Raw genomic sequence first — 144179 nt, forward strand, 5'->3', positions numbered from 1 at the left:
TTTTTTTCTTTTTGGGGGAGGGGGGGGGGGGGGGTTGGGAATGATGTCCACCAAATCTTGAAGCAGCAGGACCCCCTAGCCCATCATCAAGAAGGTGCAGACATGATCATGCAAAAGAATACGCGCGAGTTGTAGCGGTAGGATTCGACCTACTGCCTTTGCACTCCCGTCAGGTGCATCAGCTGGCTCAAACACTCGAACAAGCGCTTTTTGGGCCTGTATGAAGCCCGTGTGCGACATGGACTAGAGAAAATTAGATGATCCAAAAAGGGAAAAAATGGCTAAATATGAACCCTAGGATGAAGGTGTTTTTGTTATGAGCTGCGCTAGATTGCATATTCTTTGCTGCAAAATTGGGGTGGATGTAAACCTTCAAAGGCGTCGCCCTTTCTTTTGGTTCTTGGGGAACGTTATGTTGGCGTATGTATTATGTCTTTTGGAGGAAAGATAGAAAAATCTATACTATCTATAAAGGGGGAAGGGATTCCGGCCCCTTGCCAAGTGACACTCTCACATGCATCCGGCTGTTCCTCAGCGAGTGTGCTCTACGGCCCAGTGACACAGGAGAGAGAGAGAGAGAGAGAGAGATAGTCTATTATCGTCCTCGGAGGTCAAATATGACCTATGGGACCAAATGAACGTGTCACGTGGTGTGAGTGGAGGTCATAAGTGACTCTCGATACTCCAAAATGGATGATGAGCGTCGCAATAGAGAGTCCACATCGTGGTTGGGAGAGGAAGGTATGTAAGGAGAGCTCATGGCTGAATATATGGGGAAAAGAGGACCTAAATGTGGTCAAAAGCTGAGCTCTCAAGTAGTGTGTGGTACTCACTCTCTCGCACTTGACGAGGGCATAAGGTGCAAAGTCGATGAGACTGCTCGCTAGTGCCCCAACGTCCTGTCTCGCAGCGTAAAGAATGGGAGCTAAGATGAATGGAGGCAATGGTGCGGATCGCACTCAACGGGATGGGCTCAAGGATGTAGGGATGGGTTCGGTTACCTCGTCTGGAGAAGAAGAGAGATTTGACGTTTGGGGCTATGTGTGTGGTGTAATGGTTGAAGCGAGAACCTTCGGATTTCTCCCAAGCCGTGATACATTGGCGTTTCAAGAAGGCCTCCTTAACTTGGGAGTCGATCGATGCATCCTTGACCAAGTGACATGCATCCCATCTTCCAAACCATTTCTTGATGTCAAGCATCCACCCCGAACTTTGTATTTTGCTCTTGCATGTCTTTTGGACCTTTTGACTTGTTTCATATGCGATTCTAAGAAGTCGATACAAAGGGCTACGTTGTGTCTTAAGCATGTACTCCACAACCCTTTGCATGCCCAAGTCCTCAATGGGAAGCGATCCGGACTCAACAAGTAAGAGCATGTAGGGTGTTTGTGTCTTGACTTGGAGAAAGTGGGTGAGAAAACGCTTTTGGACATTCTCAAACTCTTTCTAAGTAGACTTCCCGATGCTACCACCCCACACCTCCACTCCATAAAGAAGCACCGGTGTCACCAATGTGTCAAAGAGGTACTTTTTGAGAGCTCAACACTTGATCTCTCCAGCATTGCACATGTTCTCAAATGCATAATAGCCCTCTTACGGGTTCCAAGCAACGCATTGCGCAATCCTTCCATTTATGATTGGATGGAACCTCAAGGCCAAGGTACTTGAAGCTATCTACCACTTCAAGTTGCGTTGTATACAATGCATGGTTTTCATCATTGAGGGTCTTTACAAGCATAACCTTGGTTTTGGATCCATTCACGATCAGCCCGCAATGTAGGGAAAAGCGTTCCAAGACAGTCATAAGCTTTTGTGCATCTTCCGAGAGAGAGAGAGAGAGAGAGAGAGAGAGAGAGAGAGAGAGGTGCCACCATCTGCCAACTAGTACGAGTAATGTAATGTCTCCTACTATTATCTTCTAAGTAAGTACTTGGAAAATTTTACTAATAAAGAGCTTAGGCACCTCCCCTTGCCTACATTAGGTCTTCACACCTACTCGAACACATTGGCACACACTTGTGAGCATCCATGACTCTATTTTCCACCATTTCTAGCACCAACACACTTTGGTTGTACCATCATTGCCCAACCAACTTGTTGGACATTTATGTTCAACCAAAAGCATGCTTATTGAATTTAGAAAGTGCAAAACTAAGCAAACCTTTGAATGAAATAAAAAATCAATCGCTACCATATGGACAATGTTTTATTCTTGAATCTAGTAAACCACCATTCAACGGGTTTACCAACCCCTTCAATCACAACTTGATGCACATCTGACACCAACTCCTTGTCAAAATATATTGGAGTGCATATAACTTGAGCTGCACTCCTTTGACTCTATGTCTGAGATACTTACTTAGAGAGAGAGAGAGAGAGAGAGAGAGAGAGAGAGAGAGAGGTGCCACCATTAGAGGTGGCACCTACCAACTAGTACGAGTAATGTAATGTCTCCTACCGTTATCTTTTAAAGTAAGTACTTGGAAAATTTTACTAATAAAGAGCTTAGGCACCTCCCCTTGCCTACACTCTGGCACACACACTTGTGAGCATCCATGTCACGGGAACCGAATAACAGAGATAGACAGCAAAACAGAGGAAGAAATCTTTGTATTGATAGTGTTTGATACAACAGAGAAGCAAAATATATATGGGCGCACTCCGTTGTACGGAGCTCGAACCTCCCGACCACCCCTGAGCTTCAATTCGCTTGCATGCAGTGTCTCACTCGCACTCGCACTCGCACTCTCACTCTCACTCTCACTCGCACTCGCACTCGCACTCGCAGAAGAAGAGATCGGTGAATGATCCCCAAACGCACCACCCGTCGTGCTTTTATCCTTCTTTTTCTCGAAAAGCCTGCACGATTTTCATACCAAGTATACCTGCGAGAATAATATAAGAACGTGATCGCTAAGCGATCCGTAAAGGTTAGATTTCTATCATGACACTTTGCACAGATCCTGTTTCACACATTGATTTCTGCATCGCCTACAAAATAGCCAAAAGAACATACTCGTGCAACCAATTCAACATGATAATCAAAGTAAAAAAACATAATTATATACCTTCATAATCTCAATTGTCATACTCTACCATGAAGAAACAATCCACTTCTTGGTTGATAGCAGGGAGAACTGTATGATGTTGTATGTCTGTCTGTCCCTGTGTACACTACACTGCTGCTGCCTTCTGTTTGTTTTCATCATAACTTTTACAAACAAACTCAGAACAGAGCGATCCAGGTACTCAAAACGACGGGAATAGGTCTGGTCTACAAGGCGGCGTAGACAGAATTGCGAAAAACATCTCTGTTTGGCTAAAAACGCAACTTTTAGGTCGCGACTCATAAAAGCTCTATTTTTGGATCTCCACTACTTTTTCCACTTATTTTAAGTCTACCCATGCATTTTAAGCTAAAACACATAAATATAAAATATTGATATTAATAAAAATCTCAATTTTACTGTTCATAGACAGACTATCTGTTATTCATTAATCTATCAAATCCGTCTTTAGTGTATTATTTAAAAAAATATATATATATGTTCTCTCTTAATATCTCAACTCATTCGTATAAGCTCTATTTAATAGACTATTCAACAATCTTTCAAATCGTACTAACGAAAGATATACCCTGCTACATTCTTTTCGACTTTAAGAACTTCAAAAACTAGTCCTATTACATTCTCCCCTTATCAAAATTAACTATGTCCTCAGAGTTGGTCTAAAGAGAGGAAAATTCTGTTTGCAAAACACTAAGATCAATCCATGATGCATCCTCTACTGGATAGTTCTGTCACTTAACCAAATTTTCCACAATGTCTCTATTTCTCAGATGTTTAAAACGCCTATCTAGTACTAAGTCTGGTTCTACAGTCAATGGTCCGTTATCTTTCAACTTAGAGTTGTCCTCTAAAACATGATGCACATTAGGAACATACTTTTTCAATAAACTCACATAGAATACATTATGCACTTTAACATGAGAAGGCAATTCCAATTTGTAACCTAATGAACCAATGCGCTTCAAAATTTTAAATGGACCAACAAATCGTGGAGACAATCTTCTATCATTTCCAAGAATCAAACGAGACTTCTCAGGAATAACCTTTAAAAAATCATATCACCAGTTTCATACTCCACAACACGATGTTTCTTGTCATAATACAGTTTATGTCTCTTTTGAGATTCTCTAATATTCCCCCTGATTTTGGCCAACTCGCTATCCATTTTCTCAAGCATCTCACGTGACAGTTCTACCTTATTCCTCGAATTAAGAAAATGAATAGGTGTAGGATAGTTATAGCCATACATTGCCTCAAACGGAGTCATCCTAATAGATGAATGATATGAACTGTTATATGCAAATTCAACCACCAAAGGCAGATATTCATTCCAATTAGATTGGTTTTCATTGACATACATTTGTAACATATCTTCTAGAATACGATTCACTCTCTCCGTTTCCCCATCTGTTTGAGGATGAAAAGCAGTAGACATGCGTAACTGGGTACCTATAGAGTCAAAAGTCGCTCTCCAGAAATGAGAAGTGAACTTAGAATCTCTGTCAGACACTATGCTCTTGGGCATGCCATGCAAAGGAAATATCTCTTTCATAAACAAGTATGCAATGGTCAATGCAGTATAAGTTATTTTTACAGGAAAGAAGTGAGCTTGTGTTGTGAGTCTATCTACCACCAGAAAGATCGAATCATACCCTCCACGAGTAGTAGGAAGTCTAATGATAAAGTCCATGGATATACACTCCCACTTCTGTAAAGGAATGTCTAAGAGTTGAAGGTCACCAAGTATCCTCTTATGTTCAATCTTAACTTGTTGACATTGAAAGCATTCACGCACATAATTCTTAACATCCAATTTCATACGCGGAAAAAGAATGAACTTTTAATCTTTTCATGTGTCTTATTCAATCCAGGATGACCAGAAAAAGTTGAATTATGACACTCATGCAAAATTTGACTCTTGAAAGCAGAATTTGTAGGAATACACAAGCGGTCATAATAATACAGATTTTCCTTATACAAGTGATATCTGTTCTCATACCTCTCACCAATATTCTCACGCAAGAATTTCAAAATAGGCATATAAAAAGAATCATTTTCAACCTTAGCATGCATATCATCAATCAAATTGGATCGCACAACAGTCAACAAATTACCCATGGACGTACGACTCAATGCATCTGCAACTTTATTTTCTTTTTCACACAAATACTTCAAATCAAAGTCATACTCAGCCAGCAATTCAATCCATCTTCTTTGTCTGTTATTTAACAATGGCTGAGTGAAAATATACTTCAAGTTTTGATGATCAGTACGCAATTCAAATTTTACACCAAGCAAGAGATGACGCCAATGCTTCAATGCATGAACAACAGCAAGTAATTCTAGATCATGTGTTGCATAGTTCAATTCATGTCGTCTTAATTTCCTAAACTCATATGCAACCACTCTTCCTTCTTGTGTCAAAACACAACCTAATTGTTAACCACTAGAGTCACAGGACACAACAAATGGTTTGCCCATCTCAGGAACTTTTAAAACATAATTTTCCGCTATTTTAGCCTTCAAGGTCTCAAAAGCAGTCTCACAGCTAGAAGTCCACACAAAACCCTTGTCTTTCTTGGTCAATTCGGTCAAAAGACTTGCTATCTTAGAGAAATCTTTAATGTGTGCTCTCTCATATTGTGCTAGACCCATAAAGCTTTTTACATCTCTTACTAACATAGTCTTAACTTTATCAAGATCAATGTGAATCCCCTCTTTAGAAATCACTCTTCCCAATTACACAATCTGATCCTTTGCAAAAGAATACTTACTTGCTTTGGCATACAATTTATGTTCACGCAAAACCTCAAATATTTTTTTTAAGTGCAATGCATGATCTTCTTCATTCTTAGAATACACAAAAATATTATCCAAGAATACCAGAATGAAGTCATCAAGATACGGGTGAAAAATATTATTCATTAAGCACATGAAAGTTGTTGGTGCATTAGTCAAACCAAACGCAAGAACTCTAAATTCATAATGTCCATAACGTGTACGAAAAGAAATCTTTGGAATGTCCTCGACCTTAATGCAGATTTGATGGTAGCCAAAACGAAGATCAACCTTTGAAAATATTGTGGCACCACTCAAATGACTAAGCAGTTCATCTATGTGAGGAAGAGGATATTTGTTCTTAATGGTCTGTTTGTTTAATCCCCTATAGTCGATGTATAACCTATATGTACCATCCTTTTTCTTTTTGAATAACACAAGACAATCAATCAAAACATGATTTTCAATGATGTAATTGATACCAATGATAACATCATGCATATCAATGTTTATGTTATAGAAATCATCTTTATGATTTCGACTCTTCAAAGAAAAAAAAACAAATTTTCTACTAACTCTTTCGTGGAACTTTTATTACCACTAGTTAAGTCCACAAGTCTTTTAACTTCTCGATTTAATTTCAAGTTTAATTTCTCAATCAATTTAGACGATAAGAAGCAATGAATACTATCCAAATCAATTAAGAAATTCAAATTTTAATCTCAACTTCTACGCATAAATCCGATTTCACAGAAGCTTTCAAAGGACGTATCAAAGACATAAAACATCACAAAGAAGGGGTAGATGACTTACCTTTATCGTACGCATCGCCAAAAGTTTCCAATTGAGCCATCTTGGTATGTATTGTTTTATCGGTCACCTTGCTCGAGCATTCGAAAGTCTCGTGGTCGTGTTCTCGATATTGAAAGTATAATCCAAATCTTTGAGTTCTTCAATCCACGCTTCTAAATCTTCGAATATCTTTCTTATGCCATCAAACTCTTTAAACTTAGCCTTCGTTAAGAATGATTTGGTTGTCGCTTCTCCCATATCGTCATCGTTTCTTTTGGCGGTACCCCAGTGCCACCACGATGATTATTGTTTCCAGGTGGATTAGCATGGTTTTCACCTTCATGTTGGCCATCAAGGTGTACATAGATATCAAGCTCTCGTGCTGCTTTGCCCCGCAGAGCCTCAACACACTCCCGATTTGCAATTTTCAGATCTTCTCATAGTCGCCGAATCAGGTCTTCTTGCTCCTTCATCCTCCTCTCGTATCCTTCCATGTCCAGAATCAACCGCTTGCTCTGATACCAATTGTCACGGGAACCGAATAACAGAGATAGACAGCAAAACAGAGGAAGAAATCTTTGTATTGATAGTGTTTGATACAACAGAGAAGCAAAATATATATGGGCGCACTCCGTTGTACGGAGCTCGAACCTCCCGACCACCCCCGAGCTTCAATTCGCTTGCATGCAGCGTCTCACTCGCACTCGCACTCGTACTCTCACTCTCACTCTCACTCGCACTCGCACTCGCTGTAATAGGATTAGTCTTTGAAGTTCTTAAAGTCGAAAAGAATGTAGCAGGGCATATCTTTCGTTAGCACGATTTGAAAGATTGTTGAATAGTTTATTAAATAGAGCTTATACGAATGAGTTGAGATATTAAGAGAGAACATATATTCTTTTTTTTTAAATAATACACTAAAGACGGATTTGATAAAGATTAATGAATAACAGATAGTCTGTCTATGAACCGTAAAATTGAGATTTTTATTAATATCAATGTTTTATATTTATGTGTTTTAGCTTAAAATGCATGGGTAGGCTTAAAATAAGTTGTAAAAGTAGTGGAGACCCAAAAAAATAGAGGTTTTATGAGTCGCGACCTAAAAGTTGCGTTTTTAGCCAAACAGAGATGTTTTTCGCAATTCTGTCCGCGCTACGTTGTAGACCAGACCTATTTCCGTCGTTTTGAGTACCTGGATTGCTCTGTTCTGAGTTTGTTTGTAAAAGTTATGATGAAAACAAACAGAAGGCAGCAGCAGTGTAATGTACACAGGGACAGACAGACCTACAACATCATACAGTTCTCCCTGCTATCAACCAAGAAGTGGATTGTTTCTTCATGGTAGAGTATGGCAATTGAGATTATGAAGGTATATAATTATGTTTTTACTTTGATTATCATGTTGAATTGGTTGCACGAGTATGTTCTTTTGGCTATTTTGTAGGCGATGCAGAAATCAATGTGTGAAACACGATCTGTGCAAAGTGTCATGATAGAAATCTAACCTTTACGGATCGCTTAGCGATCACGTTCTTATATTATTATCGCAGGTATACTTGGTACGAAAATCGTGCAGGCTTTTCGAGGAAAAGAAGGATAAAAGCACGACGGGTGGTGCGTTTGGGGATCATTCACCGATCTCTTCTTCTGCAAGTGCGAGTGCGAGTGCGAGTGAGAGTGAGAGTGAGAGTGCGAGTGCGAGTGAGACGCTGCATGCAAGCGAACTGAAGCTCAGGGGTGGTCGGGAGGTTCGAGCTCCATACAACGGAGTGCGCCCATATATTTTGCTCCTCTGTTGTATCAAAACTCTACAAAGATTCATCAATACAAAGATCTCTTTCTCTATCTTTTGCTATCGATCTCTATTATTCGGTTCCCGTGACACTCGTACTCGTAGAAGAAGAGATCGGTGAATGATCCCCAAACGCACCACCCGTCGTGCTTTTATCCTTCTTTTCCTCGAAAAGCCTGCACGATTTTCGTACCAAGTATACCTGCGAGAATAATATAAGAACGTGATCGCTAAGCGATCCGTAAAGGTTAGATTTCTATCATGACACTTTGCACAGATCCTGTTTCACACATTGATTTCTGCATCGCCTACAAAATAGCCAAAAGAACATACTCGTGCAACCAATTCAACATGATAATCAAAGTAAAAAAACATAATTATATACCTTCATAATCTCAATTGTCATACTTTACCATGAAGAAACAATCCACTTCTTGGTTGATAGCAGGGAGAACTGTATGATGTTGTATGTCTGTCTGTCCCTGTGTACACTACACTGCTGCTGCCTTCTGTTTGTTTTCATCATAACTTTTACAAACAAACTCAGAACAGAGCGATCCAAATACTCAAAACGACGGGAATAGGTCTGGTCTACAAGGCAGCGCAGATAGAATTGCGAAAAACATATCTGTTTGGTTAAAAACGCAACTTTTAGATCGCGACTCATAAAAGCTCTATTTTTGGATCTCCACTACTTTTTCCACTTATTTTAAGTCTACCCATGCATTTTAAGCTAAAACACATAAATATAAAATATTGATATTAATAAAAATCTCAATTTTACTGTTCATAGACAGACTATCTGTTATTCATTAATCTTTATCAAATCCGTCTTTAGTGTATTATTTAAAAAAATATATATATATGTTCTCTCTTAATATCTCAACTCATTCGTATAAGCTCTATTTAATAGACTATTCAACAATCTTTCAAATCGTACTAACGAAAGATATACCCTGCTACATTCTTTTCGACTTTAAGAACTTCAAAAACTAGTCCTATTACAATCCATGACTCTGTTTTCCCACCATTTCCAGCACCAACACACTTTGGTTGTACCATTATTGCCCAACCAACTCATTGGACATTTATGTTCAACCAAAAGCATGCTTGTTGAATTTAGAAAGTGCAAAACTAAGCAAACCTTTGAATGAAATCAAAAATCAATTGCTACTATATGGATAATGTTTTATTCATGAATCTAGTAAACCTCCGTTCAATGGGTTTACCAACCCCTTCAATCACAACTTGATGCACATCTAACACCAACTCCTTGTCAAAATATAATTGGAGTGCATATAACTTGAGCTACACTCCTCTGACTCTATGTCTGAGATACTTACTTATCATTCATTCGCACAAATTGATAGGTACCATTGGGAAAACCTTTTTGTACTTATACATCCCAATCCACTTCTTCTTGAACTTATTTTGGAAGGTGAAGTCCAAGTAACTCTCGTACTTCATCACCTAGTCGCCCTTATGTATACTCTTTCTAGTAAACTTGTAATGGAATTGGCCTATTTAATTTGAGAGTAGCGGAAATTAATGAGAGTAATTTTGAGAAATGACTTTGTGAGCATAGCGGGTGAACATAATTGAAGATAGCAACATAATCATAGAAATTAGTTAACTTGGCATGAATAATACTTTTGCAAGAGAGAGAATTTAGGAGAACATGACAACAATTGAGGACCGGATTTATGTGGAGCCGGTCCCCCCTCCAATAGGCATTTGTATTATGATTTCTCCCATTAAGAGAGACTTGTTACAATACAATCTTTGTGTTCCTTGTGATCTAGGTGATGGAATGAAGATGGAAAGCTTCATGCATCACAAACATAACATAAACTTGAAGAAAGCTTTAACTATCCCAAGCCTCAGTCCCAAGACCTCAAACACCTTCAAAGGTGGAGAGAGCTAGCAGGGAATGAGGGTAGGGAAGAGGAAGAAGAAACATTTCGTAGAAGAAAGAATTAGTTCCTCACTTATCATAACTCTTGTTGCTAGCATACATAATAGCATAGTAATGAAGAAGAAGGAGATGGCAAGCTTAAGCATTAAAGCATGGCTCTTGGTTGGATTTGCACTCCATATCCAAGAGTGTTGGTGTAGGCTCTCAACCTCTACTTGCTTGGAGAAGGAGAGGGAGCTCTTGCACTTTGCATAGCACACAATGAGAGTGTTTGTGAGTGTGTGTGGGCGAGTATACCCCCTAAGCAACCCCCTAGCTTGCTTGGGTTGACCCCCCCTTGTAGCTCATGCTTGAAGCTCATTGGACCCCTCGAGGCCTAGCCAATCACAAGCAGGAGGCATTACAAGCAGCAAGGGTAGCCTTGAGACAAGTGTCCCCCTTTCCCCTTTGAGAGAGAGGGCTAGATAAATGCTAAATCAATTAATTAAATCTCCTAAATTATTATTGGACCCCTTGGGTGGCCAACCAATAGGCTTCAGGCACACCATGAGGGCAACATGAGGAGGAACTTGACAAGTGTCCCTTTTGCTTCTGTACCATGTATGCCTTGTGTGAGTGTGTGGGTGTTCTCTCTCATCCCCCCTCATGTAGGGCTCGCCCCCTCCATGTAGGGCACACCATGAGGGCAACATGAGGAGGAACTTGACAAGTGTCCCTTTTGCTTTCTTTGTACCATGTATGCCTTGTGTGAGTGTGTGGGTGTTCTCTCTCATCCCCCCTCATGTAGGGCTCGCCCCCTCCTTGTAGGGATTGAATCTTTGACTTTTTGACACCTCAAGCCCCTCATGCATAGGCCCAGTTCCCACCACAAGCTTGGCTCATAAGCACTTTAAGCTTGGGCTGGGTTCTCACCTCAAGTGAAACCCTAGAATCTCAATCATGTCAAGCACCTCAAGCATCTCAATAATTAAGCACCTCAAGCACCTTAGTCATCAAGCATGACAAGCACGACAAGCACCTCGAGCTGGGTCGGGTTCCCGCGCCTCAAGCTCAGCCCTAGCTTACCTAAGGTCAAAGGCCTTTTACACACATTATTGGAGGTCTTCAATGAAGCTAACCCTAAGGTCTTATGCTCCATTTGTTAGCCTTGCTCTTTGATAGACCATCTCTCATTTGGGCCCCTTTACCATTGGCTCCGTGTTGAGATAGATCTATAAGCACATGTCTATATCTTAACACTTGTTCAAGTTTATTCTCCCACATTAAGTGATCAATTTAATATGAGAAAATCATTTGGGTTGGTTAGATATTAGATATTAGATTTTATGACAAAACTTGGTTGGAATCTTCTCCCTTTGCTTCACGTAAACGTCCACTACAGCTTCTCTATTCATCTACAGTGTAAGGACATGGGTCCTATGTGGGCAAGGCCACCGGCACGGGCCCAATCCACTTCTTCTTGAACTTATTCTGGAAGGTAAAGTCCAAGTAACTCTCGTACTTCATCACCTAGTCGCCCTTCTGTATACTCTTCTCTAGTAAACTTGGTTGGACTCTTCTCCCTTTGCTTCACGTAAACGTCCACTACAACTTCTCTATTCATCTACAATGTAACGGCATGGGTCCTATGGGCAAGGCCACCGTCACGACCGGACAATGTGTACGCTAGGGGGAGGCTATAAGATAACACGGTTGGGTGGAGACTAGCACTACAACTTGTCTATTCATCTACAGTGTAAGGACATGCGTCCTATGGGCAAGGACACCGGCACGAGCCCAATCCACTTCTTCTTGAACTTATTTTGGAAGGTAAAGTCCAAGTAACTCTCGTGCTTCATCACCTAGTCGCCCTTCTGTATACTCTTCTCTAGTAAACTTGGTTGGACTCTTCTCCCTTTGCTTCACGTAAACGTGCACTACAGCTTCTCTATTCATCTACAGTGTAAGGACATGGGTTCTATGGGCAAGGCCACTGCGGCCGAACAGTGTGTACGCTAGGGAAAGGCTATAAGATAGCACGGTTGGGTGGAGACTAGCACACGCATTACCACCGCTCTTTCACTGGTATCAGAGCTATTCTTGGAAGACAGGCACGTTTTCTTGTGCGCGGCTCGGAGACAGACAGCGACAACGACCGCCCCACCTACGCCACCCACAACGGGGGACGAAGGCGGGCAACCAAGGCAAACTCGATCGGCAACTTGACGGCACTGAGGCTCCGAAGGCTTTCATTGGTGTTGTTGGTTGCGCGCGTAGGAAGGCCCGCTTAACCCTTGCATGAAGGAGGGTTGAATCCACCCCATGAGGGTAAGAGGCCAACACTTTACCATCAATCTATTGACCCTTGTTGTGTATAACAAGGAACTAGTGTGTTATCTGCGCGTTGCTGCGGCCAAGAAAAGCATGGTCATCGGGTCACACACATACATCTATATTTGTAGGTGTGTGTGAGTGTGCGTATGTACACAAGTGAAGAGGGTGCGTATGTACACAAGTGAAGAGGGTGGAACGTAGTACTTGTAATCACTCCAAGAATATGACAATTCTCTCTCTCTCTCTCTCTCTCTCTCTCTCTCTCTCTCTCTCTCTCTCTCCATAACTTGAGATCAAGATTTGTCAAGTAGATCTTTGATATCTATTTGGATCAATGAAAATTATCTTCTTCTCCCCCCCCCCTTCCCACCTTCTCTCTCTCTCTCTCTCTCTCTCTCTCTCTCTCTCTCTCTCTCTCACACACACACACACACACACACACACACACACACACACACACACACACACACATACACGTGTTGGTGCACAACCTCTTGACACCCTCTCTATCTCCCTCCGTCAATATTTCTCTTCTTATGGGAAAATGGAGGCTTGTAAGGAGTTGCAACTCTCTCTCTCTCTCTCTCTCTCTCTCTCTCTCTCTCTCTCTCTCTCTCTCTCTCTCTCAGGGAAATGTAATTGGAAGCATGTTGTACAAATCTTCTCTACAAAATGTACATGTAATACAATTGTGGTAGTTGATCCTTCTTGGACAATAATAGAATATCTTCTTCAGTAAAGATATGGTCAGTTGCATGGCCTTCATCTCTTTATGTGGAAGAAGTTTTCCAAATAGACAATCCTTCAGGCAATTGATGCCTCTATATGGAAGAAATTTTCAAGAGTTCTTTGTCAAAAAGTAATGTCTTATGTAGCACAAATACAAGAGTCTCTGCCAGAGAAAGTTGAAATCATTATCTGGATATCCAAATTCTCATGGTGATATAATTCTCCACACACCACCTAAGCTCATGAGTCCAAAGATACATTCTGAAATAACACTTCTCATTTCCCTCTAATTCCCCACCCTTTGCTTTATTTTGAACCTCAAAAGTATGACCTCAATAGCCAATAGTGTAACCATCTCAATCCACCACAAGAGTTTCAACCTCTTTTGGTGTTCACAACCTCAGGTCCTTGAGCTGTAATCAAGACTTCATCAATGTATGTTAGGATACTTCATCTTTGGCTTTCCATAATCTTTTTCTCGCAAGGCTGTCATGTCTACAAACGCTAACACAGACAATCTATTATTTTATGCACTAATTGAAAGCCAATATTGCGAGTGCTAGTTAGATAAAGCATTTCTCATTGAAGAATCCCTAACTCTCATTTTCCTTGAAATGGTATGTAGTTGCTTTTGGAAGGCTACCAAGTTGCCATCGGAATAAATCTCTCTCTCTCTCTCTCTCTCTCTCTCTATCTCTCTCTCTCTCGTGGTGTCCCACGTGAGGGTGCAATTTTTTTTTGATAGGTGCACCTCTCCTCTTTGTGCATAGCTTGTGCTTGAGGTGGCCAGAGAGTGATTGTGGATATACTAAGCATCAAACTTTTTAGCGCCTCTCGTGTCCTTCCATTTTGGGTCTATTGAAGACGTGTGTTCGCAAAAAAAAGGAGTTTAGTGTATTTTTAACAGCTAAAATTGTAAAAAATGTGGGCTACATTCCAAGCTTTCCTTGAAGAAAATCGATAAATGTCGCAAGTCTTGACAATTCTTCATATTTTGCAAGTTTTAGTGTAAATATCGACGATTATTTATAATTTAATGTAAATTGAAAGAATTTTATTTGTGCCCTTATTTCCTAAATCACTTCAGTTAGAAAAAATAGTATAAATAGATAAAGCATTTCTTATCGTAGAATTGACTCTTTTTTTTTGAAACAATATGTAATTGCTTTTGGAGGGATGCCAAGTTGTTGGGGGAACTCTCTCTCTCTCTCTCTCTCATGCCAGTGTCCCATGCGAGGATGTAATAGATTTTTGACAGATGCACCTCCTCTTTGTGCATAGATTGTGAAAGAGAGTGACCGTGGATATACTAAACATCTAGCTTTTTAGGGCCTCTCATGCCCTTCCATTTTTGGTCTATTGGAGACCTGTGTTTACAAAAGAAAATAGGGTTTATTGTATATTTATCCGTCTAGAATTGTAAAACCCGGGTTACATTCAAAGCTTGACTTAAAGAAGATTGATAAAACTTAACAATGCGAGCCGTATTTAAGTTGTTGCTAAGCATTTTCTTTGGGATCCATATTTGTTTTATTCCCTTGGTTATTGGTTCATACGATGACCCTTGACTTCCAAGTTATTAACATGGACCGTGCTGATGTAGTTTTAGGACGGTAGTGGCTGCATGGTTTAGGAAACACATTGCACACTAGTTATGGACACAACTCCTTATCCTTTATGGCCAATGGTAAACATGTGCTTTTGCTTGGTGATAAAAATATACCATCTGCACCTCTTGTATGTACAGCCGAGCTTTCTATTTTACAGAAAGCAGATTTAATAGATGAAGTCTTTTTGTGTTACTGCTTGTCTCCAAGTCTTGTGAATTCTTAAGAGCAAAGTGCTGTGAATTCTAGTAATGGTATGCAAAGTGCAATGAATTCTAATGATAAACAAAGTGTTAACAAATCTATCAAGCAAAGTGCTCTCAATTTTAATGCTATAAAGCAACGTAAAAATGTTGTAAAACAAACATTATAGGAATTACAAGATTCTCCATCCTAGCATAACTCTAGTTTACTTTCTCCTTTTGCATGGCAAAAGCTGACTCACTTACTCACGGAGTATAGTGATGTTTTCTCAAGTGATTTACCACCGGGTTTACCCCCTACACGTGATGTGCAGCATGGCATAGATGGCTTGCCAGGCACTAAACCGGTGAGTAAACCACCTTATCATATGAGTGCTAAAGAAGCCAAGGAGGTTGAGAGTCAGTTGGTTGACTACCTCGCCCGTGGTTTCATTAGACCTAGCACTTCACCTTGGGCATCACCAATTCTATTGGTAAAAAAGAAAGATGGTACTATGCGCATGTCCGTAGATTATCACGGAAATTCCATAACCATCAAGAACAAGTATCCTTTGCCAAGAGTAGATGAGTTGTTTGATGAACTCCATGGAGCAAGATACTATACAAAGATAGATCTTCATTCAGGATACCACCAGGTGCGTATCCTTTTACAAGATATCTCCAAAACTGCCTTCAGAACACGGTTCGGGCATTTTAAATTTTTGGTTATGCCTTTTGGTCTAACCAATGCTCCAACTACATTTATGACACTCATGGATAGTGTCTTACGTCCCTATCTTGGAAAAATTGTTGTGGTTTTCCTTGATGACATTCTCAGTTACAGTAAGATTGAAGATGAACACATAGAACACTTACGATTAGTGTTCGAACAGCTACGAGCTCAAGTGTTGTATGCTAAGAAAAGCAAGTGCAATTTCTTTGAAACAGAGATACATTACCTCGGTCATGTGATCTCTTATTCTGGCATCAAGATGGACACTGACAAGGTCATTGCCATTTTTCAATGGCCACATCCCAACATGGTTGAGGAGCTTCAAATATTTTTAGGCATGGCTGGATTTTATCGACAATATATACGTGACTATGCCAAAATCGTTGTTCCTATGATGGATCAACTTGAAACAAAAGGTAAGACCTTTTCTTGGGAAGAATCTTAAAAATGAAGTTTCGAATAGGTCAAGGTAGCTATAGCCACTGCTCCCATCCTAGCAATCGTTGACCCACTTAAGCTGTTTGTGGTAGAGACTGATGCTAGTGATAAAGCAATTGGTGTGGTACTTCTCCAGGAGGGAAGACCTATAGCCTTTGAAAGTAAAAAGTTAGATAGAGCTCAACAGAACTATCATGTCCATGAGAGAGAGCTCTATGCCATAATTCACGCTTTACGAAAGTGGCGACACTATTTATATGGTGCCGAGTTTGAAGTAGTTTTGACCATGAGAGTATCAAATGGTTTACTACTCAAACGGACTTGAAGGGCCGTAAAGCTAGATGGGCAGAAATCCTTCAAGATGATGATTGTAAGCTACGATATTGCAAGGGGCAATATAATGTAGTAGCGGATGCACTAAGTCGGATACCTTAGATTAATTCACTTGCTTTCACGGAACTAAAGAGTGGATTTTTGGAGTCATTACGTGGCAAGTGTGCACAAGATCAACCATATGCTAAAGTGTGGAGTGCAATTTTAAAAAGGGATCCCTCACACTCACATGTCTCTGAACAGTCAGATCAACATGTCTCTGCACGCGCAGATAAAAACTCCAGCATACAGAGTTCCACCCCTACTCAGGAAGAGCTTAAGCGATGGAAGAATTTTTCCATTGATGATGGCTACTTACTCCACAAGGGTAGAGTATGTGTGCCAAAGGACTCAGACATTAGGCGCCAAATCTTATTTGAATGTCACGATAGTCCAAGTGCTGGTCATCCAGGTGTTCGTAAGACGTATGCCTTAGCTCGACGATAATTTTATTGGTCGGGCTTACATCATGATGTTCAAGAGTACGTACTAAACTGCCAATAGTGCCAAGTTAATAAGGTAGAGTGCCTCAAGGTAGGTGGCCTTTTACATCCTTTAGAGATTCCACACGGTAAGTGGGAGAGTATCTCTATGGATTTTGTGGTAGGACTACCTACTACAAATCATGGCCATGAGCTGGTAGATAGCTTCAAGTACCTTGGCCTTGAGGTTCCTATGAGCATTATCATGCCAAACTCTATACACTACATCAACCCCAAGTGGAGAGCCAAGTGCTTCGCCTCGTTATTTGTATGAACATTCTCAAGATCATAAGATTTAAAAACATCAATTAACCTTGTGGATCTTGAATTACCACTCGTTCGCCAGCTTTTTGCACTACTCTTCTATGAGCACCATCAAACCACATTACAAGGGATCTTTATGTCTCTGGCTCTTCACCTGCTTCTTTCGGGATGGCCCTTGGATACATTAGTAGCATCTTTGTTAACCAAAATATCTGCCGAGTTAGACCAGCTGGTATGATCAATCTTGAACTCAAACTCAAACTCGTGCAATTCCAACACCCACATCATAATGTGCTTCCAATGTAGAACCACCTTGGGCAATAGATTCTTGGAACTTGCAAACAATAAGGTACACTTTAATTTTTTGGCATGCAAACACCAAATTCATCACCCGTTGCGCCGCCTCAATATAGGTCATCTCCCTAGGACTTATTACCTTGTTGTCAAAGTACACTGACCAGTAGCACTTACCCACTGTCTACAACAAAACAACTCCAATAGCCTCCTCCTTCCTAGGGATATGGGAAGACTTTTTAGTCGTTCCATGACCATCCAATTTCCCCTTGCTTTGGCCATTGGATATAAGAGTTAATTTTTGGAGCCTTAGCCTATGGAAGTCTTAATGGAGATGAACCTTAGGTCTTTAAAGCCCCATTGAAGCACATTGCTCTTTTGCAGGCTGTCCCCATTTGGATCCCTATTTTCCCTCCTTTGGATCCCTGACAGAGACCAGTCTGGCAGCCTTACCAATATTCTATCGTTTACTCCCTTGGTACTTCCCCATTTTAGATGATCAGTTTAACATGAGAAAATCATTTGGGAGTATTAGATATTAGTTTTTATGACATTACCTCTCTCTTGAAATTATAGTCTTCCTCGACTATGAGGTAGAGAAGATAAAGCCTAGTCATTAGTCCATTTGCTAGTGGGTAGAGAATCCTTATTTTACCCTACAACATTGTCCCAGAATGGATGACTAGTCCATTTGGTGCTTGAGAGTGTTAGCTGTCGCAAGCATGTCTGCACATTAGTCCGTATCAATCTTCCATAGTAGAGTGACAAGCTCTACTTGGTGTTCGGGAGACATCGTCTCCACAAACATGATCCTAAGCATGCATACTCATTAACATGTGCACACAATAAAGAAAAAGAGAGTCTTATAAGACAAAAACTTTGTTCATTCATATATATTTACATTTGCTTACTCTAGGGAATCATTGTAAGCATTGACAAGATTTAGGTTATCCTTTAGTTGTATGCCTTGCATCCATCTAGCATCTTCAAAGGGATAGTTTTTGAACTTGATAAGATATCGTCGGATAGTCTTACCACCTTGTAATACCTTGTCTTCGTGTCGAAGGATGGACTCGGGCTGCAGCACCTCTTCTTGGTCCTCGATCTTTGGTGACTCTTCAATGATTTCTTCTTGAGGTGGCTCTCCTTTGTAAGGATTTAATAGGCTCACGTGGAAAGCATTGTGCATGAGCCAATGGTTGGGCAACTTGAGTTGATACATCATCTCATTGATTGGCCTAATAATTTGAAAGGGGCCATAGTATCTTTTTGCTAATTTAGCATAGTACTTTTGGTGTCCCGTAGGATTCTTGCCCGTTGTGTGCCTTAATCGAGCCTTGGGAAACTTGAGCAAGATGCAATCATTTTGTTTAAAGGCTAGGGCTCTTGTGTGCTTATCAGCATCAACCTTTTGCCTTTGCTGAGAGATGGATATAGCATCCTTAATCTATTGGAAATATTCTTGTAGGTCTCGGCTATATTCATCTACAACAAACATTTTCCCATGTACCTTGAATAGCAAGGGACTTTTTGATCTTCCCTCTATCACCTCAAAAGGTGCTTTTCCCGTGGAAGTATATACAGTGTTATTGTAAGCATAGTCCACTAAGGGTAAGTACTTCTCCCATCGGGACTTCTGATCTACTTGTGTGACATGAGCTTTTAGTAGATCAAGAATTGTTAGGTTAGCTATTTCACTTTGGCCATCCATTTGTGGATGATAGGCCGAAGAGAAATTTAGCCTTGTACCTAAATTCTCAAAGAGACCCTTCCAGAAATTACTGGTCATTCTAGGATCTCTCTCCAAAGAGAAATTTAGTCCTGTACCTAAATTCTCAAAGAGACCCTTCCAGAAATTATTGGTCATTCTATGATCTCTATCCGACACTATGGACATTGGCAAGCCGTGGTACTTGAAGATTTGTGATATAAAGAGGGTTGCCATTTGATGGTCTTTGATAGTCTTTTTGACATGTATGAAATGTGCTTGTTTGCTAAACCTGTCTACTGTCGTCCATATTCCTGTATTCCCATGGATAGACTTGGACAATCCAAAGATAAAATCCATGGATATGCTCTCCCACAGTGAATTAGTGATTGGCAAAGGTTGAAGCAATCCAGTTTGCTTCTCTCTATCAAACTTTGTCTTTTGGCATACCACACATTTTGAAACATACTCTTGTATGTTTGCTTTCATGGCAGGTCAATAGAAATATGTTTCTATCCCTTTTAGGGTAGACTGAATCCCTCTATGCCCCGCATAAGGAGGAGCATGAGATTCATTCATTACTTTTTCACGTAGTGAGTTAGTAACACATAGTCTATTGCCATAGAGAAGATAACCATCTTGTAGGGTAAATGGTTCTTCTCTCTTCCCTAGTACAAGGACTGAAATCACATCTCTAAAATTGGGTTCGATAGCGTACTCATCTATCATAAAAGATAGATCATTGTGAGTTGCTATGGATACCGCATTCACTCTCGGTCGTCTTGAGAGTGCATCAGCTACTTGATTATGCTTGCCAACAATGTGAGCAATATAAAAATGAAACTGCAAAAGGAAATTTGCCCAGTATCTAAGGCTTTGGTGATCCATTTGCAAAATGAAAGGAGTCCCCAGTTAATAGTGCTTCCACGAATCTAGATCAGGTAGAACTGCTAAGAGTTCCTTCTCATATATGCCTAGAGCTTGCTCAACAAGGTCTAGCCTTCGACTTTCATAGGCTATGGTGTGCCCTTCTTGAAGCAAAACAGCTCCACGGTAATCATCACAGGCATCACATTGGACCTTAAATGGCTTTGAGAGATCCGGTAGTGTAAGCACAGATTGAGAGATAAGCTTTTCGAAAGCATTGTTCTCCTTGGTGGACCATATATACCTAACATTTTTCTTTGTTAGGTCATGTAATGGTCCTGCAATTTGTGATAACTTTTCTATGAAGCGTATATAGTATGCACACACATATATAAAGCTTCTTAGTTTATGCAGATTCCTTGGATTAGGCCATCCTTTGATTACCTCTAGCTTTGATGGATCCATTTGGATGCCATCTTGAGAGATAATGTGACCTAAATATTGATTCTCTTGTAAGAAAAATTCATTTTTCTTTCGATTAATATAAAGTTTATTCTCTCTAAAACTTGAAATATTAACTGGAGGTGTTGCTTGTGTTCGTCTAATGAATTAGAGTAGATGATTATATAATCAAAGAACACTCCAGTAAAGGTTTAGTGAGGCCTGAATAGCTTCTCCATCAGCCGGTTAAATGTGGCTGGTGCATTGGTCAAGCCAAAAGGCATGACAATGTACTCGTAAAGACCAAACGTAGTGCAAAATGCGGTCTTTACAATGTCTTGATTAATTATCCTTATTTGATGGTAGCCACTTTTTAGGTCAGTCCTACTGAAGTAGGTCGACCCTTGTAGCTTATCAAATAGGTCTTCTACCCTTGGAACGGGAAACCTATTCTTGATAGTGATCCTATTTAGTGCTCTATAGTCGACACACATACGATATGTGCTGTCTTTCTTTTGCACTAATAAATGGAGGTGAGCTAGGCCTGACCATGCCTTTCTCAACTAACTCATGCACTTGCCGCATAATCTCCTCTTGTTGAGCTTGGGAAACTCTATAAGGAGGTTTATTAGGTGGTGAACTTCGTGGAAGAAGTTCAATCGCATGGTTGTCATTGCCTCGTTTGGGAGGTAGTTCACAAGGAATATCGTCAATAAAAACATCTTGGAACCCCTTGAGGAAATCGGATAACTCTAATTCCTTTTGATTGTTTATATTTTCTTTTGCTAAAGCATTAGGTTCATTTTGAGAATCTTTAATAAAAATAATGTACACGGAAATAGAGCTCTTTATTGACTTACTGAAAGCTTGCTTATGTACAAGAGGTATGGTACTTACCAACTCCTTAGCATCTATGTACATATCTTTTTCCATAAACCTAAAGTAGATTGCCTTTCAGGGAATTTAACATTGGCAGCCATGCGATCAAACCACGGTGCCCCTAGGATTACATCCTCGTGCTTGAGAGGAGAGATAAAGAAATCATGCTTGTCCACATAGCTTTGGACATGGAGCCTCAATTTCCCAATTAAAGGAGTGACTAAGGCTTCTTGCCCCTTGAAAGCACCATCGGCAGGTAGGACATCTCCCATCTCATAGGCTTGGATGCCTAGCTTGGTGGCCAACTCTGTGGATATGAAATTGTGAGTAGAACCAGGGTCAAAGAGAATAAAAGCATCATGTTCTCTTACCTTTCCCCAAGCATGGCATAGAGGAGATCTTTGTGATGAGCATCCTCTTCTTGAATTTCGACCAAGGTAGCTCTAGGAGGCTCATTACGTGTATTCTTGTGAGGGCAAGCACGATAGGCATGCCCTTGCTCCCCGCACTTGAAACAACTGTTGGCGTTGCCCTTGGGAGACTTTTGGACGTTGTCCTTCCCCTTAGGCTCATTACGGTCCTTGTTTTCTGTGGGCTTAAGATTTCTCTTGGCCCCTTGTTGGAGGTTGATTCGTGATGCCACCATGGTATGGTGTATGACCGTAGATATGGTGTGTGGCCTTTGGGAGTTAACATACTCCGCCAAATCCTCTGTTGTCTAGTATTCCCTTTGTGTAAAGGGGAAGCCTTGGAGTGTGTGTGTGTTTCTCTCTCATCTTCTACAATAAGGGCTCACCCCCTCCTTCCTAGGGATGTGGGAAGACTTTTTAGTCTTCCATTGACCATCTAATTTCCCCTTGCTTTGGCCATTGGATAAAAGAGTTAATTTTTGGAACATTAGCCTATGGAAGTCTTAATGGAGCTGAACCTTAGGTCTTTTAAGCCCCATCAAAGCACATTGCTCTTTTGCAAGTTGTCCCTCTTTGGATCCCTATTTCCTTCCTTTGGATCCCTGACAGAGACCGATATGGCAGCCTTACCAGTATTCTAGCTTTTACTCCCCTGGTACTTCCCCATTTTAGATGATCAATTAAACATGAGAAATCATTTTGGAGTATTAGATATTAGTTTTTATGACACCACGTGTCATAGCAGATGAACTCAAGGTTGTGCCAACTTACATTTCTTTGGGTTGAATTGGCCACCTTCTTCATCCAACTTTGGAAAACACCACTTAACTTCGACAAATGCTCCAACCTAGAACTATTACATCGAATGTCATTTATAAACGCTCAGACAACCAGTCTTGGAAAACAATATACACATTAACCAAAACAAAGGGCATTCTGTGATAGGCAAAACACCCCCAATGAGTAATAAAACTAGTCTTTAGTTAATCCTCTAGAGCTATACAAATATAAAACTACCTTGAAAAGCCATCCATAGTCGAATACCTCTCATGATCTGCAAATTGGTTCAAAAGTTCATCTTGAATTAGCAAAGGGTTATGATTCTGTTATGTAGCAATTATAGACGATGGGAATAGGCCTTAGTCGAGTGCCAATATAGTAGCAGTTTTCGAATAGATTTACCACCATAATTGTATAGTGTACAATCATTTACAGCCGAGTCCGGGTATCTATAAATGGGACCCATTACTTCATTTTGTGGGTTAGTTATTCGAAGTCTAGAATTACCCTTTTGTACTTGTTGAGCATTTGCTATGAGCATCAATTACCTCTTTCGTAGCTTTGTCTGGTGCTAATTGTATACTTTTTAGTATCTGAATACATATCAATTCCAATATGTTGTCTTCATATTTCCATTTCAGTCTTTGTCTGGTTTATCTGCGATCTGAAGTTTAAACCTGAAATTTGAACATCTGATCTAATCTAACTAACTCCAAGTCTCTAACCTATATAGAATTGCTGTCAAAAGTGACCATCTCATTCCGTTTTAGTGATCATGGTGGTGAGCTCATGCTCTTGATAGAGAACCTATCTCCTGGTTGGAGTGTGGAGTTAGCTGTAGTTCAACAAAACCACCTAGAAGAGTTGGGCGTAGACGAAGACTAATCGCAAAGTTCATGGAGGAGTAGAATCATGTCAACATAGTGGCTGAGGAGTCAAAGCAAGGCTTTGGTGCTAAACCTGACCTCAAAAATGACATGGATGTGAACCTCCACTTTGTAGGTTTGCTCAAGTGCTTTTGCTCTAAGAAAACTTTTGTTATTACACGCTTCACTTTCTTCGTACCAATCATGAATAAAATCATCCATGCCATCATCGTCATCCAAAACATCATTTTTTTTGTCAAAATGTGAACCATATAGTTTCTTTAATCTATCATAGCTGTTTGGATCACTCTTACAAAGGAGTCTCATGCACTCAATTGACATACGTGAGATGCCATGAGAAGGTACACACCCATCATTTTCAACATCATACTCTAGAACCTATCACATAGACACAATTATAAGCATTCTATATACAAAAATTAAACTTAATATTTTGTAATACATAGCATTTAAGAAGGGAACAACTTGATTAAGCAAAAAACTAAATAGCATCAAATATAGACGTGCAAAGTTTAGAAATTTGATACATAATTCACAAGTGCACCTTTTCTATATACACTTGTACATATTCAATTTAGAGATGAAGGTACTCTTTCTAGCCTACGAAATCCGTAGTTCACTTATAGTTCATCACCGGCACGTAATGATCTAATGGCATTTATAAAAATGTATCTTGGAACATCTCTACTCATGTATTTTGATTCATACCCATTTTTACATTCCACAATCTTCAATTGGTTCTTGCATTTCTTCCCCGACTACTATTAATTCAATCAGCTATGTTTCCATGTGTATATGGTTTGCCATCTACATAGAGTCTTTGGCTTTTTGCATGGGTAGTGCCTCTATCTAAAAGGGACGTTGCATTGAGACACAAACCATAAGTGGTCATGCTATGGATGTAGTGTGCCAACTGATGCCAAGGGTCCCATCCATATATGGGTCCATAAAAACACAAAATGGTCACCTCTAAATGTGGTGGGACTTGTAGATTTTGTGCATTGAATAGGCCACGTCCTCCATTCAGAAGGCTAGAAGGAGCTAGCATGTAACGAGAACCCCAGAAGCTAAAAACCTCTCCATCTCTAGGAAGAGATCTTCCATGCCATCCCCCATAGTGTTTGCGATTATACATCTGCACTAAAGACAATAGGTGATTGGGCAATTCATAATTGCAACGAGTCTCGCTCTCAAGGCTAGGAGATAGATGGCATCTTTATCATCAACTAGAGATGCAAGTCCCTACACGTGAAATATTATTTATATTATTGACACAATTAACTATCAAAATTTAAATAAATGTAAAATAGAATAAAGAATACTAAATGTAGTTTGAACACCGTTGTGCGAGCGTTCGTGCATGAGCATAAACAGCCCAATCTGACGCATGTGAATGACATTGGCGTCATGGCCTTTGATGTAAGCCTTGACATCTATTACACCAACATGGAATCCGCTCCTCTTCATAATAAACTGAAGGTGCTCTCTTTGAAGGCTCTTCTTCATGTCCCATCGTATGAGAATGGTCTCCATGACTATAATATGGAGGTGATGGAGTACAAGAGAAATGTGAATTTGTATATGAAAAAAGAAGTTATACTTAATTTGACTAAAGTATTAGTGAGTGTGTATGTATGTACACACACACACACACACACACACACACACACACACACACACACACACACACACACACACACACACACACACACACACACACACACACTCACAAAATAACACGAGGTCTTTCATTTGACTCTTCTATTAAATGGGACAAAAAGAAGCAGGGCTGATAAGTATTTTGGGAGCCCCTCATCTACATCTCTATTAAACCGCCCATTACATGATCACACAAACAGCTATCACAATAAAAGCAGGTGTTTGGACGCTCTGCTAAAGGCAAGATACGAGTCGCCAAGACTAACCCATACTCCCGGGTGCGTGGAGTAATGTTAAAATATCCTCTTAATAGATGACCATAACTACGATACAAAAAGATCTTATGAGGTGGAAGGAATTGGGCTAGCAGGTATAACCGCTCAGAAAAACCTGGCTTCAATGAATGTTCTATGTAATAATATTGTGGCCCTAGGCCCAGAGCCTCAGTTACCATTGCCAATCTGACATTGTTCCTAAAATGCTCACGACCCCAAAGGGTTACACGAGTCACTCGATTCTGATATGACCACCATTTAGTCTGGGAAACAGAGGTTCCTAATTGCGGGAATAGATGAGGTTCATAACGTAGTAAAGTAGCTCTCCGAGTAGAGTCACCTGATTGATAAAGGTGTGCTGGTGCTATGGAAAAAACCAGTTCTCGATTGTGGGCCATTTTTGGATTAACACACATGAGGAGCAAATATATGGATATGTAAATTACTTGAGTACAGTTACTCCTTACTGTTACCTTGGACGTGTTTATGTATAAGTGTCATCTGGCTTTTATAGACCCACATTTTGACTTTGAGTCGGAATTGGAAGTAATAAGTAATCACAAAAAAGTGTTGTTGCTATGTAGTGTATCGCACACCGTTAAGATCATGGCTGTATACTGTACCCTAGTGGATGACTGCATGACTTAAGCTGATTGTAAGGTTCTGTTGAATTGGTAACGGGGTGTGTGGGATCAACCTGAGCCAGGTACAAAAAGCTCGTAAGGTGATTCGAACCGGGTATTGACCGCATTGGTTTTTTTTGGTTGGTAGGCATAATGTGACTTGGTATTATTGGACTTGAACTTGCTTTAAATTAAATAAAATCTCTCTCTCTCTCTCTCTCTATACACTCAGTAGCGTTTTTTAAAGCTTCTCTGTTGTGTCGGGCTGCCTGCAACATGCTACTGCTTGTGCTAGGGTTGAGTTGGCTGGTGAGGGTTGAGTTGCCTGCAACACGCCACTGCCTGTGCTAGGGTTGAGTTGGCTGGTGAGTGTAGCAGCAAATGTTGGGGTGACTTGATCTAGATCAAACCGGATCTTCAGCTGGGATAATCCTTGAGTATCTGGCCCGTATGGGCGCCCTCTAGTGTGGTAGCTGTTCCGAGTCAGTGGCGGATCTGCTCCCGATTTGCTTCAGCAAGTATAAATGCCTCTTAAGAAAGCGAGTACTCTTACTCACTTAGCATCGTGCTGTATTCACCTGTGTGCATTCTATACTGTGTGGGTTAGAAGATATTTTCTACTGTGTGCTCAATCATGCCGAAAAAGAATGGGAAGGAGATTGTGGAAGCTTCGTCGTCTCCTAATCTACAGGTTAAACAAAATTTCTATCTTGTTCTAGAGAATTTCTATAAATACTGTGAAGCTTTGCTGAGACTGTTTTGAGAAAGCTTTAAAAAAACCAATAAATTCTTTTCCGGATACTGACCTTTCTTGTGTATGGGGTGTAAGATGAGCTGTAAAGATTGGCTTGCTTAGGGATTGATGCAAGTTATGGTTCTCTTTGACTTACGTTGTATGGGTCCGTGAAATCAGTGGAATGGGAAATAAAAAACTGGTTCTGTAGGCTATATTCTTTTTTGGAGGGGATTAGTCTGACCCTATCGGCTAAGGAATAATATGACTTGAGCATGTCTAATGGCATGATTGAGGATCGGACTGCATTATGTTTGTTTGGAAATGGAAAAGTTAGCTGGGATTATTCAATTGTTTGATGTATGTATAGATGGTCTTTGCATAGAGCCAGAAATTCACAAATATTTAAAAATAAGCTAAAAACAATGAGCATGTAATGTCGGAGACCTATGTCTGCTGTAATACTAAGGAGGTCGGAGTACACTATGTACATGTGCTGACCTCAAACTGATTCAACTCATAGTACTGGTACCGAATTTTTGGAATTGTCTAAAGAGACTTTGAATAAACGGGATACTGTTTTTAGATTTGCTGACCATATCGGATACTGACCTTTCTTGTGTATGGGGTGTAAGATGAGCTGTAAGATTGGTTTGCTTAGGGATTGATGCAAGTTATGGTTCTCTTTGACTTATGTTGTAAAGATCCGTGAAATATGTGGAATGGGAATAAAAAAACTGGTTTAGTAAGCTATATTTTTTTTGGAGGGGATTAGTCTGACCCTATCGGCTAAGGAAGAATATGACTTGAGCATGTCTAATGGCATGATTGAGGATCGAACTGCATTATACATAAATAGCCCAATCTGACGCATGTGAATGACATTGGCATCACGGCCTTTGATGTAAGCCTCGACATCTATTACACCAACATGGAATCCGCTCCTCTTCATAATAAACTGAAGGTGCTCTCTTTGAAGGCTCTTCTTCATGTCCCATCATATGAGAATGGTCTCCATCACTATAATATGGAGGTGATGGAGTACAAGAGAAATGTGAATTTGTATATGAAAAAAGAAGTTATACTTAATTTGACTAAAGTATTAGTGTGTGTGTGTGTGTGTATGTATGTACATACATACACACACATACATATATAGATACATACATACATATATATAACTTACATACACACACACACATACATACATATATAGATACACACATACATATATACGTATGTACGTACATATATACTTAGATGCATATATACATGTATACATACATATTTAAACATATACATTTATACACATAAACATACATTGTTTCCTCTTGTTGTGAACACAAACAAGCAATATGCTATGGTCACTAAAAATAAGAGACTCCGAGATTCCATGAGGAGTCATGGACCCATTTTTGACGGGAGATGTGATTATGGATAGTATTCTCGCAGCAAAAAGTATGTTAATTTACAATTTGAATTTCTAATTAAATTACTTATATGTATTCACCTATAATGTAACTTTAATATCATTGTACTTTCAATGAATGCAATGTAGGAGGCAACACATGCTAGAGTCGCGAGAGGCCACACGTCCCACTTGGGTCTCATGGGCAAGTCTGAATTTATAGCCACTTTCGTAAGTATATATTTATAGATTTTCATAGCATAGCTTTTAGAATGATGTGAATAAGAACAACCCTAAACTTTGGATCTGTTTTGTACAGACCAAAGATTACAGTCAACCTTCGACTCCAGCAAAGATCAAGATGGTGACATATAAGGGATACAGAGCCTTGCAGTGCATCCTTCCACCAACACATCCTTTTGTGAGTAATATTTGACTTATCTTTTTAAGTTAAAATGATTTTTAAATTTAATTGTCAATTGATTTAATTTAACTTTTATGAATGCAGGAGGTTCACAACGAGAGAGATCTCGAGCGTGTTGTGAAAGAGGAGAAGGAGGGTAGGAGGATAGATAAGCAGCAAGCACGCACTGCATCGTCTTCACATGCTGGGGGACAAAAGAGTCATGCAGACAAGTTCGATACTGATACATAGTTGTAGTGGCATTAGATAGATGATCATGTTTGGGTAATGACATTGTATATACATACATTGATGTTCTATATATTCATCTGCTTCAGTCACTTCTACTCTACTTGTATAGTAGTGTTAAGTTTCTTCATTCATATTCAATTTCTTTCAATCATTTTTATTTATAATGTCAAGTTTTTTGTTCATATTCAGTTTATTTCAATCGTTTTTGTTTAATTGCATAGTGTCAAGGAAGAAAGGACCATACCGTGATCATTCATACTTTCAATTTTGTGTTTGTATATATTCACCAATTGTCGTTTTGTTGTAGTGTATGTAGAACGCTCCCGAGTGTGTACTTTTTGCTTCAAATCTTGTCATTGAGCTTGAGAGAGAGAGAGAGAGAGAGAGAGAGAGAGAGAGAGAGAGAGAGAGAGAGAGAGAGAGAGAGAGAGAGAGCCTTGGTATGCAAGTAATGGTCGGGCTCCCAAGAGCCCGATCAATATGTGTTAAAAAGAAAACAAAATAGTGTTGCTTAAGCAACATATTCAACTTACATCACTTAAATGACGCAAGACAACGATTACTTTTGACGTTGCTTAGGCGTCGCATAAGCAACAGCATTTTGCATCGCTTAGCAACATTTTAGCGTCATTACGGGCATTGCTTAAGTGACGTTCCTGTGACAACACAGTTTTCATCGCTTATGCAACACTAAAAAGCATCCCTAGTGACAAAGCGGTCTAGTAGTGTTTGAGCATACACTGTAGCTTGTCATCACTATTTTATAGGGAGGGAAGCCTGTCAATAAGCCTCCCTATAGGTTTAGTGCTAAAGAAGCTGAGGAGGTGAAACATTAGCCACCTAGCTATTTGCAACATAGTTTATGAATTCTAGCAGTTCTCTATGGGATTTACCAATTTTGTTGGTGAAAAATAAGGATAGTTCTATGTTCGCATGGTTTGAATGGCATTACAATCAAGTATAACTATCTACTACCTGAGTTGATGAGATGTTTGATCAACTACGTGGTGTGCCATACTTTTCCAAGGTTAATTTATGCTGAGGGTACCATCAAGTGTGCATCAGAGCTTTGGTCGTATTGTTTATGACCATGTTTAGAGCATGTTTTTCATCATGAGCCTTTGGTGATGCCATCAAGGCTAACTAATTCTCTAGCAACATTCATGATGCTTATGACAACATCATGTATCCACACCTCAGTGAATTTATCACCATTCCTTTGGCCTGTCTTTGGATGACATTCCTACTTTCACATTTCCAAAGTTGGACACAGGTAGTATTTAAATTGTAAGATTTTGAGTTGTTCTACAAGAAAAACCAATAAGCTAAGGGGGAAAATGTGAGTTTTGGCATGAGAAACAATATATTATCTTGGACATAATTTTTGAACACTGAAGGTCTATACTAGATGTATCAAGCCAATGTTGAGACCATCCATATATGAAGGGTAGAAATGTTAGAGACCCTCCAAGAGAATTTTCTTAAGCTATGATATTATAAATAATGATAGAACGTAGAGGAGAATCTCTAAGATAATGTTATTAATTTTAGAGAATTAACAAGTGAGCTATGAGAATCTAATAAGGGCAACTTGGTGAGCATGGTATACTACATTCTAAGGTGTGCAAAGGGGATATATCCCTCATCGTAAAGGAAGGGTAAATGATGGCTCCACAAAAGGTTCTCCTCTCATGAGGGATGGACCATTATGTGAAACATTTCCCATGGATGATGGGTTCTTACTATGTAAGGGGAGATTATGTGTACCTAAGGACTTAAACACTAGGTGCCAAATACTTTACGAGTGTTACTTCAGTCCAAGTGTAGGCCATTGGAATATGAAGGACATGCACACTAATAAGACAAAAATTTTACTCACCAAAAATGCATCAAGAGATCCAAGTGTACATCTTACATCATCAAAAGAACCAAGTAAGTAAATTGATTGCCTAAAAGTAGGCAAGTTGCTGCATCCATTCAAGATCCCAAATGGGAAGTGGGAAAGTTTCTATGGTACTTATTTTATCTTGGTTTTCTGGTTGACAAACGTATGTAGAATTACTCAAACTAAGTTCTAAAATTGTAGAGTTAGCATGGCTATTAGTGGAGAATGTCTAGAAGCTTTCTATGATACCCAATAGCATTATCGATGATAATGATCCCAAGTCTAGTATAGGCATTTTGAGTGAGTTGTAATCAAAAGGCTAGGCTTGCTCCTCAGTTTAAGTAATGTTGATCATCCACATGATGGTAGTCAAATAGAACAAGTAAAAGACAAACTTGCAATTGTGAACATGAACTAGACTAATTGGGATGCTATTTATCCAATTATTATCACTGTCTTACTAGAGTGCTAGGAATGTGAATGAAGGATTTAGTCTCTTCATGTAGATGTAAGGATTTTAACCTAGTTCACCTATCACTATGTGATTAGCTGCATATGAGAGGAAAAGGGTCTAGACAGGCTAGAATTACTCCCATCTTGTTTACTTATAAATAGGGACTTTTGTGCCATTTGTTGTAGGACTATTCTTGTCCTCACATTGCCCCCCCCTTGGAGAGAAGATTCGTCCTTGAGAAAAAAAGTGGAAAATTTCTTCATAAGTACATCAATGTTTTTCTGAATGGCACATTATTCAAGTCTAGCTTTCACTTGACTAGTACTTGAAGACAAACATGATGTTGAGCCCTTATCTTTCATTGGATATATTCATACGGCATACTAGGATGTTCAATGACAACAAGCAATAAATCTTGATTAACAACATCATTATCTTGATGTAAGCATTTTCATAAATGACTCACATGAAATATGAGATGAATTCAAGAATTTGATAGAAGTGGTAATTTGTAGACCATTCCTTCTACTTGCTTGAGTATTTCAATGGGCCAAAAATATCTTGGAGATATCTTAAGAGTAGGTTTAGTTTTCACACTTTATGAGTATTCTAGTCTCTAGAGCCTTCAAAAAGGCTTGGTTGTCTTCCTTGAAAGTAACCTACCTTTGCTTTTATTTGCCTACATTCCGTTACAATATTATTGTAGCGGTGTGTGTAAACACAATTAGGACTATCAAGGCACCTTTTTCCCTCTTTAGGAGTTTTTTCTCCCCTTGGTTTGTATATATACCCCGCACTTTAGGGTAAGCCTTATCTTTGTATTAGTACACTTAGTAATACTACGTTCTATGTTGTGTGCTCTTGAGTTTCTGCATCAAATTTTTTTTTTTTGTGGTTAGGACAATGCTATCTTCTTAACATAGCATAGATGCCTATGTTGTAGGTTTCAAATTCAATAATTAAGTGTTTGGTTGAACATCAATGTTCAACTATTGTGTGGGCAATGATGGTGCAGCCAAAGTGTGTCGACCATATCACAGGGAACAAGCAGGTATGAATAGTCTAGCAGGTGCATACATGGGTAGTGAAACACGTATGAAGTGCAAGTTTGGCAAGGGAGATCCAAAAGTTTATGACTAAAGTGCTTGAAGAGTGGAGCATGTCGGTCTTTACGGATCAACAATCGGAGTCCTTGTTGCCAAGATACATGCATTTGAAGTTTCAACGGGTGTCTATTCTGAGCCTTTTTGGTTGCATTGGAAAGTGTGCCATTAGAGGTCTTTTGAAGCTTGCCAGGGTTTATAGAGGTAGTATGTAGTGTATGGAACGAGTTGGAAGTGATGTCACATCAATCGGAGTCCAGATCGGCAAGATACTAAAGGTGGAAGTTGGTGGTGTCGGGGGATTTGTGTTCTAAAGGTGAGCCGAGAAGGCACGGGGCCTCTGGCGGTGAGAGGTGCTAGGAAGAGAGTTGCAGCAGAGACAATCAATGTAGCCAAAGCTTGAAATAAACAGCTTGGATCACCGAAACTTGAATACCCAAAACGGACAATGAACAATACCAGCTTAAATTAAATGTTAATTGTGGAGTTTTAAGCTCCTTACATATGCTTCACGTGCCTTAATTGGCCTACCAAGGGTGTCTTGATAATTTTTCTCTCCTTCATTCTTCCTTTGCTGCTTAGAGGTCGAGAAACAGAGCCTGAACTTCTCTTTGGCTATGACTATGGGAACTTGTTGCATGAAAGTTGGTTATGGAGTTTAGGATCGGCTTAGAGTTGGCTTAGCAGGTTTCGGATTCCAATGGCTTATGGTGGCTTAGCATAGGATTAGAATGGCTTAGGAGGGCTTGAATGAGATTCGAATGGCTAGGGAGGTTTAGCTTAGGATGAGAGACCTGGCTTCCGGCTTAGGATTAGAGAGTTTGCTTAGCAGAAGGTTCGGTGGTCTTATGGTCTTTAGGTTAGGTTTACAATGGATGAAGGAAGCTTTGGACTAGAGAAGGCTTAGCTTATTATTAAAGCTCGCTTAAGAGGGTCAATTCAAGTGGGCTTAGGAGTTTAGGATTAGAGATTAGACGACTGTGGAGCTTAGCTTAGGAGCAGCCATGGAAGATTAGCATTCGAATAAGCTTTGGAGCTTAGGTTGCATGGGCTATGGAAGCTTAGGCTAAAGAGCTCAAGGCCTATGGCTTTTTTCCCCAGGAGAGAAGACGAAGAATGTAGCCTCCTTACCATTTTTATATGAGAGTCGACCACCGGAATTCATTTTGTTTGCATGAGTAAGCAAGCCCTTGCTATTTTCGGCCAACCCATTAGCGATATCGATAATGGGTAGCGCTCCTTGGTGACGTGGCATGCTGGAGTGGCAGGTGCATGAAAAGCTACGAAGATGGGGCCGAATTGAAGCATCATGGCAAGCTGGACAATTTTTGCTTCATGGGCATTTGCATCGGTGCCCTCTACTACCCTACGCAAGCTTACCTTCCCCCCATTTCTCTCCTGTTCATCGCTGCAGCTCGCCACCTCCTTCCTCTTCCATTAGGTTTAAAAAAATCCTCTTTTATGGCTAGTGTGCGGCCACACTACTTAGGGCGGCCTTTTTGACTTAGTGGGTAGTCATGCCCCTTTAAGGAACCACATTTGGCATAGATATAGGGCAATGCATTCCATTTAGCATGTATATCGGCCAAGCACTGCTCCTCCTTGCTGCTAATGACCATCATTGCTAGTAGAGACGACCTTCGATTGCCACCATATTTGGCATATATCTCGACCAAGGCATTGCCATGATAAACCCTTCAAAGATCATTGAGATGTTAATGTATTTTAATGAAGGCATCACATTTGATGATTACATCATTCAAGGCATAACATTCAGCTGACGACTCCTATGGTTAGTATAAATCAATTTGAACTGCCATTAACCGACCATGGCATATAATTCAATTGAAGCACTAGCTATCAATGCACTATAAGAGATGAGATTCTAAAGATGATACCATTTCCCAGAACCTGGCTGAAGCTCAAAAATACCAGATGAATAATTGATCGAGGCTACCAGAGTGGTATGGAACTGGCCCCTGGTGAAACGTAAACTGTCCATATCTTGACAATCAAAACTCTGATTAACAAATTGGAAAGACCAACATGCTCTTCAAAGTGAGAACTTTAGGCCCATGCATTCATATCATCTTTGACCCTTTATCAATAGCTGCCCAATCCGGTACGGATCTGCTACTGACTTAACTTCAAACTGACATAACTTCCTATCTGTAGCTCCAATGGACGAGCCATAAAGACAAGCGTGTAGAGCACTTCAAGTACTATAATTTTGATCGATAAAATCCCAGCTATGACCACTTGAAGCATACTCACTGTTAGTATTAACAAGACAATTTTTTTGGCCTTTTAGAGACGCATCTGTCATACTTTTAACTTAAATTTGGCTTGTTAGCAAGCCCTTATTACTGCTGAATAATCATGTAGGATTCAAATAAACCTGATTGGGATCCCTTTGCTCATTTTCTTGTCATGGAAGTAGAGCTGCACGACATCCACCCCCTCTGAACCTGCACAGCCTCCCGTCTGTGCCAAACGGTCTTCAAGCAACATCTGCTATAAACACCTTAAGCTGCTTGTCATCAAGCTCACATAACTGGTAAGTACATGTAAAACAAAATAAGGCTTAGACCATGTCATCAATGGTCTAGCTCAATTATTTGGTATAGATCCCATCACAAATCGTTGAACCGTAGTGGTCACATCTCCAAAGCATTCAATTATGAAAAATATGTTTAGTCAACCCTGCCAGACTCAAGTGCTCCTGTTAATTATGCACATGGCTTGACCATCAGGCTCGCTGTAGGGAACCTTGTCAAGCTCAAGTATGCCTTACTCTGTCTACACACGAAATGGCTGTCAAGTCGTTTACTTCAAGTTCTGGTAGCAGAACCAACTCAAAAGATATGAAGATATTTTTTTAAGTGTCCAAAGATATCAATTGGAAGCTAGCCATGTAAGCTTATTGATTGCATAACTAGAAACTCATCTCTTCATAGCATAAATCCAAACACAAATGTAGTGCCAAGTAACCTGTTTACAAGAAAATAACTGATATCCTTGAATCTGCAAGTTGCCCTTCAATAGCCCCCATGATCAAATGGGATAATAAGAAATTGCCCCAATAGTGGAGCAGCATAATATCCACATGAGCATACATTTCCTGTATCGATCAACTTCAAGCATTTTTGCTCCAAATATGCTATTCCTGGATCTAACAGAAAGAAACCACAATGTATACCCAAAAATACCCATCCATAGTGAACCTGCTTTTGAAGATCTTTCAAATCTCCTGGATCAAATACCATTAAGATCACATATCATTGATGGGTTCTGCAATATACTAGAGCTTCACATGAATCATAGTGCAACACCCACATCTCATAAACTTTTGGCAACTTAAGTTCGTACCAGCAAGCATTAAAGAATTTTGACTCCCTTTTACTGGTAGCCAGGACATCACTGACATAAGCATTATTAGGAATACCATCCAAATCCAGCCACATTTGGCACATTGTCCAAGGAAATGAAAAACCTTGTGCACTTTTTGAAGTATCAAGGATGATTTAACATCATCACCCCCTCTAGCTTCATAGCCATTACAAAAAACCTTGGGACTCGAGGAATTTTTACCTAGTGGAATTTCAGCATGATCATGGAAAACAAATTTAGCTTGTAAATCTTCATCCATAGCTTCCTTGGAACAATCACTTTGCAAAATATCAACATTCATCAAAATTGTAGGAGTTATCTCCTCATGCAGTCCATGTATAAGTATAGATGTAAAATCCCTTTCAATAATCTGTTCACAATCAACATGATCTAGGCAATCTTCAAACTCATCCATGTCATCCTCTGCTTCCTCATCTACATCCATGCTACGTAGCAATCCATTATAACACTGTAAAGGTTCATCTGACACCCCCTCTGAAGAGGTACATGCATCACAAATCTCTCCTATACTGTTATAACCTTCTCCTTCAGATATGGCAAAAAACCCAGCAATTATGGAATCTTCTTTCGTCATAAAAGAATCGGCAAACATATTGCTAGGAGCAACCATATGTTCATTGGCATTATCAAGCTCATCCTATGTTAGGTCCACAATCTCGGCCACTTCATCAGCTATTGTGTATATAATAGCTTTATTTACGGAATCATCTGTAGTAAACATGTTGCCCTGCTCAACTATAGTGCCGATAGATCCATTAGAAACCTGTAGTGGCTCATCTTCTTGATAGACTTTTTGAGAACATCCCATGCCTTAGTAGCTTGTAATTTTTTTGTTGTACAGTCTAGCTCTTCACTAGAACCATTATCCGAGGTAACTTCCATGTGAGAAATCTTTGAAAAAAAATCATATATTTTTGTTTTAGCATTAAATTCATTATTTACCTTTGCTAGTTTGCTCAAAATATGGTCCTCTGAAGTTGATCTGCTACTTCCAAAGCTGTATTTGCCTTGGCTTTACTCCTTGCAGAAATATGTTTCCAAAATTGATCGTAATTAAGGAACTGCGTCTGATCCCCTTCCTCTTTATAGAAAACAATATGGCTTCGTTCGATAATCTCCTTCATTGCCAACTCGATAATCCTTCAGCTTTCGTGAGCAAACCCATCTGCGAAATAGTCCCACTGTGTGGGATATGTTTGTGCCCTGGGGGATTCACTCTATATACGAAATGGGATGCCACCTGCAAGTGGAAAAATTTGATAAAACCCCTATATACGGCTCATATTAGGGAATATGACCCCCCTTTCTATGCTTATATGACAATCCATGCAAAAAACTATCATACCTCTATCTTACATATATGAGTAAAACTAGTCGAAGAGCATGTAGCATAGTGACTGGCAACGTACTAAGGATTCACTTCTATTGATAACTAGATGTACCCTCAATGTGTCTTAGTTTGACTTTGAAACTATGTGCGTGATCAGCTTGCACTCTATCGTCCAATTCAGGTCCAATTTTGACCCATCTAAATTACTCAAAAACCATGGTTATAAAGTTTTGCTAGGGTCTCCATGTAAATTTGCATCTATACAAACTCAACAAATGAACTATGTACAAAGCAGTGTTAGTTCTTGCATAAATCTTTTGGGAAGCCATGATTTTGAAGCACAAAAACTTCCTCTCATGTTTCCCTTTTTTCACTCCCCCCCCCCCCCCCCCCACATAAATATGACACCCCTTCCCTTATTTTTAAGTTTGGGAGATAAATTACTGGGGGCCTACCCCTAACTTATACACTTATGTAACTTGTTAAAAAACCCCCCTCCCCTGCACTTACGTGGTGTGGTCAGTTTTCCATGGTGAATCCCCCGGGGTTTTTGCCAGTTCTTGAACCTTATCTTTAAATTCAGAGGTTACAACTTCTTCAAAAGTCAAAATGATCCGATCTTCTGGAATTCCTCAGCTCTTCATCTTCGCTTTATAGCATGCAAGGAGTCCATTTGGATCATGTTCTTGAAAAATTCCACACCGTTCATGTACGACATCAAGTGCCATCTCCACTGCATCATCAATATGCTTTTTTATCTTCATAGCTTTCACTTCTTGCAAACATCCCTGAACTAAGCCCAACATTTTTGGCAGATCTGCAGCAGCTGCTAGATTTTTATCAAATCTATTGAAATGGTAATCTTCAATAAACTGCATGAACTCTTCTAGAATCTCCATCTTTACCTCCCACCCCGGCTCGTTTCACGTCGGGTTCACCAAGAATGTCGGGGGATTTGTGTTCTAAAGGTGAGCAGGGAAGGCACTGGGCGTCTGGCTGTGAGAGGTGCTAGGAAGAGAGCTGCAACATACACAATCAATGTAGACAAAGCTTGAAATAGACAGCTTGGATCATCAAAACTTGAATACCCAAAACGGACAATGAACAATATCACTGCTTAAATTAAATGTTAATTGTGGAGTTTTAAACTTCTTACATTGGATTCACCTGCCTTAATTGGCCTACCAAGGGTGTCTTGATAATTTTTCTCTCCTTCGTTCTTCCTCTGCTGCTTCAAGGTCGAGAGAGAGAGCTTGAACTTCTCTTCGGCTATGGCTATGGGAACTTGTTGCATGAAAGTTGGTTATGGAGTTTAGGATCGACTTAGAGTTGGCTTAGCAGGTTTTGGATTCCAATGGCTTATGGTGGCTTAACATAGGATTAGAATGGCTTAGGAGGACTTGAATGAGATTCGAATGGCTAGGGAGGTTTAGCTTAGGATTAGAGACCTGGATTCCGGTTTAGGATTAGAGAGTTTGCTTAGCAGAAGGTTCGGTGGGCTTATGGTCTTTAGATTAGGTTTACAATGGATGAAGGAAGCTTTGGATTAGAGAAGGCTTAGCTTATTATTAAAGCTCACTTAAGAGGGTTGATTCAAGTGGGCTTAGGAGTTTAGGATTAGAGATTAGGCAACTGTGGAGCTTAGCTTATGAGCAGCCATGGAAGATTAGCATTCGAATAAGCTTTGGAGCTTAGCTTGCATGGGCTATGGAAGGTTAGGTTAAAGAGCTCAAGGCCTCTAGCTTTTTTCCTCGGGAGAGAAGACAAAGAATGTAGCCTCCTTACCATTTTTATATGAGAGTTGACCACCGGAGTTCATTTTGTTTGCATGAGTAAGCAAGCCCTTGCTATTTTCTGCCACCCATTAGCGATATCGCTAATGGGTAGCGCTCCTTGGTGACATGGCATGCTGGAGTGGTAGGTGCACAAAAAGCTACGAAGATGGGGCCGAATCAAAGCGCCATGGCAAGCCGGATAGTTTTTGCTTCATGGGCATCTGCCCGTTTCTCTCTTGTTCGCTGCAGCTCGCCACCTCCTTCCTCTTCCATTAGGTTAAAAAACAAACCTCTTTTATGGCTAGTGTGCGGCCACACTACTTAGGGTGGGCTTTTTGACCTAGTGGCTAGTCATGCCCCTTTAAGGAACCACATTTGGCATAGATATCGGGCAATGCATTGCATTTAGCATGTATATCGGCCAAGCACTGCTCCTCCTTGCTGCTCATGACCATCATTGCTAGTAGAGACAACCTTCGGTTGCCACCATACTTGGCATACATCTCGACCAAGGCATTGCCATGATAAACCCTTCAAAGCTCAGCAAGATGTTAATGTATTTTAATGAAGGCATCACATTTGGTGATTACATCATTCAAGGCATAACATTCAGTTGATGGCTCCTGTGGTTAGTATAAATCAATTTGAACTGCCATTAACCGACCATGGCATATAATTCAACTGAAGCACTAGCTATCAATGCACTATAAGAGATGAGATTCTAAAGATGATACCATTTCCCAGAACCTGGCTGAAGCTCAAAAATACCAGATGAATAATTGATCGAGGCTACCAGACTGGTATGGAATTGACCCCCGGTGAAACGTAAACTGTCCATATCGTGACAATCAAAACTCTGATTAACAAATTGGAAAGACCAACATGCGCCTCAAAATGAGAACTTTAGGCCCATGCATTCATATCATCTTTGACCCTTTATCAACAGCTGCCCAATCCGATACGGATCTGCTACTGACTTAACTTCAAACTGACATAACTTCCTATCTGTAGCTCCAATGGACGAGCCATAAAGACAAGCCTGTAGAGCACTTCAAGTACTATAATTCTGATCAATAAAATCCCAGCTATGACCACTTCAAACTGACATAACTTCCTATCTGTAGCTCTCATGGAAGAGCCATAAAGACAAGCCTGTAGAGCACTTCAAGTACTATAATTCTGATCAATAAAATCCCAGCTATGACCACTTCAAGCATACTCACTGTTAGTATTAACAAGACAATTTTTTTGGCCCTTTAGAGCTGCATCTGGCATACTTTTAACTTAAAATTGGCTTGTTAGCAAGCCCTTATTATTGATGAATAATCATGTAGGATTCAAATAAACCTGATTGGCATCCCTTTGCTCATTTTCTTGTCATGGAAGTGGAGCTACACGACAGCGGCAGTGGGGTGCCAAATATTTTTTTCAAGTTTTGATGGCCAATGTTGGAGGACTCGATGAAGTCAAAGTGCATCGGGGTTTACACGGCTTGAAGTTGGCACGATGGAGATCTGACATGTTTTTATGGCTCAAGAATTGGAGCTCTGGGTAGTAGATGGCAGAGCCTTGGAGTGGAAGGATTTTTTTTTGAAGTTTTTCATAGAAGCTATGGGGCCCCCTGGAGGTCCAATGCCTCAAAGGGCCCCATTTGGCGGCGTGATCATACCATATGTAGTGCCATAAGATCAAAGGCTGGGGTATATAGTGTGGGGAGTGGCCCTCACTTGTTGCATCGAGAGAGAGAGAGAGAGAGAGAGAGAGAGAGAGAGAGAGAGAGAGAGAGAGAGAGAGAGAGAGAGAGAGAGAGAGAGAGAGAGAGAGAGAGAGAGATCTGTGGCGTGTTGGCTATGGCAGATGGTGGTGGTGGTGCTACTACGGGTGACTACAACCGTGCTGGGCAATGTCTCTATCGCTGCGATGTTGTGGTGGCGGCCGTTGGCCATCATAGGAAGTTCGTAATTGGTGCTAGCATGTCTCTATTAAGTGCACCATATTTGGCATACATATCAACTAGGTCATTTTCAACACTCAACCACTTTTTCCCTCCAAAGTTCATCACATTTGGCATATTTATCAACCAAGGAATATAGTGAACCCCACCAAACTCAAGTATGCTCTAGTTGGTTGTGCACACATCTTGACCATCAAACTAGATTTGGGGAGCTCTGCCAAGCTCAAATATGCCGTAGCCTGTCTTGCACATGGAATGATTGTCATGTTATTTCATTCAGTAACAACCCAAAAGATGTGAAGATACTTCACCCATCCAAAGAAGTCAAATGAAAGCTAGCCATATAAGCTTAGTGACCACAAAACCAAAAACTCTTTTCCACATAGCATAAATCCAAAAATGGCAAAACCTACTACGAAATTTCCCAAACACTAGAGCAACATAATATTCACATCAACATACTTTGTCTGTATCAATCAACATCAAACACTTCTGGTGCAGATATGCTATTCATGAATCCCCAACGGAAGCAACCACAATGTATACCCAAAAGTACCCATCCGTATTGAATCTGATTTTGAAGATCCCTAGAATCTCCTAGATCAAATACCATTGATAGGCCCCATAATATACTAGAGCTTCACATGAAGCATAGTGCAACATCCACATCCCATAAACTTTTGGAAAATTCAGCTCATATAAAGAGCGTACCAACAAGCACTAAAGAGCACCGACTCCCTTTTACTGGCATCTAGAACATTACTGACATAAGGATCGTTAGAAAGACCATCCAAACCCAATTATAGTTGGTATATTGTCTAAGGAAATGAACCCATGGTGATTTATCATCATCACCTCCTCTAACTTCATAGTCTTCACAAGCCTTTGAACAAACTGTATCTATAGTATTAGAGACATTTATGCTTGGGATTTCCACTTGATCATGGAAAACAACTTTATCGTGTAAATCTTCATCCATAGCACCCTTAGAAAAATCACCTTCCAAAGCCTCACCAATCATCAGAAGCATAGGATTTGCTTCCTCTTGCAACCCATGTATAAGTATAGAAGTGAAATCTCCCTGGATAACCTGTTCACAATTAGCATAATCTAGACAATCTTCATACTCATCAATATCATCCTCTATTTCCTCATCTGCATCCATGCTACTTAACAATGCATCATAACACTGCAAAGGTTTATTTGGCACCCCCTTTGAATAAGTACTCTCATTAAAAAAGCTATCCAAGTAGTTCAATTCATAGGCTTTGCATTTGTATAAGAAAGCATCAATAAATTCATCTTCATCTTGCCTAGAGTCATCAGCACCCATCAACATGTCTTTAGCAACAATTAGCAGCTCCTGAACTCTTTAGACACATCATATGACACTTGAGGGCTAACCAACACTTCGTCAAGCGCTACAAATTTATATGGAATACATATGTTTTATCAAGGCAATCATCTTCAACCAGCTCATTTCTTGTAGATCCATAGGAACAATACAAAGGTTGTACCAACATCCCCTCTAAACATACACTTCCCTCATGAGAAGCATCAACTTTAGACAACTCTCATGCATCACCAACAGAGAGGAAACTATCATAAATGTCATCTAGCTCTTGTATTTTGAATGTTTTGCTTGTATCCCAGTGCTTTGGAGCAAGTGCATGCTCCATCATAGGCATACATACCTCATGTGCTTTACTGGTAGTACTGAAGTCATCAACTCCTTTGTCGCAATAAAATAAGTAGGAAAGATCATTACTCATAGACTTCACTTATTGGATCTTTTGTAGGTTGTAAAAATCCGTCCTCGTTGGCACTATGAAAGTTTTGTAGCTGACCAATATCCCCTCGTGACTGTGTGAACTACATAACATCCTCCCTAGCATCATATGAAGAATCATGAGAGCTCAGCTTACCAAATTTAGCATAGACAGCTTCCACTATGCTGGCATAATCTTTGAGTAACAATTAATCATCCTCCATAACAACTGCTTCTAACTTGGCATGGATTATTGTCGAATCATGGAAATAACTGGAATTATACCTCTTTTGTTTGTCCTCTTGATTTTGCCTTGCTATAGTGTGTTGCTCTAGCTCAAGGGACATGGAACTTGTATATGAAAAAGCCTCAGCAAAAGCACTCCAGGGTAGCACTTTGCTAACGCTTGGACTTCATCTTTGAGAACATAACTCATAAGATGTCTAAAAGCTACAATCATCTAACCCTTGAGAATCCCTCGGCTTGTCATCTCCACTTCATATGCAAGGAGACCTTCTGGATTGTGCCCTTGAAAAACACCACACTGTTCACATATGACATCAAGTGCCATCTCCACTACATCATCAATCTACTCTTTTGTCTTCATGGCTTCCGCATTGAGTAGACATCCTTGGACCAATTCAAGCATCTTTGAAAAATTTGGAACTGCCAAATTTCTATCAAAAGATAATGCTTCCATAAACTTCATAATATGCTTTGAATTTGCCATCGACACCTCTCACCCCGACTCGTTTCATGTCAAGGTCACCAAAGATGTCGGGGGATATATGTTCGTATTACCATATACATGTGGTAATGATGTGTGTGAACACACTTAGGACCATGCATTTTTTCCCTCACTAGGAGGTTTTTACCCTTGTGTATTGTATATATACCCATCACTCTAGGGCTATCTTATCTTTCCATTGCACATTAAGTAAAACACTCTCAGTTGTGTGACTTGAGCTTCCTTCATCTTCTCCAAGGCGTGTGTGTTTTCTTGCAACCCTAATTCCAAAAATTGGTATCAGAGCAAGTTGCATTCTCCCGGGCTTAGTCACCAGCAGCTCCCCTAATACTTTGAGAATCCTGCGATTGGTTCGAATTCAGCCTGAACCATATGGCAGTCAGGAGTATAGTGTGGAACTGATATGCAAGTTGATCTTGACCACCTGAGGGAATTCTCCAATTGGGTAACCCCGCAGGAAGAGTCTGAGGAAAATGCAACCAAGTTCTTGAAGGAGTTCTTCCCGAATTTGCCGGGGGAAATCAAAATTGCAGTGGTTAAGAATGTAGTTTCTTCATTTCTACCTTTTGGGGAATACAACTTACCTTCTTGTTGTAGTCCGTATGAAAGGAAAGTGTTGGTACATTATTTACAATAGAAAAGAAGAAATCATGTATGAGTGGGTCAGGACAAGGGTCCAATTTACTGCAACACTCATATGGAACCCGATTTCGACTTAGGAGAGAATTTGCAGCAAGGAGAAGACAGGAAGCAGAGTTGGGCAATGATGGCCAAGCTGAACCTATAAGGGGGGACACCGTAGGAGCAGGTACTGTTGGGGTGGGGATTGAACTATAGGAACTTGAACACAGGTGGCAAGGGACCCCACCTGCAAACCAACAAGGCCAACACGCAACTCCTCCTACAGTAGACCCAATTGTGGGAACATTGGTGAATGTATTGTTACCTCAGACAATCTTTCAGGCAAGAAAATCTCAGACAATATTTCGAGCAAGAAGATAATTATAGTTTACAGGAACATGGACATCTTCTTTAACTTTTGATACCTCCAATGGCTGCACCAAATCCCAAAGTGGGCGCGGCAAAGTTCAACGGGAAAAAGTCCCAAGATGCTGACAACCACGTTAGTCAGTTTCAAACAAGGTGGTTTGCAAGTGGATAATGAGGCACTACACCCAGATGGAGTAAAGAAGGAGCATTTTGCAACAACACTGCAGGGGAAAGCCATGGATTGGTTCTTGAAATATGGTATGCCTGCTTTTTCTAATTATAATGATTTGAAACAAAGATTTTTGTTAAGGTTCAGGGAAGACAAAACACCTGAAGACATTTTAAAGAAATTGAGGAAGTTAAAGCAAAAAGACTTGTTGGTGGAAGATTATGCCCAAAAGTTTAGGAATTTAAACAATAGATTGGAAGTGGCACAACAGCCATCTATGGAATAGTTTGGGGATTATTTTGTAAAGGGACTCAAATAGGAATACAGGAGTGCAGTAGCAGGGAGACCCCCGTTAGCAAAGGCACAGGATTTTACTGATTTGGTTGTGGCAGCCGCCAAGGCTGAACAAAGGTATGGAGGTAAAACTGTCTTACGGGAAAAGAAGAAGAAGAAGAAAAGTGATGATTCAGACTCAGAATTTGAAGATTTAGGGTCAGAAACTGATGCTTCAGATCAGGATACGGGTGTTGACACTGATAGTGATGAGGATGAAGACTGGTCAGAAAAGAAGAAGGCAAAGAAGAAGGATAAGGAAAAGAAGAAGCAGAAAAAACATAAGGAGTCTCCAAAGAAGGATAAAAAGCAGGGAAAGGATGTGGTGACTGCAGATGCACTCAACAAAATTATTCAGGCTAAATTACAAACTCTATGACAGTTTGGCATGTCAGAGAAACCATATTGTCAGGTATGTCAAAGGTTTGGACATGACTATGATGGTTGTTTTCACAACCCAGATTTCAGGGGAAGAAGACTTGAGTACATTACTCAAAAGATGAGGGAGGCCGCAACGAGCATGATTGCCCCTCAAGGTCCTAATAGGAGATATTAGGGACCTGCACCTTAGACGGTTTCAGAATCCAAATAATTGGGGATATCAAAATAGGAATCAAAATAATATGCCACAGTCACCATGCAATTATTGTGGAGTCATGGGTCATCGACAAGGACCTGACTGTGAACTTTAGTGCCGACATCGGAATGATAGAGGAATCCCTATCATTAGGTATAAGAATAACAATAATAATCGACCAATAGAACAGAATCCACCACTTCCACCACAACAGGAGCAGCAAAGACCTCCGGGTCAGGCTAATTTAGTAATATTGGAGGAATGGACTGAAGAGGCATGGATTGAAAGAGAATGGATTGAAGAAAATGTGGAACTTATCAAAGCAGAACAACAAACTGATCAGCAGGTACAGAAGACCAAATTTTCTCATGCAACACCTAAGCATCACAGTTGTGATTGTACAGCCTGTATCCTCATTGAGGATATTCCAGAAACCAGTGGGTGCACTGATGCCATGGTGGTCACTAGGGCAAAGGCCAAGGTTGGAATCTCCACCTTGGAAGAAGTAGACAACCCAAACACTTTGACTTGGAGAGATCAAAAAGCAGTAAGGACAGGGGCACTCAAAGAAGTGCAAACCTCTGAAAGAGGGGGTGTACCACATGAGGAATGGAATTTTGTTATAAGATCGTTGGATGACCAGGGGAGACAAAATTTAGATTGCAGTCAAACCGAACTGCTAGAACAGGTTGGTGGTGATGACTTTTATGAAGCATTGTTGTCAGCTCCAATGAGCATCATAGTGAAGCAAATGTTGAGGCTAGTACCTGCATTTTCACAGCAATTGTTGAAAAGACTTACTAGAGAAGTGGCAGGAAAGAATCAGGAAACCGGAATGGACCCTGAGGACACTATTTGTGGAGAAGCTTGTGAAGTTCAACCTTTGGATGTTGATTACAAGGTACCTGTAGTTGGGGCTTCCATTGGAAAAGTGTTTTTCCCACGTGTACTCTTGGATGGGGGATCAGGAGTTAATATTCTCCCAGAATCAACCTACAACGTTTGAATCTTTTGCAGACTAGAGGCGGGTTCAACCTTTGGGTATTTTAAGGAATTTGCAGATCTCACTTGGGGGATTGCAATTTGCAGCCAACTTTGTAGTACTCAAGCTGGAGGAATCTATTCGTTCTTATCCAATCATGTTAGGAAGACCATGGTTAAGAGAAGCAAGAGTCAAGCAGTTTTGGAGAATAGACTCCATTGTGATCAAAAGGGGTAAGAAGAAAGTTATAATGCAAATGGATGCCAGAAAGGTAATCCCACCAGGATTTAGGGCTTTGCATGTAGAAGGATTGAACATGGTAGAAGAAATTGGAGAGGATGTTGAAGAAGAAATTGTTAGAACCAATTCATCAGTGGTACCTATCTTTGAAGTGGATGTGCAAAAGATAGCCACTAAGTATGTTTTACAACATCATGATGATGGGCTAAAGTCCTTGACTCAGGAAGCAGTCACCTACCAAAATGGGTAATGAGTTATTGAAGAATTTGCAAACTGAAAACAAAGAAGAATTAGAAGCTGTTGAAGCAATAAAGCAGGCAAAGAGAGTATTTGAACATCAAATGGAAAGGACTGCAAGAGTCACTCAGGATGAATTGCAGGAACTGAACCTGAACACTGAGGAGGAACCACAAACAGTAAAGGTTTCAGCAGAACTAGATGAGGAGTTTAAGCAGAAACTGAAGCAGTTGTTGCTGGACTTTAAAAATGTTTTTGCATGGAAGTATAATGATATGAAGGGAGTAGATGCTAGCTTTTGCCAACATGAAATTAACTGAAGACAGATGCAGTTCCAGTTGTACAACAACAATACATGATGAATCCTAACTATGCCAAATAGGTTAAAGAGGAAATCGACAAACTATTGCTGTGGGTTTCATTTACCCATTGGATGAGGTTACTTGGTTGTCGCTGTGAGCGGGATGAAAACACACACAACGCCTCTATAACGACCCGCCACACACTCTTGGAAGGATATACACACACACACACACTATGGGGCACCACTCGGCTTAGACAACACACCTGGCCGAGACACGGAACACACCTCTGGAGTGAGAGGAGAGAGACTATCCACTTGCCCACTCCACACACACACACACACACACACACCCAAAAAACTCAGCTCAAACGAGGATAATTTCTGATGTTTAGATACAATTGAGCTTGGGCCAACACCGACGGGGCAAATAGCTCACACAATATGGGTAAAGTAAGCCAGATACAATCACAAACTAGAGCAGAAAATTCGCTCATAGGAGAAACTTACACAGAAAAACAGTAGGAAAAGAGGGAGGAATTTGGCAAAATGGACAGCGCCATCGCGTCCGGAACGGCCCAAAACCCCAGTCTACAATGTCAAAGTGCTCAAATCCGACCTCGGATGAGCAGTTTACGGCCAAAACAGGCTCCAAAAACCCAAAAAACACACCTGCGGCTGTTCCTCCTCTCTTCTCCACGTTTTCTCTGGTCTTCTCTCTGTTTTCTCAGTTTCCACACTTAGCTTTATTATTTGGGCACCCTTGGCCTTTTAGATGACCTCAAACGGACCCCGAACACGCCAAAAACTGACCTCGCAGTGCATAGTTGTCACCTTTTTGCATCATTCGCACACCTGGCACTCAACTTTTTTCCAATAATGCATCTCGCCACCACGTGAAGTGGCCCCAAAAAGTGGTCCTAATGATGACCTTTCTGCATAACTCTCACAAGAAAACACCCACGTTGTGTCCGTCCTCATCCGCGTGCAAATATTGACCTCGTTCGCCCTCCTGACGCCACTAGATGCCATCTGACGCACCTGCTGACCTCATGTCGTCGGCCCGCGGATAGCTTCCTCGAGAAGTTTTATGCGCTATAAACTCCTCATTATTGTAGAAAAAACATACTGGTACTGGTGATAGTGAAAATCGATGCACTATGTACATGCTGTCCTACCTGTACATATGTGGGCCCCACGTAACCACCTGGCTAAGGAAAATGGGCAATCCTTTATTTGATACACCATGCATGTATATGTACATATGCGCAATCCCTTGCTCCAAAAAACTCCTGACATAATTTGCCCATCCCCTAGCCTGTTAGATCATTCATGATCAGCAGCAGCAAAGAGAGATATGAGACTCGCCGCATCACAGGTCTCCTCATCCCTCACCAACACTGCTTGATCCACAGACAGCTCATCTTGCTCCACCATCATCACTCTAGCATGATACAATTTAAGACGCAACCCATTTACCCTTGACTTATGTAGAACACCATCCAGGTTAGCCAGCTGATATGTGCCATTTGGAAAACACTCCACTACCTTGAAAGGGCCTTCCCACTTAATTTGAAACTTCTTTTGGAAGGTGTTGTCCAGCTTACTGTTGTAGCGCAAAACCAAGTCATGTTTCTTGATACCCTTACTTTTAACCTTTTCATTTATCTTTGCCAAAGCCTTATCCTGTATCTGCCCATAATGCTCCAATGCGCTCATCCTATCAAACTGGACCTCTTGTAACTGCAAGAGCCTCTCTTTGAATGCATCACTAGGCGACCCAAGCAACTTCTCTAACATCTTGACCGCAGGCAACTCTACCTCCACAGGCAATAGTACTTCCTTTCCATACACCAAATGAAATGGAGTAAACCCTGTACCTGTCTTCACCGAAGTACGGTAAGCCCATAATGCACTAGGCAATTCAAAATCCCAATTCTTTCCTTGGTGCTCTGTCACTTTAGAAAGAATTTGTACCAACTCACCATTGAATCTTTCATTTAAGCCATTACACTGCGGGTAATAAGGAGTGGTATGCTGGTGCCTAATCTTCATCTTTGTGCATAAGAAGTCTAGCAGTTTAGCTCTAAATCCTAGCCCCTTATTTGAAAGTAGCTCTAATGGCACCCCAAACTTGCAACATATTTCATCATACACAAATTTTGCCACATCCTTTGCAGTGATCTGTTTTACTGCTATAGCCTCTGCCCATCTAGAGAGATAGTCCACTGCCGTCAAGATATAGATTTTGCCCCTGCTTGTGATAGGTAACGGGCCTATTGCATCAATCCCCCACTTTTCAAACACATCAAACGCCATAATGGTTTTTCGTAGCTCTGGCTTCAACACTCTCTTCCCAAATGCTTGACACCTATTGCAAGACCTACACCAATGGTGAACATCCTTGTGCAAACTAGGCCATACATACCCCTCTTGCAAAATCTTATGCAAGGTGATCTTTAGAGCAAAATGGCCACCACATGCGCCTTCATGATTCTCTTCCAACACTCTGTAAAGCTCCTCCCGCCAAGGTACACGTCTCAACACGAGATCAGCCCCTTTCATGTATAAGACATCACCAATCAATTTGTACCTGTATGCTATACGCACAAAGCCATACTTCTTAGACTTATGAATCTCCTTTGGAATGATTCCTGTTAGCAAAAACTCCTCTTCTTGAGCCAAACTTTCCCGGCCATGATAAAGCGGTAAATTGGTCCTCAACACGAATAGCTCCCCAATCATGCCTTGAGCTGCTTCATGTGCCTCTCCATTTAGAGCACGTTCAATGTGTCTGATGCTCCATGCTTCAAACTTTTTTAACAGGCCTTTAATTCTAAAGCACATTTCCTTCAATGAGGTGTTCTTGCTCTTCCACACACCCAGCACTTGCTTCACCACTAACAAGGCATCACCTTTTATGCTCAACCTTCGAACCCCATGCTTCAAACAAATGTGTAATCCGGCTTCCAATGTAGCATATTCAGCCTCATTGTTACTATGCGCATCCAATTTGAACCCTCTCTTGCATACTAGCTTCCCCTCTGGATCATAAAGTGCTATACCCCCTGAAGCTGCATCGTGGCTCTTTCTGTATGAACCATCAAAGAACAACACATGTGCATTGCTGATCTGTGGAACTTCTTCAACTACCTTTCTCACCACACCATCCTTAACAATAAGGGGATTCTCCTTGTAGGTCAACAAATCAGCTAGGGTAGCCCTTGTACTATCTTCCACTAGAAAAGAGAACTCAAACTCTTGCAGCTCAATTACCCATTTCTTCACCACATTTGACATGTTAATACCATTAATTAACTGTGGCAAAAAGGCATAACTCGTCAAGAAAACAAAAGGCCGTGGTAGCAAGTAATGACGAAATCGTCGACAAGCAAATATTACACTGGCCATCACTAGCTCTATTTCCGATAACTTTCTCTCCGCTACCAACTTCACTCGGCTTGCACAATACACTGGCCTCATATAATGGCTGCCCTTCCCCTTTTGCAATAGCATGGCTCCAATGGCATCATCCTCTACTGATGGATTTACATAAAAAACTTTCTCCCAATCAAGAGCCTGCATGGCTGACAACCCCCCTAACACCTCTTTCACCTCTTGAAACACTTCTTCACACTTGTCATCCCATTGCAATGGATCATGCTTTGCCACTTGCTGTAATGGATAAAGAAGCTGCGAAGAAAATGGAATAAACCGTGCCATGTACTTCACTTTGTGTATAAAGGTTGCCAATTGCTTCGTACTCATAGGTGATGGAAGAAGAATAATAGACTTCACCTTATCTGGATCAGCCTCAATGCCATTTTCTGACACCATATGGCCCAATAACTTCACCCTTGGCTGTGCTAGATGACATTTCTTTGGATTTAGTTGTCCTCCACATTCATCATATCGAGCCAATACCATCTGCAGCTTCTTATGGTGATCAACCCTACTGCTATAGACACATAAGTCATCCATAAAAGCTTTAACACAACTACCAATGAATGGTTCCAACACCCAATTTTCTCTCTCTTGATAGAAGGAAGGTCCATTTGACAACCCAAATGGCAATACTGTGTAGCAATAGCAGCCCCATGGCGTAATAAAAGTTGTCTTTGTGCGGTCTTTAAGAGCAATCTTCAATTGAAAATAGCCTGAAAAACCATCACACACACTGTACCTCTCATAACTTGCCACTGAATCCAAGATCTGATCGATGAATGGAAGAGGATATGGGTTCTTCTTAGTGGCTGCGTTTAAAGGTTTAAAATCCACACAAATTCTCCACTTCCCATCCTTCTTTGGACTGACTACAACTGGACTCACCCATTCTGTGGTCTCCACTGGAACTATGAACCCTGCCTTCAATAACTTGTCCACCTCTACCCGCAAGGCTTCCATTTGCTCTTGACCCATCCTTCTTAGCCTTTGCCGCACTGGCTTAGCACCTTCTTTCAGCTCTATATGCATTTCTTCGCCCTTGAACCCTCTGATCTCTTCATATGAAGTAATGAACAAATCAGGAAAACTAGCCAGCATGTGCAAATATATATCCTTCTCCATAGTTGAGAGGTCTCCACTGATCATTTGTATCATCAATTCTTGCTTCTTTGACAACTCAACCTTGGTTTGCATCAGCCCTTCAATCACTTCATAAGGCCCTTCACTTTCATCTTCAACCTCATTCGCAAATGCAACTAAAACAAACTCCTGGATTTCTTTGTCCATCAAAAGAAATGTAACATCAGCATCCTCATCACTGTTGGTAGTGCTATCACTGTCCTCATCTGTCACCGTGGAAGAGTCTTCATCACTAGACTCATCCTCATCTTCATAAAGCTCCTCTAATCGTTTCCTTGTGTCCATATTATAAAGCTTCTTGGTACCTGTCTTTCCATAGAGGCTAATCGTACCATGTCGCCAATCTTGAACAGCTCCCACTGCACGTAACCATGGTCTTCCCAGTATAATAGGATATGCTCCCAACCCTGCTGGCATCACATGAAAATCAACCACTGCCTTTGCATCATATGCCTCCACTTCTAAGCTCTTTACAACACCTAAGCATTTTACTTTTTGATGGTTTGCCAATCTGATCCGAAAACCTGACACCCCAGCCACTGTGAGACCCATCTTCTCAACGCATGAGTGTGTTATGATGCATATTTGGGCTCCGCCATCCACATAACCTTGTCCCAAATTTTTCCTTTTATGCCACACATCTACTATTGGACAAATGTCTGGTAGCTCGTCCATTGCCAACACCTTCACTGAACCTCTCTCTGGCTCTTTCTCCATTGGCTTAACCATCCTCTTCCACTGTCGCTTTAGCTTAGGCACCATCTCTATAAGCTGCCCAAAAGTAACATCTGCCTTCCTGCTCGTCAGATGCTCCCTCAAGTCATAGCTTAATTGCCCATCCCCTAGTGGAAAATCTGAAACATGAAACTTTCGACGAGCTCTCCTTTTCCTCTTGGCCTTGACATCCTCGCCTTCATGGCTCTTTCCTTTCTTCTTACTAGGACCTGGGGCACTTCTTCCTTCCTTATCCTCTGTGGTCCTCTTCCCAATAGGCATCACTAATGTATCCTCTAGCTTTGATGCCTTCTCCAAGGTGACTACACTTAGCACTTTTGTCTTTCCCTTTTCCTCCTGGGTCAGTCCACTGGTTCCTTCGTCTCCCTTAATTTCGATGCCATAATCATTTGACCTAGTTAGCACCTGTCTTGGCAATGGATACATGTCTCCCCCCATCCTTGGCGGCTTATCACATTGCGGGCTGATGTGACCCAACTCTCCACAATTATAACATGTGGGCGTCTGCCTCCAAAACCTAACATTGCTTTGTCCAACACCATTCCTAGGCCTTTCTTGACCTCCTTGCTGATTTGCAAACCTCCCTCGACCTCGATTATTTCCCACTTGACCTAGCATGTTTAGGCTGAGATTCTTCATCAAATCTACCATTTGCCTCATGTCTTGCCTTAGGCCATCATCTTGCACTGCTGTAGTGACCACTGCTGGCATAACCTGAGTAGTAACAGGAACCACTGGTTCATGATGAACCCCTGACATACGACCTTGTAAAGAGTCCATAGGTTGAAATTCAGACCTCATGGGCAAAGACTCCACCCCTAACTGGCTCATTTTCCTCAGCTTCCACTCTTTGTTCCTTGCTACCTCTAGTGCATCTTCATATGTCCTAGGCTTCTTTAGCTCCACTCTCCAACGTATATTCTCCCAAAGACCAGCTAAGAACCTGTCCTTCTTCATCATGTCAGGCGGGGGTACCTGTGGTGCTAAGGCCTTGCACATTCGCTCCCATGCCAATGAAAACTTACGTATGTACGCATCTACTGGCTCACCTTCCTTTTGCACCAAAGCCTGTACTTCTTGCCACACCTTGTCAGGATCTTCTATCTTCACAAACTCCACTTCCAACCCATGTCGTAGATTGTCCAAACTCAACCTTACAGGTGGATCAGCCACACACAACTCCTCTTCAAATGCTTTAGACCAAACTCGTGCATCACTCTTCAAACAAATTTGGAGAAGGCGTAACATTTGCGTAGGGTCATGAATCTGGTTGCTAATGCAGGCAACCTCCATCTTTTCCAAAAATTCTTCCACATCTTCATCACTTCTTCCATGAAACTCCGGATAAGAGAAAGCCATGGCTAGAGAACCCCTTCAAACACACGTGCAAGAACCCAAAACTTTTCACTACCCAATCCCCAGAAACTTCAATGGAGCTCAACTTTAGATGAGAACAAACACATGCACATCAAATGAGTTTTCATAGTTGATCATCGGAATGACAACAGGCAAAGGACATTCCAGGATCTCTCTCAATCTTCTTGGCCCAAACATAAAGACTATGCGCTGCTGGAAAAAGATCTTCCTGGACACATGAACATTAATCTGAATTCTTTGAGTTAAATGAAAAGGAGTGAACTGAGGGCCGTTTTGATCATCCATTAAAGCCAACCATGAAGCTCCCAAGAAGGCACACCTGACTCAACCTCTGATTTTGCCAAAATTTCAGCAGCATAACAGCATAAATGGCTCAAAATACCAAAAAACCAGCCATCATAACTTGGGAAAATTTCGACAGAGTTTCCCCAGAAGTAGAGCAGTAGGAACCCAAAATATAGACTGTCTATGTATGCATAAACTGTCAACAATAGAACCCGAGCATCAAGTAGGACTCACTAGTACATAGCCTATGGCGAGGTCACAAAAAGGGTGCTCCAGCTACCTGTATCACCGAAAGGATCTCCACATTTGAGAATCCCCCAGCTCAATAAAAACCTCACACTATCGACCCTCACACGAAGGCTAATGCAAATCGCGTATAGTCAAGTCTCAGAAATGACTATCTTCCAGACCAAGTCTCAGAAATGGCTGGGACTGCCAAATACAACCAAGTATGGCTCCACAAATGCGTACAATGGCAGTTTCCACAAGTAACGTACAATCCAGCAGACAATGCACTCAAATAGGCGCCAAGTGATGCATTCCCACAACAACTGCAAGTGACATCACTGCTAGTATATCACTGTACTCCAGCTACCTGTACCTGTGTGAATCACCTGTACCTGTACCTGTCCCTGTAACCTGTAACCTGTAATCTGCAACCTGCAACCTGTAATCCCGAAGCTCGAAGCTCGAAGCTCGAAGCTCGAAGCAGAAGGTACTCGAAGAAGATCCTCCGTGGGGGCGCCAAAAGAATGTGAGCAGGATGAAAACACACACAACGCCTCTATAACGACCCGACACACAGTCTTGGAAGGATATACACACACACTATGGGGCACCACTCGGCTTACACAACACACCTGGCCGAGACAGGGAACACACCTCTGGAGTGAGAGGAGAGAGACTATCCACTTGCCCACTCCACACAGACACACACACACACACACACACACACACCCAAAAAACTCAGCTCAAACGAGGATAATTTCTGATGTTTAGATACAATTGAGCTTGGGCCAACACCGATGGGGCAAATAGCTCACACAATATGGGTAAAGTAAGCCAGATACAATCACAAACTAGAGCAGAAACTTCGCTCATAGAAGAAACTTACATAGAAAAACAGCAGGAAAACAGGGAGGAATTTGGCAAAATGAACAGCGCCATCGCGTCCGGAACGGCCCAAAACCCCAGTCTACAATGTCAAAGTGCTCAAATCCGACCTCGGATGAGCAGTTCACGGCCAAAACAGGCTCCAAAAACCCAAAAAACACACCTGCGGCTGTTCCTCCTCTCTTCTCCACGTTTTTTCTAGTCTGCTCTCTGTTTTTTCAGTTCCCACACTTAGCTTTATTAGTTGGGCACCCTTGGCCTTTTAGATGACCTCAAACGGACCCCGAATAGGCCAAAAACTGATCTCGCAGTGCATAGTTGTCACCTTTTTGCATCATTCGCACACCTGGCACTCAACTTTTTTCCAACAATGCATCTCGCCACCACGTGAAGTGGCCCCAAAAAGTGTTCCTAATGATGACCTTTCTGCATAACTCTCACAAGAAAACACCCACGTTGTGTCCGTCCTCATCCGCGTGCAAATATTAACCTCGTTCGCCCTCCTGACGCCACTAGATGCCATCTGACGCACCTACTGACCTCATGTCGTCGGCCCGCGGATAGCTTCCTCGAGAAGTTTTACGCGCTATAAACTCCTCATTATTGTAGAAAAAACATACTGGTACTGGTGATAGTGAAAATCGATGCACTATGTACATGCTATCCTACCTGTACACATGTGGGCCCCACGTAACCACCTGGCTAAGGAAAATGGGCAATCCTTTATTTGATGCACCATGCATGTATATGTACATATGCGCAATCCCTTGCTCCAAAAAACTCCTGACATCGCCAATTGTTGTTCTTCCAAAGGAGAATGGCAAGATCAGGGTCTGTGTAGATTACAAGAAATTGAATGCTGCTACACTAACTGATCCATTTCCTTTACCTTTTTGTGATACATTACTGGATGCAGTAGCGGGACATGAGCTTTGTAGTTTCCTGGATGGTTTTAGTGGATACAACCAAATTTTAATGGCACTTGAAGACAGAGAGAAAACAACCTTTGTGACTAAATGGGGAGTTTATGCTAGTAATGTGATGACATTTGGCTTGAAAAATGCTCCACCGACATTTAAAAAATAGTTCAATTTGTATTTGAAGAATACCTTACAACATTTATGAGGGTTTTCTTGGATGATTTTAGTGTTTTTGGAAAGAAACAGGAGCATTTAGAGCACTTGAAGTTATGTTTTTAGAAATGCAGGGAATTTACTGAACCCAACCAAGTGTGCTGTTGCAGTTCAAAGAGGAGTTCTCCTGGGACATGTCATTTCTAAAGAAGGAGTGTCTATAGATCCACGTAAGGTAACAACAATCAATAAAGCACCGGAACCAAAGACCATTAAGCAATTGGGAAGATTTTTGGGTCAAGTGAAATGGCATAACCGATTTTTGAGATATTTGACATATGTTTGTACACCACTAACCAGACTTACAAAGAAAGATGCAGTTTTTGAATGGGGAGAAGAGCAGGGCACAACATTCAGGATATTGAAGAAGATGTTGAATGTAGCACCTATTTTGATTGTTCCTGATTGGAATTTACCATTCCATATCTTTGTAGATGCATCTCATGTGGCAGTGGGTGCAACATTGATGCAGGAAAGAAGTATGTTACCATATACATGTGGCAGTGATGTGTGTGAACACACTAGGACCGCCGAGGCATTTTTTCCCTCTTTAGGAGGTTTTTTCCCCCGTGCATTGTATATACGCCCATCACTCTAGGGCTATCTATCTTTCCATTGCACACTAAGTAACATACTCTCTATTGTGTGCCTTGAGCTTCCTTCGTCTTCTCCAAGCTGTGTGTGTTTCTCTGCAACCCTAATTCCAACAATTGGTATCACAGCAGGTCACGTCCTCCCGGGCTTAGTCACCAACTGCTCCAGCACACGCCTGCTCACTTTCTCCGATTTCAGTGAGCTTTGGTGAGCGTTCGCAGGTCGACAAATATTTCAGGCTGGCTCGAAGAGCTCGGTCTGCTCAGATTTTTGATTTTGGCTCATTTCGGCCTCTGTTTCCACTACAGGCAGTACTGCACAGGCAATTTTGTCATTTTGTGCAGAATTTCTGTCAGTGCCATTTTCTGCATAACAGGTGCCTTATAGTCTTCTACGGTTTGTGCTATATAGCACAGGTTGTTCCGGCTCTGTTTCTCCTATTTTCGGGCAATTTTCACATCAGGTGCAGCATTTGCCATGGCTGACAACAACAACACAGATGTGTTCAAGATGTTTTCTGCTGAGGACAGGTTGGATGGGGAAAACTACCCTATGTGGGCTTATATGATGCAACACGTTCTTGTGTCAAAGGGTGTCTGGAACATTGTGCAAGGCATTGATGTACATCCTGGTTCTGAGGATGTAGGCGATGTTGAGGATGTTGCAGGTCTTGCTGCAAGGATTGCAGCTGTTAGAGTTGTTTTGCCTATGGCAAAACAAGCTCGTTGGGATGTTAAGGATGAGCAGGCTCATGCATTGATTGCATTGTCTGTGAAGTTCACCATTGTTCCTCACATCCGTTCAGCAAAATCTGCAAAACACGCTTGGGATATTCTAGTAGGTCTGTATGCAAGCCGCAATGAGGCTAAAATTGCTTTGCTGCGTAAAGAGCTGGAGTCGAAGATTATGCATGAGGAAGATGATATGGACACTTTCCTTGCTAGTGTCAAGGATATCAATGAGCAACTTATTTCTGCAGGTGAAGTCATTTCAGACAGTTATCTTGTGCAGACTGTTCTTGATGCCTTACCAGATTCCTACCAGACTTTTGCTAGTACTTGGAGACTGATGACCCAAGGAAAACCTGAAGTTGTCAAGTTTGATGCATTATGCACATTGCTGTTGCAAGAGTCACTTTCCAGAAAAAACAGAACTAGGCAACGTGCAGTTGAACAGGCTTTTATTGCTTCTCAAAGAAAGGGTGGTAACAGTAATGCAACCACTTCTTATGGTTCTGCTGCGAGTGGCAAAAATTCTATTCCTAATGCTTCTGCTGGCAGCACTTCGTCTGGCAATTCTGGTGATAAGGGCAAAAAGAAGATGCGTTGCCATTATTGTAAAGCCAATGATCACTTGATCAAGTCGTGTCCTAAGTTGAAGGCCAAAGAGGCTAAGAAGAAAGAGGGTGGTTCCACTGCAAATGCTGGTTCCACTACAAATGCAGCCATTGTCAAGTCTTCTGTGAAAGGAGACTGTAATGCTCATGTTGATGTAGAATGGGCGTTTAGCGCAGAGTGCACTTACAATCCTGCTGTCCATGATGCATGCTTGTCAGTTGCTGCAAATTCACATGTGTGGTATTTCGACAGTGGTGCTACAAAGCACATTACCTCACATCGTGAATTGTTTACCTCTCTCGATCTGTCCCTCATGGAAATTCAGTCACTTGTGCCAACAATGCCTCTTATCAAGTTCAGGGAGTTGGAAAGATTGTGCTTACTTCTGCTAATGGCAGTTCTTTCACACTTGTTGATGCACTTTATGTACCTGGGATCAAGAAGAATCTCTTGTCTGTATCCGCACTTGCTAGACTTGGACTTGTAGTCAAATTTGTGGATGACAGATGTACAGTTCATGATCTCAGTTTTGGTGATGAAATTGTTGCATCTGGGCTTTTGTGCCGTGGGCTGTATAAGCTCACTTTGTATGACAAGTGTGGACAAAATTTTGCAAATGCTGTTGTAGATTCAAGGGCTATTTCAGATGCAAAACTTTGGCATGCACGTTTTGGTCATCTGAATTTTGCCAGTTTGCTGCGTTTGCAAAAATATGATATGGTTGCTTCGTTGCCGCCTCTTGAAGCACCTGTGAAACATGTTTGTGAAGGTTGTATTTTGGGTAAGTTGCAGTGTTCTAAGTTTCCAAAGGATGGTTCAGTTCGGGCCACATGCAGGTTGGAGCTTGTGCATAGTGATGTTTGTGGGCCCATGCAAACTCCGTCCTTGGGCAATTACCTGTACTTCGTGACTTTCATTGATGATTACTCTAGGCATGCATGGGTATTTCTGCTTAAAGCGAAGTCCGAAGTTTTTATGTGCTTCAGAAAATTTCTCGCTATGGCTGAAAATGTCTCGAAATGTACTATGGGCACCCTCCGTTTCGATCGAGGGGGGGAGTATATGTCTCATGAATTTAATGCATTTCTGGCTAGTCGTGGAATAAAACACCAATGTACAGTGCCTTATACACCTCAGCAAAATGGTGTTGCTGAGAGGAAAAACAGGTCACTAACGAAATGGCACGATGTATGGTCAAAAGTCAAGCTTTATCGCATTCTTTTTGGCTTGAGGCCATCATGTGTGCCACTTATGTACTTAACATGTGTCCTACGAAAGCTTTGCAGTCTATTACTCCATATGAAGCATGGCATGATAGAAAGCCTTCTATTGAGCACATGCGTGTTTTTGGCTGTTTGGCATATGCTTTGGTGCCACAAGTGCAGCGCAATAAATTGGATGATAAGACTGTCAAATGTATTTTTGTTGGTTATAGTGCTGAAAGCAAAGGTTACAGGTTGTATCATCCGCAAACAAAACGTATTCTGGTTTCATGGGATGTAGTGTTTGTGGAAGATTCTGTTCAGCCCTTGCTGTCATGTACTAGAGACAGTAATGTAAGCTCACAGGACATTTATGACACTTTGTTGCCTCTTTTCAGTGGTGGAAATACGAATGTAAGTTCCAATGAGGCAAATGTACAGCCTATGGGGGTTTCTGAAAATATTACAGATCAGCCTATTACTGATGCAGATGTACATGATGTACTTGATGAGGAAAGGGCTGAAAATGAGCAGGCTAGAGGTATGCCAAAATGGCTGGTGCACACTTTGCGTGACAGTAAATTGGATGCACCTTTGTCTAGTCATACTCGTTCAGGCTCTCGCCATGCATCTTATGCATCAGATTGTTATGCTTTGGCTATGTCTAGTTTACATGATGTTGAGGAGCCTCTGTCTTTTGATGAAGCACAAAATTCAAAAAATTGGATGGCTGCCATGCAATCAGAATATGATGCACTTATAGAAAATGACACATAGACTTCATGTGATTTGCCTCCTGGAAGAAAGGCCAATGGTACGAAGTGGGTTTACAAGTTGAAATGCAAGCCGGATGGTGAGATCGATTGCCATAAGGCTCGACTTGTTGCAAAAGGTTATGCACAACAAAAAGGCATAGATTATGAAGAGACTTTTGCTCCCACTTGTCGTATGACTACTGTGCGTTTTCTATGTGCATTGGCAGCTTATTTTGGTTGGGATGTACATCAATCAGACATTGTTACTGCTTTCTTGAATGGTGACATATTTGACGAAGTTTATGTAACGCAGCCTCGCGATTTTGTCATAAAAGGACAAGAGGACAAAGTGTGCAAATGTAACAAGGATTTGTATGGGTTGAAGCAATCTCCTCGTGCTTGGTATGAGAAAGCTGACACTCATTTGGTCAAACAAGGCGTTCGTAACAGTCCAAGAGAAAGCACATTGTATGTAAAGCGTGAGGGTGATGTACTTCTCATTGTGGTTCTTTATGTTGATGATTTGTTGATCACTGGACCAAATGAGAGACACATTGCTGAATCTAAGGCTGATTTGAATGATACTTTCAAGATGAAAGATTTGGGGTTGTTGCAGCATTACTTGGGTATACAGTTTAAGCAATGTGAAGGTGGTATTGCCTTGTGTCAAAAAAGTTACATAGAGACATTGCTATGTAAGTTTGGACTTGAGGATTGCAAACCTATTGCCACTCCCATGGAAACAGGTTTGAAGTTGAGTCTACATGATGCTGGCGATCCTGCTGATGTCAGTCTTTACCAAAATGCTATTGGTTGCCTCATTTATGTATGCAACATGAGGCCGGATATTCTGTTTGCAGTCTCACAGGTCAGCAGATTTATGCATAGCCCAGGGTCGAAGCATTGGCAGGCTGTCAAGAGGATTTTCTGCTACCTTAGTGGCACTTTACATCTTGGCTTGTTTTATCCCAAGGGGGGATCGTTGCCGCCAGACTTACATGCTTTTTCGGACTCAGATTGGGCTGGTTGTTTTGATACGCGAGTGTCCACAAGTGGTTTTTGTTTCATGCTTGGCAGTTCATGTATATCATGGTTGAGCAAGAAGCAACCTACTGTGGCCACTTCGAGTTGTGAGGCTGAGTACAGGGCAGTCTTCACAGCTACGGTTGAGTGTGTATGGCTCAGACGCCTTATGGCTGATTTGGGTGTTGGACAGGACACTCCCAACACTATCTACACTGATAGTCAGAGCGCATTGGCAGTTGCGAGGAACCCAGTTTTTCATGCTCGCACAAAGCACATTGAGGTGCATTGCCACTATGTCAGGGAGAGGCTCTCAGCAGGAGAGATCAGCTTGGCTTATGTGCCAACACAGGACAACCTTGCAGATCTTTTCACAAAGGCATTGTCTCGTGAGAAGCTTGAAGCTTTTCGCAAAGCTTTGGGCTTACTCCCCTTTGTGGACTGATCCTGTCCTCAGGGCATGGCACTTCCCTTTACTCATGTGCCAGCTCTCGTTCACCGCATCACTCCAGGGGGGATTTGTTACCATATACATGTGGTAGTGATGTGTGTGAACACACTAGGACCGCCGAGGCATTTTTTCCCTCTTTAGGAGGTTTTTTCCCCCGTGCATTGTATATACGCCTATCACTCTAGGCCTATCTATCTTTCCATTGCACACTAAGTAACATACTCTCTATTATGTGCCATGAGCTTCCTTCGTCTTCTCCAAGCTATGTGTGTTTCTCTGCAACCCTAATTCCAACAAAGTAGAGGTTGGTTTAGACCAATTTACTATGCCAGTAGGGTATTGACACCTGCAGAGAAGAATTATTCAGTGACTGAGAGAGAATGCTTGGGAATGATCCATGCATTGCAAAAATTCAGACATTACCTTTTGGCCAATAGGGTAATTTTCCATGTAGATCATCAGGCTCTTATTTATTTGGTGAATAAACCACATTGGTCAGGAAGGTTGGCCAGATGGATACTGCTATTGCAGGAATTTGATTATGTGGTCATACATACCCCTGGACGACTTCTTGTTTTGGCTGATTATCTCAATAGGTTGGAAATAGGTGAAGCTGATTCCTCAGGAGTACCTGACCTATCACCTGATGCAGATCTGTTTCTAGTTCAGGTGACTAATCAGTCAGGGGATTGGTATGAAGATATGTTTCACTTTTTGACTGAAGGAGTGTTACTTGAATCTATGACCAAAGACCACAGGAAGAGGATGGCATTGAGAAGTAAACGATTTATAGTTATTGCATGACTTTTATATAAGAGGGGCATTGATTAGGTAATAAGGAGATGTGTACCACAGTTTGAGAAAAAGCAGTTTTGGAAGAAGCACATGTAGGGAATGCAGGAGGCAACTTTTCAGGAGAGATTACTGCAAGGAAAGTTTTTCAAGCAGGACTCTGGTGACCAACAGTAATTAGGGATGCTCAGGAGTTCAATAAAAATTGTTTGCTGTGTCAAAGAGATGGCAGGCCATTGTATGTGGATAGAATGCCATCGCAACCTATTTTGCCTTTGGAACCATTCCAAAAATGGGGATTTTATTTTGTTGGTCCAATCAAACCACCTGCTAGATTTACACAAAATAGGTATATCTTGGTTGCAACTGACTACAGTACAAAGTGGGTAGAGGCAGTGGCTTTAAGAGACAATAAAGCAAAAAGTGTAGCAAAATTTTGTTACAGAAACATTATGACCAGGTTTAGCTGTCCCATTGAGCTAGTTTTTGATCAGGGAGGACATTTTATTAACAAAGTAATCAGTAAACTAACTGAACTGCATATGATTTTGCATAAGAAGTCAATAGTGTACTATCCCCAGGCCAATGGACAAGCAAAAAGTACCAACAAGATTTTGGTCAAAATTATCATGAAGCTGGTCAATCGACACATGACAGATTGGGATGAAAAATTGGATTCTGCACTATGGGCTTTTAGAACAGCATACAAAGTTACTACTGGAATGACACCATTCAAGTTAGTGTATGGGTTAGAAGTAGTGATGCCCATGGAATTTATAGTGCCAAGTCTCAGGGTTGCAGTTCAGGAAAAGTTGTCTCCTGAAGACTCAGTCAGTTACAAGAAGAGGCTTTACTGAGGTTGGAAGAGGATAGAATCCATAGCCAATACATTGCTGACATTATTCAACAAAGGAGACAAGCTTGGATCAACAGAAATATTAAATTTAATGTTTTTTTCCAGGTGATTGGGTATTGCTTTATAACAGTAAATTGGGCCTGAGACCAGGTAAACTCAAACTCAGGTATGTGGGGCCATTCCACATTGTAAATCAGTGGGGCCCAATACTTTTTTATTGTGTGATCAAGAGGGTACAATTATTAAAAATCCTATCAACGGATTTCGACTTAAACCATTTTTTGGGCAAAGGGTCAGGAATCAAGGATGAAGTCTTACAAATGATGACTTTTTGATGGTGACTAGTTATGCATGTGAAAGGGTAGCGCGCAATCACAACCTGAGGTACAACCGATTCTTGCGTTTTACGACGGGGCTGAGGTGCAGTTTGCAACACCTCTACGAGTGTTGGCCCGGATGCAAGAGCCGATAATGAAATTCTTGCTATGTTAAGAAGCACTACAAGAAAGACTCGCTTTCAAGGCCCGATGGTACAAGACCCAAGCTCTGCTGATGAATCAGAGATGGTAACCCCTACCCGCATGGTACGACCCAAAGAGGAAGCTATCTCCGACTACACGTTTCTTGATTTTAGGTATGACTTGGATAATAATGAAGTAAACAATGCATGGCTTAGAAAAATTGGTCTCCTTGATTTTTCAAGACTCCCATGGGTAAGTTGGAGAAACAGTCACATGGCCACAATTTACTTGACGCAACTGCAGTCAAATGATGGACACATTTTCAAGGAAGACTATTTGATTGAAGAGTTAGTAGCTAGGGTGTTGGACCTCTCTATTGCAGAAGATAATGAGTTTAGCAAGGCTACTGAGAAAGATATGACCAAAGCTTTTGGTCCATTTTATTGGTAAAGGCATTATTACCAACTGTCAGGAATGAAGAATGCAGTTAGGTTTCAGCAAGTCAGGTGGTTTATAGAAAGGGTCTTTTTGTTGGTAAAGTCTGAGTACATCAACAGGGAGAATTATGGCATCTTGTTAGCTGCAAAAAGTGGTAGACACATGGGGTGGGCTAATATTTTGTTTGACAGGATGAAATTTGAAATTTACACAAAGCAAAGAAGAAAGGATAGGACAACTAAGGTTGGGCCTTATCTTGCTCCTGTGTTTCAATATGTCAACAACAAAAGCATTTTGCAAGGGATACAGTGCCAAATTTCACCATAGGTAACTAAAGATGTGCGCTCTTCAATAAAAAGAGAGAAAAGACAGAAGTTGTTCTTGGACCACAGATCTGTGTAGATAGTAAAGACATTCAGGATCCTTTGTCTGCAGATTACTCTAAACAAGAATCTTTGAATGCAGTAAAAGATAAGATGGACAAAGATTTTGGAGATTTATTTTCAGATACTCCAGCAGGTGTGCCTGAAAAGCCTGTGATACCTGCAACGGCCAAAACAGGTTTTAAGATTAGAAGACTTTATAAGTTGTTAGAGCAGCAGCATGTAGCTACATTTGAAGATCCTATTTTGGAGAGACCTGCAATTTCTAAAGCTCAGTTTTCTAATGTCTCTTTTACTGAAGTGCAAACTGCACTAAATTTGGTTAAAGAGTATGTGGAGCAGCAGTCTCTAGATCTCACATTTTTGAGCAGAGAGAATGATAGCCTTCAAACTGAACTTAAGCAGGTCAAGCAAGGGGCTTTAAAGGACAAGAAAGCACATAATGAGATAGAGTTTTTGGCAAAAAAGGTTCAAGACTTAACTAAAAATCAGGAACTGATGAGATAGGAGTTGGAATCTTACAAGCAAGTAGTGTCAGGCAGAGAAAAGACTTCAGCTAGAATTTCTAAATGGAAGGAGGAGTGGTTCCAAGTACTGCAAGAGCAATTGACTGAAGTGTCTACTGTTAATGCATCTTTGGAGAGTAGCAACAGGGTACTGTTGAGCAGGGTTACAGCTTGTAGAAAAGTGGAGGAAAAGATTAGACATATGTTAGAAGAAAGTTGGATGTAGAAGACTGGTATGTCAGTTCAGGAGATATCGAGAAAATGAAGAGTGAGGTCATGGAGTATACGAAAGGAGTGTGGGAGCAGATTAAAATTAAAATGTATGATGTGGTTAGTAAACCATACCAGGCTTTTGCAGAGGAGGAATCCAAGGAGGAAATTTTGCTTTTACAGAGACAATTAGCTGATTTGAAGAAGCAGAATGTAGAATTGCAATAGAAAATGTAAGTTCAGATGGAAATGGATACTGTAGTAGCTGAGCCAGTTCAGTCTACAGTTGAAGTGGAAACTAAGGATACAGTTTAGTTGTTAGTTCATGAAACAGTTCAGGGATCAGTTCAGGAAGCAGGTCAAATTGCAGTTTCAGTTTCAGTTATACAGGTTGATGATATAGAGGATCAGGAGAACATGGAGGAACTTTTGCTGAAGAGTGCTGAGGCAATGTTTGAAGATCCAGTTATTGATGACACATTACTTGAAGCTGATCAGGATATGGAGGAACAATCAAGAGATCCTGTTGAAACTGAAGATTCAGGCCTTCAGGAGCAATAGCCAGAAGAACTTTGTTTTGGTTTTCAAGTTTGTTTGTCAAGGGATATTGTGGGTTCTTACAATGTTTTGCAAACATTGCCCACCAGATGTGCCAGGTGTTAGGCCCTGATGCTGCAACAGTGGTTTATTTACATTTTATTTGTAACCAAGGTTTAGAACTTTGAACTCTAAGGGTGTTTTTATACCTATGATGGTTAGTTTAAGTAGGATTGCTTTAGCCGGGCAATGTGCTTCTTGGTGCATCATGGCAGTTAGGATTCGTTAGTCATTCTCTACTTAGAGCAGTCGAACTGTATTCAGCAAGGTGCTGTAGCATGTGTTTACATGATGCAGAGTATGCAGTAATACAATACAGTTCATTTGTGTCAATGATGTTCTACAGTTTTCTGTTGTGTAGTAAAGCCATGTCGTATGCAGTTTGCTGTGTAATTACCATGCATTACTGTTAGGGAAGTAAGCCCTAACATCAGGGAGAGGCTCTCAGTAGGAGAGATCAGCTTGGCTTATGTCCCAACACAAGACAATCTTGTAGATCTTTTCACAAAGGCATTGTCTCGTGAGAAGTTTGAAGATTTTCACAAAGCTTTGGGCTTACTCCCCTTTGTTGTCGGATCATGTCCTTAGGGCATGGCACTTCTCTATACTCTAGGTGTCAACTCTCGTTCACCGCATCACTCCTAGGGGAGATTTGTTATCACTACCACATACATGTGGTAGTGATGTGTGTGAACACACTTAGGACCATCGAGGAAAATTTTCCCTCACTAGGAGGTTTTTTCCCCTGTGCATTGTATATTCGCCCATCACTCTAGGACTATCTTATCTTTCCATTGCACACTAAGTAAGACACTCTTTGTTGTGTGCCTTGAGCTTCCTTTGTCTTCTCAAAGCTGTGTGTGTTGTCCTGCAACCCTAATTCCAACAGTTCGTGAGCTGAGCCTAGAAGGGGCAAGGCCTCTAATTGTGAGACATAGAAGAGAGAGAAAACAACAGAGGCAATAACACAAATGCCAATAGGAACCCCAAATGAGTACTATATCATTAAAACTGGAATAAATTGTACAAGATGTGGTGTAATCGACCTCTAACAATAATCACAGCAGTAATAAAGACTCTAAGTAAAGCTTAATCAACATCTTTAGCATTGATAGTCAATCAAAATTGACACTTGGTTCCCAATCGATCATGATATTGGAGTCTTCTTGATGTGTGTCCAAGCCCTCATAGCCGCATGCACTTGAGCCCCTCAATGAACATAGACTAGCCCTGCTCCAAACCTCGGTAATTTCCCATATGCTATCGAGCTCACCCTTACTTTCACAAAGCCTCACTTTCTTCTCTATGTTTATCACTCCTGCACCCTTGATCATAAAACCCGCCCTTCAATCCTTTTGTTTCTTGAACATGCAAACCCAAGTTAAATTCCCTACAACCTTATATCCTTGTATCTCCCAAGTATGGTGGAGAAAGAGATCAAGATTTCGAAATCTTGAAGCCCTGCTTTTTACTCCAATACCCGCTTCTTCAAGTCAAGAGAGAGAGAACATGATCTTGAAACCGAGCTCTCCATGGTATCCCTTGTTTCTCTAAATCAAGAGAGGAAGAGAACACTCTTATCTCGCCCTTCATATCATGCTTCTTTTGTATCCTTTACCACACCTATGTTATCTCCCTTAATTCATGCCATCCATCGAGAGAGAGTAGCCTTGAAGCCCGAGAGAGAGAGAGAGAGAGAGAGAGAGAGAGAGAGAGAGAGAGAGAGAGAGAGAGAGAGAGAGAGAGAGAGAGAGAGAGAGAGAGAGAGAGAGAGAGAGAGAGAGAGAGAGAGAGAGAGAGAGAGAGAGAGAGAGAGAGAGAGAGAGAGAGAGATTCCTCTTGCTACCTTTGACTCCTCATGATGCTTTTCCTATCTACCCTTGAAGAAAATCTCATCACTTGTCGCTTTTTCCTCTTGTGGAAGTGGAGCGACATGAAAACAATTTATTCATATGTTTGTAGCTAAAGCACTTCCATTATATGAGATGACCAAGAAAGGGAATAAGTTTATTCGGACTGAACAATGTGAGTAGAGTTTTTGGTGCTTGAAGGAGGTGATCAACATGAAGTCAGTTCTTTGTCAACTAGATTGGGATGTAATCTTTAATGTACATATGTATGCATATGGAATGGCGATGGGAGCTATATTGGCCAACCTGATGGAAAATACTATTGAGTCTACTTTGCCATTCACAGGTTCAATTCAGTTGAACAAGGGTATTCCACTACTAAGAGGGAATCACTGGGGATAGTGTTCAGTGACACAAACTTCAGACATTATTTGTTGGGGAGGCTGTTTCACTTATATGTGGATCATCAAGAACTCCTATTTCTGATCAAAAAAGTGATTATTCAAGGCAGGTTGATTAGATGGATGATGTTCCTAATGGAATTTGAGTTCAAAATCTTTAATAAGCCATGAAAAATCCATTGTGGTGCTAATTTCCTTTCAAGGAGCACAAAAGGTAGCTCATAGATAACATTAAGAGATGAACCAATTGATGCTAAAAAATTTCAAAGTACAGTTGTAGAAGGACCATATCTCGAATGGCAAGAGGTGTATGACCTCCTTCTGATGGGAGGATTTCCAGAGGATTGGTCCCAGGCAAAGAAAAAGGCATTGATAATTAAAATTCTGAATATTACCATTATTGGAGGAGCTCTTTTTAGGTTGGGTATTGATGGTATACATCAAAGATGTGTGCCTATGCAAGGAGAATGCAAGTGATCACAGAGGCCTTAGTGGAGATGCATGCGAACACTTCTCTACTGGCATTACCTATAGAAAAATCTTGAAAGTAGGCTTCTAGTGGCAAACAACAATGGCGGATGTCAGAGCAATTTGCAAAATTGGTAACATTTTTCAGCGTATTACAACATCTGACATGACACCTCTGACTCCAATTCAACCACTAGGAGTATTTATGAAATGGGGATTGGACTTTATGGGTCCATTCAAGAAGATTACTCCTAGGAAGAATATGTATACCATAATGGCTACTTGCTATGTCAACAAGTGGGTGGAAGCTAAGACCTTACCAAATAACACTACCAGATCAAAATCAATATTTTTGTATAAAAATATCATATGCAGATATGGTTGTCCTATTGAGATTGTCTCAGATTAGGGTACACACTTCATCAATGAAAAAATTCAGACACCGACTTAGATATTTTTAGTTAAGCATCAAAAATCCACACCAGATTATCCAAGGTGCAATGGTCAGGCAGAGAGTAGCAACAAGACTACAAAGACCATTTTGACTAGAATAGTCTAGAAAGAGCCACATCAGTGGGATGCAAAGCTCTAGACAACATTATGGGCCTATAGAACTCCCTACAAAGTCACTATTGGCATGAAAACCTTTCAGAATGGTTTATGGAACAGATGCAATAGTTCTGATGGAGATTGCAATTCTAGCCTTTGGCTGGTAGTAGAACATGGAATTGATTTCAATAAGAAACTGAAACAAAGGTTGGATGACTTACAGGCTATGCTAGAACAAGACATAGTCCAACAAACAAGGAAACAGTGGCATGATAGTAAAATTAAGGTTAGGGAGTTCAAGAAAGGTGATCTGGTACTACTATACCAATCAAAGCTGGGACCAAAGAAATTTAATTTGAAGATAGCATGGTCTGGACCCTTTGAGGTTGACTGCGTATTCTTGAATGGTACAGGAAGATTAAGAGACTTATCAGGATTATTGTTGCCAGGGTCTACAATGGGGCCAAGGTCAAATTGTATTATGCCATATCAGATGAGATTCGAGCAACACCACTACCAAAAACACATTAAAAATTAGAAGAGGAACCACTTGATTTGTTTCATATTAGACCAATAGATGAGGTTGGACAAAATTTGCTAGAAATAGTAGACTGTTTGGGATCAATTCTAGTTCAGACTCAGATACATACAAAACTAGTACAATCTAACACCCTTACCGTTCACATGCAACCGATAATCAAGGCCAAAAACTTGCAGGTAATGAATAGGTAGTTAGACCAATGCATGGATGCCACACGGCAATCGAAGGCCCCAAAACCAAGAGATCATGAGCGTGGAGCATTCATGTTGCGTATAAGAATAAGTATGTGAAGGGTGCATGATCTTGCATTTTACTCTCAAGCAATCATGCAACTTGCTTCTCCACTGCAGAGCTCTCTATACCTTCACCGCATACACAACCCATAGAATACACCATACCTTCTTCCTTGCCTTCTACTTCCATAGACTTTGCATTTAAGCCTGACACTTTGAGTCTTTTGTGCATCTCCTTCTCCACAACCACAAGGGAGTCATCTTCCTTGCAAAATTGTTCAGAAGACTCAACCATGACGAAGACCAAGAAGCCTTCTAAGAAAATGCAAGATACCAACAACCAGGCCACATAATGTACAGAGCAACAGGTTGGGCAAACTTAGTAGCTCTGTTCAAAACCCCACAACAACATTAGCAAATATGTCTTCCACCTCAATGAACAAGCAGTGTGGGACCTAGAAGTGGTGTTAGAACCAACACACATGGAATTTGATGCAGGAATCATCTAGCAAGTAGTTGACACATTTGATGTTGATAGTGGTTCAACTGAAATCAATGGTAGAGAAGTCTAGGCCAGAGCATCAACTCTCTCCCATGTTCTTAGACTGCCATATCATGTCAAGGCCAAACCTTGTTCATCTGAAGAAGTTATCAAGCATTTAAATGGAGGACGTTGAAGCTGCTAGAAAAAGGAAAAGGGGCACTCAGGGAGTCCCAATGGCTACCTTACAGAATGGGCCAGTATAAAAATTTATTGCAGAGGCCATCAACCTAAAGAATAACCCTACATACATGGTGGAGAAGCTATTTGGAATGATACTGCTTAGAATTAATGATTCTAAAGCAAAAATTAATATGGCCACATTTCTATATAATAGCGTGATCCAACATTTCTACATAAGGTGAAGACCCAACATCAACATGTCTTCAAAGCATGGTATGTATAGCAATTTTTATATTGAGCAACCTGTCTTCCAATGCAGGCCAACACCAGTTAGATTACAGAGTAACAAGATTCTGAAGGCCAACAAACAAAACAAGATAAAGCCACTGATTTGGCTATAGTGACAATAGGAGCAAAGAGAATAGTAGCACAATGGATGTTGACACAAATGGAGATGTGACAATAAAACATGCCACCAAAAAAGAAACAAAAAACAATTGCTTTATAGAATCAGTTAAAACTAAAACATGCACCTGCATCCAAGCTTGCTGAAGGAAAGGGCAAAGTTACATAAGCAGAACAACCTAACAAAGTGACCCAGACACTGCCACCTTCAACAAAGAAAAAGAAGACTATTGGAAACGAGTAGACTCTACCAGGGAGCAAAGATACCTCAAATTCCCAGTTAGCGTTGGTCGCCCCTCCGCCAGCATAGTCGACTCGCCTGGACAAATTACAAAGGCTCCAGAAAAAACCCCTTTATGGGAGGATGGTTGTCCAACAAGTAGATAAGGCACTAATGCCTTATCCTGCTCCTCCTAATGCATATGAAACTTCTCAGCCTGATGTTGATTCTATCAAAGATGGATGTACAGCCACCATGATCTTTGGGTGGAGCACCATTGTCAATGCCATGCGACAGATGATATAAGCCGAGCAGACGGCTCCCAACTTGATAACCACTACCCTACAGATTAAACTTCAAGAAACCAAAACCGAGCTGGAAAGGGCAAAGAAAGAAATGGAACAACTCAGGACTAAATTGTTGGAACTATCCATTGAGCATAACAAAGATGCAAGAATAATGGTTACATAGCAAAAAGAAATCAACACACTTAAAAGTGACAACCAACGACTAACAAAGGACAAGTGGGTTGCAGAAGAAGCAAAAGAGTAGCTTTAGAGAGGCTGGATGAGAGAAAAAAAAGCAAGTCATTAATGGCCGATCACAACACCCCAAAGCAGGCCGTAAATGAGAAGTATATCTATCAGTCCTTGGTAGAGATAATTGAATCTGATGGTAATCTGACTTTGAATATGGAGGATTTATAGAACTTAGTGAAAACAATGAAGTTTGATCTTGAAGAGAAGTAGGAGCAATACACAGCATGCCTAGTAGATCAAGTGTTAATGGAATACATAAAGAACTAGGATGTTGTTGATGATGAGGAGGACAATGATGATGACCAGGAGTCGGGAGATGGCATTAGAGCAGACCATGACAATGAAGAAGAAGATGATGATGATGATCAAACCCCTCCAAGTTCAATGGTTGGCGGTAAGCAGACAACATGGGAACTAGGACAGATAGCTAGGACAGTCAACCTAGTAGTCAAGATCAACAAGAAGATCAAACCCCATCTCATCAAGATCAACAACAAACCCAATCTAAAGAACAAAGACAATCTGGTCAAGCTCTTATTTTATACAGGGTAGGGACTTAGCTTTAGGATAAGGGTAAGGGCATTCTAGTAAATTGAACAAGAAGCCGAGGAGGCAAAAAGCTCTTCAAATCTAGGACAGTCTATACAAATTTGGAGAGGTGTCAGATGTTCGTCGGAGCCCGTCGAATAATTCAAGTTTGGAAATCCATCAAAGACCATGATCACCAGGTCTGCTAGCTACCACCTCACCCCAATTGTGTCTAGGTTTTGGATAGGGTACCGAAATGGATACTAACAACTGAGGGTGTCATGGTCATAACAACTTATACATGTATGAAAGATATCAGATCCCTGATCAAGGAAATGTTGGTTAAGCTATAGATTGCAAGGGGCGTCCTTTATGACAAAGTCAAGTTTCTTCTGGGATGGAATGCCACCAGTAGGAGAGGGTCACAAACTTGAATAACCCTCAAAGAATAGAAGAATCTAAAAACCCTCTATCATCTAGTTCGGATCTCCAGAAAAATAATGGAAGAGGAGAATTAGATTTTCCTGAACTTCATTGAATTTGTCCCAAATTCTCCAATTCTTATGTATACTTTGCATGTTAAAGAAGCTGAGCTTCCTAAATTCTATCTAGCTCTATATACCCCACATACACTAAACTAGATGATCAACATACATACATCAATATAGTGGATGAGCTCAATGAATGGTACGAGGGAGCTACGAGTGAATGGACAATGTGGAAATAGGTGTTGGATGAAGCCCTAAAGCACGACCAGATAGGTGATCTATTGAATGCTATACAAAACTTCAAGTTTAGAATGCATCAATGGCATATTCAGATTCCCCATCTCATAAAAATCACTAATCAGCTTCTTCAACTCACTGTTGAAGCCTCTAAAATCCCAAAGAAGGAGTTGGCAAATTGAGTAGCCTCTAAACCTCAGTTCAAGGTGGCAGAGATCCTCTTTGAAGCCAGAGTCAAATGCAATTAGCCATTCCCTAAAGGCTAGATTCATACAACCTCATATTGTCACAAGCTGACCAGAGCCAGACTCACTAGAGGGAGGAGAATGATGTATGACCCTGATACAAAAACGTGGAATGCCCTCACACCTTATGAGCTCAAAATGAAAATGGCAGGCACGGACCAACTTGAACAGGAGGCCCTTTATCATGTGATCCAAAAAGGAAACCAAGCAGCTCCCAGTGCGCCACCAAGAGTACTCTAAAGGCCCCCAAAGAAGAAGGCCCCAAACAAAAAGAAGAAACTCAGGTGAACTGATACCCTTAACTGATCATAGACTCTATTGAAATTTTGAAAATACTCCAAAATTCAAAGAAAGGGGGGAAGGAAATGTGAATGGTGGGAACAACCTCCAAAGGGAGACTCAGATGGGCGGTTGAGTCAGCTGAACTAATAACTACGAGGGTCAGTTACTATGGTAACTAGTGCATTGTACAGCCGGTCAGAGTTCTGGTTTGATGGGTATAAATAGGGCTCACTACTCAGTTTTACAGTGATCTATCTTTGAACACTAGCACTCTCACTATCATTGTCTTGTATCTTGTAACTTGGTGCTCTTTATGCTCTTGTAACTCTTATCAAACTCAAAGCAGACTTGGCACATATTGGTATACTCGTTTACACCAATCTAAATATATTCCAGTTCTACTCTCTAGTTTTAGTATTCAGTATCATTTTATAGTTCAATTTATATTTCAGTTCCAGTCTTTACATTTCATTCCAGTCTTGTCTAATCTAAAGTCTTGATTTGATTTGAACTAACTCTAATCACCATCCTAGAATAATGTCATAAGTGTTCAGCTCATTCCTCTCTCTCTCTCTCTCTCTCTCTCTCTCTCTCTCTCTCTCTCTCTCTCTCTCTCTCTCTCTCTCTCTCTCTCTCTCTCTCTCTCCCTCTCTCTCTCCCTCTCTATCTTTATCTCTTCCTCTCTCCTTGTCTTTGGGGATATGAATTCTCACACAAAAACATTGCAACATGATCACAATTTCGTCCAAAATACAATTGAAAGATGATAGTTATAACTATCTAGCAAGATCTTCTTGGCATAAAATATCAAACTCAGCAAAATTCAACACAACAAAAATCCGACTCAGCAAATATTCCAACCCAGTAATGTTTTGACTCAGCAAACATCAGTTTCAACATCCGATTCAGTAGTATTTGGATTAGCATAATTTGACTCAGCAAAAATTTGACTCTGCAGAAATCTAACTCATCACAAATTCGACTCATCACATAATATCCAATCAACACATGGCACGTCCTGGTGGTGGATTTTATAGAAATCTGACTTGAATCCACACATCCCTCGATAAAAAACATTCCTAGGTTTTGTTTGCATCTTTGCAACACCGTCTGGATTAGTCATTGATAGTTCACTCAGCAACCAGCTTCTTAGGTACCTCCACAATTTCTTCTGCAAATTGATCCTTTGCTATTTTTGGCTCTGTTTGTTTAACCACAGATGTTGTTGATCCTTCTCCTTGATCTAGAAGCTTCTTGACTTGCTCAGATTCTTGCTGCTTCTGATAAAAAACCCGCTTTCCCAATTCTTTGGCTCTATACTCATGGACCTTAATGGCCTTCCAAACTTCTTGCATGCTCTCTACCATTTTCTGCTTTACAATTGAATATCTTCCTCAAACATCAACACACCATTTACATCTGCATCTTTGTGACCTAATGCTTGTTTCTCCAGCTCCAACAATGGTTGAACCCTTTGATCAAGCTTTTGATTCTGGACTTGCAACTCTTTGTTCTTACTATCTAGCTGCTCCAACTCCAGCTGTACTTTGACCTCCAAAGTTTGCATCCACTCCTTAAACATTCAAAGTGTCATTTTAACTTTTATCACTTCACTGATGTTGTGTTAGAATTTCCTGCAGCTCCTGAGTATGCTTCTCTTCCATAGATTCCATCTTTGATTTTAGACAATCGATTAACTGAGTTTTTTTCTGTAGCAAAACTATAGATATACTAGAATTTGCTACCTGCTACATTTGAGTCTCTAGCTAAATTTGTTGCATATTGATGCACTCTTGCAAATCTGCAAACATCTTGACAGCCATTCCATTGTCCTTTGCAACACATGTCCTTGTTCTGATGTCGCTTCAAAATATAAATGTTTTTCCACCTTACATGTGCACTCCCATATCACTGTACTCCACTTTTTGACAACATGCCAAGGTAGGGAACCTCTCAAATACAAATACATCAAAATCAGATCATATAAAATAAACTTATGGAACCAAAATTCAACGAGAAATCCTCTACTCCAAAGATGAAGTGTAGGAAACAATTTCAACTTGGTGAAAAAATTCCACACAAACTCCAATGACACATCCTCTGTAAGATTTTGAGTATCCCCACTGACTTTCCATTTACAAAATCCTCCTCTGTAGATTTTTGAGATACCCACTATTGCAACTGATTCACTTTGCATCGTTGATGGATCTGATGTATTGCTGCCTTTTTGCATTGTGAACTTTCCATCATTCCATTGAAAATTTTCCAACTCCAAATTTTCAAAATTAGATCATCTTCCATATTTTTCAAAATTAGATCAACCTCTTGTAAAAGGCACATTCCACCTAATCCAATTGTTAAGTCCACATGAACATTCCTGTAATGTATTCTTCTTTGTCCAATTTGCAACTGCAAAATTTGTAGCACATAAAAATCTAAATTCTGATAGTCCACCATCCTTATCTGACAGTCCATCCTGTAAGAATCCACTTCTACTATCTCATCAGCTTTAAAACACACATCTTTCAACGAAAGTATGCTTGGATTGAGAACAACTTGTCCCACATCAATTTCAGAATGCACATCCATTGAAATTTCATCATTTTTCATTTCAGCCATCATTGCATGCTCCACAAAACCTGTTAAACCTGTTTTATACTCAAAGACTTGCTCTTGACATTCTTCATGCTCAATCTGATCTACCTTTTTCAGATTCACCCCTGCTTAGATTGGAACTACTATCAATCCGCTTCTTCCTATTCTCTATAACTGAAACATATCCTTGCTTGATAATGACTTGTGACATTAAAATCTGTCCTTCAAAAATTCAAAACCAAAATTCTGATTCGCTTGATCATCCGCAACATCTAAGATAGTGGTCTGATTTTTTGTTTGAATTTGCCGATCATTAGAATCAGCCATTGTAAACTCCTTCAATGTTCCTTCAACACCTTTGGCAACATTTTCACATTTAGGGATCTTTTCTATGGAGACTCCTCTTGAAATGATATGTTTTCCAAAAATTCCTTCTCAACAAATTTAATTTCCAAAAGTTCCTCCTCTGCATTCATCTCACTATCCACCTCTTCAAGTGGGCTTTGAATAACATGGACAATATCATGGTCATGTATGACATGCTTCTCCTCACAAATAGGGTAACAACATTTTCCAAACGCAAACAACGTAAGTTTAAACAATGGATCTTCCTCTTCCACTCCATGGGAATACTCTAGTGGTAGGTTAGGGGTATCTAGGGGCTCTTCTAGGCTCTTTTGGCCAATCTCCTTTTGCACCACCTTCTCCTCCATGTTTGGTATCCCCACTTGGTGGATTATGGGCTCCATGATCCATCCATCATCGTCATCATCACTCGAATCCCCTTCAAACTCATTCTCATATGCATCCCTCAGCTTCTCACATGCTTTTTGCAACTTAAAAACCTTCTTTCTACTAGAGCATGATTTTTGCCTATCCCCTTTATGATCACCTAGCCATTCATATGCATTCTCCAATTCATCCTAAAAAATCATCTAACTTCTCCAAGGCTCTTTCCATTTTGTTATAGAAAGTTTCTTTATGCAATTTGTGGCTAATTTTATGAAGTTTTGTGCAAAAATCCACCATGCACCACTTCCTACAAGCATCTCCCTTTGAGCACTCATCAACTACACACAAACAATCATCCACCTCATGCTTCTTACTCATGCAAACCTCACATTTCTCTTTCTTCCTTTTACCCCCCATAACATTCACTTCATTAAAATACAACAATCATGTTCAACCCTCAAGATCGGTGCACCACACCAATATGAGACCCATTAAATTTGCTAAACGAAGAGCCACGGATACTGTACTGGGATCCGCATAGTCCAAGTAATTGGTTGCTTAAACTGATTGGGATATTTTAGTTTAATGATGTATTTATATATTTGGAAAAATTTAGTAAAAGATACCATTCTTGAGTTTGTTTTGTTTGCTTGACATATTTGATTATTAACATCGAATTTAGCATTTCTCTGTCTGATTTCAAGAAATTGTTGTTTTGTCTCTGCAAAATCATCCAAATTTCTGCCATTTTGCATAGTCTAAATCTGCAGCACCTTGTTGAATTTGTGCAACGTAAATCTACAACACTTATAACAACAAAATTTGAATTTTGAATATGCAACAACGCTTCTAATCAAACATTTTCTGATGCTCCTGAATTTTTGCTCCTTCAGGATAAGTTCTTTCATAGCATCATCACTCGTGAAACACAAACACCGACCTCCAATGCTGACACAGAAGGTGATCAACCCAACAAACATACCATTACAATAGGTAATCAACAAGACAAGAATGTCACACACAACAAACAAACAATTGCAGTAGGTTAACCAAATGTATTGGAAAAACCTTCAATGGCCCATCGGGATCGTCAATGTGTTTGGGCTCAATAGTACATGAATCTCTCTCTCACACATGCTCTCAAACAGAGAATAGATACTCACTCCATGATCAGACTCAACAAAAGACATAGTCAGATAACTTTAGGATCAACAAACAGAACATAAAAAAAAGATTAGAGAGAGCAAAGAACACTATGGCTAAAGCTTCTCTCTCATTCCCCTACTCATAACTCATCCAAAATACAACTAAAAAATGATAGTTATAACTATCTAGCAAGATCTTCTTGGCACACAAAATCAGACTTAGCAAAATTCAACCTAGCAAAAATCTAGCTCAACAAATATTCTGACCCATCAATGTTTTGACTCAGCAAACATCATACTGAAATTCTGATTCAACAGTATCTGGATCACTGTAATCTGACTTAATAGAAATCCGACTCAGTAGGAATCCAACTCAGCATATAATATTTAGTCAACAATTGGGTCTCTATGGGGAATTTTTTTGGGGTGCATAATGGAGATAAAATTGAGTGATCGGGCTAAAGATAATATCAAGCGTGCAAAAGGAAAAATGGGTTTTCATCGATGCCATAACAACATTGATCATCTTGTCACTCTTCGTGTTCTCATAAAGGAAAGTAGGTTGAAAGGAAACCAATTGTATTCTTGTTTTATGGACTATAAGAAAACCTTTGATATGATTCTACGTAACAATTTATGGTGAAGGATGGAAGAAATCTAAGTGCCATGTGAGTTTATGCTTGTGGTTTCTCGAATCTATGAGAAGGTGATGTGTCAACTACACATGGGAAGAGGAATTTCAAAAAAAAAAATCAAGCACTACTGGGGCTAAACAAGGATGTCCATTTTCACCAACTGTCTTTGGTCTATGCATCAATCAATTGAAAAAAATGGTACTTGACTTTATGTAAGAAGAAGGCATTGAAGAGGTCACTATTTGCATTTATTGTATGCGGATGATGTAGTGCTTCTAGCGCACATTTTAGAGGATGCACAAAAGCTTATGCTTAACCTTGAGAACTTTTGCTTGCATAGTCGGTTGATTGTGAATGAATCCAAAACAAAGGTTATGCTTGTGAAAACCAACCTTAAGGAGAAGCCATGCATTGTGTTGTTGAGAGATTTAAGTACCTTGGCCTTGAGGTTTTGGCCAATCATAGTGGTATGAATGTGCTATGCATCATTTGGAAGTCAGGAAGAGAACGTACTATGCATTTGAGAACATGTGCAACGTAGAAAATATCAAATATTGAATTCTAAAGAAGTATCTTTTCACACATTGATGACATTGATTCTTGTTTATGGAGGGGCAGGAGCATCTCAAAGTCTACTTGGAAAGAGTTTGAGAATGTCCAATGCGTTTTTTTACAAAATTTCTCCAAGTTAAGACACAAACACCATATATGCTCGTACTTCTTGAATCGGGATATGTTCTGATTGAAGTTGTGGGCATGGAAAGGGTTATGGAGTACATGATAAAGATGCGTCAAAATCCCTCACATCGACTTCCTACAATTTCATGGGAAGCAAGCAAAAAAGTTCAAAAGATGCATAAAAATGAGATCTTGAGCATAGGATGAATGCAAGACATAAAGAAGTGGATTGGAAGAGATGGGATGTGTTCAGGATGCCTTACACTTGCTACATGATGTCTCAATTGACTCCCAAGTGAATGAAGCTTTTCTACAATGCTAGTATATTATGACTTGGTAGGAATCCAATGGGTCATACTTCATACATTACACCACCCATATTTCACTACAAAACCATGTTTTTTGCTGAAAGGGGAAATCGTACTCACTCTTATATGCTTGAGCCTTTCCCCTTATCAATGATACACACTATCGCAACCATCTTGCTTAGCTCCCACTCCCTTCGATGTGATACAGGGCATTGGGGCAATGGAGAAGAGTTAAATCAATTGTGCATATTATGCTCACTGCATAATTACATTTCCTCACTCTCCTTACTCCTCTACCCAACCATGGACTTGAAACTTTGTACATGATGCTTGTATTACTTCCCAAAATTAATCCATGGCCCATGCTCACTCTTGTACCACCCCTTTCTAGCAACAAAAAACTTGCCCCCATCCCCCCGACAGGTTACCCTTGATACACTCTATGATAAAGGATCCCTTCCCACTTCGTGTTAGTGACACCCCTTCTCCTATTACATACTTGTACCTCATATTTTTTAGGCAACTCACTTTATTATCTGAACAAAACAACAAGTAGCTCCATTTCTACTATCCTTGTGACGACCCTTCCTTTCTCTTGCCATTTCCTTCCCCAAAGTTGACTCCCAAATCAAAGTTGAAATCACTTTTTACCTGTGTCTTTTTCTACTCCTCCAATCATCACCCACCAAGTTGTTGTATTCAAACCTACCCACCAACAGGACAATGCCTCTTGCTCTACACTTGATGCCCTATGTTATTAGCCATCCTTGATGTAGCCTCTATACTAGTAGTTTCTTAAAATTTTCCAAGGGTAACTTGCTCTTATGTAACACTCAAGACACCACGTCTATGATCTTGTAGAGTAAACCTTGCCCTTATTTGTTTTCTCTTTCTCTCATTAGCCAACTCCATTTAGCTTTCCACAATTATGGCAGAGTATAACTCCCAAAAGGACATGATAGTGGGTACTCTCTAAAGTTCATAGACTCAAGCCTAGTCAAACACAATAAAGACAACACACCCACTTTTCCCTCCCTTTTTACAAATACCCAACCAATTTTTCCTCCCTTTTCAAAGAGCTTGCTATGTTCCTATATATAAACTCCCCAAGAAGAGAGATGGTATGCTAACATGGTCAGCCCTGATGAGACTCTTAGAAGTCGAAACGCGTTGGCAAATTTTCCATGTTGCTAATCTCTCAAGTTTACTTTCAAAGCTCTTTGTCTATCCTTTGTTTTATGAGTATTTGCACGCTAGTATTATATTTGATTTAAATATAATATTCAGTCAACAATTGGGTCTCTATGGGGATTTTTTTTTGGGGTGCATAATGGAGATAAAATTGAGTGATTGGGCTGAAGATAATGTCAAGCGTGCAAAAGGAAAAATGGGTTTTCATCGATGCCATAGCAACATTGATCATCTTGTCACTCTTCGTGTTCTCATAAAGGAAAGTAGGTTGAAAGGAAACCAATTGTATTCTTGTTTTATGGACTTTAAGAAAACCTTTGATATGATTCTACTTAACAATTTATGGAGAAGGATGGAAGAAATCTAAGTGCCATGTGAGTTTATGCTTGTGGTTTCTCGAATCTATGAGAAGGTGATGTGTCAACTGCACATGCGAAGAGGAATTTCAAAAAAAATTCAAGCACTATTGGGGCTAAACAAGGATGTCCATTTTCACCAACTGTCTTTGGTCTATGCATCAATCAATTGGAAAAAATGGTACTTGACTTTATGCAAGAAGAAGGCATTGAAGAGGTCACTATTTGCATTTATTGTATGCGGATGATGTAGTGCTTCTAGCACACATTTTAGAGGATGCACAAAAGCTTATGCTTAACCTTGAGAACTTTTGCTTGCATAGTCAGCTGATTGTGAATGAATCCAAAACAAAGGTTATGCTTGTGAAAACCAACCTTAAGGAGAAGCCATGCATTGTGTTGCTGAGAGATTTAAGTACCTTGGCCTTGAGGTTTTGGCCAATCATAAGTGGCATGAATGTGCTATGCATCATTTGGAAGTCGGGAAGAGAACGTACTATGGATTTGAGAACATGTGTAACGCAGAAAATATCAAATATTGAATTTTGAAGAAGTATCTTTTGACACATTGATGACATTGATTCTTCTTTATGGAGTTGAAGTGTGGGGTGGGAGCATCTCAAAGTCTACTTGGAAAGAGTTTGAGAATGTCCAATGTGTTTTTTTACAAAATTTCTCCAAGTTAAGACACAAACACCATATATGCTCCTACTTCTTGGAATTGGGATATGTTCAGATTGAAGTTGAGGGCATGGAAAGGGTTATGGAGTACATGATAAAGATGCATCAAAATCCCTCACATCGACTTCCTACAATTGCATGGGAAGCAAGCAAAAAAGTTCAAAAGACGCATAAAAATGAGATCTTGAGCACAGGATGAATGCAAGACATAAAGAAGTGGATTGGAAGAGATGGGATGCGTTGAGGATGCCTTACACTTGCTACATGATGTCTCAATTGACTCCCAAGTGAATGAATCTTTTCTACAAAGCTAGTATATTATGACTTGGTAGGAATCCGATGGGTCATGCTTCATACATTACACCACCCATATTTCACTACAAAACCATGTTTTTTGCTGAAAGAGGAAATCGTACTCACTCTTATATGCTTGAGCCTTTCCCCTTATCAATGATACACACTATCGCAACCGTCTTGCTTAGATCCCACTCCCTTCGATGTGATAAAGGGCATTGGGGCAATGGAGAAGAGTTAAATCAATTGTGCATATTATGCTCACTGCAAGTTCGAGAGTTCGAGTACCACACACTACTAGAGTGCTCAACTTTTGATCACATCCATACTTGCTTCCCTCACATATTTAGCCATGACTTAGACCTACACATTTTCCTCTCCCAACCATAGTGTGGACTTTGCATTGCGACTCTCATCACCACAATTTTTGAACATCGAAAATCATTCATTAGCTGCACACCTCCTGCACACATACTATATCACATGTAACTTTGGTCCCATAGGTCATGTTTGACCTCCAAGGATGATAATAAAATCTCTCTCTCTCTCTCTCTTTTGTCTCTATCTCTCTCTCTCTCTCTCTCTCTCTTTTGTCTCTATCTCTCTCTCTCTATCCGCTTCTCTCTCTTTCTTCTCTCTCTAATCTATCCCTGTCTCTCTAGACATATACGTCTCTCTCTCTCTCTCTCTCTCTCTCTCTCTCTCTCTCTCTCTCTCTCTCTCTCTACTTGTGTTGACTATTTATTGATGCCGATAAAGAAGAGGAGAACGACATATTATGATCAAGAAAGCCACTAAGTTGCTTGGGTCATGGAGATCTTAGCATCCACGGTCCTATGTATACTGAAGCTTCTTTTTATTGTAAAGAGTTCCAAGAGAAAAGCCTTTTGAGGGGGGCTCAACCTTATGACATCTGGCTCTCATGATTGAAACTGTAATCGCTAACTAAGACAATGACAATAGAAAGATGGCATCATATAATGTGTCAAAATATCTTCACCCCATATCTTAAGTTAGGTCTAGGATGCTAGCATAGGGATGGTTCCCTCACCTAACAAGTAACAAATGGCTCAGTGATATTCTTTCATTGGCGGAAGAATCGAAGCTCACATAGTGCCATCATAGGTAGTTGGGCACAATAATCCTCAAAGAAGTATCTCAAATCACAACAAAACCAAGCAACAAAGTAGATTATGTTTTATAGGCATAGACCAATCCTATCAAAACTTGGCATGTGGAGCTTTAGGAAGAGACTAAAGACCCCATGCTTACATCATTTTGGTCTACATCTATACTATATATAATGGAGTTTACCATTTCCAAGGAAGAAGAGGGCCTCCACTTGTCACTCACTGGCTCACTTAAAAAAAAACCTTACAAAAAATGTAATCTAAAATGCAAAAGTGAAGGGCAAGATTGTAGGAAATGAAGATTGTAAGTAATGACAGCCTGAGCCTTTTTAGAATGTAAGAAATGAGAAGCCTTTTCAAATGTAACTAGTATGTGACCCACATGTTGCTGCAATGAAGAAAAGCATGGCAGTTGGATCTCTCTCTCTCTCTCTCTCTCTCTCTCACACACACACACACACACACACACACACACACACACACACACACACACACACACACACACACACACACACACACACACACACACATGTGTGTGTGAGGAGAATGGAAATGTAGTCCTTGGAAGAAGGAAACCCATGCACACTTGCTACCTTTAGCACCTATATGCTACTACCAAGTGCTCCCATTGCAGCAGGTGGTGCTTGTCCCCTATTTTCCACCACTTCACAATTGAGTTACTACTGTTGAACGTCGCAGCACCATTGCTTGGCCTATCGTACCTATGTGTGATCACCACCAACTACCCTGGTCTAGATCTTGGTCCTGGTCCTAGTGATCCACCTCACTCTTTCTCTTTCTATGTGTACTTGCTAGTGGGATCTCTCTCTCTCTCTCTCTCTCTCTCTCTCTCTCTCTCTGTGTGTGTGTGTGTGTGACACATATAGTGACGGTGACACAGACCCACATAGAGTGTGTGAACATGCGTATACACACACACACACAAGCTATCATGCACACAATTTTGGCTCTACAATCTTTCTGTTGTTGGAAAATGTTGAATTTGTGCAGTCTATTGGCTCTCTCTCTCTCTCTGTGTCTCTCTCTCTCTCTCTCTCTCTCTCTCTCTCTCTCTCTCTCTCTCTCTCTCTCTCTCTCTCTCTCTCTCTCTCTCTCTCTTGAATAACAGGTCTTGAGTGCAACTGTCCTCGTCGGATGGATCTTTAAGGTCTCTTGGGATAGTTTCCTACGATGTTAAAACTCTCTTCTTCTTCTTCTTCTTCTTCTCTCTCTCTCACTCTCTCTCTCTCTCTCTCTCTCTCTCGCACACACACACACACACACACACACACACACACACACACACACACACACACACACACACACACACACACACACACACACACACACACACACACACACACACACACACACACACTTGGTCACAACATCTGACCATGATAGCTAGTTCTAGTTACACTAACTCAACCTATTGGTAATGCTACCCAAACTATATATGTAGCTGATACTTTACCCAACACACTTATGGCTGTTCACTAATCATTGGCACTATTGCTGCATGATTACAAGTAGCCTACTCTTAGAATAAGGTTATCCACCTTGAGTTTGAAATTACTCAATTGAGATTTGAATTCCTTGTTGTTGGCTTACTATGCTGTCGTGGTTAGCATGGTTGAATGAGTATCTCTAATTGCTCCTCCTGGCATAAACCGATGCGAGGTTTTCATTCAATGCCTATTGCCACACTTGTAATTACCTCATAGGGTGATTCTAATTGGGTCCAAGATATCGATTATTACTTACATTACTATCTTGGTTAGGATGGTTTAATGTGAACCAATTTTTTGAACATAGGCTAAGTGGGAGCAATCCCTTAATTCTTTTTAACCCTTAAAAGAAGTTAAAGGCTAGGTTTCCTTCCCTTCTGGCATAAAAGGATTACACTCTAGTTAATGAACTCTATCATGAGGGGACTCTTCCCCTTTCACTCATGGTGCTTCACGATGAAACACATCTCGATATGAGAACCGAGCTTGATGGCGAGTGTCTTGGCACAGACTTTGGGCCATCCACTGCTTGGTAAGATTCTAAGTCACCCTACGCTCCTATACAAAAGGTCATGTGCTAGGAACTTGCATGGGGTGGCCATACCTGGCATATTCTTTTGGGTCTCGACTGCTGACATGCTTCTTTGCTGACACATACCCATCCTTTGCCCCTATATTAAGGTGAGGGGCTCTTCTCCCTTCACTTAGACTTGGGTTTCTTTCTGTCTTTTGCCTTTTAACATACAAGATAAGCTGTTATGATTTGGGTTTTGGGAATTAGGTCTTTTTATAATGTCTCTTGCAACATTATAAACAACTTGCTATTGGGTAAAAAAACGGGGAAAGAGAGAGTAAGGTGACATTGGAATTGTACTTGGCTTTCCATGGAACTTTGGAGATTATTTTGGTATTACTTCTGCTCACAGGTTCTATATTTTACTCAAAATCTCAGTTTTTGGATAATCTCTTGCTCTGTCGAGTGATTATGACAGTTTTTTCTTGCCTTAGAATATTGAAAGAGATATTTTCTGTCCCTATTAATTGCTGAATGCAAATAAATAATTGAAGTTTCCAACTGACGTTGCTTTAAATATGAGATTTTGCTTGCCTCATGAATAAAGATACCAAGCCCATGTTGGTGCTGACACATGCTAAGTGCTGGTCTAAAAATCCTACATTGCTACTATTTGAATTTGTTATATTTCTATAATTAGACTGATGAGATTGGTTCCTAATACTGGTCTTTTATAGCTGAACTCTGGCCCTATTTTGTGTTAGAGGCCTTTTTAAGGAAAGTTGGTAACTGATCTAAGCTTGGACACAAAACAAGAAGCATTTTTTTGAATTTCTATTGGTCTTTTGACTAGAAAATGGTAATAACTGGTTTTGCTGGTCTCTAGTTCTGCTCACTTTACTTGAGAAATTATTCTATGCAATCTCTGTAGTAGTTACCTATCATGAAAACTTATGGAAAATTGGTTTTTTGCATAACATGCTACCTGAGATGGGTATGGTGTTGTAACATGGGGAAGCCTGGTGGCCTTGACTTGCTAACTGTGATTGGATATTTGTGCTTCAATAGCAGGTGTCTTCTGCTAGCTGTGTCTAGTTAGGAGATCTGGTCTACAATAGACTTTTCTGCTATTTTAAAAAAGCCTGGTCTCTGGATATGGCTAGTCATTTCTCTCGCTTGATCCTACTCTCATACAATGGCTATATCTAGGAATGGTTTGAGGTGGCATGCTTTATGGCTTTGGCTCTGGCTAATACTTCTCTGACCTTGGCTGTTACTTCTCTGGGCTGACAGTTCAGCTGTTATTCAAAAGGAGATCTTTTATGGTATCTGGTGTAATAATGATGAGTGTGCATACCTGTTGCAAAGTATTAGAATCTTGGTCTTTTAATCCTCGTCCCTAGATGTGACTAATCATTTTTTTGGAATAGACTCTACTCTCATAAACTGGCTATTTCTGGGAATGGTTTGATGTGGCCTGCTTTCTGGCTGGCTTTGGATCTGGCTCTGGCTGGTACTTCTTTGGGCTAATAGTTCAACTAATTTCAAAGGGAATTCTTTATGAAAGTGTTGTAGTGCTGGTGAATGTGCATAACCTGTTGCCGACTATTGGATGACTCAGTGACTTATGGTTTTGATATCTGGCCTAAAATTTGGTTGAGTGATTATCCTAGTTGATTTCGGCTTTGAAGGGCTCGACCTCAGAGCATATTTTGAGATGAAGTTACAAAACTTAGCATTGCATGCATGTTTTTTCCATACTTTTTTAAAGCCAAAAAAGTACATAGAATGCTTTGGATCAGTTGACATTTTTTTAACAATAAATGGTTATTATAAAAAAGACGTTAAAACATATGGAGTGACTTTGGCAGGAATATGATGTTAAAAAATCCTTGAGATTTTAATATGTAGGACAGTAGCTAGTCTAATAATTTTTAAGTTTGACATGGATAACAACTGATAGATTCTTTGAAGCCTGCCATACGTAGCCAAGTCTAGCATATCGGTTGTCTTGACTATATGGATGCAGGTGAGAATTCTATCTTGGCTTAAAAAGGCTTATCATGTTGCAATCCGACCTTGATAACACTTGATGATTCAACATGGATATTTATGATACCCTTGTATAAACTCATTTGGAATGATACCTCATTCTTATTATACTGTACATTTATGAATCTAAGACTGAGTTGTTTCTGTACAAATCTTTGCCTAGACATCTTTAGCCAGTTGTCTTTTTGAACGTCTTGTTCCTTGGCGTGTATTTATTAAATTTAAAATAGCTACACACAGACACACACACACACACACACACACATACTTGTTCAAAAGTGTTGCTTAAAAAAAGAGAGAGTCTATCATAGATAAGAGCACATAAAACCGCCTAGGTTCCTCTTACATCACGGTTAAGCCATCCATTACATGATCACACAAACAACTATCGCAATAGAAACATATGGGTGGTCGTTCAGTATAGGGCAGGATACGATTAGCTAATACCATGCTTAAACCTCTGGTTCGGGGAGAATAATCAAAGTATCCTCGTAAGTAAGGGCCAAAATGAGGATATAGGAAGATCTTGTGATGAGGAATAAATTGTGCCAATAGGAATAATCGCTCTGAGAACCCGCGCTTCATAGAATGCTCAACGTAATAGTACTTTGGACTCAAACCCATGGCCTCTTTTACCATTGCCAGACTAATGTTCTTCTTGAAATGCTCTCGACCCCATAATGTTACTCCGGTGAGTTTATCTTGATATGTCCACCACTGTGTTTGGGCTACAGATGTTCCTTGGTTCGGAAAGAGAAGGCTGGCATATTTTTTGACAAATGATCTACGGGCTAACTCATTAGTCTGCTGTCTGCAGGTGTTGGACTGCAAAAGCTAATATCAGATCAGTGTTTGTTGCCATGAGGGATAAGTGTAAAAAAGCTTACTAACTTCCTGTATACTAGTGTCTGATGCCACTCTAATGGCTTCCTTTCTCTTATACTAAATAGGGTATAACTCTGCTTTGTCCTTACTCGGGTTAAAACACCAAACAATAGGTATATGGAATATATGACCTATCCTTGATAGGTATAGGGAATATTGTTTAAAGATCTTCTGAATACCTTGCATGGTGTTGCTTATGAAGTGATATAACCTAGTGTTAAAAACCCTTCATCTGGTGCATATGTGCTGATGCCACTCTAGGTTGGGCTTTTTACAAAACAAGGAAATACCTTAAAAACACCTAACTTGGGTGTAGGAAAGTTTTTTTTATATAAAAGGACTTGGAAAAATATGCATTACCCCTTGAAATACTAATAGGCATTGACTAATTGGTTCGTAGTACCTAAAAACATAATCGGGTATAGGGCCTTTAGCCTACCAAAGCTGTAGATATCTGGTAGATATGACTTAGCCTCTGAAAATCGAGCATATTGTTGCTTACGTTTTTTTGCATATAATCTCTTATCAAAAGAACCCTTCATCTAGTATGTATGTACTAATGCTACTCCAGGCCTGCTCTATACAGTACGAAAAAATACTATAAACTTTTTTGGCCTAGTCCCCTTTAAAAAAAAGAAGAGAAGCACACCTAACTTGTATTGTATAGATGTTGTGGTCTTTATATAAGGAGAATTTTGTAAAATATGGAGTACCCTTTGAATTGCTAACTGGTTGTCTACAGTAGGATTGGAATAACTGTTTCGTAATACCATCTTCAAAATTGGGCTGCAGCCTACCAGGGTATATTACCTCTTGTCTACCGCTCAGAGCTTCTATGGTGCATGGGAATGCTAGCTTAAAACATGGTATTTCCTTCTTAAGAAGAATTGGTAACTATTACCTCTCATAAAAGTTTTAAAATGGACTAAGGGGGGTCATTATCTTCTGCCTTCGAGTTACTGAGTACTAATAACCCACACCCTGCACGGTTGTTCGCTTTACACGCCATGCCTCAGTGCCGATTGTGCTTGTTCATCTACTACTACTTGGCTTTGTGCACCCGTGTCATCCTCTCGTAGCAGTATGACAGTATGCAGATCTTCTGGGATTACGGGCTGTCGAATCTGATCTTGTATAGTACACTCTGTATTGACACCATGGCTATATAAACTTGTGAGTTTTTATACTCACTCGGCATTTGTTTACTGTTTATGGTAAGGGAATTCGTAAATGTTTTTACATTGAGGGGTGAGAACTGTTCTGCACTCGGATGACAAGTGGGACGGAAATCATCGTGGGGGCTAGACTGCCTACTACTCCGAGTTCATAGGTCAAATAGCATGTAGCTTTGTCTGCGTGGAGAATACTGTGTAATTGTTTTGGTATTATCTTTTGAGTCTGATGCGGAGATAATATTTCCATACATGTTTTTGGTTTCTAACGTACAAAACTTAATGAAGCTGACATACTAAAGATGACACCCTATGGGACATAGGTTGCTGTGGGTGTTTTTCCTTGCTCATGACTGGTTTGTAACTATAGACAACTGTAAAATGATGCTTTGTTTCTATGATTAGGGGCATCTTTGTGCTACATATCGGGGGGTTGTGGATTTGAGAACTGACTGTATTGTACTATGTCAGAGATCTGCTGAAAAAAATCCGGGTTTAAGAGGACTATCTCTACCACTGTCGGATTTTGTCTGGTTTGTTGATTGGCTTCTAGAAAACTTCAATAAATATCTTAATGTAGGGCGAAGCTTGTTTTGCTGACTGTGTGTTGTACAGGACATAAAGAAAAAAAGTGACACCTTTATGAGATTTTTTGGGGTTAAAGAATCACGACTTGCACCATTTATAATCTAATATTTGAATAGGTAGGAGGCCTATCTTGATTCTGGGAATTGGCTGCCATATGCTGTGATACCTAAGTCTCTACTTATGGTATCTAAAACCTTAAGGGTATATACTAGGTTTTAAATTGAACAAAGGCCTTAAGAAATTATGATATAATTTAAAAAAAACCCGCCAAACGTATGTATGTAAAAGAACCCTTCCTCTATCACTTCTAGAGGAAAAATACCGAGTACTTGTCTAGGATCTGGCTGTCTGTGAACACTTGTGTTCGTTTGCGTATATATGTATTTAAAACAGCAACACACACACACACACACACACACACACACACTGTTAGCAGCAAGCTAACTCGGATACCATTTTTTGGAGCTCTCATTGTAAAAACACTTATATTTTGATAAATCGGGAATATTGTAAGTCCTATTTTTTGGATAAACCTTGTAATTGATGAGCCGGGGCTACAAGCTTCGAGATTGTATCAACCTGTCTTTACCCATCTTTAGTTAGAGCTCCCAGATTATTGGTTTTGAACACCAAAAACTTTGGCTAAGGTATAAATGCCAATTTTTGTAAGTTATTTTCAAGTTTTGGATAATGAAACACATCGTGAGCTAACGGCGCTCACTTCTCCCCTTCTCATGCTTGCTACTCCCTCTCCGGTTGTCACATTGCAGTCGCGTCTGTTGCATTGCAGCCGCAGGTAAGAGCTCTACGCATTACGTAAGCATTTCACGGTATTTTGTAGCTTTTGGCATCGCCGATCCGTGGCCTAATTTCATCATAAGTAGGAATTTACACTTCAAAATAAAAAACTAAGTATAGGCGGGGTAGGGCATCATTGCTAAGCATTTAGATGCATTCTGGGTCGAAAACGACTAGGTAAAAAATCCATTGCTATTAATAATCGCAATTTTTGCACTTGACCTAAAGTGGGATTTAAGACCATAAGCATGTGTGCTTAGGTCTTATAAACTTGTCCTAGAAGTTTCGTTACATTTGGATGTCATGATGCTGTAACGGATGTGATTTGTTTGCTGATGAGCGATTGGCTTTTGGTGATTTCAGTCACTTGAGTGTAAGGTCTCCACCTTTCTAGTTGCAGAGGGATGAACTCAAAGTTTTAGGGGAAAGCATTTGACTTACAAACAGGTAAAGCACTATTTCAAAAGCAATTAAAAATGGTATTTTTGGAATCTTAAGCACAACAAACCCCGGGCTAGAAAATTTTCAGATTTAAATTCGGACAAAAACTCACCCCGCTAGTCCTTTTGAAAGATTCAATGTTAAGTAAATTATTAAGAAAAATTGAATGGTTGCAGTAATCATTTAAGCATAGACTTTACTAAAGGCCTCCTAGATATTTACCAGATATTTACCAATTAAGCAAAATAAGGTCAAAATATACCAGAATTGATATTTTAAAGCTGACAGGTAATGGGAGGGGTCATCACTGACCTGCCAGGGATACAATTAGCAGCAGGGGGTTCTTTTATTAGTTAGCATTGCATACGTAAGGAGTGAGTAAGAATCAGAAAAGGAATAATTGACAAAAAACGGAAGGTAACTTCCAACATGCATTTGTTTATAATGTAGGAAAGAATTGTTTGGGTTAAAACTGGTTGAATTAGGAAAGATATGATTGATCATCCTTAAGACATCTTGTCTCAAGACACCTCCAACTCCTTGGTATAAATTGATGATAATGATGGCTTTCTAGCCCACGGATAAGTCGGTTACCCCCATGAACGATGAGTTTCTACTCCGCGTCATGTCTTGATGTTTCTACATAAGTTAGGATACCGTTTTTATCCTAGAAGAGTCGCCCGGTTGTATGGGCAACTGGTTTGGTGTATGGGCACCCGGAACCTTGGGTGGCGGTTTATCCACTCCAGATTGTGAATAAGGAATGGGTGCCTTTTTTTCACCCTTAGGTGATCTTGAGACAAGAAGAGTACTGGTCATGGTTATTATGGACAATGTTTTGATTGACAGTACCCTGTCTTAGGTTTAAAGATGCTTGTTTTCTAAAAGAATGCTTTCAATGCTGTCTTTAATAATTGATTGAAGGAATTACTGTGACAAAAAGTTAAAAGAAACTATTATTTTAAGTTTTAGAACAATGTGGTAGTAATTAAATAACAAAAGAATCATGTGTGAGTACGGGGTGGTAAGTTGGGAATGACTAAGGTTGTCAATCATGGACGGGTGGACCTGATTAGTCAGGTAACTATCCATCCCCGCGCACTAAAAACGTTTGGAAAACATCTTCACTTGGAAGAGGAGTCCACCAGCGGCGGCTGTGCCCTCACATATGTTAGGGAGAAAAAAACCGTTGGTTGAGGATACCTTAGCCCAATTTGTGGAAGTTATAGGGCCGAAATAGTTTTTTGGACTTTTAATACATTGTCCCGCTTCCACTGCTGTGAGACAGGACTATGTCTCCTTCTTAGGCTATAGACCCAAGCCATTGTCAATGGTAAAGGTCTATTCCTTGGATTTTTCTTGTTTAGAGACTCTGATTTTTATCAGACCTAGAGACCTGTCAAGGATCCCATCCCGATCTTGGTATTGGCGGGTTGGGGATCTCACAAGTGGTATCAGAGCGTGTGTTAATTAAAGTCTTGGGCCTAGAGAAAAGTTTAAGGTATTAGGTTGAAATAAGTGATCTCTGACAAATTCAAATTAAAGACGTATTTAATTGAAAAGAGGGAGAGGAAGAAAGAGAGAGAATTATCCTCATCTTTACAGGAAGATTTCCATCAGGCCTACTACAAATCCATGGATTTCAACATTAGGTTTATGAGAGCTTGCCTATCCCGACACTATTCAATGCGAAAAAGCATGATGAAATGGCTAGATAAGAGATTTTTTCCTTCCACTAAGAGGATCAGTTGCTCAGGATCTGGTGGAATTTTCTTCATTGATGCGGGATATTTAGAAGATTTAGAACTAAATATGAAAAGACTCAAATGGGCCGAAGATCTTCAAGTGATTGAAGTATACTTTTTCATTGACAGAGGAAACCCTTGTAATAGATGATGTCCAAGTATCACGAAATGAGTGGGTGTTTGATCAGGTGTCTAAAGTAATCTACCCAGTTAGAATTAAGCCCATAGCTGTAGGCCCTAGTTTTAATGGACCAAAAGATGTTGTATATTTTGATCCTATATCTGATCCACCCAAAGTCCACAAGATTCTAGTATAGGATTGTCGTCACCCTTGTACATAGTAGAACCTTCATGGTTAACTCATGTACATACTATGGTTCTCATGGGTATGCTATAAGCAGGTTTGTTTATGGCTTGGCATTTATCTTCATCTTGTGTGCAAATAAGTTAAAAGTATAAGTAAGAGAGATTTCATTTGGTACTAAATTCCACTAATTTAATCTCAGGGAAATACTCGTGTAAATAGCTTTTACATAGTTGCTCAAGAGAAAAAAATACTACTAAAGCAAGTTCAACTCCCTACTTTCAAGGAGAGGGACCCAATTTAGAGCGAGATGCCGAAGCATGGTTAGATGCTATGGACGACTATTTTAAAACTGCAGGAACTGGTCAGGAAAACCAAACAATGTTGGGTATGTTCCGTCTTAGTGGAGATGCCAAACTTTGGTGGAAGCAACACTGTAGAGATAATCCCACGAGTAGTCCATCTTGGGAGAAAATGAAGCAGGCAATCAAAGAACGCTATCTCCCTCCTGCACATCAGGCTATCAAGATGAACAAATTCTTTGGTCTACGCCAGTTAGGACTTTCATTATAGGAGTACTACACCAAGTTTGTGTCTTTACAACGCTATGCTCCTCAGATGACCATGGAGCAACAAATTGCTCGTTTTTGTCAAGGCCTCAACAAACCCCTGAGTACACGTCTCAAAGCCATGAGGCCTGGATGCCCTTCTCCGGGGCTAAGCCTCTTGCAGCTGCAGGAACCAACTCTACAAGGAACTATAATGGATTTAATAACCTTAGGGGAAGAGCCAGGGGAAATTTCAACCAAGGATATTAACAATGTGGAGTAGCTGCATCTGTGAACTTGGAGCAGACCTTCCCAAACGTTAGGTGCTATGGATGCAATCAAATGTGGTACTATAGAAATAACTATCCTGAAGAGCAAAACCCTCAAACTACTGCTAGAGCCATTCCTCAAAATCAAGGAGATAATCTAAGAGGAGGTAAAAATGGAGGACGAGGTAGAGGAAGAGCAAGAGGAGCGAGAGCTTATGCAATCATGGGAGAACCAACCTTAATGAACGAGGAAGATGAAAGAGACACTTGCTTGGCTACAGTTAGTAATCCTAGATCTCAACAACAATAGGCAATTTTGTAAACCACTATAAGTCGGTAATGTAAAACTTTGAGTTACTTATATAATGGTGAGGGCGAGCTTTTTGAAATTGGGCCTCTAAACCCAAACCAATGGGCCTACCCTCACAAAAAGTTCGTAAAGAGGTACGCACACTACTTGGGGCATCACCTTCTTTTGGGAGTGGAGAAGGAAACCAATCAAAATGACACTTGCACTCACCCACTCAAGCAACACACTTTGAAAACCCCCTTACTCTATATACACTTTGGACACTTGAACACCATCAACGATTATGCAACCCAATGCCGTGCATCAAAATGAAATATGCAATTTGTGGAATAGCATTCACCTTCTCCCCATAAGAATACCCATAATACTTCCAAACTCTTCCTCTCTCAAGCACTCATCAAAAAATCATGCGCACAAGACTTGCCTCTCAAACACACAAGAGAATCACTTACATCAAACTAACACACTTTGCATAGAGAGCTCATTTCCATCTATGCAATGCCGTGACACAAATAAAATCACCATGAGAGGTAGCCACATGCATATGTAATGAAGCAAAAGAGAGTTGGAGTGAGAACATTCTTTAGACCAATTGAATAAGTGTGGAGAAACAAACCAATGGTAAATTGAGAATAGAACACTTACTTGATTTCTCGCACACCTTTTAAGGGGAGGACAGACGCTGGGTAACCATCACGAATTGCGACACTTGAAAGTTTTGAAGATGATTTCATGATCATTAACATAACCATGAGAGAGATCATGATGTATTTACAAGTTATTGAGGTGCTACAAATGATTTATTGGGTTGATGGAGTAAGAGATTGTAGAATAGAAAGAGTGGAGGATAGAGTTGCACTTCCTCCAAAGAGGAGGGTTAGGAGTGAGGATATGAAAGAGGGAGAGTTGGGGTTTTCTCTACTATTGATCAAGAAACAACATGAAGTTGAAAATATAGGTGTGTGTCCTTGAGTCTCTCCAAGGGGGGCTATTTATAGTTGTGTAGGAGTGGGATTATGCTATACTTAATTAGGGTGAGTGATTAGCCCTAATTAAGTGTCCTTTGACCACTCATTGAATATTGGACATAAAAGGGACTATTTATTCACCAAAAATATCATTTTAGACCGTGAAGTCTCCATAGGGGTGCATAATGTAGGTGGGCCCCACCATGAGGCCCTACGGGTGGCTCCTGCGGGGTATCTCAACTTGTCTGTCTTGGCATTTAGAAAGCATCTTTAGGTTAGTCCCATCACATGCAAGTGACCTTGAACACTCATTGCTCTTCTAGAAGATGAGTAGGGGAAAAATAAGATTTCACCCTCTTGATTTACTTGATTTACAGTTCCCTTTTGCTGCGAATCTGACAGATTTACACTATTTTGACCATAACTTTTTACCTGTAGCTCGGAATGACATGCTTCAAAAGCCAAAATTGATCTTCTCAACATGTTTGATATGAATTTGGACTATTCTTCACGCCCATGCACCAAGGAATTCGGTTTGGAAGGTCCACACTAGGCTAGGGAACCTTTTGCTTCCAAGTCTTCTTGTATGGGCCCTTTGCTTGTATGCATCCAAGGGGGATCATGCTTTTTCAAAAGGCTATGATGCTTAAACAAATAGAGGAGGGCCCAATATTATTTGATTGTGAAAAGAATATACAATTGGAGTCTTTTTGAAAGGAGAGAAACTATATGTATATTCTTAAGAGATATTGGGCCACCTATGTAGGGGGCATAGAAGACTTGTAGAGAGGGACCATAATCTTTGGTAAAGACAAGTGGAGAGTTGATTTCCATGGGAATTTATCTATATGGGGTGGAAGATGGATGTATTATTTTTCTACTACTAATTCACAAGAGGTAAGAAAGTTTGGGGGTATATAGTTGGTTATTGTATGCTTATTCTATTTACAAAGCAAAAAAGAAAAGGGTGGTAATATAAATATATGACTAAGGTGACATTTTTGGGAAGAGTATAATGTATGTGTCGCCACAAAGGTTAAACTAAGAGGGGGAATTTACTCTAGATAACTTAATAGCGTAGAAAAATATATACACATATGAAGAAGAGGACGTTGAGTAGGCTGACAAATGTTGCAAAAAGATGGTTACCATTTTATGCCACTAATATTAGCCCTCCCCCAAGCCTAGAGATATTCATATCTTTAGGAGGACGGTGTTGCTTCTTTTTCTTCTTTTTTTTTCTCTTTTTTTTGTCATTTTTCCTTTTCCACTTTTTTTTTTTTCCAATAGGAGGAGTGTCATGCACTCTTTTACTCCATTAGACCTGCTTTTCATTACCTCAATCCCATAAATTGGAGATAGGAGGGTTGCCTTGGGTATGTTCAGATTCCAAGGCTGGTTCTTCTTTGCACATCAAAGCTTTAAAAATAGGTGGAGCATTTGCCAAGCTGAAGGGAGCCATACCAAGTTGGAGCTTAGATGATGTAGGTAGATGAATTCCTATCAACGGATTGATACGTTGAAAGTAGGGCTTTAATCTCCATCCATTGACTCTGGTCTTGTGGAGTTTTCATGATAAATCTGCTAATCTATAACTACCATTCCCAAACTTTGTTTTTATCATGAAAGGTCCCTCCCATCTTTGCAAAAAGTTTTTGTCAAGTCGAGTATCCAGTCGGTTATCATAGCGAAAAACCAACATACCTTCCTTCAATCCTTTCCCCTTGAGCTTCTTGTTGATTTTGTCCCTTTGGCTTGTCGCTTTGGTGATGTAGTGATCAATGGACTCTTCTCTATCTAGCTCAAGTCGTTGGAGATCTAAGATCCTTTCATGTAGAACCTCTTTTGGTTTTTTTGCCACTCTTGCAAGAACGCGCAAGCTTGAGAGCTCTACCTCAATGGGGAGAAGTGCCTCCTGTCCATAAACTAGATGAAAAGGGGTGAATTGGGTAGATACCTTGAAAGATGTCCTATACGCCCAAAGAGCAGCCGTCAAATGGCGATCCCAATCATTAGGCCGGTCCACAACCTGCTTAGAAATGATCTTACATATCATTCCATTCACTTTTTCCACCAATCCATTGCATTGAGGATAGTAGGGTGTGGAATGCAGGTGTTTCACTTTTAACCTCCTCAAGAGATCATTCAGAAGGTCAGCCCTAAAACCCGGGCCTCGATCTGATAAGATATCTAGGGGTGTTCCAAACCTACTACAAATATGGTCAAAAATAAACTTTGATACCTCCTCAGCTGTGATTCGGGTTGTGCTTGTTGCTTCCGCCCATCGTGTCATGTAGTCAACACCCATGATGATGAAAACCTTCCCTGTAGAAGTACGAGGTAGGGGACCTATTGCATCCACACCCCACTTTTCAAAAGGGCCATAAGATATTATTGGGACTCGAGGCTCATATGTTAGTCGTCTATCCCCATCAATTTGGCATGGCTTACATGCCTTACACCAATATTGGACATCACGATGTAAGCTTGGCCAAATAAACCATGCTTGTAAAATCTTCCTACTTGTAATATCTTGAGAAAAGGGACCACCACAGACATCATCATGACATGAAAGAAGAATTTTCTCTATCTCTTGCACACCTGGTACTCTCCTCAAGACAAAATCTTTCCCTTTGTGATATAAATCATCCCCGATCAACTGGTAAGGTGTGGCCTTCTGCTTGTAGAAAGAAGATAATGTCTTTTAGCTCCTCTTGACCTTGATATTTGGGTTCATATAGTTTCACACCTCCTACCGCCATTTGAAGCTTTTCATTTGCGAGTAAGTCTGCTTCCTTGTTATGAGTTCTCGCAATGTGTTGTACCTGTGTTGCTTTAAAACCCTTCATCAAAGCTCTTATACTACTAAGCCACTCAAACAATGTACGATTCTTGCACCTCCAAGTCCCTTGGATTTGACTGACCACTTTTCTAACCATTACCTCCTTTTGTGGGTTCAAAATGATGATCCCCCCATGCTGCTTTGTCTTGTTGGCGTTGATAAGCTCCGTCAAAGCATAAAGTATGGGCATTATCAATCTCCTTCACTTTGAACTGTTTTGAGCTTTCCTCTCTTTGTAGTCGTGATCCTTCCCTTTCTCTCACTTTGTAGGTGAGAATGTCTGCAAGTCCTGCTCTTGTGCTATCTTCTACAAGGAAAGTGTATTCAAATTCTTGGAGTTCAAGCACCCACTTTGCTATTCTAGATGAGAGGCTCATGTGTTGTACTACATATGGTAGATTGTGCTCTAAGGTGAGAAAAACAAATGGCACAGGGAGAAGATACGATCAAAACTTCCTTACCGCAAACAAGATTGCAAAGACCACTTTCTCCATTTCAGTGTATCCCTTCTCGGCCGGAGTCATCACCTTGCTTGCAAAATAGATCGGCCTCATGTATGATGTTTTAGGATCTTTTTGCATCAAAACAATACTAATTGCTTCGAAACCTACACTTGGAGTGACATAGTAGGTCTCCTTTGGATCTGGTGGTATTAGGATTGGGAGAGAGCTAAGAATGACATTCACTCCCTCAAAACATTTTGCATGTTCCCTCCCCCATTCAAATGTAGATTGGCTTGCCAACCTATGCAAAGAGGCGATGGCTTCTGCTAGGAGATGGATGAAGCGAGACATGTACCTCACTTTGTGGTTGAAGGTCATTAGCTCCTTAGTTGTTGTTGGTGGAGATAATGACAAAAGGGCCTCTACTTTAGAGGGATCCACTTGAATTCCTTGTGAAGAAACCACATGGCCTAGCAAAACCACCTAAGATTCACCGATATGACACTTCTCTGGGTTGAGTTGTCCCCCAAATTGATGGGGCCTCTTAAGCCCCTCTTCAACCTTTTGGAAGTGAAGTGATCTACAACTATAAATACAGAAATCATCCATAAAGACTCTTATAGATTTTCCAAAGAATGGCTGAAATACAAATATTGTGAATCTCATGAAGGTGCTAGGAGCATTGGTGAGCCCAAAAGGCATTACTCTGAATGCAAAACATCCCCAAGGTGTGATGAAGGTGGTTTTTGGTTGGTCCTCTTCTGCTATTCTAATTTGAAAATATCCTGAATACCCATCACACACAGTGTAGCATTCGTGACCTGCTACTTCATTCAAAATTTCATCTTGGAAAGGGAGAGGGAAGTGGTCCCTCTTTGTCGCAGCGTTGAGGGGTTTGTAATCCACGCAGACCCTCCACTTACCATTCTTCTTGGGAGTGACTACAATAGGTGATACCCATTCGGAGTTGGATACTGGATAGCACAGATCCTAATCGCCTTAACTTTTGAGCTACGGGTTTGGTCCCTGGTTTCAATTCAATTCGATGCTCTATTACCTCTACACCTCTTATTTGTGAGTAGTCAGTGATAAAAAAATTGGGATACCTCCTTAACATATTGATGTAGGACCTCTTCTCCTCACAAGTAAGATCTTTTGCATGCATCTTCTCAAATCCTTCTTCAAGGTGGTGGCATCTTTCATCCCCTCGTGTGTGATTGTCTGTTGGCTTTTCTTCTACAGAAACATCTTGGGTGTTGGCGTTGAATACAATTCCCATTACCTCCAAAGAAGACTCCTCTTCACTGGTTGATGCATTGGTTGATGCTTCCTCATCACTTGAGTAAGGACTCTCCTCCTCGCTCTCTTCATCTGCCGTGGTTTCATAGTTGATATCTAGTTGCTTTCCTTCTCGCCAATCATACACCACCGGTTGACCCTTCTTAAGAATCAAATGACCACTTCCCCATTTTTGATTTGCATTCACAGCAATGAGCCAAGGCCTCCCTAGGATGATGGGATAGCCCTCCCCCTTATCTGGCATGACATACATATCCACTCGTGCATCTATGTTACATACAGAGACTTTTACATTTTCAATGATCCCCAAACACTTCACACTTGAGTTGTTGGCTAGCCTAGCTTGACAATTAGAGGACTTTGTAATTTCAAGCCCTAACCTGTTCATTGATTTTTCCGTGATCACACACATTTGAGCTCCACCATCAACATATACATTAGACACCTTTTTACCCCTTATGTAAGCATCCACAATGGGTTCCACATCTTTTTGTAGCTCTGAGGCCACAACCTTAATGGAAAGATTTGCTTTCTTCTTTGGAATTCTTGTACTTACCAACTTTGGCCATTGCCTTCTTACTTTGGCTGATAGGTGTAGAAGTTGAGGCCATGAAATGTTTGGCTTTTGGGTTTGTAAATCCTCCAGGATGTTGTAGGGCTCTAGCTCCTTTCCCAATGGGAAGTCGTTGATACCAATTTCCCTTCGCCTTGATCTTTTCTTCCTGCTACTTTCAGCTTCTTCCATCTTTGACTTCTTCTTCTTGTCCCTTCTGGCTGAATTTGTTCCTTCACTTCTCATGTCTTCATCCTTATCACGTGCTCTTGTGCGTTTTTCTGCCGGCATAACATCAAAGTTTAGAGTATGCTCATCTATTACCTCTTCTAGCTTGATGATGTTGACTCCTCTTTCTTCCTCCTCATGTGGGACGGGAGGTATATTTGTTGGTGGTGGTGGTCGACGAAGGATTTGTGGGCCTTGAGCTAGTTCTTGCTGCACAGTGAGAGGAGGCGGTCTGGGGGGATATATGTCTCCCGAAAGTCGCCTTGGATGTGGACAATTGTACATGCCATGACCCATTTCATTGCAATTCCAACATCGCAACTCTTGAGCTTGTCTTCGTTGATTGCGATTCCCTTCTCTTGGTTGTCGTTGTTGAGGTAGGCCCTGTACTAGATTCAGAGTGAGGTTCTCAAGCTGTTGAGTTAGCCTTTGTAAAACCTCTTGTTGAGAGTTATCTCCTATTTGTGAAGATTGTGCAAGCGGGGCCCTAATTGGTACTTCCATGGTTTGTGAAGACTCCCTCTCACTCACTTCATTCAAACCCCTTGCTCTATGTGCTTGGAAGTGTAGTTTTCTAAACTTGATGATGGCTACCTCACGTGCTTCTTCGAAGGTGGATGGGAATTTTAGCTCTAATTTAGCCTTTAAAAGTGGATACAAGCCAACCATGAATCTCTCTTTTTTTAGAAAGTTAGGTGCACCACCATGATTTTCTAATGTAGCCTCCCACCTACCCCATAGATTGACAAAGGTTGCTTCATAAGAGGGATAGTCTTCAAGTGATACCTGCTTATGTCCAATAAGACATTTCCATAGTCCTTCAGAAGTATCACCTTGCCCGAACTTGGAGAGGAAGCTTGCTCGCTGTCTCTCCCAATTGGACTTGATTTGGGGTTGCAAGGTCTCATACCATGCTTTAGCTTCTGCTTTTAGAACCAACGGGAAGGCTCGTAGCTTTACTTCCTCTTCATCTCTCCCGGATATGAGATGTGCCATCTCCAAGTTGTCAAGAAACTCTTGCGCATCTTCCCCACTTCTTGCATAGAACGTGGGAAAAGAACTTGACATTTTGTTTAGACTTTTTGAAATTTCTTTTTTTTGAAGAAACTTTTCTCTTACGGGCCGCACAAGATTGTTGACACTATAAATCTGATTACATTAAAATGAAGATGTACACATCCATTGTTAATTCGTACTTTATCATATGTAGAATAAATGGATTAATTGAAGCATTGATTTCATCGACGCGAGTGGATCCAAATATCCTCCTTATGATAGATTGAAACCTAAACTTAGTTGGAATGATTATATGAATGGATTGCCGAGCAATAGGCCTAAAAGGTCCATTGTTTTGATCGTGATTCATGTGCTACTCCTCGTTGTTGGTTTGAAGACCTCGTTCATTCATATGGCCCTTGAGCACCCCTTGACCACTCCTTGTTCCTGCCTTTAAAACAAAATGAAAATGTGAACATCAAAAGAAGTTTCATAATTGATGATTGGAAGTATAATTGGATTGGGTGATGCCAGTATTTCTCTAAGTCTTTCTGCACCAAACATAAAAACAATGCGTTGCTGGTGATGGGGGCTTTTCACAAGCCAAGCTCCCATACCCCTCTTCTCTCGTCCCCACCCCATGAAAACCCCCTCTTAGGGAGGGAGTGATAAAAGGCATTGGAAACAGTAAGACAAAAATAAAGTATGATTATGTAAATATATAAGAAAGGTAAAATAGGCCACCTCATGCCTGCGGGGTAGCCCATCCCCACCTTGCCTCCTTTTTCTTCATTGTTGCCCCGCCGTGTGTCCCTTTTCCTCTCCTCCACTCAAAAGGTCAACCCCCTCTCTCTTCCCCTTGTCCTTTCTCCTTTCTCCCTCCCCTCAAGCTACCCCACCTCTCACCAATAATGCATTATAACTCACCAATAATGCACCCTAACTCACATGCAACTTACCCTATCTTCCAAACTAGTATACCCCACCCCCTTTTTCTCTCTCCTATCATATCCCATGACCCAAATACCCCCCTCTCTCTCTAAAGGGTGCCATGTCTCTTGTCTTGTAGCTAAATAACCTCCCCCACACTCACACACACTCAGTTTAACTAAAAATGGGTGCCCACAGACCCATCCCCACCCGGCAGTTACCTGATTTTTCTTGTGTTCACACACATCTGCACAGAGATTCACCTCTGAACACACTCCCCTCTCTCCCCTCTTGTAATTACTTTATTCTCCATGTCACCTCTCACTTTTTTTCATCCACCCATCTCTCTCTCCTAGTCTCTTTCTCATGAGACTGCTGTTCTGGCACATATACACACAGCCAGACAAGTGGGGCCCACAGTCACATGGCCTATGTAGATATTGATTTCTTCATTTCTAAATTCTAGAATCTCTCCCCCCTCCTCTCCTATATAAATAGGGGTCACCATCACACTAAGGACACACACCATCACCAAAGAGTACACTATGCACTGTGTGTGTCTAGTGCACACACACACACACACCCACACCATCACCATCACCGCAATCACCATGCTTGTCTTGAGCATGACCTCTACACCCTTGGCTATGGAAGATGAAGGGCAACTAAATGAAGGATGATGGCCATAACCCTCGTGCGAGTCTTCGCCATCAGCTCCCGCCTATCATCCATGTGCTCTACCACTCTCTCCCTTTTCATTCCCCTACCCTATGCTCCCCATTTCATCGCCTTATTCTCTAAATAAAGCTTGAGGTTTTGTGAGTATGTTTTCCTGCAATGTTTTGCCCATGTGAGGTGTGCGGAATCGCCACCTAGTCTTGTGTTTGGAGTGAGCTTGTGTATGTGTGAAGGGTGTGCGGATTCGCCATCCTTCTGTGGTGCCTAAGTACTAAGCCGCTATACTCCCTCCCTCCCTCTCTCTCTCTCTCTCTCTCTCTCTCTCACTTGATCTCATTTTCCTTCCTCTTCATCATTACTCCCAAGCATCCATCTCTCTTGGATGAAAACTTTGTTATGGTGGTGTGTTTTTTTTGCGTCCTAGCCGCTCAAGCTAGGTGGTGCCCCCTGTTTGCTTTACCATGACAGGCTCGAGGCGCGCCATTCGGTCCCCGGTGTTTTAGAGGCCGTCGGGGTTCGGGGTTCGCTTTGCTTCCGTCATTTGGTGCCCCCACTGAGGATCTTTTCATGAAACCCTTCAGTTTACAAGACTGAAACCCCTAAACTATTGTGAATGGATGAATGGCTAGCAGGATTTGCTAATTGGACGACAGAAGAAGAAGAGCTCCAAGCACAGCTAGACGAACTCCGCATCTCCATCGAAGCTCGAGTGCCAGGCGTAAAGGTAATCGATTTGCAGTGGGAGAGTCAACCAACACGCCAAACCCAGTGGATATACATAGGCCAAGTGCCAAGAAGAAGAAGGAGAAGGTCGAAACCATGTCCGCAACCTACAACCAACCCACAACAACAAAATGGAAGGAGCTCTACACAATAGAGAATCAACACTATTCTACTTTGAGAACCGGGTAACTCAAGTCACCGAGGTAATTATCACAGTTAGTTTTCAAGTCGCACCTGATGCTGCAGCACAGATAACGGAATCATTGGCTCACACCCTCACTAGAGAAACTAGGGATCTACTGAGTTTGTTTCAGGAAAGAACACCACCCTCTCCCACAAGCTTGGATAGTGACTAAGCACCTCTAAGCTTCACATGAATCAGTACAACCTACCTCAAGACAGATCACACATACCAACACGTGTACGCTCAATCAAGGTAATACTGGATTTGAAGGCTCACTACCAGCACATCATTGACACCATGCTGGGTGGGGAGCGATTTTTGAGGTTCTGGCATCAGATCAACCATTTGTCCTACCTTTGGTACAAGGCAATGTACCGTTTGAAGTTTTAATCTATGTCCTAGTATAAGAGGGTATACATGCCTCCTTGTAAAGAAGAAAAAAACTTTTGCAAGTTAAGCAGTGTGTCTTTCTAGCTCTCTCTCAGTAATCATGGCAAGTGTAGCATTTCCAACATTTAAAGGAAAGAAGGGGGAGGATTTGGTAACAGACTTCCTAGATGACTTTGAAGTAGCATGTGTAGTGAGCAACAAAGATACGGATGAATCCCGGGTTAGAATCTTTAAGCATCTCATGAAGCTAGAAGCTAGATCATGGTACAATGCACTTCCACAAGCAACCAAGGATGACTGGGAACCCTTAAAAACCGCTTTTAAGAGGCGCTTTGGGGGAGGTACCACTTCAGAAAAGTTGTGGGACAAGTTGAGGGACTTGAAGCAGGAGGGTCTTTTAGAATATGCCACCTATGAGTCCAAATTTGTGGATTTGTGGGAACGGTGGGTTGAGTCACTGGCAAGGGGGGAAGCCGCACCCGATTTCCTAAAAAAAGATCGGTTCACACATGGCTTATGGCTGCTTCTCAAGGAGTAGGTGAAAGGTAGATTCCCGGCTACGTACGAGTTAGCCGTTGAGATTGCTCGCCTTAAAGACAAGAAGCTGCGAATGAAAGCCAAAGAAACCGAGTCAACAGAAACAACAACATCATGTCGACCAGCAACTACGACAACCACCATTCCACCACCACCACCGGCTCTTGGGGTAAGAGATGACCAACAAGATATGTTGGCCCATATTACTGACCAACTGCAGAATTTGTCTGTCCACTTAATACAACAAGGGAGGAGTCAAGAAAGAGATCAAGACCCTGGAAGAGCACGACGACAAAACAGGGAGTATCATTGCTACAACTGCGGAGAAGACGGTCACGGTATGTACTACTGTCCCAAACCACGACAAAACTATAATAGAGTAGGTAGGAGGAACCAATTGTCACCCCCTAGAGAAAGAACACCCCCACCCCGAGCACCACCCCCACCAACACAAATTCTACGTCCACCCCAGACACCACTACAAGCATCCATCCCACCTCTTCCACCAGCCCCACCACCTGATCGCCCTGTAAACATCATAAGGCTAGAAGAGAAAGGAAAAGCCGTAGTAGTGGATCCACCCAGAGCAAAGGAGAGGGACAAGGGTAAGGAGAAGGTAACCTTTTTAGAACCACTTGAAGCCATGACTGTGAAAAGAGCTAGGAGGGAGAAAGCTACACAATCAGATGATGAGAGAAGCATGAGAGGAGAAACTAGCAAGAGGCCATCCAGGCCACGAGAGAAATTGGGCATCACCGACTTCCAGCTAGGGGAAAGTTCTAAGCCCTATGATCTAACATTGGATGTGGCAGAGCAAGGACCGAAGATTACATGGCCACAACTGCTACATCTTGTACCTAAAGTAAGGCGACAATGGTCTAAAATGGTAAGTACAAGACGCTCCAAAACAAAGGTAACCGGAGCAATTTCGGGATGCAACATGGATGACATCCTTCCAATTGTCGACGTAAACATAAAAGGAAAGAGGGTTGGAAACACCTACATTGATGGAGGTGCACAAATTTGTGTAATGAGCGAAGTTATGATGCTTCGATTAGGGCTCGAGGTTGACAGGCCTTCTCCATGCAAGGCAAAGATGGAAAACAACGCAAAAGTAAAGTGTGTGGGTGTGGTAAGTGCCGTGAAAATCAAAGCTTTCAACACTGAGGTAGAGGTAGATGTTTTTGTAATGCCTACTAAGGGGGAGGGCTATCCACTAATTTTGGGAAGGCCATGGTTGATGGCCATGAAGGCAAAACAGGACTGGAGTACTGGCCTTCTACGCATGACCGGTAAGAAAGGGGAGACAATCTACTACGACATGAGGATTGGCAAGCAGAAGCAAATGAATCTGGAAACATCGATAGAAGAAACCACTAGCGAATCTTCCAGTTCTGAGGAGGAGACCACATCCACCGAAGAAAGTGACAGTTCCATTGATGTGATGGGTATCATTATGAAGGATCCACAAAGGGTAAGCACAACTGGTGATCCATCACCAAAAGGGCAACCCAATGAAGAGGAGAGCAAATCACCTGGCCTAGGAGGAAGTAGGTTGAAGGGTATGTTGTCTACGGAATTAACACTTGAGGAGAAAGATAGTTTTTTGCAAATGTTGATGGGATTTCCTAACCTGTTCATTGACAACTATGAAAGAATCACATGCATTACAGTGGTGGAACATCATATTAAGCTGAAGGAAGGGGTAAAACCAGTTGTGCAAAAGCTACGACGACTGGGGGTCATACAAGAAAAGGCAATCTTGGCCGAGGTAAGGAAACTGCTGGAGGCGGGATTCATCTATCCTGTAGAAAACTCAGAATGGGTGTCACTCGTAGTGGTGATGCCTAAAAAGAATGGTAAGTGGAGGGTCTGTGTTGACTACAAACCACTCAATGTAGCTACAAAGAGAGACCACTTTCCTCTCCCTTTCTTGGATGAAATTCTGAATGAAGTAGCGGGTTTTGAATGCTATACCGTTTGTGATGGTTATTCAGGATACTTTCAAATACGCATAGCCTTGGAAGATCAACTAAAAACCACTTTTATCACGCCATGGGGTTGTTTTGCTTACAGGGTTATGCCATTTGGTCTCACAAATGCACCTGCCACATTCCAAAGATATGTCACATATGTTTTTCAACCGTTCTTTGGAACATCCATAAGAGTGTTCATTGATGATTTTTGTATATATAGCTCCCGTATTTCACATTTAGAAAAGGTAACTGAAGGTTTGGCCAGGTTGCAGAGCCTAGGTGGGCAATTAAATGTGGATAAATGTCACATTGGGGAGAGTAAAGTCATTCTACTAGGCCATGAAATTTCAGCAAGAGGTATCAACGCCGACCCAAGTAAGGTGTCCGCACTCATAGCCCTACCTTCACCAACGACCGCACGTCAACTGGTCTCTTTTCTACAGAAGGTGAGGTACTTAAGTAGATTCATACATCTACTATCACAACTTGTTCTACCACTGCAACAACTCACTCAAAGATCAACTTTCACTTGGGACGAGGAAAGCGAACATCACTACAACAAGGTAAAGGAGGTCTTAGCCACTCTGCCAACTATCTCACCACCTAAGTGGGATGAAAAATTCTATGTCACCTCAAGTGTTGGTGATGACTCATTGGGGGCTGTGCTACTCCAAAAGGATATGAGGACATCTTTCATGAGGCCAATCTACTTCTCTAGTTGAATGATGATAGCAGGAGAGAAAGGTTTCACCCATGTGGAACACTTAGTCCTAGCTCTTAGATTTGCAACTACAAAGTTTAGGCCATATTTGCTGCCTAAGCAATTTGTGATTCTAACCACGGATGAAATATTTCCCTATGTTGTACAACACATGGATGTGTCTGCTAGAATTACTAAATGGCTAGTTCGTCTTCAAGAGTTTGACTACACGGTACAGGTAGAAAGCACGACAAGGGCAAGTTTGGGGGGAGTCATGACCTACCAAGTCTTTGAAAGGAAGGAGAAGCAATCTAAGGAAGGAGAAGTCCGATTACCTCCAGTACCACCAATGGTAGAAGGAGCATACTCTCTCTACTTTGATGGAGCCTGCAAGCGAGCGTCCGACAAAGCAGCTGCAGGCATAGTGGTCTTTGATGACAAAGGGACAAAGGTATTTTTGTTGGGCCAATTGTTAGATTCACATTCTAACAATGAAGCTGAGTATGCAGCACTAACCAAGGGTCTACAATGGTGCGTCTCCCAAGGTGTACAACGCCTTAATGTATTTGGGGATGCTCTACTTCTGGTAAGGCAAGTAAATGGAGCATGGACATGCAAGAATCCTAGTTTAAGGACTCACTTAAGTGGTGTAAAAACCTTGTTGGGTAAGTTTGAAGAAGTTCAAATACACCATATCCCAAGGGCTCAAAACCAAGAAGCAGATGCCCTAGCAAGTGAAAGACTACAGGAAGTGGTGGTTGGAGCAATAAAACTAAAGCTCCCTCTATTTCAAGGAAGTGATTCCTTGCCTGACATCATGCATTTTTTGGAAACAGGGGAATGCCCATCAGATTTAACAAAGGGACAAAAGCAATGGCTGACGCGGAAGGCCACAAGGTATCGACTCATCAATGACGGTTTGTACTGTAAGGGTAATGACCAAATACTCAGGAAGGTCCCTCTCTCTCAGGAAATCACGGGAGTAATTGCTAGTTGTCACGATGGGGTTTGTGGTGGTCACTTTGCCCTAGACATAACAAGTAGGAAAATCTTGCAGGCAGGCTTCATATGGCCTAGCCTCAACCGTGATGTACACCACTGGTGCAAAACATGTAAGTTGTGTCAAAAGGCCGGCACTAGATCACTTATGCGTGAACCACAGACACCTATTCTCTCATATAGCCCATTTGAAAAATGGGGTATCGACGCCATTGGGCCATTACCTAGGGCCAACTAAGGAAAATTCTACATTATCATGGGGGTCGACTACATGACTAGATGGGCAGAGGCTACAACCACCACTAGAATCACAGCGGTAGAGGTAGCTAAATTTATCTACGAGCACATATGCTGTAGGTCTGGCACACCTTTAGAGATCATCTCTGATAGAGGGCCAGGTTTCAGAGCAGACTTGGTAGGAGAATTAATGCAAAAACTGGGCATTACAAGGAGGCACTCTTCACCATATTACCCTCAATGTAATGGCCTAGTTGAAAAGGTAAATGGAATGGTTTCTAAAATTATTACCAAGCAGGTAAACAATCATCCCGGAGACTGGGATAAGTATCTACTACCAGCTTTATGGGCCTACAGAACTTCATTTTGTACATCCTTGGGATTCACACCGTATCATCTAGTATTTGGTAAGGAAGCAATCTTGCCCATTGAAGTGCAACTACAAAGTCTCAGAGTAATGACAAGTCAGCTTAAACAGCCCAACATGCATTTGAGAGACCACATCATCAACTTGGAAAGACTGCAGCTGGACAGAGAAGAAGCAATAAATTATTATGCAGCATAAGCAGAGCATAGACGGCTTAGCTTTAACGAGCATCTCCGGAAAAAAGAATTGAAGAAAGGAATGTTGGTGCTCCGCTACGACAATCACTTCAACACGCGCAAGGATAAGAAATTCCTACTCCGATGGGAAGGTCCTTTCATCGTCAGGAAAAAGTATGCCAATGGAAGCTACCAGCTTATGGAGGCTGATGGAAAACTTCATAAAACCAGGGTAAATGGTTGGCGACTTAAACCTTATTTTCTTCGATTTCACCAGGCTCCACCAATTGACATTCCAGATGAGGACACACCATCAGCCGCCACCTCCGACGATAATGATCAAACAGATGAGCTAGAGACATGAATGCCTCTAGCCAAAAGGGGAGGGCTAATGATGGGGGCTTTTCACAAGCCAAGCTCCCATACCCCTCTTCTCTCGTCCCCACCCCATGAAAACCCCCTCTTAGGGAGGGAGTGATAAAAGGCATTGGAAAAAGTAAGAAAAAAATAAAGTATGATTATGTAAATATATAAGAAAGGTAAAATAGGCCACCTCATGCCTGCGGGGTAGCCCATCCCCACCTTGCCTCCTTTTTCTTCACTGTTGCCCCGCCGTGTGTCCCTTTTCCTCTCCTCCACTCAAAAGGTCAACCCCCTCTCTCTTCCCCTTGTCCTTTCTCCTTTCTCTCTCCCCTCAAGCTACCCCACCTCTCACCAATAATGCATTATAACTCACCAATAATGCACCCTAACTCACATGCAACTTACCCTATCTTCCAAAATAGTATACCCCACCCCCTCTTTCTCTCTCCTATCATATCCCATGACCCAAATACCCCCCTCTCTCTCTAAAGGGCGCCATGTCTCTTGTCTTGTAGTTAAATAACCTCCCCCACACTCACACACACTCAGTTTAACTAAAAATGGGTGCCCACAGACCCATCCCCACCCGGCGGTTACCTGATTTTTCTTATGTTCACACACATCTGCACAGAGATTCACCTCTGAACACACTCCCCTCTCTCCCCTCTTGTAATTAATTTATTCTCCATGTCACCTCTCACTTTTTTTCATCCACCCATCTCTCTCTCCTAGTCTCTTTCTCATGAGACTGCTGTTCTGGCACATATACACACAGCCAGATAAATGGGGCCCACAGTCACATGGCCTATGTAGATAATGATTTTTTCATTTCTAAATTCTAGAATTTCTCCCCCCTCCTCTCCTATGTAAAGAGGGGTCACCATCACACTAAGGACACACACCATCACCAAAGAGTACACTATGCACTGTGTGTGCCTAGTGCACACACACACACACCCACACCATCACCATCACCGCAATCACCATGCTTGTCTTGAGCATGACCTCTACACCCTTGGCTATGGAAGATGAAGGGCAACTAAATGAAGGATGATGGCCATAACCCTCGTGCGAGTCTTCGCCATCAGCTCCCACCTATCATCCATGTGCTCTACCACTCTCTCCCTTCTCATTCCCCTACCCTATGCTCCCCATTTCATCGCCTTATTCTCTAAATAAAGCTTGAGGTTTTGTGAGTATGTTTTCCTGCAATGTTTTGCCCATGTGAGGTGTGCAGAATCGCCACCTAGTCTTGTGTTTGGAGTGAGCTTTTGTATGTGTGAAGGGTGTGCGGATTCGCCATCCTTTTGTGGTGCCTAAGTACTAAGCCGCTATACTCCCTCCCTCACTCTCTCTCTCTCTCTCTCTCTCACTTGATCTCATTTCCCTTCCTCTTCATCATTACTCCCAAGCATCCATCTCTCTTGGATGAAAACTTTGTTATGGTGGTGTGTTTTTTTTTGCGTCCTAGCCGCTCAAGCTAGGTGGTGCCCCCTGTTTGCTTTACCGTGATAGGCTCGAGGCGCGCCATTCGGTCCCCGATATTTTAGAGGCCGTCGGGGTTTGGGGTTCGCTTTGCTTCCGTCACTGGAAAAAGACTTTTCTATCTATGTGAACATTTACTCTAATGTGTTGTGCAAAATGAAATGGATAGATGGGAACTCCATTGTTCATTACTAAAAAATTTGAAGGTAACTTGGAAATATGTTCCTCAGTGCGGGCACCACTTTATGAGGGTGAGCTTTTTGAAATGGGACCTCTAAACCCAAACCAATGGGCCTACCTTCACAAAATGTTCGTAAAGAGGTACGCACACTACTTGGGGCACCACCTTCTTTTGGGAGTGGAGAAGGAAACCAATCAAAATAACACTTGCACTCACCCACTCAAGCAACACACTTTGAAAACCCCCTTACTCTATATACACTTTGGACACTTGAACACCATCAACGATTATGCAACCCAATGCCGTGCATCAAAATGAAATATGCAATTTGTGGAATAGCATTCACCTTCTCCCCATAAGAATACCCATAATACATCCAAACTCTTCCTCTCTCAAGCACTCATCAAAAAATCATGCGCATAAGACTTGCCTCTCAAACACACAAGAGAATCACTTACATCAAACTAACACACTTTGCATAGAGAGCTCATTTCCATCTATGCAATGCCGTGACACAAATAAAATCACCATGAGAGGTAGCCACATGCATATGTAATGAAGCAAAAGAGAGTTGGAGTGAGAAATTTCTTTAGACCAATTGAATAAGTGTGGAGAAACAAACCAATGGTAAATTGAGAATAGAACACTTACTTGATTTCTCGCACACCTTTTAAGGGGAGGACAGACGTTGGGTAAGCATCACGAATTGCGACACTTGAAAGTTTTGAAGATGATTTCATGATCATTAACATAACCATGAGAGAGATCATGATGTATTTACAAGTTATTGAGGTGCTACAAATGATTTATTGGGTTGATGGAGTAAGAGATTGTAGAATAGAAAGAGTGGAGGATAGAGTTGCACTTCCTCCAAAGAGGAGGGTTAGGAGTGAGGATATGAAAGAGGGAGAGTTGGGGTTTTCTCTACTATTGATCAAGAAACAACGTGAAGTTGAAAATATAGGTGTGTGTCCTTGAGTCTCTCCAAGGGGGGCTATTTATAGTTGTGTAGGAGTGGGATTATGCTACACTTAATTAGGGTGAGTGATTAGCCCTAATTAAGTGTCCTTTGACCACTCATTGAATATTGGACATAAAAGGGACTATTTATTCACCAAAAATATCATTTTAGACCGTGAAGTCTCCATAGGGGTGCATAATGTAGGTGGGCCCCACCATGAGGCCCTACGGGTGGCTCCTGCGGGGTATCTCAACTTGTCTGTCTTGGCATTTAGAAAGCATCTTTAGGTTAGTCCCATCACATGCAAGTGACCTTGAACACTCATTGATCTTCTAGAAGATGAGTAGGGGAAAAATAAGATCTCACCCTCTTGATTTACTTGATTTACAGTTCCCTTTTGCTGCGAATCTGACAGATTTACACTATTTTGACCATAACTTTTTACCTGTAGCTCGGAATGACATGCTTCAAAAGCCAAAATTGACCTTCTCAACATGTTTGATATGAATTCGGACTATTATTCACGCCCATGCACCAAGGAATTCGGTTTGGAAGGTCCACACTAGGCTAGGGAACCTTTTGCTTCCAAGTCTTCTTGTATGGGCCCTTTGCTTGTATGCATCCAAGGGGAATCATGCTTTTTCAAAAGGCTATGATGCTTAAACAAATAGAGGAGGGCCCAATATTATTTGGTTGTGAAAAGAATATACAATTGGAGTCTTTTTGAAAGGAGAGAAACTATATGTATATTCTTAAGAGATATTGGGCCACCTGTGTAGGGGGCATAGAAGACTTGTAGAGAGGGACCATAATCTTTGGTAAAGACAAGTGGAGAGTTGATTTCCATGGGAATTTATCTATATGGGGTGGAAGATGGATGTATTATTTTTCTATTACTAATTCACAAGAGGTAAGAAAGTTTGGGGGTATATAGTTGGTTATTGTATGCTTATTCTATTTACAATGCAAAAAAGAAAAGGGTGGTAATATAAATATATGACTAAGGTGACATTTTTGGGAAGAGTATAATGTATGTGTCGCCACAAAGGTTAAACGAAGAGGGGGAATTTACTCTAGATAACTTAATAGCGTAGAAAAATATATACACATATGAGGAAGAGGACGTTGAGTAGACTGACAAATGTTGCAAAAAGATGGTTACCATTTTATGCCACGCAATGGTATACATCATTTTCTTTCCCAAATTACTTAAGGAATCTAAAGTTAAATTATCATTCAATCAAGAAATTAAGGGTTGATCTGGCAATGAGACAGAGGTTCTTGATAGTATGAAAAGAATTTGAATTTTGAGATTGATAATTATTAAGAAACCAACTCACATTCTTTGTGCACACGATAGCCTTCCTTGAAAAATGACATAGATATGAAAGTATTAATGTATGAAACTAATAGGAAGCCAAAAAGAACTCTTGGTATGATACTTCTTAAAACCCTTTACATATTGTTGGTCAACCGGGTTAGAGCACAGAGGGGGTACCTCTGGTGCAATAGTGGAAGCTTGTGCCGAATGCAGATTGCTCAAGATGGTAAGAACACACCGAGCGCATTCAGATTGGCAAAGCTCGAATACATGATACTTGTCGAATGCTGATTGCTCTGAATGGTCAGTTAGACCGAGCGCGTTCATTTTGACAAGGTGGATAAATGGATCTTTTATAGAATGGATTTAATCTGGATTTTGAGATGATACAATTGGTTTGTAAAGGTTTTTAAGATGAGCTCAACACTGAGAGTTTCTTGGGGAAAAATTGACTAGCAAGTAACTCCAACCGGATTGAATCCTTGAAACTAGAAAGAACTCTTAGAGTAATCAGAAACACTTGGTAAAGTTGAACGATTATTCCACCAAGGATGCCACTTGGAAAAATGAAACCTCTTTTTTCTCAAAGACTTTCTTAATTTTGGTTGAGATGAGGGCATCTCAAATTCTCAAGTTGGGGTGAATGTAAGGTCTCCACCTTTCTAGGTGTAGAGGGATGAACTCGAAGTTTTAGGGGAAAGCATTGGACTTACAAACAGGTAAAGCACTATTTCAAAAGCAATTAAAAATTGTATTTTTGGAGTCTTAAGCACAACAAACCCCGAGCTAGAAATTTTCAGATTTAAATTCGGACAAAAACTGAACCCGTTAGTCCTTTTAAAAGATTCAATGTAAAGTAAATTATTCAAAATAAATTGAATGGTTATAGTAATCATTTAAGCATAGACATTACTAAAGGCCTCCCAGATATTTACCAATTAAGCAAAAATAGGTCAAAATATAGCAGAATTGATATTTTAAAGCTGGCAGGTAATGGGAGGGGTCATCACTGACTTGCCAGGGATACAATTAGCAGCAGGGGGCGCCATCTTGAGCCTGGGGGTTGCTTGAGCTACAAGAAACTGCCTTTTTCAACCTATGAGAGCTTATGAGTGCCAGAAACATAAAAATAGGACCCCTTGCTTCACAATTTTGAGCAGACTCGGAGTCCTAGCAAATTCTCTCTCACCTAGAGAGATCTCTACTCAGAAATCACTAGAGAGCAAAACTCTAGTTGGTTAATCCATGGATGTGCGCGTCTATTGCACGTGTCAATGCAAGGAACTTGCCAATACACTATGTGCGAGCCAGAAATGGCTCCAAGCACACAACAAGCCTAAACTAGTAAGCTCAAAGATGGCGATGCCGTGTCACTCACCGCTCTACGCTTGCTCTCGTAGAGGATTCCTCACCGCGAAGAAGAAGGAGCCGCCACCGCACCGTGCTCAATTGCTTCGCCGCCGCCATGCCACCGTCGCAATGCTTGATCGCACACACTCTCTCTCTCTCTCTGTGTGTCTCTCTCCCTCTCTCTCTCTCACGCATACATACACACACAAAGAGGTGAAGAAGAAGAAGATGGAGATGGAGCAAGGGCACTCTTCAATTGCACAAATGAGAGAATGAGTGAATTTTAGGTTTAGTTGACTTTTATATGAGCTCGCCTCATTCACACTTGGGCGCCCTTGCTTAGCCAACTAATCCCTTGAATGTTTTAGTTAGAGTGCGCCTCTCATTGGCGACGATCACTCTTACCTTCTTCCTATTGGACCAACAAGCCCAGTAACTGACTCTACCAAATAAATAATACAGCATCTGTGGTAGGTGATAGGAATGTGCATGAGGGTTAACATGCCCCCCTTCCTGATGTAGATTCCATCCTTGGAAGTTATTGAGTTGAAGCTCGTTCGTCGAGGTGGAAGAGCATTTGAGATGAATGTACTTAGCCTTCTTCAGTCACAGCAAAATCAAACAACATTGGCACAGTAATTGCATTCTCATGTACAATTAAAAAGCATATGCAGTTGTAGGCAGACAAATTGTTTGGTAGCATAATTCTAAACCATTTGTCAGCAATAAACATTAAATTGCAATATAATCAAACGCATAAACAATTGTAAAGGTAAAAAATTAGACAAGTCTGGGGTCGCTAATTTAACGGACGAAAGGCACTAAAGATCGACTATTAATACCATGGGCAAGCTTCTCAATTTTCTCTAGTCAATTAAGTTGTTTAATCGCGAGAGCAAGTATTTCATGTGCGAGGGCTAACTAAAGGCTATACCTAGAAGACCTTGTAGTTAAGCTACGATAAAAGGAATTTCTCATGAAATCATCGCCTGACTAATTACTTTTTCTTTGACCCCCCAAAGTCTTTTCACAGTGATTCAATTTTGATGTGCGTGCTTATTTTGTATGCCTTGGGTTTTTTGCTTTTTAAGGAAAAGCGCCCACACTGGGAACCTCTAGGGCTCTAGTACCATAGGCGATACATGTGAGTGGAGTACCAAATCAAGCTGGTATTTCTCTTCTAGCTTCAGATTTTACATTGTGGCACTTTGATTTTTTTGTTTGTTCGTTTTCAACATTTTAATTTTATAACTTTGGGGGGTCATATAACACTGTTACCTTCCCCGGGCTCATCACACTAGTAAGTTCCCTTTATAATACTTAAGCTAAAGGTCAATAGGGACTAAGCCCACTAAAAAGCCTTAGTAAATTTCACACAATGCTGCCTAAATTGGATTAAGAACCTAAGTAACCATTGATTATTAGGAAGGCATTCCCCATGGTATTAAGAGAAGATCTCTAACACCTAGCTTGGTCAAACTAGCTTAGTCAGACTACTTGATTTTTAAACCTAGACAAGTGATTATGACAAAATGTTACATGAATTTAACGTTTGGTACTAAGAAAATATGCTGAATATTATACTACCAATCACAATTAAAGTAGACAAACATGGATGCAAAAAGATAAGGGGCAATGCTAATAGACAAGAAACACCTGTTTGTGTTGATGTTCGTGCTTGATTTGAAGTGCGAACGAGAGAAAGATTCCATGAAATCCTAATAACAGCAATACGTCCCTGTACACACTAGGAAACACAAAGAATATCTCTAGGAGGCACATCAGTGGGAAGAAAGAACTTTACTAATCACTAAACTCTAAAACAAAAACACTCCTATCATACCAATCCTACCTACTCTCCATCACTCGAGTGATGAGGATCAAAGGTTTCTTATGACATAGGTTTCTGTTTCAGTGTACTGGGTGTGAATGTGTAGGTCTGAGTCAATGTTTTGACTTTTATTGTGCATACTCGTTTACATTCCCTAAGATTGGGAGATTGAGAGGTCAGGGAGAAGGTTGAGAGGGAAGCAAGTGAATGATGGATGTCAGCAAACACTCCCCCCTTCCTTGGGTAGATAATACCTTTTGGAATGATGTCGTCACCCTTTGAAACCAATTGTTCCAGTTGGTAATAAGTGAAGATTTTTGCCAGTAGTTTTCTATTACCTTAGGTGCCTCATCGAGTTGCAAGGGTGGTAAGGTACTCTCCCAGGATCGAACTTGAAGTGGTTCATCAGGTGATTCTTGAACACTGGGAGGTGTGGATTCCTTTATAACTTTATGGAGGTCCACTGTCATAGGTGGAGGTTGTGGAGAAGCTTTTACCTCTATGGATGCATTACATGAGGAGCTAGAAGCTTCATGAGACTCCCCCCTTCCTGAGCTAGGTGGAACAAATTGTTTTTTCTTCGGTACCCAACCTAGCTCTGGAGAGGGTGTGTAGCATTCAATGATTTTTTTCTTTCCACGATTGTCAATTCATTTTGGAGCTATAGGATTAGGCTTACATGGGTCAGGTGATAGGTAAGAACACCATCTACGTTTTGGCACCCAGATTTGATAATTTCCTTGATAGTAGCCTTGGGCTTCCAATAGTCGTTTAGGAATCCATCGCAACATTTTCTTACATTTCTTGGGGCAAATGGGACGTCTCTTACGAGGATCCTGTCTTTTAGCACTGGCTATAGTCGCTAAAGAAGCTTAAGGGACCCACTTGTATGTTTTTTTTGTTATATGAGGATGAGTCTTGTCAGAAGCTATATGCATTGCTTCTAGCATATTTAAGGGTACGAGTGGTGGCATTTCATCCCCCTCAGGTGTTAGCCATGTCTTCCCCCTGTTTCCCCAAGTGTCTATGGTTGCTACTAGGTGGACCCAACCCACATTGTCCGACTCAGTCATCCCAGGTAGTACATCCATATAAGGAGAATCTTCCCCAACATCAGTGTCCGGTTTACACGTGTAACAATACTGCAATGGGGCCGAGTGGACTGTGGTGTCAGATCTATGATCAATTATAAACTTATTTCCTAGAGGATGTGCTCGACCAGTCACAAGATCCACTCGAATGACAGAATCTTGGAACTGCAAGTAGACATGGTTTTTAGACCAGTCATGCACCATTTTTGCTTCCCTCATGAAAGGACGTCCTAAGATCATCTCCGATACCATAATGTGCTTGGAGAAATCTGTAACAATGAAGGTAACTCTTATTTTATGTCCAAAGACCTTGATCTTGAGATCTTCTAGCATCCCAATAGGTTTAACAATAGAACCATTGGCCATCTTCACTACTATGGTTGTGGTCGCAAGGTGAGGTCTTCCCATAGTTTCCCAGCAATTTTTAGTCACAATGCTAACCCCAGCGCCACCATCAAGGATTCCATTCACAGTTAATCCCTTAGTAGTGATTGGTATGGTCGCATTGGATTCATCACCCTCAAAGTATTGTCCCAACTTGTTAACATGTATTTCTATAACAAGGTTCTCATTTAGGTTGGATTGTGGATCTAAGTGTTCCTCCTCTATTGGCATCTCCCCAGCTCCATCCATATGTGCAAATTGTGGTAGCCCAAACTTTAGTTCTCCATTGAGGAAGGCTCGAAGAGCTGAGAGTAGCTCATGGTCTTTATATAGTTTGGACATGATGGTGGTTCTAACTTCTGAAGACATGAAATCCATCAATTTGGCAATGTTTAACGGCACCTTTTGGACTTCAGTCCCTTGACGTGGGGAAGATGGGATCTCCATTTCTTTGATAGGATCAGGTAGTCCCTCTGTAAACATTCTTTCCATCAAGAAGTGAGTACGCCCACTTTCCCACGACTTTAAGTCACTTTCTTCTTGGATGACACTAGGTATGGCTAAGGGTCTATCGTCTTGGTGAGGTTGTTGTTGCGTAGGGAACACGGTGTCTATAATCTGGATCTGCCTAGTTGCTGGTTCTAGATCCCTTTGGGTATCTTCTACCAAACTCCTTAATTGCTTGACTCGCTCAATCTCCTCTGTAGGGTTTGGATAAGTTCCTATCTTCTTCTTGGATACTGGCCATTGTGGCTCATGAAGATCTTCCTTGTTGGTTTCTATCTTAGTGGTCGTTTTGATCTCCATGGTTTCACCTGAATCAGAATCCTCTTCAATGTCGTTCATATATACGGGGTCGTCACCAGTCCCTATGTTGGTCTTTGAACTGGGGTCTGACTTCGCTGCTTTTTGCTATCTCTTCCTTCGTGCTTTCTTTTTTTTTTGAGATTGAGCAATTGATGCCGTGTCTCTTTCCTCAAGAATATAATTTTGTTTTTGGAGCATCGATCGTGTGAGTACGTTTACTGGTACCACATGTGTACTTTGTGATGGCTCCTCGGTAACTTTAATCAAGTTTAATGGCGTGATCTTTGGTGCATTTGGATTATTTGGACATTGGGCATGCAAATGATCTATGCCACATCGATTACACATGAGTATCGGAATTGTAGACGTGCTCGCTTGATTGGTTTGCATTAGTGTGGCATTCTTTTGTAGCCTAATAGGACACTCGGCTACACGATGTGGACCTCCACACTCATAGCATTGAAGAGGTGGTATCTTAGCAGTGTAATTGATATTTTGGCCTCTTGCCGCAAGAGCAGCTACTTGATATACAAGTTTGACTTGTCCTCAATAGTCCTCCATGTAGTATTGTGGACTTTCTTCAAGCACATCCATCCCATAGGCAATATTAGGATCTATATCTTCCTCACAGCCTTCCAAACAAGCAATAGATGACTCACACCCCACTTGATTCACAGAAGTGATTCTCGGATGTGGTGGTTGCGGTCCTAGCGTTGGAGGTGGTAAGGGTGTTGTTTGAACAACATTTTGGGCCCTAGGGACCATGTGTTGTGCTGTTTGTTCCAGAGGTGGGCCCGGCATCAATGCAGGCACTCAAGGTGTGTCTGTCCATGCTAAGGTTGGTCTATTGGCCATTGCACATTTAAATACTATGCAATCCTTAGCTTGATGACCATACCTCCCACCATAGGCATTGCAGTTCCCATTGAATTTTACTCTAAAAGTAGGGCATTCACTGGTTCCATGCAGTCCATAGCATACTGAGCACCATTGTTGCTCCCTTCTTGGATACATATGATTTTTTTACGGAGCACGATTGTCTCTAAGACTCTCTTGAATAGCCTTGGTGAGATATGCTAAATTCATCTCAGATATCTTTGGCTCCTTAGCAATAGGTTTTAGGGTCATTGGCTGATGCCCTGATGCTTGCGATGTAATAGATTTAGGCTCAATAGACACTCTTTCTCCTTGAATCATTAAATTATCCTCCAATTGGATTGCATTGGTGGTGACTGCTTCCCAAGTGGTGATACCTCTAATGGCTAAGCCATTGTAGATATCCTCATGTTGTAATCCCCTAATGAATCTATCAAGCAATTGATTATTATTGAGGCGCTCATTTCGATTACAATGAGAATTCAAATGCTTCAAGCGACTAATAAAGTCTCTCACTGACTCTCCTTCCTCTTGTTGGGCTTTCTGGAGTTGAGAGGCTACTCCTCAAAGCACTCCCTCTCGTATGTATTCTTTCAAGAATAGTCTCCTAAGAGTAGGGTAAATCGTTTTTTCTTCCACCCTTAGGGTTCTATACCAATCCCCTGCCTTTCCACTTAAGGTTAGGCTTAAAGCATTACTCTTATGCAGGTCATTGTGTTCTCCTAGAGAATTGCATATTTGTTCAAACACTTTGATATTCTTTCTCACATCTCCATCTCCACTAAATTTTTGTGTGAGCTTGGCTATTTGTACTGCCTTACTTCTAGGCTCTCTATCAGGCATGTTACACATATTCTCAGCAATAGATCAACCAATAGCTTGAGCAAATGTTGCCAAGTCACCTAAGTGAGCAGAACCCGTGGGTGGAGGTGCTCCAGAGACTACATGTGGAGTAGGTATTGGCATTGGGCTTGGCGCATAGGAAGCCCTTGGGTTCCACGTTGGGTACGATGTTGTGCCATGTGGTGGTCCATAGTTCATATTTGTGGCCCTAGGCATAACAGACGTTCGATGTGACATGCTAATGCTACCCGGTATAGTTCCATGGAAATAAGAGCTTGGGTGTTGTGGTTGTGGAGCATAGGTAGTTGAAACAATGGGAGGGTTAGGAACTACATGAGTGCGATGACGCATGGGTGTTTATGATTGGTACACACTTGTAGGTATTGTTGCAGGCATTGAGCTACCATGTAGTGGTGCTTTACTAACAAATGAGGTCCATGGCGTGTTTCTCGGCATGCCCATCATTGGGGTAGGCATGGTAGCCATGGTGTCATCAAGGGAAAGATGAACTAGACTTGGAAAGGTAAAGCTATCACTTGTGGGCTCAGATTGCATTGAGACCCCTGGAGAAACACATATGGAGGATCCATCGGACTTACCGAGGGAGTCTCCATTTGCGATAAGGTTGGTTGTTTAACCTTTCCTATATCCAAGAATCTCATGAGACCCATTGAAGGCATGTTGATCCCCTTGTTCTGTCTTTCTAACTCAATGACCCTATGGATGACCTCACAAACTCTTTGTTGTTGATCTCCACACTAGTAGCACCCATTGTGGATTGTAGGACATCTAACCAACCCACATGATAGGTGTGACCTGTGTATAGGTCGGTTAGAGTTTTTGTTTGTAGTTCGTACTCCCAGTTCTCATTTAAGAACGCTCCATCTAGGATTGAGGTGCAATGTTGCTTTCTAGGGGTTGGTCCTTAGCGGTTGCTAAGTCAGGAGCACTCGATTGCTCTCCTAGCAAAGATATTGACATAGGAGCTTTTGATTTTAACTCTCTTCATTGTTCCGCCTTGCGTAAGCTCTCAATTTCCTTTTCCCTCGCTACAAGGATATACCGCTCAACCTCTTGCACTTGGGCAAGGCTTCTACCATCAGGTAATATAACCTCGGAGGGAAATAGCTCTGAAGAGTCAAGAGGTGCAGTGAATGAAGTATTCACGTGCACATTCTCTAAGGGCATAGGGTCTATGTTGGTCACGAATGGAGAATTTACTTCCCCACCCCCCTCATTTACATCATTAGCTCCATGTTCGGAGTGAGTGCCTCTACTAAAGGTTTTCTTCAAGTGGCTAAGCACGCTTCGCCCGAACCGTGGGCCCATGGCATGCATGTCTTGGCTTAAGCTATCGGGATTAGGCATTGGGAAACCCTCCATGACTATGTGAGCAGGATGGAAACACATAGAACGCCTCTATAATGACCCAAAACACACTCTTGGGAAGATACACACACACACACACACACACACACACACACACACACACACACACACACACACACACACACACACACACTATGGGGCACCACTCGGCTGATACAACCCACCTGGCCGAGACAGGGAACACACCGATGGAGTGAGAGGAGAGAGACTACCCATTTACCCACTCCACACAGAGACACACACACACACCCCCAAAAAACTCAGCTCAAAAGAGGAGAATTTTTGATGTTTAGATACAATTGAGCTTGGGCCAACACCAATAGGGCAAATAGCTCACACATTATGGGTAAAATATGCCAGATACAATCACAAATTGGAGCAGAAGCTTCGCTCATAGGAGAAACTTACACAGCCAAAATAGCAGAAAAACAATGAGTAATTTGGCAAAATGGAAAGCACCATCGCGTCCGGAACGGCCCAAAACCCCAGTCTACAATGTCAAAGTGCTCAAATCCGACCTCGGATGAGCAGTTTACGGCCAAAACAGGCTCCAAAAACCCTAAAAACACAGTTGCGGCTGTTCCTCCTCTTCTCTCCATGTTTTTTCTGGTCTTCTCTCTATTGTTTCAGTTCCCACACTTAGCTTTATCACTTGGGCACCCTTGGAATTTTAGATGACCTCAAACGGACCCCGAACATGCCAAAAACTGACCTCGCAGTGCATAGTTGTCACCCTTTTGCATCATCCGCACACCTGACACTCAGCTTTTTTTCCAATAATGCATCCCTCCACCACGTGAAGTGGCCCTTAAAAGATGGTCCTCATGATGACCTCTCTGCATAATTATCACAAGAAAACATCCACGCCGTGTCCGTACTCATCCACGTGCAAATATTGACCCCATTCGACCTCCTGGCGCCACTAGATGCCATCTGACGCACCTGCTTACCTTATGTCGTCGACCTGCAAATAGCTTCCTCGAGAAGTTTTACGCGCTACCAACTCCTCATTATTATAGAAAAAACACACTGGTACTAGTGATAGTGAAAATCGATGCACTATGTACATGCTGTCCTACCTGTACACATGTGGGCCCCACGTAACCACCTGGCTCTGAAAAATGTGCAATCCTTTATTCGATGCACCATGCATGGGTATGTACATATGCGCAATCCCTTGCTCCAAAAAACTCATGACATAATTTGCCCATCCCCTAGCCTGCTAGAGCATTCATGCTTAGCAGAAAAAAGAGATATTCACTCCACCTGGATCCCACACAAAAACACTTTGCATTCCATACATCAAAAACTTAATCAAGCTTCCACCTGGTTCCCATGGAAAACTTGTAGAGATTCCATATATCAACCTTGCATCAAGAAAACCATCAATTACTTTGGCATAGACCTGCATGTGCAAATATATCTCCTTCTCCATAGCTGAGAGGTCTCCACTAATCATTTGTGTCATCAATTCTTGCTTCTTTGACAATTCAACCTTGGTTTGCATCAGCCCTTCAATCACTTCATAAGGCCCTTCACTTTCATCTTCAACTTCATTCGCAAATGCAACTAAACCAGACTCCTGGATTTCTTTATCCATCAAAAGAAATGTAACATCAGCATCCTCATCACTGCTGGTAGTACTATCACTGTCCTCATCAGACACTGTGGAATAGTCTTCATCACTAGACTCATCCTCATCTTCATAAAGCTCCTCCAATTGTTTCCTTGTGTCCATATTATAAAGCTTCTTGGCACTTGTCTTTCCATAGAGGCTAATCGTACCACGTCGCCAATCTTGAACGGCTCCCACTGCATGTAACCATGGTCTGCCCAGTATAATAGGATATGCTCCCAACCCTGTTGGCATCACATGAAAATCAACCACCGCCTTTGTATCATATGCCTCCACTTCTAAGCTCTTTACAACACCCAAACATTTTACTTTCTGATGGTTTGCCAATCTGATCCGGAAGCCTGACACCCCAGTCACTGTGAGACCCATCTTCTCAACGCATGAGTGTGTTATGACGCATATTTGGGCTCCACCATCCACATAACCTTGTCCCAAATTTTTTCTTTTATGCCACACATCTACTATTGGACAAATGTCTGGTAGCTCATCCATTGCCAACACCTTTACTGAACCTCTCTTTGGCTCTTTCTCCATTGGATTAACCATCCTCTTCCACTGTCGCTTTAGCTTAGGAACCATCTCTATAAGCTGCCCAAAAGTAACATCTACCTTCCTGCTTGTCAAATCCTCCTTCAAATCATAGCTTAATTACCCATCCCCTAGTGGAAAATCTGAAACATGAAACTTGCGACGAGCCCTTATTTTCCTCTTGGCCTTGACATCCTCGCCTTCATGGCTCTTTCCTTTCTTCTTACTAGGACCTGGGGCACTTCTTCCTTCCTTGTCCTCTGTAGTCCTCTTTCCAATAGGCATCACTAATGTATCCTCTAACTTTGAAGCCTTCTCCAAGGTGACTACACTTAACACTTTTGTCTTTCCCTTTTCCTCCTGGGTTAATCCACTGGTTTCTTCTTCTCCCTTAATTTCGATGCCATAATCATTGGACATAGTTAGCACCTATCTTGGCAATGGATACATGTCTCCCCCCATCCTAGGTGGCTTATCACATTGCGGGCTGATGTGGCCCAACTCTCCACAATTATAACATGTGGGTGTCTGCCTCCAAAACCTACCATTGCTTTGTCCACCACCATTCCTAGGTCTTTCTTCACCTCCTGGCTGATTTGAAAATCTCCCTCGACCTCGATTATTTCCCACTTGACCTAGCATGTTTAGGCTGAAATTCTTCATTAAATCTACCACTTGCCTCATGTCTTGCCTTAGCCCATCGTCTTGCACTGCTGTAGTGACCACTGCTGGCATAATCTGAGGAGTAACAGAAACCACTGGTTCATGATGAACCCGACCTTGCGAAGAATCCATAGGCTGAAATTTAGACCTCATGGGCAAAGACTCCACCCCTAACTGGCTCATTTTCCTCAACTTCCACTCTTTGTTCCTTGATACCTCTAGTGCATCTTCATATGTCCTAGGCTTCTTTAGCTCCACTCTCCAATGTATATTCTCCCAAAGGCCAGCCAAGAACCTGTCCTTCTTCATCATGTCAGGCGGGGGTATCTGTGGTGCTAAGGCCTTGCACATCCTCTCCCATGCCAATGAGAACTTACGTATGTACGCATCTATTGGCTCACCTTCCTTTTGCACTAAAGCCTGTACTTCTTGCCACACTTTGTCAGGATCTTCTATCTTCACAAACTCCACTTCCAATCCATGCCATAGATTGTCCCAACTCAATCTTACAGGTGGATCAGCCACACGCAACTCCTCTTCAAATGCTTTGGACCAAACTCTTGCATCACTCTTCAAACAGATTTGGAGAAGACGTAATATCTGTGCCGGGTCATGAATCTGGTTGCTAATGTAGGCAACCTCCATCTTTTCCAAAAAGTCTTCCACATCTTCATCACTTCTTCCATGAAACTCCGGATAAGAGAAAGCCATGGCTACCCAAGTTACGATGCTTTGAGAACCCGTTCGAACACACGTGCAAGAACCCCAAACTTTTCACTACCCAATCCCCAGAAACTTCAATGGAGCTCAGCTTTAGATAAGGACAAATACATTCACATGAAATGAGTTTTCATAGTTAATCATTGGAATTACAACAGGCAAAGGACATTCCAGGATCTCTCGTAATCTTCTTGGCCCGAACATAAAGACTATGCGCTGCTAGAAAAAAATCTTCCTGGACACATGAACATTTATCTGGATTCTCTGAGTTAAATGAAAAGGAGTGAATTGAGTGCCATTTTGATCATCCATTAAAGTCAACCATGAAGCTCCCAAGAAGGCACACCTGACTTATCCTTTGATTTTGCCAGAATTTCAACAGCATAACAGTATAAATGGCTTAAAAGACCAAAAGACCAGCCATCATAACTTGGAAAATTTTTGACAGAGTTTCCCCAGAAGTAGAGCAGTGAGAACCCAAAATATAGCCTGTATATGTATGCATATAAACTGCCAACAATAGAACCCGAGCATCAAGTGGGAATCACTAGTACATAGCCTATGGCGAGGTCACGAAAAGGGTGCTCCAGCTAACTAATCACTGAAAGGATCTCCACATTTGAGAATCCCCCAGCTCAATAAAACCTCACGCTATTGACCCTCACACGAAGGCTAATGCAAATCGCGTATAGTCAAGTCTCAGAAATGACTATCTTCCAGACCAAGTCTCAGAAATGGCTGGGACTGCCAAATAAAACCAAATATGGCTCCACAAAGGCGTACAATGGCAGTTTCCACAAGTAACGTACAATCCAGCAGACAATGCGCTCAAACAAGTGCCAAATGATGCATACCCACAACAACTGCAAGTGACACCACTGCTAGTATATCACTGTACTCCAGCTACCTGTACCTGTGTCTGTCCCTGTAACCTGTAACTTGTAGTCTGCAACCTGTAATCCCGAATCTCGAAGCTCGAAGCTCGAAGCAGAAGGTACTCGAAGAAGATCCTCCGTGGGGGCGCCAAAAGAATGTGAGCGGAATGGAAACACACAGAACGCCTCTATAACTACCCGACACACACTCTTGGGAAGATACACACACACACACACACTATGGGGCACCACTCGGCTGATACAACCCACCTGGCCGAGACAGGGAACACACCGATGGAGTGAGAGGAGAGAGACTACCCATTTACCCACTCCACAGAGAGAGAGAGAGAGACACACACACACCCAAAAAACTCAGCTCAAAAGAGGAGAATTTATGATGTTTAGATACAATTGAGCTTTGGCCAACACCAATAGGGCAAATAGCTCACACAATATGGGTAAAATATGCCAGATACAATCACAAATTGGAGCAGAAGCTTTGCTCATAGGAGAAACTTACACAACCAAAACAACAAAAAAACAGTGAGAAATTTGGCAAAATGGACAGCACCATTGCGTCCAGAACGGCCCAAAACCCCAGTCTACAATGTCAAAGTGCTCAAATCCGACTCGGATGAGCAGTTTACGGCCAAAATAGGCTCCAAAAACCCCAAAAACACAGTTGCGGCTGTTCCTCCTCTTCTCTCCACGTTTTCTCTGGTCTTCTCTTTGTTTTTTCAGTTCCCACACTTAGCTTTATAACTTGGGCACCCTTGTAATTTTAGATGACCTCAAACGGACCCCGAATAGGCCAAAAACTGACCTCACAGTGCATAGTTGTCACCCTTTTGCGTCATCCGCACACCTGGCACTCAGCTTTTTTCCAATAATGCATCCCGCCACCACATGAAGTGGCCCTTAAAAGATGGTCCTCATGATGACCTCTCTGCATAATTATCACAAGAAAACATCCACGTCGTGTCCGTACTCATCCACGTGCAAATATTGACCCCATTCGACCTCCTGGAACCACTAGATGCCATATGACGCACCTGCTTACCTTATGTCGTCGGCCCGCGGTGTGAGCGGGATGAAAACACACAGAGCGCCTCTATAACGACTCGACACACACTCTTGGGAAGATACACACACACACACACACACACACTATGGGGCACCACTCGGCTTACACAACACACCTGGCCAAGATAGGGAACACACCTCTGGAGTGAGAGGAGAGAGACTATCCACTTGCCCACTCCACACAGACACACACACACACACACACACACACACACACACACACCCAAAAAACTCAGCTGAAAAGAGGATAATTTCTGATGTTTGGATACAAATGAGCTTGGGACAACACCAATGGGCCAAACAACTCACACAATATGGGTAATAGATACCAGATACAATCACAAACTAGAGCAGTAACTTCGCTCATAGGAGAAACTTACACAGAAAAATAGCAGGAAAAGAGTGAGGAATTTGGCAAAATGGACAGCGCCATCGCGTCCGGAACGGCCCAAAACCCCAGTCTACAATGTCAATGTGCTCAAATCCGACCTCGGATGAGCAGTTTACGGCCAAAACAGGCTCCAAAAACACCAAAAACACACCTGCGGCTGTTCCTCCTCTCTTCTCCACGTTTTTTCTGGTCCTCTCTCTGTTTTTTCAGTTCCCACACTTAGCTTTATTACTTGGGCACCCTTGGCCTTTTAGATGACCTCAAACAGACCCCGAACAGGCCAAAAACTGACCTCGCAGTGCATAGTTGTCACCTTTTTGCATCATTCGCACACCTGGCACTCAGCTTTTTTTCAATAATGCATCTCGCCACCACGTGAAGTGGCCCCAAAAAGTGGTCCTAATGATGACCTTTCTGCATAACTCTCACAAGAAAACACCCACGTTGTGTCCGTCCTCATCTGCGTGCAAATATTGACCTCGTTCGCCCTCTTGACGCCACTAGAAGCCATCTGACGCACCTGCTAACCTCATGTTGTCGGCCCGCGGATAGCTTCCTCGAGAAGTTTTAAGCACTACCAACTCCTCATTATTGTAGAAAAAACACATTGGTACTGGTAATAGTGAAAATCGATGCACTATGTACATGCTGTCCTACCTGTACACATGTGGGCCCCACGTAACCACCTGGCTAAGGAAAATGGGCAATCCTTTATTTGATGCACCATGCATGTATATGTACAAATGCGCAATCCCTTGCTCCAAAAAACTCCTGACATAATTTGCCCACCCCCTAGCCTGCTAGAGGATTCATGCTCAGCAGCAGCACTAGTAGATGCTCATTCCACCTGGATCAAATGCACAATCCCTTGCTCCAAAAAACTCATGACATAATTTGTTCACCCCCTAGCCTGCTAGAGCATTCATGCTCAGTAGCAGCACTAGTAGATGCTCATTCCACCTGGATCAAAAGGCCAAAGGCATATCGCCTGATTCACAAGAAGCATCATAATACCACATCTACATTTGTCAACAATAAACCAAAATGAACCATAGGCATATCCAACTAACACATCCGCCCTGTCTGGAGTTCCAAAAGCATAAATATTGCATGCCACATACAACCCAACCGTCGATAGAGACAACTCAAGTGACTCATCACCTGGCATCTTGGCTTCACCAGCCATAGCAACAACCTGCAAATCATGCACCCAAGTAGCTAAAAGCATTTTGTGAAGGTAAAGTTGTTGATATCCAAAGCACAAAAGTATCCCCGCAGCACACATATCCCTAGCATAGGCATCCACATAGCTGAGATTGGACTCATATATGCCAAACCCCTTTGCATCATCATAAGCATACTCATCATCACACATAACTTTATCCACATCATAATCATGGCTAGCACCACTATCCATAGCTTCTAGCATGTGTTCATCAGTCTCCAAGAATACAGATCCCTGCTCTAAACCACAATCATGCTCATAAATCGGTTCAATCACTGCACATACATCAAAATATGGCTTCAAAACAAGCTCCACATCCAACAAATCCACAAAATGGCTCTCAACCTTGCCCTCTTCCCTAATTTCCAAGGAACTAGTATCCAAAGATACGTGCTCATCATCAATAACCTCGACCTCACACTCACACCCAGAATCACAAGGTACACAAGTAGCCAATGCATCCTCTTCAAGACTTTTCAATCGTGTATCCAAAGCATTACTCACCTCTTTAGGCTCTTCTATAAACCTGTCAACCTGCAAGACCTCTTTACGCTTCACAATAGACCTTGGGAAGAAACGAGAAACATCATAGGATAGGCTACTTTTCACCTGCTTAGGCTTAACTTCATCTTCGATGTCAAATCCATCTTGCACATGCATACCTGTACTGATACCATGTTCCTCAAGACGCTTAAACGTCCATTCCTTGTGCTTTGCAATGCATACCGCATCTTCAAAAGACTCGGGCCTCTTCAACTCAACCTCGAACCGCAACCAAGGTGACAACCATCAACAAAAAAACTTTTCTTCAATGAATAAGGGGGGGTCTCATCCTTAAGAACAAAACACCAACGAGTCCATAAATATGTAAAACCTTGTACATAGGCATCAACACCTTGACAATAACTTTGCTTAAGAGCATTGAGCTCATTCCATACTGCATTTGCATCTTCAAAAACCTGGAAATGCTCTAAAAAAGCTTCTATAAACTTGTCAAGACTCAAACCATAAGAAGAAGCCACTGCTTCTTTAGCTTCCAAATCCATGAACCAAACACGGGCCTCATCTTTCAAAACCAATCCAAATAGCCTCAAAATCTTGTCCTCATCACACATATTGTTGCTTATGCATGCCACCTCGACTTGCTCCAGAAAGTCTTCCGCATCTTCACCACTTCTTCCATGAAATTCCAGATAAGAGAAAGCCATGGTTACCCAAGTTACAATGCTTTGAGAATCCCTTTGAACACACGTGCAAGAACCCAAAACTTTTCACTACCCAATCCCCAGAAACTTCAATGGAGCTCAGCTTTAGATAAGGACAAACACATGCACATCAAATGAGTTTTCATAGTCAATCATCGGAATGACAACAGGCAAAGGACATTCCAGGATCTCTCTCAATCTTCTTGGCCCAAACATAAAGACTATACGCTACTGGAAAAAGATCTTCTTGGACACATGAACATTAATCTGAATTCTTTGAGTTAAATGAAAAGGAGTGAACTAAGGGCCATTTTGATCATCCATCAAAGCCAACCATGAAGCTCCCAAGAAGGCACACCTGACTCAACCTCTGATTTTGCCAAAATTTCAGTAGCATAACAGCATAAATGGCTCAAAATACCAAAAAACCAGCCATCATAACTTGGGAAAATTTCGACAGAGTTTCCCCAGAAATAGAGCAGTAGGAACCCAAAATATAGACTGTGTATGTATGCATAAACTGTCAACAATAGAACCCGAGCATCAAGTAGGACTCACTAGTACATAGCCTATGGCGAGGTCACAAAAAGGTGCTCCAGCTACCTGTATCACCGAAAGGATCTCTACATTTGAGAATCCCCGAGCTCAATAAAAACCTCACGCTATCGACCCTCACAGGAAGGCTAATGCAAATCGCGTATAGTCAAGTCTCAGAAATGACTATCTTCCAGACCAAGTCTCAGAAATGGCTGGGGCTGCCAAATAAAACCAAGTATGGCTCCACAAATGCGTACGATGGCACTTTCCACAAGTAACGTACAATCCAGCAGACAATGCGCTCAAATAGGCGCCAAGTGATGCATTCCCACAACAACTGCAAGTGACATCACTGCTAGTATATCACTGTACTCCAGCTACCTGTACCTGTGTGAATCACCTGTACCTGTACTTGTCCAAGTAACCTGTAACCTGTAGCCTGTAACCTGTAACCTGTAATCTGCAACCTGTAATCCCGAATCTCGAAGCTTGAAGCTCGAAGCAGAAGGTACTCGAAGAAGATCCTCCGTGGGGGCGCCAAAAGAATGTGAGCGGGATGAAAACACACAGAGCGCCTCTATAACGACCCGACACACACTCTTGGGAAGATACACACACACACACACTATGGGGCACCACTCGGCTTACACAACACACCTGGCCGAGATAGGGAACACACCTCTGGAGTGAGAGGAGAGAGACTATCCACTTACCCACTCCACACAGACACACACACACACACACACACACCCAAAAAACTCAGCTCAAAAGAGGAGAATTTATGATGTTTAGATACAAATGAGCTTGGGCCAACACCAATGGGGCAAACAACTCACACAATATGGGTAATAGATACCAGATACAATCACAAACTAGAGCAGAAACTTCGCTCATAGGAGAAACTTACACAGAAAATAGCAGGAAAAGAGTGAGGAATTTGGCAAAATGGACAGCGCCATCGCGTCCGGAACGGCCCAAAACCCCAGTCTACAATGTCAAAGTGCTCAAATCCGACCTCGGATGAGCAGTTTACGGCCAAAGCAGGCTCCAAAAACACCAAAAACACACCTGCGGCTGTTCCTCCTCTCTTCTCCACGTTTTTTCTGGTCTTCTCTCTGTTTTTTCAGTTCCCACACTTAGCTTTATTACTTGGGCACCCTTGGCCTTTTAGATGACCTCAAACGGACCCCGAACAGGCCAAAAACTGACCTCGCAGTGCATAGTTGTCACCTTTTTGCATCATTCGCACACCTGGCACTCAGCTTTTTTTCAATAATGCATCTCGCCACCACGTGAAGTGGCCCCAAAAAGTGGTCCTAATGATGACCTTTCTGCATAACTCTCACAAGAAAACACCCACGTTGTGTCCGTCCTCATCTGCGTGCAAATATTGACCTCGTTCGCCCTCTTGACGCCACTAGAAGCCATCTGACGCACCTGCTAACCTCATGTCGTCGGCCCGCGGATAGCTTCCTCGAGAAGTTTTAAGCGCTACCAACTCCTCATTATTGTAGAAAAAACACATTGGTACTGGTAATAGTGAAAATCGATGCACTATGTACATGCTGTCCTACCTGTACACATGTGGGCCCCACGTAACCACCTGGCTAAGGAAAATGGGCAATCCTTTATTTGATGCACCATGCATGTATATGTACAAATGCGCAATCCCTTGCTCCAAAAAACTCCTGACAGCGGATAGATTTCTCGAGAAGTTTTACGCACTACCAACTCCTCATTATAATAGAAAAAACACAATGGTACTGGTGATAGTGAAAATCGATGCACTATGTACATGCTGTCCTACCTGTACACATGTGGGCCCCACGTAACCACCTGGCTCTGAAAAATGTGCAATCCTTTATTCGATGCACCATGCATGGGTATGTACATATGCGTAATCCCTTGCTCCAAAAAACTCCTGACAACGTCGTAGTCAGAGGAAGAGTCACTAGCCGCTGTGTTCGGGTCTTGGTTTGTACTACCTTGGGTCCCTGCCGAGGGCCCAGAACCTAAGGTAGGTGGATAATGAGAACTCGCGTAAGTCAAAATTATCTCTAGTTGCTCCGTCTCTAGCACACGACCAGAACGCAGATGCATGTGCCTTTGGCACCCTACAAGCGTCGACGAATAACCTCAAAGATTAACCGCTTACTTTTTTAGGCGTCCGTTTTCACTCGTTTTCTTATGTTTTTTAATATTTTTGAATGATCGGTTTTTTGATTAAAGTGTGTGAGAGCTCAAAATGAGCGTATCACTCAAAGGGTCACGGTGTGCTTAACAACACAACGTTCGGACACCTGAAGCTCCGTTGGTCCTCAAAAAATTGATTTTTAGCTACGTGTGAAGCTAAAATACGTAATTTTAAAGGGCGACTGAGGCCTGAGCCTGAGCGTGAGCTTGGGCTTGGGCATGGGAGATATTCCCAATCCCAGTCCTACCTTTTTTATTTTTTTGGGATAAGGTCGCCGCGGCCTGCGTGAGCACACACACACACACACACTCTAACTACCTACTTCCAACTAATACACCTACTGTTACACACTAACACACTTCATTAGCTCTCACAGATCTACTTCCTACTTACTGTACTTTGCATTACACAGAACTAACAACCTTAGTACTAATACCTTAGCATAGAGAAAACACAGTAACCTTTCAAAACTTCATTAACAAAGAAATACACAGTAGCAACACAAAATCCTTCTCCTCAACACACAAACCTTCCTTCCCTACCTTTCCTACAATTGAAATTACACCACAAAACAAGCACAGAGTGCCATTCAAGCTTGAATGGCACAGAGTTCCATTCAAGCTTAGTGTATGGCATTCCCCGGCAACGGTGCCAAAAATATGCACGTTTATCGCACGTGTCAATGCAAGGAACTTGCCAATACACTGTGTGCGAGCCACAAATGGCTCCAAGCACACAACAAGCCTAAACTAGTAAGCTCAAAGATGGCGATGGTGTGTCACTCACCGCTCCACGCTTTCTCTCGTGGAGGATTCCTTGCCGCGAAGAAGAAGGAGCCGGCACCGTGCCGCGCTCAACCGCTTCGCCGCCGCCATGCCGCCATCGCAATGCTCGATCGCACACACTCTCTCTCTCTCTCACGCATACACACACACACAAAGAGGTGAAGAAGAAGAAGATGGAGATGGAGCAAGAACACTCTTCAATTGCACAAATGAGAGAATGAGTGAATTTTAGGTTTAGTTGACTTTTATATGAGCTCGCCCCATTCACACTTGGGCGCCCATGCTTAGCCAACTAATCCCTTGAATGTTCTAGTTAAGAGTGCACCTCTCATCGGCGATCACTCTTACCCTTTTCCTATTGGACCGACAAGCCCGGTATCTGACTCTACCAAATAAATAATACAGCATTCGTCGTAGGTGATAGGAATGTGCATGAGGATTAACATGGAATAAGAAGTTATGGCACCTAAAAGGACCCGAGCCAATCCTACATCTGATGATGAGGGAAGAGCTCTAAAAAGAACTAGAGCATTGCATGACGATGAAGCTGGGCCTAGTAGTAGGATTACAGAGGAGAGTCTTTAGCCGCCAGCGCAGTAGCAGATGGCCGATTAATTCTAGGTGGGTTTCCCATTATTCAATTAAGTCTTTAAATAGTTTAGTTCTTTTATAAGTTAGCATTGCATACGTAAGGAGTGAGTAAGAATCAGAAAAAGAATAATTGACCAAAAATGGAAGGTAACGTGCATTTGTTTATAATGTAGGAAAGAATTGTTTGGGTTAAAACTGGTTGAATTAGGAAAGATATGATTGATCATCGTTAAGACAGCTTGTTTCAAGACACCTTCGACTCCTTGGTATAAATTGATGATAATGATTGCTTTCCAGCCACGGATAAGTCGGTTACCCCCATGAACGATGAGTTTCTACTCCGTGTCATGTCTTGATGTTTCTACATAAGTTAGGATATCGTTTTTATCCTAGGGAAGCCACCCGGTTGTATGGGCACCCGAAACCTTGGGTGGGGGCACTCCGGATTGTGAATAAGGAATGGGTGCCGTTTTTCACCCTTAGGTGATCTTGAGACAAGAAGAGTACTGGTCATGGTTATTATGGACAATGTTTTGATTGACAGTACCCTGTCTTAAGTTTAAAGATGTCTATTTTTTAAAAGAATGCTTTCAATGCTGTCTTTAATAGTTGATTGAAGGAATTACTATGACGAAAAGTTAAAAGAAACTATTATTTTAAGTGTTAGAACAATGTGGTAGTAATTAAATAACAAAAGAATCATGTGTGAGTGCGGGGTGGTAAGTGGGGATTGACTAAGGTTGTTAATTATGGATGGGTGGACCTGATTAATCAGGTAACTATCCATCCCCGCGTACTAAAAACGTTTGGAAAACATCTTCACTTGGAAGAGGAGTCCACCAGCGGCTGTGTCCTCACATATGTTAGGGAGAAAAAAGCGTTGGTTGAGGATACCTTAGCCCAATTTGTGGAAGTTATAGGGCCGAAATAGTTTTTTGGACTTTTAATACGTTGTCCTGTTTCTGCTGTAAGACAGGACTAGGTCTTCTTCTAAAGCTATAGACCCAAGCCATTGTCAATGGTAAAGGTATATTCCTTGGATTTTTCTTGTTTAGAGACTCTGATTTTTATTAGACCTAGAGACCTATCAAGGATCCCATCCCGATCTTGGTTTTGGCGGGTTGGGGATCTCACATTGAGTTAGATGCGAGTTGTTTGTTGTTTTCTGAGAGATTGACAATCTCTTATAGCCTCTATGCACTAGTCGAGTCAGCTTCGTCCCATGGATTGACAATTTAATCGCGGTTCTCGCTAAATCTGCAATAAGATATGAGTGAGGTTAGACACCCGTCCCACATTTGGCACAACTAGCGGGGATCGAAGAGACCTAAACTAGGAAAAAACATGAGCATCTTGTGAAGTTATCCTTTAACTTCCTCTAGGATCTCCTACATTAGAAACTTTCTTTTTTAGAAACCGCATAGCTTAAGATTGTCGTCTTTTGCTGTGTAGAGGTAGCTTGGAAGTAATCATACTTGCTGAGGACCTTTAGAATGGTAGAACTAGATTAGGATTTTGAGAATGATTGATGGACGAGACAAATCTTAAGATCAAAGCTCAGAAAACCATAAAAAACAAGAAAAAGAGTGTTTATGGACCCTTTCCACAACCCCATTGCAGTAGAACCTAGGAGTAGGGTAAGTAGAATCTGAGGTAGATTTCAAAACATTGCTCTCTTTGAAGAAATCATTGTGAGTTGTTATTTGAAGTTGCAGAATTTTAGGTCTACGGCTAGAAATAGCACGAAAAGATCGCCAATTACTCAATCCGACTGGAGAGTATGCTTAAAAGTTGTATGAACCAGTGGGTAAGCTCAATGACACATTGAGGTAAAAATTTCAAGAGTTTTGTAAATTATTTACTTTTTCTTGATATTTTAAGCCAAATTAAGTTTTGACTTGATTCATCGGCTTAAAATAGCTCATGAACAGACTGTCCACTGAAAAAGTGCAAAAAAGTGTTCATTTTGGGCCTAAAGTAAATAATCACGATTATTTACTCACATCTCAAAACTGACCAAGGTTGATACCAATGATTCATTGCATGTGTACAAACAACTTTTGTAAAGACACATAGAATTTGGATCACCAAATCGACAAAAAATTGGGTAAAAACTAAAGTTTGTACTGACTTTTAGGAACTTGAGTGTAAATTGGAAAAAAAATTGTTCAAACTCAATGAAACTTGATTCATAGGCTTATGTTGATGTGATAGACATGTGTACATGCTCAGTTGACCAAAAAGATGCAAAAATTTGCCAGATGTAAATAATCACGATTATTTATATCTGCCCTATTTTTCAACTTTTTTGACCAAGTCAGCATACCAATTCACCATGTTGTAATAAGCCCACAAACCAACTATGATAAGATTTGGATCATTGGATTGAAAATTGTGACCAAATTTGCAAAGTCAGTCTGCGGACACAAAACAAATGACCAAATGAACAAATTTTTTCCAAACTTGATGAAACTTGGCTAGGGTGCTTAAGTTGAGTGCTTAATAGATCTGTGTCAAGGTTGGGACAAAAAATTGCAAAAACTTAGCTGGAGTAAATAATCGCGATTAGCTACATTTGCTTCAAAAATTGATAATCTTGCACATTTGAGTATACCACAAGGTCAAGCATATCAAGTAGACTACACAAATCAATTTTGGTGAAATTTGGATCACAAAAGTGAGACTTAAGCCAGATTCTTGAAATCAGAGTTTGTGGACATGAAACAGTTTCTAAACTTGAAGAGATTTTGTCCAAACTTAGTGAAACTTGTCCAGGGATCTTAACAAGTTGTGCACTTGGCAAATCAAGCCAAAAAGTGCAAAAAATTGAGAAAAGTAAATAATCGTGATTATACACTATTGCTCTACAGAGAGCTACCATTTTTACTTGTGAACTTGCACAGTGTTAGACCAATATAATACAAGGTCACGGGGAAATTTTTGGTTCAATCGGATCCAAACTGGTACATGTTCACTCAGTTTTCAGGTTATAGATTAGTCCCTTTTTTTTTGTAAAAGTGAAAACTGAAAGTCTCAATTGCTGACTCCCATAGCTCGATTTGAAGTGATCCACATAGACCAATCACACTAGTTAGCAAAAAATACACAGTCTTTGTGAAAGAATAGCTAACTTGACCAAAATTGATACAGGAATCAGGATGCAGACAAGGAATCGGCAGCCTGACAGAAGTTGCAATCGAGTCAAGTGGAAAAAAGCTGATAACAAGTCAATCCAACGGTAGGTACTCTATCCAGGGCTTCACAAGTCTATATGAGCCTTAGATCTGGTCATATACTAGGAAACCAAGGCATATTTGGAGAAACCTCAAGTAGAGTATCCAACAAAGAGAGTGTGAATCAAGGCAATCCCTTGCACACTATCCTTGAAGAAGTCTCAGACACTTTTTCATATTCAACCTCCGAAATGTCTTCCTATTTGACTCACTCAGAAACCGGAACGACAATGTGCTATAAGTATATACTCTCTTTTTATAAGACTAATCTCCATGGAGCTCACGTTTACCTAGATCCTAATGAAAAGTATGCTATTCGCATTGATGACCCTGGTATTGAGTTCGAAGAGGAAGTCAGGGCAAACAAACAAGAAAAAATGTACATGGATAGAAACGGAACTCAGTATTTACAAGTCAAAAACCCTGATGTGATAGACAAATGGGGGTTAGAAGTAAACACCATAATTCCAGATATGGCAGCAAAAGAAGGACCACCAACTTTAGAATTCGAGGGATACGATCAAGTTGATTTGAAGCCTTTGAAACGGCTTAGTACAAACAATCCTAGGATCGGAGTCTATTGTTGGGAGGATAGAAACGTCAAGGATCTTCTGTGGACTTTGCATGCCAAATCAGGACAATTAACACCCATGAAGATCATCTATATCTTCAAGATCAAAGATAAGAGTTCACGAAATCTACCAACCTACCTGTTTAGGGATTGTTATAAAAACAACTTTGTTATGATGACTCCTGAGAAGGTGGAACAAACCAAATACCAAGGATACTCCATAAGAGATTGGATATTGGCCCAAGGACCAGAAACTATTCCAAGAGAAGAACACCGCGAGAGATCTTCTGAGAGTAATGTTAAGGAGCCAGAAACCACCTCATCACAAAGAAAATCGGGTAACACTAAAGCCAGTCCAGAGCTACATGAGTCACTATTTCCAACAGACTGGTTTGAAGGACTCGGAACATGAACAACTGCCAGGAGACCGGGAGTTGAACCAAATAGACGTGTCAGACCAGCTGATTTTCAAAAATGGGTAAGAAAATACAGTGGATCTGGGGATCCCTATGACCACTTCGCAAGCTTTAAGCAAGTGCTAAGAGCAAAAGGCATATTCGATTTCCATACTCAATTCGACGGGTTTGGAATGACATTATAAGAAAAAGCATTAACATGGTTCCAAAACATTCCACCAAGGTCGATTATGGATTTAAATACATTAGCTCAAGGATTTGTAGCTGCTTGTTTCAAAACGGGGATCAAACACAATAGGGTAGCTCAAATCTATAGTTTTAAATAGAAACAAGGTGAGTCTGTTAGGGATTGTGCAACTCGAATAAAACAATACATTGCCAGATGCCCAGAGCTAGAGATACCTGCAGAAGAACGACTAGTATCATTGTTTCTAGAGGGACTGCTAAACAAAGAACTTCATGCTATACTGTATAGCAAGAAGCATATACCCCTAGAAGAGTGTGTGTCAGATGCTATTGATTTAGGAGACAATTGTGATATCTTCAATGAAGAAGATGTTCCTAAAGATAACCAAAGCGAGAGAACAACATCCACTAAACCAACTCAAGTGGGAATGGCTGTTGCAACACCGCTCTCAGCCATAGAAGACATGCTTAAAAGGATGAATGACATGATGAATAACATGCAAAAAGCACCTATGAGAGGACCACGACAAGGGATACCTCAACAGGGACAACAAATTAGGTCGCAAAAGTGGTGTGCAATGAAGGGTAAATGGACCAATCATGAGACCAATAAGTGCTATTACCAACCAAAGTATGATGAGAATGTTCAATACGTGCCTATGAGGCGACAAGGACAACCCATGTACAAATATCAGCCTAACATGGCCCCATCTCAAAGACCACCAATGGGTATGGAAAGACCTCAACCCGTGTTGGGTCAACAACCTCCATACATAATGCAGTGCCTGTAAAGTACATGCATCCAGAGGGAGTCATAGATAAACAAGCACTAGTGCGTGTTACACCCTATGCTTAGCCTAGTCCATATACAATAATGGTAGAAAGAAGATTGGTATAATTCACATCCACCACCAATGGAAGAACCTGTGATTTATGCTACACCAGAGCTTGCACCAATGTACTATGTGGCTAATCAAGGTGTCAGACCTCCTATGGTAAGACCCATGATTAAGCCAAGAACTGGAAACTGTCATAACTGTGGTGCAGATGATCATTAGAAAAATGAATGCCAAGAGCTTGATAAGAACCTCAAGCCAATTGAAGCTTATTGCATACAATGTTGTAAAAAGGGAGGACACTTCCTAGAAGATTGTCCAAAAAATCCTTTAAACAAGGGTAAAACAGTAGTGAACATAGTCCAAGTGATACCTAGTAGCTCATCTGAGAGTGAACCGATTGTTCCAATCAAGGTAATCATTAGAACCCAGACTAAGGAAAAGAAACATAACTCCTCTGATGATTTAGAAAATACAAAAATTTCTTCTCAAAAGACCAAAAGAAGCAGAAGCAAAAAAGAAAGCTCAACAAGTCTTTTCAGACCTCTACTATGATGCAACAAATGAGCTAGAAGAACACTCCGCTACCTCAGATGATTTGGGGTTGGAAAAAGAACATGTGAGAGCTACCTACTCATAAAAGGAGGGGAGGAAAAGTTTTATGACTTTCCTAACCAGAATCGAGAAGACAGAAAAGGTATAAATGAAAAAGTGACACTAGTATGGTGGCCAACACTTTTTGCAGATGCCAAAGAATATGTTCGGAGATGTGATGCTTATCAATGAGCAAAAATGTCAACACGTGTAGATAGCATGCTCTTAAGACCAATGATGGGGGCTAGAGCTTTCACAAAATGGGGTATAGATTTTGTTGGGCCAATATAGCCACCTGCTTATAAAACCAAGCTCAATATATCATTGTAGCTACAGACTATTTGACCAAGTGGACAGAGGCTAAGGTAACTCAGAAGAATGATGCCAGAACAACCGCCGCATTCCTATATGAGTATGTGTTCACAAGATATGGACTGCCAATAGAAATTGTCAGTGATAGGGGAACTCATTTCCTCAATGAGGTAATCCAGTATCTGCTTAATGAATTTATGGTCATCCATAACAAATCAACTCCCTATCACCCACAAGCAAACGGACAAGCTGAGCTTACGAATAAAATTCTTAGCTCGGTATTGACTAAAGTGGTTAGTTCAAGAAAGACAGATTGGGAAATGAATCTCCATGCAGCTCTATGAGCTTATCAAGTTTCATTCAAAACAGCTTTAAATGCAACACCCTTTAACCTTGTTTATAGTCTTGATGGAATACTACCAATAGAGTTTCTATTACCGACACTAAGGGTAGCTAAGGATCTTGAGTGGACTGGGCATGAATTATCAAAGAGACTTGAAGATTTAGAAAAGCTAGATGAGCAAAGGCTAACTGCTATAGCTCACATCTATGCACAAAAGCGGAAACAAAAACAGTTTTTTGATTCCCATCTAATTACAAAAATCTTCAAAGGGGATTTAGTTTTAATCTATCCCCTTAAGCAACACATTCCCAAGTTTAAGAGAAAGGGAAATGGACCGTTTATCATTGAAGATGTATCTCCAAGAGGAGCAATTAAGTTATCCACCCTAGATGGTGAATTGATGGCTAATTGGATTAGCGGATGTCGATTAAAGAAGTACAATTTGCCACTAACCAAGGAATTGCTATAAAGGATGCATGCAGCTAAGCAAAGAAAGATGAGACAACAATAGGTTATTGATGAAGCCCAAGAAGAAGCTCGGCTTTGAGTACTCAAAAGGAAAGCTACTCTCAAGAATCAACAAATACCTATTCCCATCAACACTCTGGAAATAGATGACCGACAATGGGAATTGCAGAAAGATGAAGTGTCAAAACAGATTATGAATGGCTAGATGGAATGGACCTTCGCATCAAAGTAAAGCTTAACAATCATAGCATAAATGCATTGGTCAATACAGGAGCTCGAGTAAATGCAATCAGTTATTCCACATACAAGAAAGCAACCAATCAGTCTTTGACAGCAGGAATAGCGACTATCAAAGGATGCAATAAGAACCCAACACCAACATTGGGAGAAGTCAACTTAAATGTGATAGTACATGGATGTTCATGTCTTCATCAATGTGTATGCTTACTAGATGAACACATGAATGAGACAATGATTCTTGGAATCTCATGGATGCGGACGTACAAGGCAGTACCGGATTGGGATACCAATCAACTCAAGCTATCACCTAAAGGTGGACAACTCATTGTTCCAATTGCACCAAGTAAGGAGGAATGGAAAGGGAGTGCCCAACAGAGCAAACCACAAAGAAATCAATCTTCTTCATCCTATCAACAAGTAAATCCTCCAAGTAGCATGCAAGGAATCAGGTAAATTTGGGTACCAAAAGCATAGCTTAAGGACAACCCGATTCAATCTGGGTGCCCATAACATCATCGACAATACCAAAGACGGATCCAAAGATCACAACACAGAGACGAGCATCTCAAAGAAGGGAACCTAACACGAAATGGATTTGGAAGAAAAAGGAGCACTTATCTTCTCCGCAAACTATAAAACCGATCAAGCAATGTAGAGTTAAGTCTCAGAAAACTCAACCACACCATTCTGACCAAGACGAACCAAGATATCAATGGTGGCTAAAAGCTCAACAATAGTCCAAAGTGATGCCAATAGCTCAAGCAATCAGCGTCCTAAGGCATCTTGATGGTACAATCAAGCAAAGAGCACACAAGCTACCGGATTTTCTCTTTGGAAGACAACATCAGAAAGCCTCGACATAAGAAATCCTTGAGTTAATTACTCAAGACCCAACTCTTACACAACATAATGGTTTGAACTGCATTGATCTTCAAATCACGATAGAGTCAACCAAGGCTGTGCGTAGACACATTGTTCAACCCATGCACATAGTCGTCCCGGAGTACACCATCTAGGAGGGGTGGAAGGGCACTAAGTAATTAAGGGCAGTGTTTGAAGAGAGAGGAAAAAGTTTGATGTTAATGTTGTCGAGAATTTTGCGGTCTTGCTAGGAAAGCGCTGGGGTTATGGCTGTGAGAGTTTGTGAGGGAACTCAAAAAAAACTATATGAAGGAGTTAAACCATAGATGCCATGAAGACTAGGGTTTGGAAGGAAGTGCAGTCAAAGAAGCCCCACTCTTTCTCTCTTGCACTCACACACACAAAGAAAGAACACAAAAGAGAGTATCAAAACAACACAAAGATGAAAACATCAAGGCTATGGTCATATCGTATCATGGGTAATATGAAAGGTTTAATAGATGAGTTAATGGCATTCAATCTTGATTGACCAAATAGGCTACGAATTGTTCTTTGGAATTGTAGTTTTGTGCTTACCATAATATATATATATTGTCTAGTGATTGTGATTAATTGTGTGTACAAATCCTCTTGCTTCATAACAAGATAACTACGCTTACGTCAAAAGAAAAGTTATAGTCTATGAGAGGTAGTATAATGGGATCCAGTCATAGAAGTATTTCATTGAGCCTTTCTGGGCCAAAGAGAAACACTATACGTTGTTGAAAGTGTATTTTACGGCTAATCCATATGTTAATTCTAATAGATTGTACAGAGTGAAAGAGATAGAAATTATCATCATGTAGATTATTCATCTAGGATAACTCTAGTATG

General features: G+C 41.2%; 1 pseudogene; it reads right to left on the bottom strand.

Moving 5' to 3' along the window:
* Window positions 1-76810: 76810 nt before the first annotated feature.
* Window positions 76811-120902, bottom strand: LOC147445741 (uncharacterized; annotated as a pseudogene).
* Window positions 120903-144179: the final 23277 nt, after the last annotated feature.

This window comes from Adiantum capillus-veneris, chromosome 12 (assembly GCF_014529385.1).
Source record: "Adiantum capillus-veneris isolate H3 chromosome 12, ASM1452938v2, whole genome shotgun sequence".
Classification (NCBI taxonomy): domain Eukaryota; kingdom Viridiplantae; phylum Streptophyta; class Polypodiopsida; order Polypodiales; family Pteridaceae; genus Adiantum; species Adiantum capillus-veneris.